We start from the raw sequence: 138,341 nt of genomic DNA on the forward strand, positions 1-138,341 counted from the left end.
AAAGGTTGGGAAAGCTGGGCGGAGCCTTGTACTTCCTGCAGCTCTGCTGCGTGCTGTCAGGGGCATCTATCTTAGTGGCGCTCCCTTCATGAAGAACCCCTGGGGGGCCACCTGCCCCTGGGGGACCTCTCTCTCAGATGGGGACAGCCTGGGGCTGTGGCTTCCCCAGCCACACCAACCATGTCAGGGGCCTCCTGACTTCCCTCATCACTCTGCTCCTCCTCCGCCTGGGCTCAGGTAGGATCCTGCGGGGCTCCTGGGGGCTCTCCCCCTGGGCCTGGCAGACGTGCTGCTGTGGGGCACGGGAGTGGCTGTGGGAAAGGGGGGACCTGAGCCCACAGCTTGGCCCTCGCTGGGTTTCACTTCCACTTGTGTTCTTTCACACAGTAGGGGTGCTGCCTTGGCTGCCCTTTCTGGCTCTTCTTCACCTGCCTGAATGCTGCAGAGAGGGCTCCCACTCCCAGCACACCTCCTTCTCCTGCACGTCCTCCTTCTCCCTCTCCTGTTTCCCCGGTGGTTTCCCATGGCACACGGGGGACGCAGCACACACCAACTCATACACAGCTCGCCCTTTGTCACTCACTGATCCTAAATTTACGATGGCAAAATCTCACCGCCTCTCTGTGCCCTTCTCCATTGCCCAGCCCAGCTCAGAGTGGAGGGACCAGGCCACACTCTCACTGCCACCGTGGGGCAGGATGTCGTGCTGCCCTGCCACTTGTCCCCTCAACACGATGCTCGCAGCTTGGTGGTCAGGTGGATCCGGGATGAGTTCTCTGAGACTGTGCACCACTACTACAATGGACAGGACCTGTACAGAGAGCAGATGGAGGCATAGAGGCATATGCCGGGAGGACAGAGTTGGTCAGAGATGGTCTCTCTGCTGGAAGCCTGGACTTGCGAATCACAGGGCTGAGACCCTCTGATGATGGCCAGTACGTCTGCATTGTGGGAGATGGTCATGCTTATAAGGAAGCCATTGTGGAGCTGGAGGTGTCAGGTTAGTGGCTGGGGTGGTGCTGCCAGGGCAGAGTTTACGTGTCCTTTGAATGTTTCAGCTGTTTCACAGCATGAGGCATGCCCATGGATGTGGAGGTAATATTTGGGGAGAGAGCTCCCTGGATAATTTTGTCAGTTTTCACTGGTGTCCTTGAAGACAAGAATCATAATATTGTGAGGGCACTGGGCACAGGCTGCTGAGCAGCACTTTCAACTGTGTCAGCAATGGGACCAAACAGCACACAGGGAGAATCGCAGAGTACTCTGAGCAGGCAGACGTCTGCTTTACTTTTGCTTTCTGTTCTGGGGGAGACCTGAGATGTCAGGAAGTCTCGAGGTTTCTTGAACCAGTACGGCTTGGTGCAGGAATGGTGCTTGGAGGTGCTGCAGCTCAGCACTTGCATTTTCTGTGTGATTTGGGGACACTGGCTCTGTGGAGCCCTGCTGTCTGTGTCCGGCACCAGCCGGGATGGTTTTGGATGAGGGTGGGCCTGTGGAGTGCCCAGTCCCAGAGCCCCTTGGACCGTGACTGGTCTGGGCTGTGTCTGGCATGGCAGCAGATGGGATCTTTGCCTTGGAGCTGAATCACTCCCCAAGTGACTCCCCAGAGACATTTTTGTTGACCTTCTTTGAAACTTGGGCAATGTTTGACAGCTTAAATTTCAAGACCAAAGACCCTTGACACAGAATTTGGAGAGGTCTCAAGATGACTTTGATTGGGACAATCTCAAGATTGTCCCAATGCACACTCTTTGATTCCTCCTTAGATGGGTGGAGATGAATGAGCCTAGAGAGAGGCTTTCCCTGGAGGTCTGGTGAGGCCCCTGCTAGGGACAAGCCCCTCGTGCTTGCTGAAAGCAGTGGACTGGGCATCCAGCTGCGATGGGATGGTGGTGCTGACGCACAGAAAAGCCTATACAACCATAGGGTTGTAAAGTAGGTATACTTTATTGCATTGCACTGGGCGCACTGGGAATAGCTTCCCTCAAAAAGTGCGCTGTTACGTATTACGTGAGCTCTAATACATATTCATTATTTTCCCCTGTCCTGGTTTCAGTTAGGCTAGAGTTAATTTTCCTCCTAGTAGCTGGTAGGGTGCTATGTTTTGGATTAGGATGAGAAGAGTGCTGATAACATGCCGGTGTTTTAATTGTTGCAGAGCAGTGCTTACACCAAGCCAAGGACATTTCAGCTTCTTGCTCTGTCCTGCTAACGGGCAGGCTGTGGATGCAACAGGAGCTGGGAGGGGACATACCAAGGACAGCTGACCCCAAATGGCCAAAGGGGTATTCCATACCATCTGACGTCATGCTAAACAATCCATAGGGGTGGCTAGCCGGGGTGGGGAGGCCGGCTGCTCAGTGATAGGCTGCACATTGGTCAGTGGGTGGTGAGCATCTGCATTGTGCAACACTTGTTTGTACACACTGTTAGTTGTAGTACTATTATTATTCTTGTTGTTGTTATTATTATTTTCCTGTCTTAATAAACAGCTTTTATCTCAATCCACAGGCTTCACTTCACGGTTCTCTCCGTGATCCCAGAGATGGAGGGTGCAGAATAAGCGAATGGCTGTGTGGTGTTTAGCTGCCAGTCCGGTTAAAACACAACATCTCCGAAAAGGCGGACCTCTTCAAGTACTCATTTCCATACACCCCTCCCTTAGCTCCTCCAGGTTGCGTCTGTGCAGTGTAGCTTGGTGGTCGTGGGCAGGGTCTTTCAGGATGAAGGCAAAGAGGAAGAGGAGGTCAAACTTTTTACCTTTCTGGACTTTGACCTTCTCTTGGACAGTATTGAGGTTTTTCCTTAACTTTGCCTTGCTTCCTGCCAACAAGTTTTTTGTCCTTCCCTAACGACTTTTTTTTCCTTCCCTCATCCGTTGGATTTGAGCGATATCTTAATTTTTACATCTGCTTCTCGTAAGGTTCTCATCTGCATCCCCAATAATCAGGATATTTTACCATATATGTAGCTAAATATTAATTCAGATCAGGTTTAGCATCATCCGCATCTCAGTGCAAGGCATGCAGAACTCCCCAGACACTTGTCCCCACTGCTCCAGGGCCAGAGCTCCTCCTAGACAATTATTGCAACCAGGATGCAGGAAAAGGCTTGGGAAGTTGGGCGTAGCCCTGTGTTTCCTGCAGTACGTCTGGGTTCTGTGAGGGACCTCTCTCTTTTGGTGGGGTTCCCTTGGAGAAGAACACCTGGGGGGCCACCTGCCCCCTGGGGGACCTCTCTCTCAGATGGGGCTCCCCTGGGGCTGTGGCTGCCCCAGCCTCAATGGCCATGCCAGGGGCCTCCTGACTTCCCTCATCACTCTGCTCCTCCTCCGGCTGGTCTCAGGTAGGATCCTGCGGGGCTGCTGGGGGCTCTCCCACTTTGCCTGAGAGTCGTGCTGCTGTGGGGCAGGGGAGCAGCTGCGGGACAGGGGGGACCCGAAACACATCTCGCCGTGCTGGGTTTCACTTTCACTTTGGTTCTTTCACACAATACGGGCACTGCCTTGCCTGCCCTTTCTGTGTCTCCTTCACCTGCCAGAATGCTGCAGTGAGGGCTCCCACTCCCAGCACACCTCCTTCTCCTGCACGTCCTCCCTCGCCCTCTCCTGTTTCCTCGGTGGTTTCCCATGGGACACGGGGGACACAGCACGCAACAACACATGCATCAACTCACGTCCTTTGTCACTCACTGACCCTAAATTTACGATGCCAAAATCTTACCTCCTCTCTGTGCCCTTCTCCATTGCCCAGTGTGAGAAACATCTCAAATAATTTTCTTCAGACAGGATCTTCTCTGAAGCTATTTTATTTGCAACTGCAATGCTTCAGTCAATCAGGAGCACATTTCAGTAAACAAATCCTAACCTTTTATTCACTATTACCCGACACCTGATCACCTCCTCTGTTTCCTCATTGGATGAGTACTACAGGTTCACAAGCTACTCGACACTCCTCTATGCCATATATGTGCAATTTTCTTTTTTTTTCAACCCTTTAATTTCTCCTTTCTTATGTTTTGAGAACATGTGATCTTTGTTTTCCGGTTCTCACACTGATCATCCTGTTTTTCTCAAGCTTCTAACTTATTTTGGAACAGTGAGGCCTTCTACGGTCCACTTATTTCCTTAGCATTTCTCCTTATTATGACTACACAATTACCTTGGAATACAGAAAAATAATTCCCTACTGCAAAAACAAAACATTGTTTCTCACACCAGCCAAGCTCAGAGTGGAGGGACCAGGACACCCTGTTACTGCCACCGTGGGGCAGGATGTCGTGCTGCCCTGCCACTTGTCCCCTCAACGCGATGCTCGCAGCTTGGACGTCAGGTGGATCCGGGAGAGTATCTCTGAGACAGTGCACCACTACCGCAATGGAGAGGACCTGTATGGGGAGCAGATGGGGGCATATGCCGGGAGGACAGAGTTGGTCAGAGATGGTCTCTCTGCTGGAAGCCTGGACTTGCGAATCACAGGGCTGAGACCCTCTGATGATGGCCAGTACGTCTACACTGTGAGAGATGCTCATGCTTATGACGAAGCCATTGTGGAGCTGGAGGTGTCAGGTTAGTGGCTGGAGTGATGCTGCCAGGGCAGAGTTTACGTGTCCTTTAAATGTTCCAGCTGTTTCACATCGTGAGGCATGCCCATGGATGTGGAGGTAATATTTGGGGAGAGAGCTCCCTGGATACTTTTGTCAGTTTTCACTGGTGTCCTTGAAGACAAGAATCATAATATTGTGAGGGCACTGGGCACAGGCTGCTGAGCAGCACCTTCAGCTGTGTCAGCAATGGGACCAAACAGCACACAGGGAGAATCGCAGAGTCCTCTGAGCAGCCGGATGTCTGCTTTACTTTTGCTTGCTGTGCTGGGAGAGACCTGAGATTTTCACAGAATCACAGAATTTCTAGGTTGGAAGAGACCTCAAGGTCATCGAGTCCAACCTCCAACCTAACGCTAACAGCCCTCCACTAAACCATATCCCTAAGCTCTACATCTAAACGTCTTTTGAAGACTTCCAGGGATGGTGACTCCACCACTTCCCTGGGCAGCCTGTTCCAGTGCCTCACAACCCTCTCAGTGAAGAAGTTCTTCCTAACATCTAACCTAAAACTCCCCTGGCTCAACTTAAGCCCATTCCCCCTCGTCCTGTCACCAGGCACATGGGAGAACAGGCCAACCCCCACCTCGCTACAGCCTCCCTTGAGGTACCTAAAAAGAGCGATAAGGTCACCCCTGAGCCTCCTCTTCTCCAGGCTGAACAAGCCCAGCTCCCTCAGCCGCTCCTCGTAGGACTTGTTCTCCAGGCCCCTCACCAGCTTCGTCGCCCTTCTCTGCACCCGCTCAAGCACCTCGATGTCCTTCTTGTAGCGAGGGGCCCAAAACTGAACACAGTACTCGAGGTGCGGCCTCACCAGAGCTGAGTACAGGGGGATGATCACCTCCCTCGCCCTGCTGGTCACGCTGTTCCTGATACAAGCCAGGATGCCGTTGGCCTTCTTGGCCACCTGAGCACACTGCTGGCTCATATTCAGCTGACTATCCACCATCACTCCCAGGTCCTTCTCTGCCTGGCAGCTCTCCAACCATTCCTCTCCCAGTCTGTAGCTCTGCTTGGGGTTATTGCGCCCCAGGTGCAGGACCCGGCACTTGGCCTTGTTGAACTTCATGCAGTTGACCTCAGCCCATCGGTGCAGCCTATCCAGATCCTCCTGCAGAGCTTTCCTACCCTCGAGCAGATCGACACACGCACCTAACTTGGTGTCATCTGCGAACTTACTGAGGGTGCACTCGATGCCCTCGTCCAGATCATCGATGAAGATATTAAAGAGGACCGGCCCCAGCACCGAGCCCTGGGGGACGCCACTAGTGACTGGCCTCCAACTGGACTTGGCTCCATTCACCACGACTCTTTGGGCCCGGCTATCCAGCCAGTTTCTAACCCAGCGAAGCGTGCGCCAGTCCAAGCCAAGAGCAGCCAGTTTCTTGAGGAGAATGCTGTGGGAGACGGTGTCAAAAGCCTTGCTGAAGTCAAGGTAGACCACATCCACAGCCTTTCCCTCATCCACCCAGCGCGTCACTCTGTCATAGAAGGAGATCAGGTTCGTCAGGCATGACCTGCCTTTCATAAAGCCATGCTGACTGGGCCTGATCGCCTGCTTGCCCTGCAGGTGCTGCATGATGACTCTCAGGAGGATCTGCTCCATGAGCTTTCCTGGCACTGAGGTCAAACTGACAGGCCTGTAGTTTCCCGGGTCTGCCCTCCGGCCCTTCTTGTAGATGGGCGTCACGTTTGCTAGCCGCCAGTCGATTGGAACCTCCCCTGATAGCCAGGACTGTTGATAAATGATGGAAAGTGGCTTGGCCAGCTCCTCTGCCAGTTCCCTCAGTACCCTTGGGTGGATCCCATCCGGCCCCATCGACTTGTGCACATCTAAGTGCCGTAGCAGGTCACCAACCAGTTCTTCATGGATAATGAGGGCCACATCCTGCTCCCCATCGCCTTCCACCAGCTCAGGGTACTGAGTATCCAGAGAACATCCGGTATTGCCGCTAAAGACTGAGGCAAAGAAGGCATTGAGCACCTCCGCCTTTTCCTCATCTCTTGTAACTAAGTTTCCCCCCGCATCCAGTAAAGGATGGAGATTCTCCTTAGTCCTCCTTTTTGTGTTGATGTATTTATAGAAACGTTTTTTGTTATCTTTAACGGCAGTAGCCAGATTGAGCTCCAGATGAGCTTTGGCCTTCCTAATTTTGTCCCTGCACAGCCTCGCTACTTCTTTAAAGTCCTCCTTAGTGGCCTGCCCACTTTTCCAAAGCTTATAAACCCTCTTTTTCCTCCTAAGATCAAGCCACAATTCTCTGTTGAGCCAGGCCGGTCTTCTTCCCCGCCAGCTCGTCTTTGGGCACGTGGGGACAGGACCGTTCCTGCGCCATTAAGACTTCCCTCTTGAAGAGCGCCCAGCCTTCCTGGACCCCTCTGCCCTTCAGAACCACCTCCCAAGGGACTCTACCAACCAGTGTCCTGAGCAGCTCAAAGTCAGCCCTTCGAAAGTCCAATACAGCGGTTTTACTGGTCCCCTTCCTGGCCTCGCCAAGAATAGTGAACTCCACCATTGCGTGGTCACTCTGCCCAAGACAGCTCCCGACGATCACGTCCTCCACCAGTCCTTCTCTGTTTGTGAAGAGAAGGTCTAGCGGGGCACCACCCCTGGTAGGTTCACTAACCAGCTGCGTCAGGAAGCTATCTTCCACGCTCTCCAGAAACCTCCTAGACTGCTTTCTCAGGGCTGTGTTGTGCTTCCAGGATATGTCAGGGAAGTTGAAGTCCCCCACGAGTACAAGAGCTGATGATTTAGCAACCTCTGTCAGCTGCCTGTAGAATTCCTCATTCGTCTCCTCATCCTGGTTCGGCGGTCTATAGCAGACCCCGACCAGGACACTAGCCTTGTTGTCCCTGCCGATCCTAACCCAAAGGGACTCGACCTTGTCATTCCCAACCTCGAGTTCTACAACCTCGAAAGACTCTCTAATATAGAGAGCCACACCACCACCCCTTCTATGCTGCCTGTCCCTTAAATAGAGCTTATAGCCAGGCATTGCAGCACTCCAGTCATGAGACTGGTCCCACCACGTCTCCGTGATGGCAACCAAGTCGTAGCCTGCCTGCCGCACGATGGCTTCCAGCTCCTCCTGTTTGTTACCCATGCTGCGTGCATTGGTGTAGATGCACTTCAGCTGGGCCATAGCCTTATCCTCCAGCCTTGCCATTGTTCCCCCTGGCACAGCCCCAACAATCCTAGCCTCAGCCCCATCCCCCTTCCTACCTAGTTTAAAGCCCTCTCAATGAGCCCTGCCAGTTCCTGGCCCAGGATCCTTTTTCCCCTAAAATTTTGTCACGAATTCTTGAGGCTTCTTGACCCAGAACGGCTTGGTGCAGAGATGCTGCCTGGAGGTGCTGCAGCTCAGCACCTGGGTTTACAGGGTAATTTGGGGTAACTGATGTTGCGCAGCCCGGCTCTCTGGGTCTGGCACAAGCAGGGATAGTTTAGAACGATGGGGGGTTCGTGGAGCACCCAGTCCCTGAGGCCCTTGGACCATGACTGGTCTGGGATGTGTCTGTCTTGGGAGCAGATGGGGTCTTTGCCTTGAAATGAATCCCTCCCCAAGCCAAGCCCCAGCCATGCGTTCTTCCCCCAGCCACAGGCGCTGACCCCCACCTCTCCCTGGGGGGCTACGAGGACGGAGGTGTCCGGGTGCTGTGTCGATCGGCCGGCTGGTACCCGCTGCCGCAGCTGCTGTGGAGGGATGCTCGCGGGCAGCACCTGCCCTCGGTCTCCCAGACACATTCCCAGGACCAGGAGGGGCTCTTTGAAACCAAAGGTGCCGTCATCGTGACTGGAAGCGTGGAGGATCCCTTGTCCTGCGTGGTCAGGAGCAGCCGCCTCCAGCAGGAGCGGGAATCATCCCTGCACATCGCAGGTACAAATGGCACAGCCAGGGTGAGGTGTTTCTGGCCCCTGCACTTGTCCTGACCCAGGAGAAGTCTGGGTCTTGCTTTTCCATCTGCAGGCATATAAACGCAGCCCATTTCCTGGTGCCTTTTCTCAGCTCCCTTCTTCCACAACGCCCAGCCGTGGATGGTGGCTCTGGCTCTGGTCCTCGTGCTTTTGGTTGTGTCCATTGGCCTCGGTGTTTACCTCTTTCGAAAGCAAGGTAAGCTGGCAGCACAGGGATGGAGTGGAGGGAGGTGTCCTGCAGGGACCCCCCTGCGTCTGGAGCAAGGGGCCTTGGGTGGGAGGCCAGGGAGCATGGCTGCAGTGTGGGGCTGGTGGCAAGGCACAGCCCCCCTGCACATGTTCCCACCCAGCAACCAAGCTGCTCTGCTCACCACCTGTTCCTCCGCCTTTGCTTTTCAGCGGCACAGAGCCGAGAGCTGGGTGAGTCCTTGCAGTCCCTGCCCCCAGCCCCTGGGAACTGGTGGTGTCTGTGCGGGAAGGCCTGGGCTGGGTGGGCTCTGGGGGCTTGTGTGCTGGTGGCTCGGGGGTGCTGGAGGAGCAGCTGGAGCCTGGGGTGGGAGTGGGGAGTGCTGGGGCAGGGGCTGCCCTGGGCACGGGACACAGCCGGGATGGCTGAAAGGAACGGGGATCAAGGTGGGGATGGGGAGTGAGCTGCGGGGCTTCCCCGCTCAGCACTGAAGCTTCTGGGACAGGGACGTCCTCCACCCATCTCCATTCACTTCCAGAGAGGTGCAGAGAGCTGCACAAGTGTCTGTCCTTACTGCTACAAGTCTTGCAAAATGCTGGGCCTAAGTCTATGTTAGTGTGGTTGCTACAAGTCTGGGAGCAAGGTGGTATGTGCCCATGAATGAGAGCAAAAAAATTTGGGGTCTAGCCATCTAGCCATGGAAGCAGCATTGGATTGAAAGTCTCTCCACTCTGACCGTTCATTACTTTTGCTTTTTTAGCAGCGAAAAAGAATGCAGAGCTGGGTAAGTCTCCTTCCCCAAAGAGAATGCATTTGGTCACTTCCCACAAGCATACTGCCATCTGACCATACATTGCTTTTCTCTTTCTTTTCCAGTGCAACAAGCTGCAGAGCTGGGTGAGTGTCCCCATCTTTGAGCCCCAGGGGAACACCAAGGCGATGTGCAGGGGAGGGTGGGCAGCTGGGACAGAGCAGCCCAGGGCTCACCCCTCACCCTGCCCACACCCTGTGGGCACCAGCCGTGGGCTGTGACCAGCTCTCCCCTCTCCTTGCAGCATGGAGAAGGTCTCTGCTGCCTCATAATAGAGGTAGGTGTGCATTGGGTTGCCCTCTGCACTGCTCCTCCTGCCCCTGGTGGGGCATGTTCAGGAGCCCAGAGGTGCCCCATCTCCTGCCCCGTGGGGCAGCTCCTGGCCCCGAGCTGGGGAAAGCCTGCCCAGGGCTGAGCTCTGCCCCTGATGGCCTGGCTCCTTCTGTCCCTGCAGTGAAGGTGACCCTGGATCCAGACACGGCTCATCCCCTGCTTGTTGTGTCTCAGGACAACAGCAGTGTGAGACGGGAAATTGAACAGCAGCAGGTGCCTGACACACCAGAGAGATTTCAAGATTGGTGCTGCGTGCTGGGCAATGAAGGGTTCAGAGAGGGGAGGCACTGCTGGTTGGTGGAGGTGGATGGAGAGCGGCTAAAGGATTCAGGGTGGGCTGTGGGGGTGGCCAGGGCTTCTGTAGAGAGAAAGAAGTGGATCAATATGAGACCCGACGTAGGGATCTGGGCGGTGGAGTACTATAATGATCAGCTCAAGTCTCTCACATCTCCTCCCACTCAATTGTCCCTGTCCCCTGTCCCCACGAGGATCTGGGTCTGTCTGAACTGTTCCCAGGGGCAAGTGTCTTTTATCAGCGCTGACAATGGGGTCCAGATCTTCACTTTCACAGCAGCCTCCTTCAATGGGGAGAGAATCCACCCCTGGTTCTGGGTGGAGACACAGGGAATTCAGCTGTGCCTGAGGGAAAGCATCCCCCAGACCTCGTCCCCAGCCCTGGGAACCTCCTGCCCTTCTCCAGCCACTCCTGCATCACATCTCCTTCATCCTGCAGGAGCAGCACAGGAATGAGGGGCAGTGGGGCTAGGGGCTGCCCCGCGCTCCTCCCTGCTGCTGGAGGAGGGCTGGGATGCTGCAAGCAGGGGCCAGGCCCCTTGCAGCCCCTGGGCTCTGCCCTGCTGGCACCCACGGGTCTCACCCTGCCTCTGAGCCCCAGCGGCCAGCACAGGGGCTGCAGCAGCTCTCCACGCTCCTCTCCCCTCTGCTTGCACTGCTTGCAGACTCCAGGGCAAGGGATGTGGTCACCGTGTGCTGCCGGCCAGTGCAGGCCACATTTGCCTCCTAGGTTGGGGTTGATCCTTCCTGTGTGCCTGGTGCTGAGCATGAGCAGCCTGTGGGGGCTCTGTGTTCCCTCCTCTGGAGCACATCAAGGCCCAGCAGCAGCAGGACTGTGGCAAATAAAGTTTTACACAGGAAGATGGAGTCTGGCAGTGGCATTTCCTGGGTGCTTTGTGTCCTGAGGCCTTGCTGCCTGGGAAGGCGTCTTGCAGCAGACCGTCTCCTCACACCCCTTGCCCTGCAGAGCCTTCGCCGTCCTCGTAGCCCTCCCCTGCAGGCTCTCGCACAGTTTCACGCTCTTCGTCTGCTGCGGTGCCCACAGCTGCACGCAGTGCTCGAGGCGAGGCCACAGCAGGCCGAGCAGAGCGGGACGATCCCTTCCCTCGGCCGGCCAGCAGTGCTGTGCCTGAGGCACCCCAGGGCACGCTTGGCCCTTTGGGGTCCCATGCCATGGCTCCCACACACCCACTCCTCTTAGTGGGACTACGTAGAAGTGTGTGAGCCTCTGCCATGTCCCCAGAACACTGCACAGATACCAGCAGGGCTTGTGGAGCATCTTTATTCTCAGCACCACGGCATCGGGTCTGAGATGGGGCCAATCGGGAGCCGCCGGTGCCAGGAGGTGTCTGTCTGGGGGTCCTCAGATGCTGCCTGGGAAAGGGGGGACACACAGGGCGAGAAATGGGGTGATTTGTCCCTCACCGATGGGGATGGGGATGGGGAAACCATTACCTGCGGGGTAGTTGTCTCCAGGGAGGGGAGTGTAACCTGCATGGGGGAGAAGAGGAGTGAGCAGAGTCCTTGTCACCCTTGTCCAGGGCCCTGACTCTCCATGGAACTCACCCGGGGAGGGAGGCCTGGCCCTGAAGCGGTAGACACCAGCGAGAAAGAAGCCAAGTCCCAGCACCTTCAGCACGGTGGCCACTGCCACCAGTATCGTCACCTCCGGCATCAGTCCGGGACCTGCGGGGACACGGCTGGGTGAGTGGCAGCAAGGAGCCAAGACCGCCAGCCTCCAGGTGCGGTCCTGCACCTCTCCACTCACTCCAGTCCTCCAGGAGAGGCTCCTGCAGGCTGACGTGCTGCACCGAGCACGTGTAGGTGTCGCCTGCCACCGGGGCCACCAGCAAGGACACCTGCGTCTGGTAGCTCCAGTCGCCGTTGGGGATGGCGAAGATGGGGTTGTAGTTGTCAGGCTCCACGATGTCCCCGTTGTGCAGCCAGATGACGGTCACCTCAGGAGGGTAGAAGCCCCAGATGTGGCAGCTGAGGCGGACAGGCACACGGGCGTTCCCCGTCTCCGTGGGGTTGATGCGGACTTGGGGCTGTGCTGGAGCAGGGATGGGGATGGGGTCAGTGGTGGGTGAGCCCCTTTTCCCTGCCCTGTGCAACGTCCCCACGTAATGTTCCATGCAACACTCCTGTGCAACACTCCCGTGCAAAGCTCTAGGCATTGTCCCTTGCGATGTCCCGTACGACATCCCCATGCAATGCCCTGTGCAACGTCCCTGTGCCACACCCTGCAAGAGGCATTGCTCTGTGCAACATCCTCTTGCAAAGGGCAATGCAATGCGCTGTGCAGTGCTCCGTGCAACATCCCCCTGTGACGTCCTCATGCACAGTGCTCTGCGACACCCCAATGCAATGCCGGTGCAACATCTTGCCAAGGTGATCAGCTCCAGGGCAAACTCTTTCTGCAGCAGAGCAGGGGATCGGACAGGCAGGGCTATATTTTTCCAGCATCAAGCCCACTTGTGGGAGCTGCCAGGACCCAACAACCGTTGCCAGGGAGGCTAACAAAGCGTTGGCAGAGCCAGCAGGGCCCCCTCTCAGGCCGTTCAAAAGTAGACCCTGGGGAGCGCAATGACCATGAATGCAGCAACCGAGGTGGGCAAACAGGGCATGGCGCATCAGAAGGCAGAGGCAGGCAGTTCACGCAGGCAGGGTGAGCAGGGAGGGCAGAGCTTTCCCCCCCCCACCCTTACGAACAACTCCTCTAACAGCGGTCTACTTCTAGCTAGGCTCCAATGGTCTCCACCAGGCACAGTGCTCTCTCTAGCAAGTCTGTGCACACCCAGACTGACTGCCCGCTCAAAAATGCACCAGTTCAGGTCTCTGGATGCAGGGAGCGTCTGAGCCTCTTGCTGCCATCTGCAGGAGGCAGAGAGACTGTTTGTGCGTGAGGTGCGAGCAGGTGGATGACCTGGTCCGCCTGGTGGCAGAACTCAAGGAGGAGGTGGAGAGGTTGAGGGCTATCAGGGAGTGTGAGCGGGAGACAGAGTGGTGGGGCAACTCCCTGCGGGCCCTGAAGGAGAGGTACCGGGGTGAGACACCCCAAATGGGGGTGGACCCCCTCCCCTGTCGCTGTTGGGCAGAGGGAGGGGACGTAGGATTTGAGGAGGAATGGAGACAGGTCCCTGCTCAACATCGGAGGCGATGCCACCCCCTGCCAGCCCCACCTTCCCAGGTGCCCTTACTCAACAGGTTTGAGGCCCTGGAGCTTGAGAGACTGGTAGCTGAGGAAGAGGTAGAAAGTGTAGCCAGGAGGATGCCTAGGGTGAGGAAGTCGACTCCACACCTCAGGTCTGCTATCCTCTTTTGATAGGCCAGGCTGGCAGTGATGACATTGAAGAGAGAAGCCTGAAGGCTCTCAAACGGGACGTTAGGGGACTGGGGCGGTTAGCGGATGGAACGGGAGTACAGGTGGAGCAGATCTCCACACTGCAGCCCATGGAGGGCCCCCACAGGAGCAGGCCCCAGGCCAGAGCCACAGCCCATGGAGAGGAGCCCACACAGGATCAGGATCACTGGGGAGAGCTGCCACCCATCGGGGGACCCAGATTGGAACAGTTTGCTCCTGACAGATGTACCCCATACTACAGACCCATAGAGTAGCAGTTGTTGGAGAACTGCTGACTTGGCTGAAGGTGGAGAGGCCTTGCAGATAGATCTGGTCAGACTGGAGAGCTGGGCAATCTCCAACTGCATGAAATTTAACAAAGGCAAGTTCCAGGTCCTGCACCTGGGACACAGCAACCCTGGCTATACGTGCAGACTGGGGGATGAGACACTGGAGAGCAGCCCTGCAGAGGGGGATCTGGGGGTTGTGGTTGACAGCAAGCTGAACATCAGCCAGCAGTGTGCACTAGCAGCCAGCAGGGCCAACCATATCCTGGGGTGCATTGAGCACGGCATTGCTAGTCAGTCGAGGGAGATGAGTGTCCCACTCTACTCTACGCTGGGCAGCCTCACCTCGAGGACTCTGTGCAGTTCTGGGCACCACAGTACAAGAAGGACATGAAACTGTTGGAGAGTGTCCAGAGAAGGGCCACAGAGATGGTAAAGGGCCTTGAGGGGAAGATGTATGCATTCAGCCAGATCTCTTCGTACTCTGGGATGAATCCCATCAGGCCCTATAGTCTTGTATGCATTCATCTGGAGCAGCAAAACCCACACAAATTCAGTGTTTGTTTGGACTTTATCGTTCCTGCAGTCACTGTCCTCCATCTCAGGGCACCTGGAGTCCCACAGCCCAGCATCAGTGTTGAAGACAAAGGCAAAGAAAGCAGTAAACATCTCTGTGAATGACCTTGTCTGACCATCCCCATCAAGTAACAGACCAATGCTTTCTCTCATCCTACTTTTGCTGTTAAGATAGTTTAAGGAAAAGAAAAAAAAAAAAAAAAAAAAAAGAAAAAAAAAAAAAAGCATTTTATTTCCCTTCACAGTACTGTCCAGATTCAACTCAAATTGAGCTTTGGCCATATTAATTTTCTCCCTACAAAAGCAAAAAGTACCTCTGTAGTCTTTCCATGTTGCCTGACTTCCCTTCCAGCAAACAGGAACTTTCCTTATCCACCTAAGCTCTAGAAGAAGGTCCCTGCCCATCTGAGCCAACCTTCTGCCACGGCTGCTTTACTGGAGCTGGGAGCGGCACTGGCATTTTGCTTTCAGCACCCTGGGCAAAGGGTGGCAGCTCTGGGCTCGGCACACAGCTGTGCCCCATTCCCTACAGCCTCCAATCCTGCTCAGCTCTTCACTGCCATCTCTCCACATTTTCCCATTGCTCACAGTTTGATTCCTTCTGGCATGCATGGAGATGAATGACCTTAGCCAGTGGCTTTCCCTGGAGGTCTGGAGAGGCCCCCACTGGGGACAGGGAACTCGTGCTTGCTAAAGGGCACCCAGCTGCAATGGGATGGTGGTGCCAGCCCTGCAGAGCTCCCCAGACATTGCCCTAGGGGCAGAGCTGCTCCAGGAGGGTTATTGCAGCCAGGAACTGGGCAAAGGTTGGGAAAGTTGGGCGGAGCCTTGTACTTTCTGCAGCTCTGCTGGGTGCCGTGAGGGAGATCTATCTTGGCTTGGAGAAGAACCCCTGGGGGGCCACCTGCCCCCTGGGGGACCTCTCTCTCAGATGGGGCTCCCCTGGGGCTGCGGCTGCCCTAGCCTCACCGGCCATGCCAGGGATCTCCTGACTTCCCTCGTCACTCTGCTCCTCCTCCGCCTGGGCTCAGGTAGGATCCTGCGGGGCTGCTGGGGGCTCTCCCCACTGTGCATGCAGACTTGCTGCTGTGGGGCAGGGGAGCGGCTGTGGGACAGCGGGGACCGAGCCCAAAGCTCACCCATGCTGGGTTTCACTTTCACTTTGGTTCTTTCACGCAATATGGCTGCTGCCTTGCCTGCCCTTTCTGTGTCTCCTTCACCCGCCCAAATGCTGCAGAGAGGGCTCCCACTCCCAGCACACCTCCTTCTCCTGCACGTCCTCCCTCTCTCCCTCTCCTGTTTCCCCGGTCATATCCCATGGGACACAGGGGACGCAGCACGCACCAACTCACGCATCAACGCACGTCCTTTGTCACTCACTGCCCCTAAATTTACGATGGCAAAATCTTACCTCCTCTCTGTGCCCTTCTCCATTGCCCAGTGTGAGAAACATCTCAAATAATTTTCTTCAGACAGGATCTTCTCTGAAGCTATTTTATTTGCAACTGCAATGCTTCAGTCAATCAGGAGCACATTTTAGTAAACAAATCCTAGCCTTTTATTCCCTATTACCCGATGCCTGATCACCTCCTTTTGGGCCAGGAACTGTCAGGGCTCATTGAGAGGGCTTTAAACTAGGTAGGAAGGGGGATGGGGCTGAGGCTAGGATTGTTGGGGCTGTGCCAGGGGGAACAATGGCAAGGCCGGAGGATAAGGCTATGGCCCAGCTGAAGTGCATCTACACCAATGCACGCAGCATGGGTAACAAACAGGAGGAGCTGGAAGCCATCGTGCGGCAGGCAGGCTACGACTTGGTTGCCATCACGGAGACGTGGTGGGACCAGTCTCATGACTGGAGTGCTACAATGCCTGGCTATAAGCTCTATTTAAGGGACAGGCAGCATAGAAGGGGTGGTGGTGTGGCTCTCTATATTAGAGAGTCTTTCGAGGTTGTAGAACTCGAGGTTGGGAATGACAAGGTCGAGTCCCTTTGGGTTAGGATCGGCAGGGACAACAAGGCTAGTGTCCTGGTCGGGGTCTGCTATAGACCGCCGAACCAGGATGAGGAGACGGATGAGGAGTTCTACAGGCAGCTGACAGAGGTTGCAAAATCATCAGCTCTTGTACTCGTGGGGGACTTCAACTTCCCTGACATATCCTGGAAGCACAACACAGCCCTGAGAAAGCAGTCTAGGAGGTTTCTGGAGAGCGTGGAAGATAGCTTCCTGACGCAGCTGGTTAGTGAACCTACCAGGGGTGGTGCCCCGCTAGACCTTCTCTTCACAAACAGAGAAGGACTGGTGGAGGACGTGATCGTCGGGAGCTGTCTTGGGCAGAGTGACCACGCAATGGTGGAGTTCACTATTCTTGGCAAGGCCAGGAAGGGGACCAGTAAAACCGCTGTATTGGACTTTCGAAGGGCTGACTTTGAGCTGCTCAGGACACTAGTTGGTGGAGTCCCTTGGGAGGTGGTTCTGAAGGGCAGAGGGGTCCAGGAAGGCTGGGCGCTCTTCAAGAGGGAAGTCTTAATGGCGCAGGAACGGTCTGTCCCCACGTGCCCAAAGACGAGTTGGCGGGGAAGAAGACCGGCCTGGCTCAACAGAGAATTGTGGCTTGATCTTAGGAGGAAAAAGAGGGTTTATAAGCTTTGGAAAAGTGGGCAGGCCACTAAGGAGGACTTTAAAGAAGTAGCGAGGCTGTGCAGGGACAAAATTAGGAAGGCCAAAGCTCATCTGGAGCTCAATCTGGCTACTGCCGTTAAAGATAACAAAAAACGTTTCTATAAATACATCAACACAAAAAGGAGGACTAAGGAGAATCTCCATCCTTTACTGGATGCGGGGGGAAACTTAGTTACAAGAGATGAGGAAAAGGCGGAGGTGCTCAATGCCTTCTTTGCCTCAGTCTTTAGCGGCAATACCGGATGTTCTCTGGATACTCAGTACCCTGAACTGGTGGAAGGGGATGGGGAGCAGGATGTGGCCCTCATTATCCATGAAGAACTGGTTGGTGACCTGCTACGGCACTTAGATGTGCACAAGTCGATGGGGCCGGATGGGATCCACCCAAGGGTACTGAGGGAACTGGCAGAGGAGCTGGCCAAGCCACTATCCATCATTTATCAACAGTCCTGGCTATCAGGGGAGGTTCCAATCGACTGGCGGCTAGCAAACGTGACGCCCATCTACAAGAAGGGCCGGAGGGCAGACCCGGGAAACTACAGGCCTGTCAGTTTGACCTCAGTGCCAGGAAAGCTCATGGAGCAGATCCTCCTGAGAGTCATCATGCAGCACCTGCAGGGCAAGCAGGCGATCAGGCCCAGTCAGCATGGCTTTATGAAAGGCAGGTCATGCCTGACGAACCTGATCTCCTTCTATGACAGAGTGACGCGCTGGGTGGATGAGGGAAAGGCTGTGGATGTGGTCTACCTTGACTTCAGCAAGGCTTTTGACACCGTCTCCCACAGCATTCTCCTCAAGAAACTGGCTGCTCTTGGCTTGGACTGGCACACGCTTCGCTGGGTTAGAAACCGGCTGGATAGCCGGGCCCAAAGAGTCGTGGTGAATGGAGCCAAGTCCAGTTGGAGGCCAGTCACTAGTGGCGTCCCCCAGGGCTCGGTGCTGGGGCCGGTCCTCTTTAATATCTTCATCGATGATCTGGACGAGGGCATCGAGTGCACCCTCAGTAAGTTCGCAGATGACACCAAGTTAGGTGCGTGTGTCGATCTGCTTGAGGGTAGGAAAGCTCTGCAGGAGGATCTGGATAGGCTGCACCAATGGGCTGAGGTCAACTGCATGAAGTTCAACAAGGCCAAGTGCCGGGTCCTGCACCTGGGGCGCAATAACCCCAAGCAGAGCTACAGGCTGGGAGAGGAATGGTTGGAGAGCTGCCAGGCAGAGAAGGACCTGGGAGTGATGGTGGATAGTCGGCTGAATATGAGCCAGCAGTGTGCTCAGGTAGCCAAGAAGGCCAACGGCATCCTGGCTTGTATCAGGAACAGCGTGACCAGCAGGGCTAGGGAGGTGATCGTCCCCCTGTACTCAGCTCTGGTGAGGCCGCACCTCGAGTACTGTGTTCAGTTTTGGGCCCCTCGCTACAAGAAGGACATCGAGGTGCTTGAGTGGGTGCAGAGAAGGGCGACAAAGCTGGTGAGGGGCCTGGAGAACAAGTCCTACGAGGAGCGGCTGAGGGAGCTGGGCTTGTTCAGCCTGGAGAAGAGGAGGCTCAGGGGTGACCTTATCGCTCTTTTTAGGTACCTCAAGGGAGGCTGTAGCGAGGTGGGGGTTGGCCTGTTCTCCCACGTGCCTGGTGACAGGACGAGGGGGAATGGGCTTAAGTTGAGCCAGGGGAGTTTTAGGTTAGATGTTAGGAAGAACTTCTTCACTGAAAGGGTTGTTAGACATTGGAACAGGCTGCCCAGGGAAGTGGTGGAGTCACCATCCCTGGAAGTCTTCAAAAGACGTTTAGATGTAGAGCTTAGGGATATGGTTTAGTGGGGACTGCTAGCGTTAGGTTGGAGGTTGGACTCGATGACCTTGAGGTCTCTTCCAACCTAGAAATTCTGTGATTCTGTGATTCCTCTGTTTCCTCATTGGATGAGTACTACAGGTTCACAAGCTACTCGACACTCCTCTATACCATACATGTGCAATTTTTCTTTTTTTTTTCAACCCTTTAATTTATCCTTTCTTATGTTTTGAGAACATGTGATCTTTGTTCTCCTGCTCGCACACTGCTCATCCTCTTTTTCTCAAGCTTCTACCTTATTTTGGAACAGTGAGGCCTTCTACGGTCCACTTATCTCCTTAGCATTTCTCCTTATTATGACTACACAATTACCTTGGAATACAGAAAAATAATTCTCTACTGCAAAAATAGACCTTTGTTTCTCACAGTTCCCCCCTCTTCTTTTCTTACTCCTATTGTTGTTTTTGCACTTCTTCACATACCGCACTCTGAAGTTTTTCCAACATTAAGGTGCTGTATTTTTTTTCGCATGTCACAGGGCATGATAGATATACAATGCCATTATTTTACAATACCAACAAATAGTTGTTGGAGCCAATGCTATTCAGCCAATAACAAAATTAGTTTCTCCCAAGTATTTCTAAATCCCCAGGAAGTGTCATCTTGAGTTACTCTATGTAGGATCTTGTGGTTTTTTGTTTGTTTGTTTGCTTGTTTTGGTTTGGTTTTGGTTTTCCCAAATAATTTTTTAGATCAGTGAAATTCATCCCATTTGATCTACATATATACAGAAACTAGTATTAATTACAGGGCATGTTCCTCTTATGAGGTTATTCATAAATCTAATATTATTTGATTCTAGAGTACTATTTTTGCAAACTTTATCTTATTTTCTAGATGTTCAATATTTTTACAATATTTTTGTGTTTTGAGATGTTTACAATAGCTTTTTCAAATTCACTCACCCTTAACCAACGTAAAAAACACCTTGCAAAACTGTAAAATGCTAGAGAGTTTTACTAAGGGATTATCTGGAGTCCACTTAATTCTGCGTGTGGTCTCAAGGGGGCTTTGGCTTTGTGGGTCTCAAATAATAGTTACATTTGGAATTATTACCTCCAGGGTGCAAGCTCCCTTCCATCCTAGGGGCAACACCTTCCTAGCTTTATTGCCATATAGCCAATACCACCCCTTGCCATTCAGGACAGGCCATCTGCTTACAGGATTCTCATGTTGCATCTGGTGTACATTATGCATATTAGCATTCCCGTGGTTACCATAGTTGGTACAGTACGGATGATTCCCTACTTCATGGATATTTCCACACACAGGGGCAGTACCATTGCCCCCTGAGTTTCTATCAATATTGTTTAAAAGGCACCTTTGGTAACACAGTATATTGTAGCCAGGGTTACATGTAGGGAACTCAACTTCAAAATCTATTCCTTCCCAGGACTGTGTATGATCTGTCCTTTTTAGAAATCTAGAGATTCCAGACACAGTTGCTGCCGGAAATAGTAATCAGGGACAAGGCCTTTCCAGTCTTTCTAGGCATCTGGGTGCAAATCCAACAATTATTTCAAGATGGAACTCAAGAGATGTTCTGGATTAATTGGGAATGCTGATTTTTCCCTCCATACTATCACTAATCCATTGAGAATAGGTATTACTAAGATAAACTCAAAATACATCATTACTATGTATATATACACACCCCTAAAATAATAAAGAAATAATAAGTAAGAAAAACAATAGAAATCACATACTAATAAGGATTCTTCTGGTGGGGATTAAATACCCTCCTTTCTCCTACTTCCAGGGAGTGTTCCCTGGAAACACTCCAATTCTGTGTAATTCAATCCCTCTTACTCATTAATTCATTACAAATTCTTCTAAGGAGAAGTTAAAGATTTACAATAAATAGTTTCAACAGTTTTAACCTGAAAAGTCTTTGTTAATGCAGTCTCTCTGGTATCAGAGTTAACTGATGCTTTTACCCAGATATGAGTCCGCCCTTTCTCAGCTGTTCTTACTGTCATTTCAATAGTCAGGAGCACTTGGAACAGTCCATCCCACTCAGGTTGCAGTTTCAGTTCTCTCCATATTCACATCAGAACCCAAGCTCCTTCTCAAAATGGTTGGATCAGAGCTTCCAGGGGTGGGGTTTGAGCTAACAGTCCACGGCTCCTGAGAGATGAAAAGAGGATGACAGTCCGAGTACATAGTTCTTAAGAAAAGCATCTTTTGTCTCTAATTGAGGTAATTCATTCCCTTTGTCCATGTACAGCAATCCAAATAATATTTCATATGGTGAAACTCCCACATCTTTTCTTGGTGCAGTTTGAATTCGGAGAAGTGCCAAAGGTAAGCACTTCTTTTGGGGAAGCTGAGTTTCCAGAACTTAGTCAATTGCTTCTTGACTGTCTAATCTGTTCCACCCTTCCAGAAGAAGAAGGATGCCAAGGAGTGTGAAATTCCCAGTTAATTCCTACAGTCCACGTTAGCCCTTGCAATATTTCTGACATAAAGTGATTTCCTTGATCAGAGTCAATACTTCCAACAATTCCATACCTGGGAGTTATTTGTTTCAGAATTACTTTAGTTACTATGTTCGCAGTAGCAGATACTGAAGGGAAAGCTTCCACCCACCCTGACAAATGATCTACCAAGACTAGTAAGTATTTAAATCTACCTACTTTAAGGAGTTCTGTAAAATCCTCCTGTACATTTTGGAAGCATTGAATTCCTGGTTCTTGCCCTCTTCAGGCTGGCTGTTTTAAATTCCTATTTCCCTTTTGACGTACTACGCAACTCCCGCGTACTTGTTCAGCCAGAGTATATGTATTCCTACACATATTTATTTCCATAGCACAGCGTCACACGTTGCTTGAATTCCCCAATGACATTCTTGATATAAAACAGTTAATATTTGCCTCAATAGCACTTTATTCAGCATTTCGCTCCCATCAGGGAGTATCTGTTTTCCTTCGGACTTCGTGACACCTAATTACTTAAAAACCTCTTTCTCTTAAAACGGTTTACTTTGGGGTAGCTCAACAATTCCCTGAATCCTCTCTGGATTTATTTTCATTCCCCCTCAGACACTAGATGCCCTAAATATTTGACTTCTCTTTCTACAAATTTTAATTTATTTTCCAATACTTTCAAGCCCTATTTTCCCAGAAAGTTGAATAGCTTGTTAGGGGCATCCTTCACAACTGTTTTCTCCTGTCCTGACAATCAAAGATCATCTACATACCACCTTCTTTGGTGGTTGGAATTACTCCAAAATTTCTTCTAGAACTTGCCCAAATAAATTGGTGACCCTGTAAAACCGTGAGGTAAAATTGCCTCTCTGTATTGCTGCTTCTGCCCCATTTCAGAGTCTTTCTACTCAAAGGCAAATATATCTTTGCTCTCAGGTTATGAGAGCACCCCATTAATAACACCGTTATTCCAGTCTAACAATTTACTATTTGAATGCCCAATTTCATGATCAAATTCTTTCCCAACAAGTTAGTCCCTGCCTCGGGTGCATACAATAATTGCAGTGGTAGCCCCTGTGAAAAGAATTCAGCAGCTGCCCCATGTTAGATAAGGGCCAGTTTCAGCCGGCTCCAAAGGGGCTTCCTCTGCCCAGAGCCAAGCCATGACAATGCAGTTTAAATCTCTATGAGAGCACACCCAGGAAAGGGAAAAAAAAAACCCTGCTGCACAAGAGCAGCTGGGAGAGTGAGGAGTGAAAAAACTTGCTGCAGACACCAAGGTCAGTGCAGAGGCGGGGGAGTAAAGTGCAGAGGTGCTCGTCTCCACTCAGCTGCGTGCTGTGAGGGACCTCTCTCTTTTGGTGAGGCTCCCTTGGAGAAGAACACCCGCGGGGGCCATCTGCCCCCTGGGGAACATCTCTCTCAGATGGGGCTCCCCTGGGGCTGTGGCTGCACCAGTCTCACCAGGCATGCCAGGGGCCTCCTGACTTCCCTCATCACTCTGCTCCTCCTCCGCCTGGGCTGAGGTAGCATCCTGCGGGGCTGCTGGGGGCTCTCCCCCTTTGTCTTATAGACGTGCTGCTGTGGGGCAGGGGAGAGGCTGTGGGACAGGGGGGACCCGAGCCCACAGCTCGTCCGCGCTGGGTTTCACTTTCACTTTCACTTTGGTTCTTTCACACAATATGGGGGCTGCCTTGCCTGCCCTTTCTGTGTCTCCTTCACCCGCCTGAATGCTGCAGAGAGGGCTCCCACTCCCAGCACACCTCCTTCTCCTGCACGTCCTCCTTCTCCCTCTCCTGTTTCCCTGCTGGTTTCCCATGGCACACGGGGGACGCAGCACACACCAACTCACGCACAGCTCGCCCTTTAACACTCACTTCCCCTAAATTTACAATGGCAAAATCTCACCTCCTCTTTGTGCCTTTCTCCATTGCCCAGCCCAGCTCAGAGTGGTGGGACCAGGACACCCTCTCACTGCCACCGTGGGGCAGGATGTTGTGCTGCCCTGCCACTTGTCCCCTCATCGCGATGCTCGCACCTTGGACGTCAGGTGGATCCGGGACAGCATCTCTGAGACAGTGCACCACTACCGCAATGGAGAGGACCTGTACAGGGAGCAGATGGGGGCATATGCCGGGAGGACAGAGCTGGCCAGAGATGGTCTCTCTGCTGGAAGCCTGGACTTGCGAATCACAGGACTGAGACCCTCTGATGATGGCCAGTATTTCTGCACTGTGAAAAATGCTGATGCTTATGATGAAGCAACGGTGGATCTGGAGGTGTCAGGTTTGTGGCTCGGGCAATACACCAGGAATTCCAGGGGAGAATTTAAGTTTCTTTTTCCTGTCCCAACTATTAAACACCATGGAATATGGACATGGTAATGGATGTAGTATTTGGGAAGACAGATCTGTAGAGAGGATATAGTTGTTAGTTTTCACTGGTGTCTATGCAGACCATTCCCATGATGGTTTAAGGGCACTGGGCACAGGCTGCTGAGCAGCACCTTCACCTGTGCCTATGATGCTACCAAACACAGTGCCTGGAGCAGGGAAGAGACCTCTGAGCAACTGGACCTCTTTCGGGTTTTGCTTTTCATGCTGGGGGAGACCTGAGACATTGTCTGGAAGTGTCAGGGCTTCTTGAACCAGCACGGCTTAGTGCAGAGATGCTGCCTGGAGGTGCTGGATCTCGACACGTGTGTTTTCTGTGTGATTTGGGTACACTGGCTTTGTGCAGTCCTGCTCTCTGGATCTGGCACCTGCTGGGGTGGTTTTGGGGTGAGGTTGAATGTGTGGAGTGCCTGGTCCCTGAGCCCCTGGGGCCGTTGCTGTGATAAGCTGTGTCTGGCATGGGACCAGATGGGGTCTTTGCCTTGGAACTGAATCTCTCCCCAAGTCAAGCCCAAGCCACACGCTCTTCCCCCAGCCACAGGCGCTGACCCCCACCTCTCCCTGGGGGGCTACGAGGACGGAGGCGTCCGGGTGCTGTGTCGATCGGCCGGCTGGTACCCGCTGCCGCAACTGCTGTGGAGGGATGCTCGCGGGCAGCACCTGCCCTCGGTCTCCCAGACACATTCCCAGGACCAGGAGGGGCTCTTTGAAATCGAAGGTGCCGTCATCATGACCGGGAGCGTGGAGGGGCCCTTGTCCTGCGTGGTCAGGAACAGCCGCCTCCAGCAGGAGCGGGAATCATCCCTGCACATTGCAGGTACAAATGGCACAGCCAGGGTGAGGTGTTCCTGGCCCCTGCACTTGTCCTGACCCAGGAGAAGTCTGGGTCTTGCTCTTCCATCCACGTGCATGTAAACGCAGCCCTTTTCCTGGTGCCTTTTCTCAGCTCCCTTCTTCCACAACGCCCAGCCCTGGATGGTGGCTCTGGCTCTGGTCCTCGTGCTTTTGGCTGTGTCCATTGGCCTCGGTGTTTATCTCTTTTGAAAGCAAGGTAAGCTGGCAGCACAGGGATGGAGCGGAGGGAGGTGTTCTGCAGGGACCCCCCTGGGTCTGGAGCGGGGCTGAGCCCTGGCCCAGGGAGGTACGTAGGAGGAGGAAGGGAATGTTCTCCTGGGGATCCCAAAGGCCTTAGGATCATCTTGGGCCTCTGCCTTGGGCAAGGAAGGCAGGGGAGAAGGCAAGGGGCCTTGGGTGGGAGGCCAGGGAGCATGGCTGCAGCGTGGGGCTGGTGGCAAGGCGCAGCCCCCCTGCACATGTTCCCACCCAGCAACCAAGCTGCTCTGCTCACCACCTCTTCCTCCGCCTTTGCTTTTCAGCGGCACAGAGCCGAGAGCTGGGAGAGTCCTTGCAGTCCCTGCCCCCAGCCGGGGGGAACTGGTGGTGTCTGTGCGGGAGGGCCTGGGCTGGGTGGGCTCTGGGGGCTTGTGTGCTGGTGGCTCGGGGGTGCTGGAGGAGCAGCTGGAGCCTGGGGTGGGAGTGGGGAGTGCTGGGGTTTGGGCTGCCCTGGGCACGGGACAGGGCTGGGCACGGGACAGGGCTGGGATGGCTGAAAGGAACAGGGATCAAGGTGGGGATGGGGAGCGAGCTGTGGGGCTGCCCCGCTCTGCACTGACGCTTCTGGACAGGGACGTCCTCCACCCGTCCCCATTCACTTCCCATTGTCTTTTGGTGGCACGGTGCCGAGAGCTGCACAAGTGTCTGTCCTTAATGCTACAAGTCTTGCAAAAAGCTGGGCCTAGTTCTTTGTTAGTCTGGTCCCTCTCAATATGAGAGCAAGACTGTCTGTGCCCACTCACAAGGGCAAAGAAATTTGGGGTAAAGCCATAGAATTAGCCAAGGAATTTGAAGCACTCCTCTTTGAACATGCATTGCTTTTGCTTTCCTTTTCCAGTGAGAAAAGACGCAATGATCGGTAAGATTCCCTTCATAAACCCAAAGACTTGGTACCTTTCCATGGCAGCAGCCATGGGCTGAGCAGCTCCCACTCTCATCATGCCTTGCTTTTCTCTTCCTTTACCAGTGGAACAAGCTGCAGAGCTGGGTGAGTGTCAAAGAGCTTGGCCTGCATGATATCTCAGGGCTCGCCCCTCACCCTGCCCACACACACTGGGCACCAGCCGTGGGCTGTGACCAGCTCTCCCCTCTCCTTCCAGCATGGAGAAAGTTTCTGCTGCCTCACAGTACAGGTAGGTGTGCACTGGGTTGCCCTCTGAGGTGCTTCTCCTGCCCTTGCTGGGGCATGTTCAGGAGCCAAGAGGTGCCCCATCTCCTGCCCCGTGGGGCAGCTCCTGGCCCCGAGCTGGGGAAAGCCTGCCCAGGGCTGAGCTCTGCCCCTGATGGCCTGGCTCCTTCTGTCCCTGCAGTGAAGGTGACCCTGGATCCACATACGGCTCATCCCCTGCTTGTGGTGTCTCAGGACAACAGCAGTGTGAGATGGGAAAGTGAACAGCAGAAGGTGCCTGACACACCGGAGACATTTGCCTGTTGGTGCTGCGTGCTGGGCCGTGAGGAGTTCAGAGAGGGGAGGCACTGCTGGTTGGTGGAGGTGGAGGGAGAGCGGCTAAAGAATTCTTGGTGGGCTGTGGGGGTGGCCAGGGCATCTGTGGAGAGAAAAAACTGGACCAACAGGAGCCCTGAGGGAGGGATCTGGGCTGTGGAGTACAATTTTGAACATCTCAAGTCTCTCACATCTCCTCCCACTCCCTTGTCCCTATCCCCTGTCCCCACAAGGATCTGGGTCTGTCTGAACTGTTCCCAGGGGCAAGTGTCTTTTATCAACGCTGACAATGGGGTCGAGATCTTCACTTTCACAGCAGTCTCCTTCAATGGCGACAGCATCCGCCCCTGGTTCCTGTTGTGGACACAGGAAATTCAGCTGTGCCTGAGGGACAGCACACCACCGACCCCATCTCGACCCCTGGGAAACTCCTGCCCTTCTCCAGACACTCCTGCATCACCTCTCCTTGGTCCTGCAGGAGCAGCACAGGAATGAGGGGCAGTGGGGCCAGGGGCTGCCCTGCATTCCTCCCTGCTGCTGGAGGAGGGCTGGGATGCTGCAAGCAGGGGCCAGGCCCCTTGCAGCCCCCGGGCTCTGCCCTGCACGCGGCTCCTGTGCTGGGGCAAAAGCCCTGCTGGCACCCACGGCTCTCACCCTACCTCTGAGGCAGCACAGGGGCTGCAGCAGCTCTCCACGCTCCTCTCCCCTCTGCTTGTACTGCTTGAAGACCCCAGGTCAAGGGATGTGGTCACCGTGTGCTGCCGGCCATTGCAGGCCACATTTGCCTCCTAGGTTGGGGTTGATCTTTGCTCTGTGCCTGGTGCTGAGCATGAGCAGCCTGTGGGGGCTCTGTGTTCCCTCCTCTGGAGCACATCAAGGCCCAGCAGCAGCAGGACTGTGGCAAATAAAGTTTTGTACAGGAAGATGGAGTCTGGCAGTGGTATTTCCTGGGTGCTTTGTGTCCTGAGGCCTTGCTGCCTGGGAAAGCGTCTTGCAGCAGACCGTCTCCTCACCCGCCATGCCCTGCAGAGCCTTCACCGTCCTCGTAGCCATTCCTTGGAGGCTCTCGCACAGTTTCACGCCCTTCATCTGCTGCGGTGCCCACAGCTGCACGCAGTGCTCGAGGTGAGGCCACAGCAGGCTGAGCAGCGCGGGACGATCCCTTCCCTCAGCCGGCCAGCAGTGCTGTGCCTGAGGCACCCCAGGGCACGCTTGGCCCTTTGGGGTCCCATGCCATGGCTCCCACACAGGCACTCCTCTTAGTGAGACACCGTAGGACTGTGTGAGCCTCTGTCCTGTCCCCAGAACACTGCAAAGACACCAGCAGGACTTGTGGAGCATCTTTATTGTCAGCACCACGGCATCGGGTCTGAGATGGGGCCAACCAGGAGCCCCCGGTGCCAGGAGGTGTCCGTCTGGGGGTACTCAGATGCTGCCTGGGAAAGGGGGGACACACAGCGTGAGAGATGGGGTGATTCGACCCACGCTGATGTGAATGGGGATGGGGACACCGTTACCTGCAGGATAGTTGTCTCCAGGGAGGGGAGTGTAACCTGCGGGGGGGAGAAGAGGAGTGAGCAGAGTCCTCGTCGCCCTTGACCACGGCCCCGGCTCTCCCCGGACACTCACCCGGGGCGGGAGGCCTGGCCCTGAAGCGGTAGACGCCAGCGAGAAAGAAGCCAAGTCCCAGCACCATCAGCACGGTGGCCACCGCCACCAGTATCGTCACCTCCGGCATCAGTCCGGGACCTGCGGGGACACGGCCGGGTGAGTGGCAGCAAGGAATCAAGACCGCCAGCCTCCGGCTGCGGTCCTGCACCTCTCCACTCACTCCAGTCCTCCAGGAGAGGCTCCTGCAGGCTGACGTGCTGCACCGAGCACGTGTAGGTGTCGCCTGCCACCGGGGCCACCAGCAAGGACACCTGCGTCTGGTAGCTCCAGTTGCCGTTGGGGATGGCGGAGATGGGGTTGTAGTCATCAGGCTCCACGATGTCCCTGTTGTGCAGCCAGATGACGGTCACCTCGGGGGGGTTGAAGCCCCAGATGTGGCAGCTGAGGCAGACAGGCACACGGGCGTTCCCCGTCTCCGCGGGGATGGTGCGGACTTGGGGCTGTGCTGGAGCAGGGATGGGGATGGGGTCAGTGGTGGGTGAGCCCCTTTTCCCTGACCTGTGCAACGTCCACACGCAATGTTCCATGCAACGCTCCTGTGCAACACTCCCGTGCAAAGCTCTAGGCATTGTCCCTTGTGATGTCTCGTGCGACATTCCCATGCGATGCCCTGTGCAACGTCCCTGTGCCACACCCTGCAAGAGGCATTGCTCTCTGCAACATCCTCTTGCAAAGGGCAATGCAATGCGCTGTGCAGTGCTCCGTGCAACATCCCCCTGTGACGTCCTCATGCACAGTGCTCTGCGACATCCCCATGCAATGCCCGGTGCAACATCTTGCCAAGGTGATCAGCTCCAGGGCAAACTCTTTCTGCAGCAGAGCAGGGGATCGGACAGGCAGGACTATATTTTTCCAGCATCAAGCCCACTTGTGGGAGCTACTAGTACCCAACAACCCTTGCCAGGGAGGCTAACAAAGCGTTGGCAGAGCCAGCAGGGCCCCCTCTCAGGCCGTTCAAAAGCAGCCCCTGGGGAGCGCAACGACCACGAATCCAGCAACCCAGGTGGGCAAACAGGGCATGGCGCATCAGAAGGCAGGGGCAGGCAGTTCACGCAGGCAGGGTGAGCAGGGAGGGCAGAGCTTTCCCCCCCCGGCCTTACGAACAACTCCTCTAACGGCGGTCTACTTCCAGATAGGCCCCAATGGTCTCCACCAGGCACAGTGCTCTCTCTAGCAAGTCTGTGCACACCCAGACTGACTGCCCGCTCAAAAATGCACCAGTTCAGGTCTCTGGGTGCAGGGAGGGTCTGAGCCTCTTGCTGCCATCTGCAGGAGGCAGAGAGACTGTGTGTGCATGAGGTGCGAGCAGGTGGATGACCTGGTCCGCCTGGTGGCAGAACTCAAGGAGGAGGTGGAGAGGTTGAGGGTTATCAGGGAGTGTGAGCGGGAGACAGAGTGGTGGGCAACTCCCTGCGGAGCCTGAAGGAGAGGTACCGCGGTGAGACACCCCAAATGGGGGTGGACTCCCTCCCCTCTCACTGTCAAGCAAAGGGTGGGGACCTAGGAGTTGAGGAGGAATGGAGACAGGTCCCTGCTCGACATCGCAGGCTATGCCACCCCATACAGGCCCCACCTTCCCAGTTGCCCTTACACAACAGGTTTGAGGCCCTGGAGCTTGAGAGACTGGTAGCTGAGGAAGAGGTAGAAAGTGTAGCCAGGAGGATGCCTACGGTGAGGAAGTAGATTCCACGCCTCAGGACTACTATCTTCTTTTGACAGTCCAGGCTGGCAGTGCTGACATTGAAGAGAGAAGCCTGAAGGCTCTCAAACGGGACGTTAGGGGACTGGGGCGGTTAGTGGATGGAGCGGGAGTACAGGTGCAGCAGAACTCCACACTGCAGCCCATGGAGGAGCCCCCGGTGCAGGAGGTGGATGGGGCCTGGTGGAGGCTGCAACCCATGGAGAGACCCCGCAGGAGCAGGCCCCAGGCCAGAGCCGCAGCCCATGGAGAGGGGCCCCCACAGGATCAGGAGGTCTGGGGGGAGCTGCAACCCATGGGTTACCCAGACTGGAACAGTTTGCTCCTGACAGATGTACCCCATACTACAGACCCATACTGGGGAAGTTGCTGGAAAGTTCCTGCCTGTGGGAAGCCCATGTAGGATCAGTTTGGGAAGGACGGCATCCCATGGGAGGAGTTGTTGACTCGGCTGAAGGTGGGAAGCCCTTGCAGGGAGATCTGGTCAGACTGGAGAGCTGGGCAATCACCAACCACATGAAGTTTAACAAAGGCAAGTGCCGGGTCCTGCACCTGGGATGGGGCAACTCTGGCTATACGTGGAGACTGGGGGATGAGACGCTGGAGAGCAGCCCTGCAGAGAGGGATCTGGGGGTTGTGGTTGACAGCAAGCTGAACATGAGCCAGCAGTGTGCCCTAGCAGCCAGGAGGGCCAACTGTATCCTGGGGTGCATCGATCACGGCATTGCTAGTCGTTCGAGGGAAGTGATTGTCCCACTCTACTCCGCGCTCTGCGGCCTCACCTCGAGGACTCTGTGCAGTTCTGGCCACCACAGCACAAGAAGGATGTGAAACTATTGGAGAGTGTCCAGAGAAGAGCCACAGACATGGTGAAGGGCCTAGAGGGGAAGATATATGACTTCTGCCAGTTCTCTTAGTACTCTGGGATGAATCTCTTATGCCCTATAGTCTTGTAAGCATTCATCTGGAGCAGCAAATCAAACACAAATTTGGGGTTGTTGAGACTTTATCTTTCCTGCAGTCACTGTCCTCCAGCTCAGGGCACCTGGGGTCCCACAGCCCAGTATCAGCCTTAATGTCAAAGAAAACATTAAACATCTCTGTGAAGTCGATGACCCTGTCTGACCATCCCCATCAAGTAACAGACCAATGCTTTCTCTCATCCTACTTTAGCTGTTAAGATAGTTCTAAAAAAAAAAAAAAAAAAAAAAAAAAGCATTTTATTACCCCTCACAGTACTTTCCAGCTTCAACTCAAATTAAGCTTTGGCCATATGAATTTTCACCCTACAAAAGCAAACAGTACCTCTATAATCCTTCTATATTGACTGACCTCACTTCCAGCAAACAGGAACTTTGCCTATCCACCTAAGCTCTAGAAGAAGGTCCCTGCCCGTCTGAGCCAAAATTCAGCCATGCCTGCTTTACTGGAGCCGGGATCAGGGCTGGCACTTTGCCTTCAGCACCCTGGGCAAAGGGTGGCAGCTCTGGGCTCGACACCCAGCTGTGCCTTGTTCCCTACAGCCTCCGATCCTGCTCAGCTCTTCACTGCCATCTCTACACATTTTCCCATTGCTCACAGTTTGATTCCTCATTGCATGCATGGAGATGAACGAACATAGCCAGTGGCTTTCCCTGGAGGTCTGGAGAGGCCCCTGCTGGGGACAAACCTCTCGTGCTTGCTAAAGGCAGCGGACTGGGCACCCAGCTGCAATGGGATGGTGGTGCCAGCCCTGCAGAGCTCCCCAGACATTGCCCTAGGGGCAGAGCTGCTCCAGGAGGGTTATTGCAGCCAGGAACTGGGCAAAGGCTGGGAAAGTTGGGCGTAGCCTTGTACTTTCTGCAGCTCTGCTGGGAGCCGTGAGGGACATCTACCTGGCCTTGGAGAAAAACACCTGGGGGGCCACCTGTCCCCTGGGGCACCCCTCTCTCACATGGTGCTCCCCTGGGGCTGCAGCCACTCCAGCTTCACCAGCCATGCCAGGGGACTCCTGACTTCCCTCGTCACTCTGCTCCTCCTCCACCTGGGCTCAGGTAGGACCCTGAGAGGCTGCTGGGGGCTCTCCCCCCTGTGCATGCAGACTTGCTGCTGCAGGACAGGACGGCTTTGGGAAAGGGTGGACCAGAGACCACAGCTCGACCGTGCTGGGTTTCACTTTCACTTTGGTTCTTTCACACAATATGGCTGCTCCCTTGCTTGCCCTTTCTGTGTCTCCTTCACCCACCTGAATTCTGCAGAGAGGGCTCCCACTCCCAGCACACCTCCTTCTCCTGCACGTCCTCCCTCTCTCCCTCTCCTGTTTCCCCAGTCATATCCCATGGGACACAGGGGACGCAGCACGCACCAACTCACGCATCAACGCACGTCCTTTGTCACTCACTGCCCCTAAATTTACGATGGCAAAATCTTACCTCCTCTCTGTGCCCTTCTCCATTGCCCAGTGTGAGAAACATCTCAAATAATTTTCTACAGACTGGATCTTCTCTGAAGCTATTTTATTCGCAATTGCAACAGTCCTGCCAATCAGGAGCACATTTTAGTAAACAAATCCTAACCTTTTATTCCCTATTACCCGACGCCTGATCACCTCCCCTGTTTCCTCATTGGATGAGTACTACAGGTTCACAAGCTACTCGACGCTCCTCTATACCATACATGTGCAATTTTTCTTTTTTTTTTTCAACCCTTTAATTTATCCTTTCTTATGTTTTGAGAACTTGTGATCTTTGTTCTCCTGTTCGCACACTGCTCATCCTCTTTTTCTCAAGCTTCTACCTTATTTTGGAACAGTGAGGCCTTCTACGGTCCACTTATCTCCTTAGCATTTCTCCTTATTATGACTACACAATTACCTTGGAATACAGAAAAATAATTCTCTACTGCAAAAATAGACCTTTGTTTCTCACAGTTCCCCCCTCTTCTTTTCTTACTCCTATTGTTGTTTTTGCACTTCTTCACATACCGCACTCTGAAGTTTTTCCAACATTAAGGTGCAGTATTTTTTTTCGCATGTCACAGGGCATGATAGATACACAATGCCATTATTTTACAATACCAACAAATAGTTGTTGGAGCCAATGCTATTCAGCCAATAACAAAATTAGTTTCTCCCAAGTATTTCTAAATCCCCAGGAAGTGTCATCTTGAGTTACTCTATGTAGGATCTTGTGGTTTTTTGTTTGTTTGTTTGTTTGCTTGTTTTGGTTTGGTTTTGGTTTTCCCAAATAATTTTTTAGATCAGTGAAATTCATCCCATTTGATCTACATATATACAGAAACTAGTATTAATTACAGGGCATGTTCCTCTTATGAGGTTATTCATAAATCTAATATTATTTGATTCTAGAGTACTATTTTTGCAAACTTTATCTTATTTTCTAGATGTTCAATATTTTTACAATATTTTTGTGTTTTGAGATGTTTACAATAGCTTTTTCAAATTCACTCACCCTTAACCAACGTAAAAAACACCTTGCAAAACTGTAAAATGCTAGAGAGTTTTACTAAGGGATTATCTGGAGTCCACTTAATTCTGCGTGTGGTCTTAAGGGGGCTTTGGCTTTGTGGGTCTCAAATAATAGTTACATTTGGAATTATTGCCTCCAGGGTGCAAGCTCCCTTCCATCCTAGGGGCAACACCTTCCTAGCTTTATTGCCATATAGCCAATACCACCCCTTGCCATTCAGGACAGGCCATCTGCTTACAGGATTCTCATGTTGCATCTGGTGTACATTATGCATATTAGCATTCCCGTGGTTACCATAGTTGGTACAGTACGGATGATTCCCTACTTCATGGATATTTCCACACACAGGGGCAGTACCATTGCCCCCTGAGTTTCTATCAATATTGTTTAAAAGGCACCTTTGGTAACACAGTATATTGTAGCCAGGGTTACATGTAGGGAACTCAACTTCAAAATCTATTCCTTCCCGGGACTGTGTATGATCTGTCCTTTTTAGAAATCTAGAGATTCCAGACACAGTTGCTGCCGGAAATAGTAATCAGGGACAAGGCCTTTCCAGTCTTTCTAGGCATCTGGGTGCAAATCCAACAATTATTTCAAGATGGAACTCAAGAGATGTTCTGGATTAATTGGGAATGCTGATTTTTCCCTCCATACTATCACTAATCCATTGAGAATAGGTATTACTAAGATAAACTCAAAATACATCATTACTATGTATATATACACACCCCTAAAATAATAAAGAAATAATAAGTAAGAAAAACAATAGAAATCACATACTAATAAGGATTCTTCTGGTGGGGATTAAATACCCTCCTTTCTCCTACTTCCAGGGAGTGTTCCCTGGAAACACTCCAATTCTGTGTAATTCAATCCCTCTTACTCATTAATTCATTACAAATTCTTCTAAGGAGAAGTTAAAGATTTACAATAAATAGTTTCAACAGTTTTAACCTGAAAAGTCTTTGTTAATGCAGTCTCTCTGGTATCAGAGTTAACTGATGCTTTTACCCAGATATGAGTCCGCCCTTTCTCAGCTGTTCTTACTGTCATTTCAATAGTCAGGAGCACTTGGAACAGTCCATCCCACTCAGGTTGCAGTTTCAGTTCTCTCCATATTCACATCAGAACCCAAGCTCCTTCTCAAAATGGTTGGATCAGAGCTTCCAGGGGTGGGGTTTGAGCTAACAGTCCACGGCTCCTGAGAGATGAAAAGAGGATGACAGCCCGAGTACATAGTTCTTAAGAAAAGCATCTTTTGTCTCTAATTGAGGTAATTCATTCCCTTTGTCCATGTACAGCAATCCAAATAATATTTCATATGGTGAAACTCCCACATCTTTTCTTGGTGCAGTTTGAATTCGGAGAAGTGCCAAAGGTAAGCACTTCTTTTGGGGAAGCTGAGTTTCCAGAACTTAGTCAATTGCTTCTTGACTGTCTAATCTGTTCCACCCTTCCAGAAGAAGAAGGATGCCAAGGAGTGTGAAATTCCCAGTTAATTCCTACAGTCCACGTTAGCCCTTGCAATATTTCTGACATAAAGTGATTTCCTTGATTAGAGTCAATACTTCCAACAATTCCATACCTGGGAGTTATTTGTTCCAGAATTACTTTAGTTACTATGTTTGCAGTAGCAGATACTGAAGGGAAAGCTTCCACCCACCCTGACAAATGATCTACCAAGACTAGTAAGTATTTAAATCTACCTACTTTAAGGAGTTCTGTAAAATCCTCCTGTACATTTTGGAAGCATTGAATTCCTGGTTCTTGCCCTCTTCAGGCTGACTGTTTTAAATTCCTATTTCCCTTTTGACGTACTACGCAACTCCTGCATACTTGTTCAGCCAGAGTATATGTATTCCTACACATACTTATTTCCATAGCACAGCGTCACACGTTGCTTGAATTCCCCAATGACATTCCTGATATAAAACAGTTAATATTTGCCTCAATAGCACTTTATTCAGCATTTCGCTCCCATCAGGGAGTATCTGTTTTCCTTTGGACTTCGTGACACCTAATTACTTAAAAACCTCTTTCTCTTAAAACGGTTTACTTTGGGGTAGCTCAACAGTTCCCTGAATCCTCTCTGGATTTCTTTTCATTCCCCCTCAGACACTAGATGCCCTAAATATTTGACTTCTCTTTCTACAAATTTTAATTTATTTTCCAATACTTTCAAGCCCTATTTTCCCAGAAAGTTGAATAGCTTGTTAGGGGCATCCTTCACAACTGTTTTCTCCTGTCCTGACAATCAAAGATCATCTACATAACACCTCCTTTGGAGGTTGGAATTACTCCAAAATTTCTTCTAGAACTTGCCCAAATAAATTGGTGACCCTGTAAAACCGTGAGGTAAAATTGTCTCTCTGTATTGCTGCTTCTGCCCCATTTCAGAGTCTTTCTACTCAAAGGCAAATATATCTTTGCTCTCAGGTTATGAGAGCACCCCATTAATAACACCGTTATTCCAGTCTAACAATTTACTATTTGAATGCCCAATTTCATGATCAAATTCTTTCCCAACAAGTTAGTCCCTGCCTCGGGTGCATACAATAATTGCAGTGGTAGCCCCTGTGAAAAGAATTCAGCAGCTGCCCCATGTTAGATAAGGGCCAGTTTCAGCCGGCTCCAAAGGGGCTTCCTCTGCCCAGAGCCAAGCCATGACAATGCAGTTTAAATCTCTATGAGAGCACACCCAAGAAAAGGGAAAAAAACCCTGCAGCACAAGAGCAGCTGGGAGAGTGAGGAGTGAGAAACCTTGCTGCAGACACCAAGGTCAGTGCAGAGGCGGGGGAGTAAAGTGCAGAGGTGCTCGTCTCCACTCAGCTGTGTGCTGTGAGGGACCTCTCTCTTTTGGTGGGGCTCCCTTGGAGAAGAACCCCTGGGGGACCGACCGCCTGCCCCCTGAGGGACCTCCCTCTGAGTTGGGGCTCCCATGCGGCTGTGGCTGCCCCAGCCTCACCGCCAAGCCAGGGGCCTCCTGACTTCCCTCATCACTCTGCTCCTCCTCCACCTGGGCTCAGGTAGGATCCTGAGAGGCTGCTGGGGGCTCTCCCCCCTGCACATGCAGACGTGATGCTGCGGGACAGGGGAGTGGCTCTGTAGAAAGGGGGGAACCGAGCCACCAGCTCGGCCCATGCTGGGTTTCACTTTCACTTTTGTTCTTTCACACAACACAGGCGCTCCCTTGGCTGCCCTTTCTGACTCTTTGTCTCCTGCCTGAATGCTGCAGAGAGGGCTCCCACTCCCAGCACACCTCCTTCTCCTGCACATCCTCCCTCTCCTGTTTCCCCAGTGGTTTCCCATGGGACACAGGGGATGCAGCATGCACCAACTCACGCACAGCTCGCCCTTTGACACTCACTGACCCTAAATTTACTATTGCAAAAACTCACCTCCATTCTGTGCCCTTCTCCATTGCCCAGCCCAGCTCACAGTGGTGGGACCAGGACACCCTCTCACTGCCACCGTGGGGCAGGATGTCGTGCTGCCCTGCCACTTGTCCCCTCAACGCGATGCTCGCACCTTGGACGTCAGGTGGATCCGGGACCATATCTCTGAGACAGTGCACCACTACCACAATGGAGACGACCTGTACAGGGAGCAGATGGGGGCATATGCCGGGAGGACAGAGTTGGTCAGAGATGGTCTCTCTGCTGGAATCCTGGACTTGAGAATCACAGGGCTGAGACCCTCTGATGATGGCCAGTATTTCTGCACTGTGAAAAATGCTGATGCTTATGATGAAGCAACGGTGGAGCTGGAGGTGTCAGGTTAGTGGCTGGAGTGATGCTGCCAGTGCAGAGTTTATTTGTCCTTTGAATGTTCCAGCTGTTTCACATCATGAGGCATGCCCATGGATGTGGAGGTAATATTTGGAAAGAGAGCTCCCTGGAGAGTTTTGTCACTTTTCACTGTTGTGCTTGAAGACAATAATCATAATATTGTGAGGGCACTGGGCACAGGCTGCTGAGCAGCACCTTCAGCTGTGTCAGCAATGGGACCAAATAGCACACAGGGAGAATCGCAGAGTCCTCTGAGCAGCCGGATGTCTGCTTTACTTTTGCTTGCTGTGCTGGGAGAGACCTGAGATGTTGTCATGAATTCTTGAGGCTTCTTGACCCAGCACGGCTTGGTGCAGAGATGCTGCCTGGAGGTGCTGCAGCTCAGCACCTGGGTTTTGTGGGTAATTTGAGGTAACTGACGTTGCGCAGCCCGACTCCCTGGGTCTGGCACAAGCAGGGATAGTTTAGGATGATGGGGGGTTCGTGGAGCGCCCAGTCCCTGAGGCCCTTGGACCGTGACTGGTCTGGGATGTGTGTGGCATGTGAGCAGATGGGGTCTTTGCCTTGAAATGAATCCCTCCCCAAGTCAAGCCCAAGCCACGCGCTCTTCCTCCAGCCACAGGCACTGACCCCCACCTCTCCCTGGGGGGCTACGAGGCCGGAGGCGTCCGGGTGCTGTGTCGATCGGCCGGCTGGTACCCGCTGCCGCAGCTGCTATGGAGGGATGCTCGCGGGCAGCACCTGCCCTCGGTCTCCCAGACACATTCCCAGGACCAGGAGGGGCTCTTTGAAATCGAAGGTGCCGTCATCATGACTGGGAGCGTGGAGGGGCCCTTGTCCTGCGTGGTCAGGAACAGCCGCCTCCAGCAGGAGCGGGAATCATCCCTGCACATTGCAGGTACAAATGGCACAGCCAGGGTGAGGTGTTCCTGGCCCCTGCACTTGTCCTGACCCAGGAGAAGTCTGGGTCTTGCTTTTCCATCTGCAGGCATATAAACGCAGCCCATTTCCTTTTGCCTTTTCTCAGCTCCCTTCTTCCACAACGCCCAGCCCTGGATGGTGGCTCTGGCTCTGGTCCTCGTGCTTTTGGCTGTGTCCATTGGCCTCGGTGTTTATCTCTTTCGAAAGCAAGGTAAGCTGGCAGCACAGGGATGGAGCGGAGGGAGGTGTTCTGCAGGGACCCCCCTGGGTGTGGAGCGGGGCTGAGCCCTGGCCCAGGGAGGTGCGTAGGAGGAGGAAGGGAATGTTCTCCTGGGGATCCCAAAGGCCTTAGGATCGTCTTGGGTGGGAGGCCAGGGAGCATGGCTGCAGCGTGGGGCTGGTGGCAAGGCGCAGCCCCCCTGCACATGTTCCCACCCAGCAACCAAGCTGCTCTGCTCACCACCTCTTCCTCCGCCTTTGCTTTTCAGCGGCACAGAGCCGAGAGCTGGGTGAGTCCTTGCAGTCCCTGCCCCCAGCCCCTGGGAACTGGTGGTGTCTGTGCGGGAGGGCCTGGGCTGGGTGGGCTCTGGGGGCTTGTGTGCTGGTGGCTCGGGGGTGCTGGAGGAGCAGCTGGAGCCTGGTATGGGAGTGGGGAGTGCTGGGGCTAGGGCTGCCCTGGGCACGAAACACGTCCGGGATGGCTGAAAGGAACGGGGATCAAGGTGGGGACAGGGAGTGAGCTGCGGGGCTGCCCCGCTCAGCACTGATGCTTTTGGGAGACGGGCATTCTCCAACAATCCTTTATTCACTTCCGTAATGGCTTCAGTGGCACAAAGATAAAACTTGCACAAGTGTCTGTCCTTACAGTTCTGCTTACAAGAGCATTGTACAAAGCTGCACCACAATGACTATTTCTCTAGTCCCACCTCTGACCAAGGCAGTATTTTTACCTCTCATGGGATGTGTTGAGGGTCTACCAAGGGCTAAGCAACTCTACCCTCATGCATTATTTTCGTACCCACCATATATTACTTTCTCTTTCCTTTTCAGAGAAACGAGCTGCAGACTTGGGTAAGTCTCCCGGTGTTCAGACCCAAGGGCAACACCAATGCAATGTGCAGGGGAGGGTGTGCAGCTGGGACAGAGCAGCCCAGGGCTGGCCCCTCACCCTGCCCACACCCACTGGGCACCATCTGTGGGCTGTGACCAGTTCTCCCCTCTCCTTCCAGCATGGAGAAAGTTTCTGCTGCCTCACAATACAGGTAGGTGTGCATTGGGTTGCCCTCTGCTGTACTTCACCTGTTCAGGAGCCAATGGGTGTCCCATCTCCTGCCCCATGGGGCAGCTCCTGGCCCCGAGCTGGGGAAAGCCTGCCCAGGGCTGAGCTCTGCCCCTGATGGCCTGGCTCCTTCTGTCCCTACAGTGAGGGTGACCCTGGATCCACATACGGCTCATCCCATGCTTGTTGTGTCTCAGGACAACAGCAGTGTGAGATTGGAAAGTGAATGGCAGCAGGTGCCTGACACACCGGAGAGATTTGCCTGTTGGTGCTGCGTGCTGGGCCGTGAGGAGTTCAGAGAGGGGAGGCACTGCTGGTTGGTGGAGGTGGAGGGGGAGCGGCTAAAGTATTCACAGTGGGCTATGGGGGTTTCCAGGGCCTCTGTGGAGAGGAAGAAATGGATGAACAGGAGCCCTGAAGAAGGGATATGGGCTGTGCATTATGTTGAAGGAGAGCTCATATCTCTCACATCTCCTCCCACTCATTTGTCCCTGTCCCCTATCCCCACGAGGATCTGGGTCTGTCTGGACTATACCCAGGGGCAGGTGTCTTTTATCAACGCTGACAATGGGGTCCAGATCTTCACTTTCACAGCAGCCTCCTTCAACGGGGAGAGCATCCGCCCCTGGTTCCTGATGTGGACAGAGGGAATTCAGCTGTCCCTGAGAGACAGCACCCCCAAGACCCCATCCCCAGCCCTGGGGACCTCCTGCCCTTCTCCAGCCACTCCTGCATCACCTCTCCTTGGTTCTGCAGGAGGAGCAGAGGAATGAAGAGCAGTAGGGTCAGGGGCTGCCCCGCGTATAGGATAACCCGACCAAAAGCCCCAGGACAAACGGACACAACGACCAGCGTTCTGTGCCGTAAGCCAATTTATTACTGCGTGACATTATCTTATATAGTGTCAAAGCGTCCCACCCAGGAACCCAGGACCCCTCCCACTGTGCTCGCAGGCACCCCAGACCCCTCCTTTCGTGCACGCAGGCACAACCCAGAATAATCCCACACCTCCCCCCTCTTTATGCAGTAATGTACCCCCTTTAACCCGTTACACTAAGCGTGATTTAATCATAATTACTTAGGGACGAGTATCTGTCCCAGGAGCAAGCAGTGGCAATGGGAACCGTTCATGATTTTCGGTGAGAATGGTCAGCATGCTACGATTCATTATACTGCTTCTATCTATTTTTGCTTTAATACATGCATATACTAGCCCTATCACAATGAATACTATTACCAGTAGCAATATTGTTTGTGAGAGCGATTTAAGCCATCCTTCCAGATGAAAACCTAACCCCTCGAGAGTTGCCCCCAGCCAATTCTGTTCTGTGTCACGCTGCTCTTCTTTTATTTTGTCTTCTACCTGGGCTATTTGGGATATGTCACGTTCTACATCGGCAGTTACATTCGGAATGTGTATACAACAATGGTCAACCTTATCTTTAAGGTATCCACAGACGCCATGTTCCTTTAACAGAAGCATATCCAGGACCAATCTATTCTGCAGGGTCATTCTTGTTGTGGCTTGTAACTGTATATTTAATTCCTTAAACCCCCTTTTGGTTATGTTAGCCAGTCTATGTACTTGCCCCATCAAATTGTGTATCAGCTCCCTGTTGTGGTAGGAGGCTATCGGGGCAAACAACGATTCTACCACCCATCCTATCTTTACCCCAGTGGACGGTTCCTGCCACTCATCGTCTTCTTCACTTACTTCTCTTTTTGTCCTTCTCTCTATGAGAGGAGATTTTTTCCAAAGCGGGCAAAGGGTGGGCAATCCTAAAGTTATTTCTTTTACTGGGCCATCCAAACTTAAATGAGTTGTCCAAGTTCCATCACTGGCAGCCCACACAAAATGTCCCATGCTTCGTATAGTCGAAGATTTACAATTCACTAAGGTCTTTTCCCTACCAGTCTGGCTGGCTATATTCCGATCGGTTATACTCATGTTAACTTGTACACCTCTGCATGCACATCCGGTGGCTAAGGCTATCTTTACCGGGAGCAGAGATATTGTTTCTAAAGCAGTGTCACAATTGAATATTTGTGTACAATTCCACCACGGGACTGCCTTTACCCTCTCCCGACTGCTAGTTTCCCTCTGAGCCGTCTCATATAGTAAACTCTAGTCATTATTTGTCCTTCCTACCCACTGCAAACACCAAGGAGTATTCCCTCCATATTGGTATTTCTGCAGTATACTTAATGCCCATGCTGACTCCCAACCCTCTAATCTTCCTATCTCGTTACCTTCTTTACACTTCCATATAACCTTTTCCTTTTGTCGTGTGCGTGGTGCATCATACTCACACATCCCTAGTCGTCCATCCTTGTTGTCTAGGTCCGTAAATATGTAATTTCTTTCCTTTTGACACCCAGAATAAAGGCGAATCTGACACTTTCTATAAAACCCTTCCAGCCTTTCTGTCTCTATGACTGTTTCCGATTCACATTGGATTGTTTTGTTTTTCTCAATCTGGGGTATCGGTGATGTGATTATACCCCAGGGTATAGAATCACCTGCAGATTTAGGTATAGGCAAACAAGCGGTCACTTGACTCACATTCTGCATTTTTGCAAAATCTCTAATTAACCCTATCATTAAATTTTCCTCTTGATTGCTCCTTGCTTGCTGTGTGTACTGAACTGACCTTTTATCTCTCATTTTTAACAACACTGGAATTTTACAGACTCCTCGGGTTGCTCGAGGGCTGCGAGCAGTGCGATGCAGCCACAATAGCAGACCCATAGAGCACAGACCAAGTGTCATGTTAGCTGGAATCACCTTCCAAGCACGTTCCTGAGAACAGAGCAACCAATAGGGGTTAGGTAAACGCCAATGAACAGAGTTTGAAACATGCGCGACGCAGACCGATTGATAAAAGGCCGTTGCACGGCTATTTACAGTCCAAGCATCCCCAGGGAAAAAGTCCACCGGTGCAGGAGCTTGGCCCGGTGGCTGCACCCACAACCAGGCCACCGACTGATTGCGCACTGTGGTCTTAACCGTCCACGGCGGAACGGTCACATCCGCTATTGTCCCATTGTCCCAAACGTCAATGGAGCCGCACAATTGTGCCACCGGCAGAACGGTTTCTTTTCCGTCCTCCGTCACATGCGTGGTGCTGTCCGATGACAAGTGTATTTCATGTGTCAGATTGATACCTGCCTGCACGGTGGCATTGATACGGATGGTAGTCAGCTTCCTTCCCCCGCAAGTAACAGGTGGGAACAACCCACGAAGTGTCCCGTTGAGTACTGGCTCAGCAGACCGTAGGTTGTAAGCGTATGGCGTTGGAAACAGCGGAGCGGTCCGGTAGCCCACAGCATACTCCTGCCAGTAGCCCCCGTACACTGCAGGGCACAAGGCGAGGACAAGCAGGAGTCGCTGTAAAGGGGAGAAAGTTACTTACTCATTTCCTGTTCCTTTGAGTCCACCTGCTCAGGGAACGGCTGTTCCTTTGAGTCCACCTGCTCAGGGAACAGACGTACCCATCGGGCTGGAACCCATCGAACCCCCGATGGTAGTTGTACACAGGCGTAACCCCGCCCCATAACTAACAGGGGTACCGGATCCCGATTCCACGGCCCACCGTCCAGGCGTACCTGAACAACCCCTAAAGGTGCACGTTCTGTCATAGCATGGTCTGCGGATTGACCTTCCAAATGGTTTAAACTAAAAAGGGCCTTTAATAACAAAGCGTGCGGACAGGAATCTCCATAGCCAGTCGCCTCCATTCCCCCCTCTTTAAGGGCATCGAGACAAGCTTTCAAAGTCAGATGAGTACGCTCAATAATGGCTTGCCCAGTAGAATTATGCGGAATACCCAAGATATGAGTGATGCCCCAGGTGCAACACCATTGGCCAAAGAGCCGACTAGTGTAGCCTGGACCATTATCTGTTTTTAGAGTGTGCGGGATGCCCATGACCGCAACTGCAATGCGCAGGGCACGAATGCACTCTCGAGCTTTCTGTGCTGTGAGAGCAGTAGCCCACATCATACCACTACAGGTATCCACCGCGACGTGGAGAAACCGGAAACGTCTGAAAGGCGCATATTCTGTAACGTCCATCTGCCACAGCTCGTTGGGGCGCAGTCCTCTCGGATTTACCCCAGACGGCAGAGGAGCAGGGTGACTACAAGCTGGACATGCGGCTATTATAGACCGTGCGTCAGCTAACGGAATTTTAAATAAACGATGCAACGACAAAGCCGATTGGTGAAATTGACGGTGCGACTGGGCAGCAGCTACGCGAGTATCGACAAGAGCAGGGTAGCATGCCAAGTCTGCTGCCGCGTTACCCGCCATAATGAAACCAGGTAACTGGGTATGGCTGTTGACATGCATTACAAAAACAGGCTGGCTGCGCCGAGAAAGAGCATTATACAGGAGGACTGCGGTTTCAGTCCGTGGTGCAATGCAGGAACGGCAGAGGGTGGCAGAGCGAAAACAGTATTGGCTATCTGTTACAATATTCAAAGGCTCTGTGGGAAAAAGAGAGAGCGCGAGACAAATAGCAAGCATTTCAAGACGCTGTAAAGAAACAGAAGTGTTGCAGCGCACTTGGCCTTCCCATTCCGAGCCAGTCCACCACACCACAGCAAACTTGTGAGTGGAGCCAGCTGCATCAGTGAAAACAGTTCGAGCCTGCAATGGCTCTGGAGAGATCGGCAAAGCAGGAATTACATCAAGTACGGAAAATAGATTCGCATAAGGCGACTTTGGATACGCCTGCAAAGCATAAGGGTAAGCTGCTAGGGCCATATGCAACCGCATAGATTGTTGTAAAAGAGACGCCAGGGCATTCGGCCGCAGTTCCACCGACAACGGGCGCGGTTCACTGCCATCTATTGCACGTACCTTCATTCGAGCCCACTCTATAGCGAGGGCAAGGAGTTCATCCCATTGTGGAAACACAACGCGGGGCACAGACACATAGCCAAAAAGCAGTGGGCGCTGCAGCTGGCCCTGATGTAGAATAATAATAGCTCCCTGTACCTGCAGAAGGATGTGTGCAAGTAAGGGCCGCGAGGCATCGCGACGCCATAAGCCTTGCTTTTGGAGGCGTTGCATAAAGCGCTCTAATATGTGCTGATGTTGGGAAGACAGTTGGCGCGGGGCTGTCAGGTCAGTGTCGCCCCGTAACTGATCAGTAAATAATTGCATCTCATCAGGGGGCAGCGGAACAAATTGACGGAGCCACTGCAGGGCACCAACCAACACTTGTAACTGATGCAAGTTAGTAACTGAATTCTCTGTGACTAACAATTTTTGAGGCCGCACAAGGCATTCTGTAAGCTGAGTCCCCAGATGTTTGTATGGAGCCACTAGCTGAGTTTTATCTTTCCCGATGGTCAGACCAAATCCCAGTAGAGCGGCCTCTATTTGATCGTACAGACCCGAAGGCAGTACGGGGGCAGCAAGCAGCAGGTCATCCATATAATGGACTACCAAGATAGTGGGGTGCTGCTGACGAACTGCCTCGAGGGCTTTGGCCACATACATCTGACAAATTGTAGGGGAATTCTTCATACCTTGAGGGAGGACAACCCATTCATACCGGGCTGCTGGCTGCATATTGTTCAACGATGGAATGGTTAGAGCAAAAGGCTTGGTGTCATCGGGATGCAAAGGTATGCTGAAAAAACAATCCTTTAAATCTATAATCATACATTGCCAATCTCTAGGGATCATAGTAGGTAACGGCAACCCGGGCTGTAAGGGCCCCATGTCCTCCATCGAGGCGTTAACCGCATGTAAATCATGTAAAAAGCGCCATTTCCCAGATTTTTTCTTAATTACAAATACAGGGGAATTCCAAGGGCTAGTTGACGGAACGAGATGTCCTTGTTGCACTTCTTGTTTGACGAGTTCATGCAGAGCGATAAGCTTTTCTTTTGTGATGGGCCACTGGGCAACCCATATGGGGTCATCCGACCGCCATGTTAAACGCCAACAGGGGCGCGGCTTCCCAGTGGCCCCCTGTGTAAAACCTGCTGTGAAGGTTCAATATGCAAGCGAGCTCCTGCTAACACTAATGCATCACGACCTAACAGAGATATAGGAATGGCTAGAACGTAGGGTCTGAGAGGCCCCACCTCCCACCGGACACCAGCGTCATCCCAGCGAATCAATACTGGATGACGGCTGCGATGACCTTCCACCAAACCACCCACCCCACTGACTGCTCGGGGCAGCGGATCTAGTGGCCACTGTTGAGGCCAGTGTGTGGTGGAAATGGAGGTGACATCTGCACCAGAGCCCACTAAAAAGGTTATAGTGGCTACCGGTGGAAATGCATCCTTCACACCTTGAATAGCTACTCGGGCAGGCATAGCTGGCCGAGAACCCATGTCAAAACTAACTTGTATCAGGGGATAATTCGCGCTAGAGAGTCCATCATCACTTTCGGTTACCAGAGGGAACACAGTGGGCTCAGCTGTGGCAGTCCGCAGCTGCATGGGAATCTCCACTCCTTGCTCCACTGCCTGTGCACCTGCAAGCCAAGCTTCTGTATTTACCAATCGTTTTCCGGCCCGAGACTGGACGGCGGACTTGTCCACCCCTGCTCGATGGGGGTTGGGACCCACGCTTGAGGCCGAGACGGTGGGCCCCTTTTCGTCCCGGCGCTGGCGTTTCCCGACAGCCCCCCCCCTTTTCCTCTTTTACCTCCCCTTTTCGTTCTGAACACTCGCGAGCGCAGTGGCCAGGCCGCCCACACACCCAACAACGGACACGGCTGTTTTCGATCACAGGTTCCCTTTTCTTGGAACAATCACGAGCTACGTGACCACGCTGTCCGCAGCGAAAACAACCTCCAGGATGAATCTGGAGAGCAAACGCCTGGAGGGCAGATGTGATCCCAACCATCTGCTCACTGAGAGCAGCAGCAAGAGGCTGCATCTCCTGAGCCTTGCCAAACGCACATCCGCGAGCAATCAGCTCGCCCGCGCTTGCAGAAGCTGGAAGCGCTGCAAGAGTAGCCTTGAACTCAGGTAGAGCTCCCGTTCTTAAGCATTCTCTCAAAACAACATCTTGCGCTTCCGGTGGTAAATTACTGCTCGCCACAGCTGTCTGCACTCTATCTGCAAAGTGCCCAAAATGTTCCTCAGGTTTTTGCCGAATATGGAGATAACTGAGAGTCAGGCTGACTACAGCATTCATCCGCTCTAATGCTCTACGGCCCAAATCAGCAGCGGCAATCAGCACGGGCTGCGGCAGCAACAGCTATTCCTGTGGAGTATTCCACCTCCCCCGTCCCAACAACGCTTCCCCAGGCATACCATGTAAAGGATCCTGGGGATTCGCCCATGCACGCGCCATTAACACTTCACCTTCCTCTTCTAGTAAAGACTCAAACATGGGTATCTGCGCTGCCATCAGGCAGGCTCGGGCAACCTGCCGCCAATCAAACATCAGGGGCCCTTGCAAGGCCACCGCATCCAACAAAACCTGTGTCTGTGGGCTAGAGAATCCCCCCTCCTGTACAGCCTTTTTTAACTGTAGCAGCATCTTATAATCTACCGGCTGCCACTGATGTCCTTGAGACCCCGCGAAAACAGGATAGCACCCTATCCGCACAGGACTTGGCGTTATTTCACAACCTGAGAGAAGACATTCTCTCGCACTAATAGTCCATTTTTCTCTTGCCTTTTGCACCTCCTCGCAGATGTGCATCGGCTGCCGCGGGGTAGCCTGTCTAGGATCCCAAGACTCCTCATCTGTTGAACTCTCACTATCCACTCGTTTTCTCTCTCGGGACGCAGCACCCGACGGAACGGGAATGCGACGCATGGACGATGGTAGGGGCTTCTCCGAAAAAGACTCTTCCCGCGCTTCCCCCCCCTCCCGCCCTCCAGGGTCAAACGCGGGGCGGGCTGCATACAGCAGCAGCCGGAGGGAGCCCGAAAACGCCGGCGCCTGCCCGGATGCCACCCCTGCCCCTTCAGGACCCCCAGCAGGGAACAGAATAAGGGAGCCCTTCTTATTTACCCCCCAAAAGGACCCGTCCGATGAAGTATATACTGTGCTCCCTTCCGCCGGAGGAGCACTAGGTGTTGCTATTCTTTCACGATCCAACCGAACTCGCAGGGGGGCCACAAAAGGTTTCCCACCCTCTTCTTTCTCCTGCTCCACATTATTTTCATCCCCCGATCGAGCCTCCTCCTTCTCCTGCCCCGACCCTTCCTTTAGATTGTTTTTTATCGGCAGCTCCATAGGAGCCTGCTTATTCTCACTGTCCCCATCGGACAAAAGCATGCGGTGCACAGTAGCCCACAGGCATGCCTCGTTGGCTACCTTTTCCAAAACCGCTCGCACTGACCCATAGGTCGGTAATAAAGTCTGCGCATCTTTGTTCCCAATGCAAGCGCTGTCACATAAATCCCGTCCCACTGCTTCTAAAGTAGCCTGTTTCAGGCAATGGACAGGAGACCCCGCCAGATTCCGGCGTGTCGCCCAAAACAAGAGGGACCGAATGTCCTTCTTTCGTAAAGTTATTCCTACTTCCTTGGCCAAGGATTTTCAAGTACTCACCACCTCATCGACTCCAGGCCCCATGGCCACCCATGTACCTAGCACGTACGCACCGCGCCTAACTCGCGCCAACCGGTTGCACGTCGGGGTTCGTATCACGTCGGGGTCACCATATGTAGGATAACCCGACCGAAAGCCCCAGGACAAACGGACACAACGACCAGCATTCTGTGCCGTAAGCCAATTTATTACTGCATGACATTATCTTATATAGTGTCAAAGCGTCCCACCCAGGAACCCAGGACCCCTCCCACTGTGCTCGCAGGCACCCCAGACCCCTCCTTTCGTGCACGCAGGCACAACCCAGAATAATCCCACACCGCGTTCCTCCCTGCTGCTGGAGGAGGGCTGGGATGCTGCAAGCAGGGGCCAGGCCCCTTGCAGCCCCTGGGCTCTGCCCTGCATGCAGCTCCTGTGCTGGGGCACAAGCCCGGCTGGCACCCATGGGTCTCACCCTGCCTCTGAGCCCCAGCGGGCAGCACAGGGGCTGCAGCAGCTCTCCACGCTCCTCTCTCCTCTGCTTGCACTGCTTGCAGATCCCAGGGCAAGGGATGTGGTCACTGTGTGCTGCTGGCCAGTGCAGGCCACCTTTGGCTCCTAGTTTGGGGTTGATCCTTGCTCTGTGCCTGGTGCTGAGCATAAGCAGCCTGTGGGGGCTCTGTGTTCCCTCCTCTGGAGCACATCTATGCAAGATGCAGCAGCAGGACTGTGTCAAATAAAGTTTTACACAGGAAGATGGAGTCTGGCAGTGGCATTTCCTGGGTGCTTTGTGTCCTGAGGCCTTGCTGCCTGGGAAGGCGTCTTGCAGCAGACCATCTCCTCACACGCCTTGCCCTGCAGAGCCTTCACCGTCCTCGTAGCCCTCCCTTGGAGGCTCTCGCACAGTTTCACAGCCTTTGTCTGCTGCGGTGCCCACAGCTGCACGCAGTGCTCGAGGCGAGGCCGCAGCAGGCCGAGCAGAGCGGGACCATCCCTTCCCTCGGCCGGCCAGCAGTGCCGTACCTGAGGCACCCCAGGGCACGCTTGGCCCTTTGGGGTCCCATGCCATGGCCCCCACACACCCGCTCCTCTTGGTGAGACACCATAGGAGTGCATAAGCCACTGCCCTGCCCCCAGAACACTGCAGAGACACCAGCGAGGCTTGTGGAGCATCTTTATTGTCAGGACCACGACATCGGATCTGAGATGGCGCCAACTGGGAGCCGCCGATGCCGGGAGGTGTCCATCTGGGGGTCCTCAGATGCTGCCTGGAAAAACTGGGGACACACATGGCGAGAGATAGGGTGATTTGTGCCTCACCGATGGGGACGGGGATGGGGACACCATTACCTGCAGGATAGTTGTCTCCAGGAAGGGGAGTGTAACCTGCAGGGGGGAGAAGAGGACTGAGCAGAGTCCTCGTTGCCCTTGACCATGGCCCCGGCTCTCCCCGTTCACTCACCCGGGGCAGGAGGCCTGGCCCTGAAGCGGTAGACGCCGGCGAGAAAGAAGCCAAGTCCCAGCACCATCAGCACGGTGGCCACCGCCACCAGTATCGTCACCTCCGGCATCAGTCCGGGACCTGTGGGGACATGGCCATGTGAGTGGCAGCAAGGAATCAAGACCGCTGGCCTCCAGATGCGGTCCTGCGCCTCTCCACTCACTCCAGTCCTCCAGGAGAGGCTCCTGCAGGCTGACGTGCTGCACCGAGCACGTGTAGGTGTCGCCTGTCACCGGGGCCACCAGCAGGGACACCTGCGTCTGGTAGCTCCAGTCGCTGTTGGCGATGGCGGAGATGGGGCTGTAGTCGTATGGCTCCACGATGTCCCCGTTGTGCAGCCAGATGACGGTCACCTCGGGGGGGTAGAAGCCCCAGATGTGGCAGCTGAGGCGGACGGGCACACGGGTGTTCCCCGTCTCCGTGGGGATGATGCGGACTTGGGGCTGCGCTGGAGCAGGGATGGGGATGGGGTCAGTGGTGGGTGAGCCCCTTTTCCCTGCCCTTTGCAACGTCCCCACGCAATGTTCCGTGCAACGCTCCTGTGCAACGCTCCTGTGCAAAGCTCCCCACAACTTCCCCATGCCACTTCCCCTCACAATGCTCTGTGCAAGCTCTAGGCATCGTCCCATGCGATGTCACATGCGACATCTCCATGCCATGCCCACAAGACACCCTGTGCAATACTCCTGTGCCACACCCTGCAAGAAGCATTGGTCTGTGCAACATCCCCTTGCAAAGGGCAATGCAATGCGCTGTGCAGTGCTGCGTGCAACATCCCGCTGTGACGTCCTCACGCAGTGTGCTCTGCAACACCTCCATGCAATGCCCAGTGCAACATCTCCTTGCAACATGCTCTGCAACACGCTTGGGCAGCACTCCAATATAACATGCTCTGCAAAAACACTTTGCAGTGCCCCCATTCAACAACTCCATGCAACACGCTCTACAACAACTCCCAGCATTGCCCTTTGCAACACTCTTCTTCTATCCTCCATGTGACACCCCCATGCAACATGCTTCGGAACAGCCTTGTGAAACATTCCCATGCAATGCCCGGTGCTACATCTTGCTGAGGCGATCAGCTCCAGAGCAGACTCTTTCTGCAGCGGAGCAGGGGATCGGACAGGCAGGGCTACTTTTTTCCAGCACGAAGCCCACTTGAGGGAACCGCCAGGACCCAGCGGCCCTAGAGACATAGGCTGACGAGGCATAGGCGAAGCCAGCAGGGCCCCCTCTCAGGCCGTTCAAAAGTTGCCTCTGGGGAGTGCAAAGACCAGGAACGCAGCAACTGGGACGGGCAAACAGGGCATGGTGCATTAGAAGGGAGTGGCACTGCAGTTCACGCAGGCAGGGTGAGCAGGGAGGGCAGAGCGTTCTCCCCCTGCCCATACGAAAAACTCCTCTAACAACGGTCTACTTCTAGCTAGGCTGCAATGGACTCCACCAGGCACAGTGCTCTCTCTAGCAAGTCTGTGCACACCCAGACTGACCGCCCGCTCACGAATGCACCAGTTCAGGTCTCTGGGTGCAGGGAGCATCTGAGCCTCTTGCTGCCATCTGCGGGAGGCAGAGAGACTGTGTGTGCGTGAGCTGCAAGCAGGTGGATAACCTGGTCTGCCTGGTGGCAGAACTCAAGGAGGAGGTGGAGAGGTTGAGGGTTATCAGGGAGTGTGAGCGGGAAATAGAGTGGTGGGGCAACTCCCTGCGGGGCCTGAAGGAGAGGTACCGGGGTGAGACACCCCAAATGGGGGTGGACCCCCCCCCCTGTCGCTGTCAAGCAAAGGGAGGGGACCTAGGAGTTGAGGAGGAATGGAGACAGGTCCGGTCCCTGCTCGACATCACAGGCGATGCCACCCGATACAAGTCCCTATCTTCCCAGGTGCCCTTCCACAACAGGTTTGAGGCCCTGGAGCTTGAGGGACCGGTAGCTGAGAAAGAGGTAGAAAGTGTAGCCAGGAGGATGCCTAGGGTGAGGAATTCGACTCTACGCCTCAGGACTGCCTCCACCAGGACAGAAAGAAGGGAGACTGTTGTAGGTGACTCCCTTCTCAAGGGAACAGAGGGCCCTAATTGTCGGCCTGACCCTACCCATAGGGAAGTCTGTTGCCTCCCTGGGGCCAGGGTCAGGGACATTGCCAGAAAGCTTCTCAAACTCGTTTGCCCCTCTGATTGCTATCCTCTTTTGATAGTCCAGGCTGGCAGTGATGACATTGAAGAGAGAAGCCTGAAGGCTGTCAAACAGGACATTAGGGGACTGGGGCGGTTAGTGGATGGAGTGGGAGTACAGGTGCAGCAGATCTCCACACTGCAGCCCATGGAGGAGCCCCTGGTGCAGGAGGTGGAAGGGGCCTGGTGGAGGCTGCAGCCCATGGAGAGCCCCTGCAGGAGCAGGCCCCAGGCCGGAGCCACAGCCCGTGGAGAGGAGCCCCCACAGGAGCAGGAGGTCTGGGGAGAGCTGCCACCTGTGGGGGACACAGATTGGAACAGTTTGCTCCTGACAGATGTACCCCATAATATACACCCATACAGGAGCAGTTGTTAGAGAGCCGCTGCCTTTGGGAAGCCCATGTAGGATCAGTTTGGGAAGGACGGCATCCCATGGGAGGAGTTGTTGACTCGGCTGAAGGTGGAAAGCCCTTGCAGGGAGATCTGGACAGACTGGAGAGCTGGGCAATCACCAACTGCATGAAGTTTAACAAAGGCAAGTGCCAGGTCCTGCACCTGGGACACAGCAACCCTGGCTATACGTGCAGACTGGGGGATAAGACGCTGCAGAGCAGCCCTGCAGAGAGGGATCTGGGGGTTGTGGTTGACAGCAAGCTGAACATCAGCCAGCAGTGTGCCCTGATAGCCAGAAGGGCCAATCGTATCCTGGGGTGCATCGAGCACAGCATTGCTAGTCGGTCAAGGGTAGTGATTGCCCCGCTCTACTATGCGCTGTGCAGCCTCACCTCAAGTACTGTGTGCAGTTCTGAGCACCAGAGTACAAGAAGGACATTAAACTATTGGAGAGTGTCCAGAGAAGAGCTACAGACATGACGAAGGGCCTAGAGGGGAAGATGTATGCCTTCAGCCAGTTCTCTTCTGATATAGTATAAACTCACTTTAGGATAGAATAAAGCTTGTGGTTTGATATTGTATAAACTTACTTTAGGATAGAATAAAACTTGTGGTTTGATATTGTATAAACTTACTTTAGGATAGAATAGAACTTGTGATTAAAAGTTAGCAAGGACAAAGTAAACAACATCTTGTTATCTGTAGGCCTTCTGTTATGTTTAAGCATTTTGTTATTTGAAAACACCCCATTATCCATTAACACTCAGTCAGGCTAAGACTTGAGATAACTTGAGTCAATTGTCTGTTATGTCTTGTTAACTGAGACATCCTGTTATCCGCCGACCCCCAGTTAAACCGAAAGACAACTCAGCATTTTTACAGCCTGGAAAACAGCTGATTAAGAAAGTGCATTACGAGGAAGACCTACGGCCTTCCTCCCAAAGACCACTGCCCACATCCTGGAGACCCTGGCCCACAATTCTTGGAAGGCTTTGCACAAGTGCAAGGACTGATAAGCTAATTAGCATACGAAGCGAGGGTAGGCGGGGTTAGGTAATGAATATGTATAGGTGCTAATTGAATATTCATTGTTTTTGCTGTATAAATACGAGATAGTTTGTCACTTCAAACATGCACGATAGGCGGAAGGATCCCCCGTGCATCCAGCGCTGCAATAAAGAATATACCACTTAAGGAAATTCGGCTTTGATATTTAAATCACTTCGTACTCTGGGATGAATCCCATCCGGCCCTATAGTCTTGTATGCATTCATCTGGAGCAGCAAATCAAACACAAATTAGGGGTTGTTGAGACTTTATCTTTCCTGCAGTCACTGTCCTCCAGCTCAGGGCACCTGGGGTCCCACAGCCCAGCATCAGTGTTGAAGGCAAAGAAAGCATTAAACATCTCTGTGAAGTCGATGACCCTGTTGGACCATCCCCATCAAGTAACAGACCAATGCTTTCTCTCATCCTACTTTTGCTGTTAAGATAGTTTAAAAAAAAAAAAAAAAAAAGCATTTTATTGCCCCTCACATTACTTTCCAGCCTCAACTCAAATCAAGCTTTGGCCATATGAATTTTCACCCTACAAAGGCAAACAGTACCTCTGTAGTCCTTCCGTATTGACTGACCTCGCCTCCAGCAAACAGAAACTTTCCTTATCCACCTAAGCTCTAGAAGAAGGTCCCTGCCCATCTAAGCCAAAATTCAGCCATGCCTGCTTTACTGGAGCCGGGATCAGGGCTGGCACTTTGCCTTCAGCACCCTGGGAAAAGGGTGGCAGCTCTGGGCTCGACACCCAGCTGTGCCCCATTCCCTGCAGCCTCCAATCCTGCTCAGCTCTTCACTGCCATCTCTCCACATTTTCCCATTGCTCACAGTTTGATTCCTCATTGCATGCATGGAGATGAATGAGCTTAGCCACTGCCTTTCCCTGGAGGTCTGGAGAGGCCCCTGCTGGGGACAAGCACCTCGTGCTTGCTAAAGGCAGCGGACTGGGCACCCAGCTGCGATGGGATGGTGGTGCCAGCCCTGCAGAGCTCCCCAGACATTCCCCTAGGGGCAGAGCTGCTCCAGGAGGGTTATTGCAGCCAGGAACTGGGCAAAGGTTGGGAAAGTTGGGCGGAGCCTTGTACTTTCTGCAGCTCTGCTGGAAGCCGTGAGGGACATCTACCTGGCCTTGGAGAAAAACACCTGGGGGGCCACCTGTCCCCTGGGGCACCCCTCTCTCACATGGTGCTCCCCTGGGGCTGCAGCCACTCCAGCTTCACCGGCCGTGCCAGGGGACTTCTGACTTCCCTCGTCACTCTGCTCCTCCTCCTCCTGGGCTCAGGTAGGATCCTGAGAGGCTGCTGGGGGCTCTCCCCCCTGTGCATGCAGACTTGCTGCTGTGGGACAGGGGAGCGGCTTTGGGAAAGGGGGGACCAGAGACCACAGCTCGACCGTTCTGGGTTTCACTTTCACTTTGGTTCTTTCACGCAATATGGCTGCTGCCTTGCCTGCACTTTCTGTGTCTCCTTCACCCGCCCGAATGCAGCAGAGAGGGCTCCCACTCCCAGCACACCTCCTTCTCCTGCACGTCCTCCGTCTCTCCCTCTCCTATTTCCCCAGTCATATCCCATGGGACACAGGGGACGCAGCACGCACCAACTCACGCATCAACGCACGTCCTTTGTCACTCACTGCCCCTAAATTTATGATGGCAAAATCTTACCTCCTCTCTGTGCCCTTCTCCATTGCCCAGTGTGAGAAACATCTCAAATAATTTTCTACAGACTGCATCTTCTCTGAAGCTATTTTATTCGCAATTGCAACAGTCCTGCCAATCAGGAGCACATTTTAGTAAACAAATCCTAACCTTTTATTCCCTATTACCCGACGCCTGATCACCTCCCCTGTTTCCTCATTGGATGAGTACTACAGGTTCACAAGCTACTCGACACTCCTCTATACCATACATGTGCAATTTTTCTTTTTTTTTTTCAACCCTTTAATTTATCCTTTCTTATGTTTTGAGAACTTGTGATCTTTGTTCTCCTGTTCGCACACTGCTCATCCTCTTTTTCTCAAGCTTCTACCTTATTTTGGAACAGTGAGGCCTTCTACGGTCCACTTATCTCCTTAGCATTTCTCCTTATTATGACTACACAATTACCTTGGAATACAGAAAAATAATTCTCTACTGCAAAAATAGACCTTTGTTTCTCACAGTTCCCCCCTCTTCTTTTCTTACTCCTATTGTTGTTTTTGCACTTCTTCACATACCGCACTCTGAAGTTTTTCCAACATTAAGGTGCAGTATTTTTTTTCGCATGTCACAGGGCATGATAGATACACAATGCCATTATTTTACAATACCAACAAATAGTTGTTGGAGCCAATGCTATTCAGCCAATAACAAAATTAGTTTCTCCCAAGTATTTCTAAATCCCCAGGAAGTGTCATCTTGAGTTACTCTATGTAGGATCTTGTGGTTTTTTGTTTGTTTGTTTGTTTGCTTGTTTTGGTTTGGTTTTGGTTTTCCCAAATAATTTTTTAGATCAGTGAAATTCATCCCATTTGATCTACATATATACAGAAACTAGTATTAATTACAGGGCATGTTCCTCTTATGAGGTTATTCATAAATCTAATATTATTTGATTCTAGAGTACTATTTTTGCAAACTTTATCTTATTTTCTAGATGTTCAATATTTTTACAATATTTTTGTGTTTTGAGATGTTTACAATAGCTTTTTCAAATTCACTCACCCTTAACCAACGTAAAAAACACCTTGCAAAACTGTAAAATGCTAGAGAGTTTTACTAAGGGATTATCTGGAGTCCACTTAATTCTGCGTGTGGTCTTAAGGGGGCTTTGGCTTTGTGGGTCTCAAATAATAGTTACATTTGGAATTATTGCCTCCAGGGTGCAAGCTCCCTTCCATCCTAGGGGCAACACCTTCCTAGCTTTATTGCCATATAGCCAATACCACCCCTTGCCATTCAGGACAGGCCATCTGCTTACAGGATTCTCATGTTGCATCTGGTGTACATTATGCATATTAGCATTCCCGTGGTTACCATAGTTGGTACAGTACGGATGATTCCCTACTTCATGGATATTTCCACACACAGGGGCAGTACCATTGCCCCCTGAGTTTCTATCAATATTGTTTAAAAGGCACCTTTGGTAACACAGTATATTGTAGCCAGGGTTACATGTAGGGAACTCAACTTCAAAATCTATTCCTTCCCAGGACTGTGTATGATCTGTCCTTTTTAGAAATCTAGAGATTCCAGACACAGTTGCTGCCGGAAATAGTAATCAGGGACAAGGCCTTTCCAGTCTTTCTAGGCATCTGGGTGCAAATCCAACAATTATTTCAAGATGGAACTCAAGAGATGTTCTGGATTAATTGGGAATGCTGATTTTTCCCTCCATACTATCACTAATCCATTGAGAATAGGTATTACTAAAATAAACTCAAAATACATCATTACTATGTATATATACACACCCCTAAAATAATAAAGAAATAATAAGTAAGAAAAACAATAGAAATCACATACTAATAAGGATTCTTCTGGTGGGGATTAAATACCCTCCTTTCTCCTACTTCCAGGGAGTGTTCCCTGGAAACACTCCAATTCTGTGTAATTCAATCCCTCTTACTCATTAATTCATTACAAATTCTTCTAAGGAGAAGTTAAAGATTTACAATAAATAGTTTCAACAGTTTTAACCTGAAAAGTCTTTGTTAATGCAGTCTCTCTGGTATCAGAGTTAACTGATGCTTTTACCCAGATATGAGTCCGCCCTTTCTCAGCTGTTCTTACTGTCATTTCAATAGTCAGGAGCACTTGGAACAGTCCATCCCACTCAGGTTGCAGTTTCAGTTCTCTCCATATTCACATCAGAACCCAAGCTCCTTCTCAAAATGGTTGGATCAGAGCTTCCAGGGGTGGGGTTTGAGCTAACAGTCCACGGCTCCTGAGAGATGAAAAGAGGATGACAGCCCGAGTACATAGTTCTTAAGAAAAGCATCTTTTGTCTCTAATTGAGGTAATTCATTCCCTTTGTCCATGTACAGCAATCCAAATAATATTTCATATGGTGAAACTCCCACATCTTTTCTTGGTGCAGTTTGAATTCGGAGAAGTGCCAAAGGTAAGCACTTCTTTTGGGGAAGCTGAGTTTCCAGAACTTAGTCAATTGCTTCTTGACTGTCTAATCTGTTCCACCCTTCCAGAAGAAGAAGGATGCCAAGGAGTGTGAAATTCCCAGTTAATTCCTACAGTCCACGTTAGCCCTTGCAATATTTCTGACATAAAGTGATTTCCTTGATCAGAGTCAATACTTCCAACAATTCCATACCTGGGAGTTATTTGTTTCAGAATTACTTTAGTTACTATGTTCGCAGTAGCAGATACTGAAGGGAAAGCTTCCACCCACCCTGACAAATGATCTACCAAGACTAGTAAGTATTTAAATCTACCTACTTTAAGGAGTTCTGTAAAATCCTCCTGTACATTTTGGAAGCATTGAATTCCTGGTTCTTGCCCTCTTCAGGCTGGCTGTTTTAAATTCCTATTTCCCTTTTGACGTACTACGCAACTCCTGCATACTTGTTCAGCCAGAGTATATGTATTCCTACACATACTTATTTCCATAGCACAGCGTCACACGTTGCTTGAATTCCCCAATGACATTCCTGATATAAAACAGTTAATATTTGCCTCAATAGCACTTTATTCAGCATTTCGCTCCCATCAGGGAGTATCTGTTTTCCTTTGGACTTCGTGACACCTAATTACTTAAAAACCTCTTTCTCTTAAAACGGTTTACTTTGGGGTAGCTCAACAGTTCCCTGAATCCTCTCTGGATTTCTTTTCATTCCCCCTCAGACACTAGATGCCCTAAATATTTGACTTCTCTTTCTACAAATTTTAATTTATTTTCCAATACTTTCAAGCCCTATTTTCCCAGAAAGTTGAATAGCTTGTTAGGGGCATCCTTCACAACTGTTTTCTCCTGTCCTGACAATCAAAGATCATCTACATAACACCTCCTTTGGAGGTTGGAATTACTCCAAAATTTCTTCTAGAACTTGCCCAAATAAATTGGTGACCCTGTAAAACCGTGAGGTAAAATTGTCTCTCTGTATTGCTGCTTCTGCCCCATTTCAGAGTCTTTCTACTCAAAGGCAAATATATCTTTGCTCTCAGGTTATGAGAGCACCCCATTAATAACACCGTTATTCCAGTCTAACAATTTACTATTTGAATGCCCAATTTCATGATCAAATTCTTTCCCAACAAGTTAGTCCCTGCCTCGGGTGCATACAATAATTGCAGTGGTAGCCCCTGTGAAAAGAATTCAGCAGCTGCCCCATGTTAGATAAGGGCCAGTTTCAGCCGGCTCCAAAGGGGCTTCCTCTGCCCAGAGCCAAGCCATGACAATGCAGTTTAAATCTCTATGAGAGCACACCCAAGAAAAGGGAAAAAAACCCTGCAGCACAAGAGCAGCTGGGAGAGTGAGGAGTGAGAAACCTTGCTGCAGACACCAAGGTCAGTGCAGAGGAGGGGGAGTGCAGTACAGAGGTGCTCGTCTCCACTCAGCTGTGTGCTGTGAGGGACCTCTCTCTTTTGGTGGGGCTCCCTTGGAGAAGAACCCCTGGGGGACCGACCGCCTGCCCCCTGAGGGACCTCCCTCTGAGTTGGGGTTCCCATGCGGCTGTGGCTGCCCCAGCCTCACCGCCAAGCCAGGGGCCTCCTGACTTCCCTCATCACTCTGCTCCTCCTCCACCTGGGCTCAGGTAGGATCCTGAGAGGCTGCTGGGGGCTCTCCCCCCTGCACATGCAGACGTGATGCTGCGGGACAGGGGAGTGGCTCTGTAGAAAGGGGGGAACCGAGCCACCAGCTCGGCCCATGCTGGGTTTCACTTTCACTTTTGTTCTTTCACACAACACAGGCGCTCCCTTGGCTGCCCTTTCTGACTCTTTGTCTCCTGCCTGAATGCTGCAGAGAGGGCTCCCACTCCCAGCACACCTCCTTCTCCTGCACATCCTCCCTCTCCTGTTTCCCCAGTGGTTTCCCATGGGACACAGGGGATGCAGCATGCACCCCTCACGCACAGCTCGCCCTTTGACACTCACTGACCCTAAATTTACTATTGCAAAAACTCACCTCCATTCTGTGCCCTTCTCCATTGCCCAGCCCAGCTCACAGTGGTGGGACCAGGACACCCTCTCACTGCCACCGTGGGGCAGGATGTCGTGCTGCCCTGCCACTTGTCCCCTCAACGCGATGCTCGCACCTTGGACGTCAGGTGGATCCGGGACCATATCTCTGAGACAGTGCACCACTACCACAATGGAGACGACCTGTACAGGGAGCAGATGGGGGCATATGCCGGGAGGACAGAGTTGGTCAGAGATGGTCTGTCTGCTGGAATCCTGGACTTGCGAATCACAGGGCTGAGACCCTCTGATGATGGCCAGTACTTCTGCACTGTGGAAGATGCTGATGCTTATGACGAAGCCATTGTGGAGCTGGAGGTGTCAGGTTAGTGGCTGGAGTGATGCTGCCAGTGCAGAGTTTATGTGTCCTTTGAATGTTCCAGCTGTTTCACATCATGAGGCATGCCCATGGATGTGGAGGTAATATTTGGGGAGAGAGCTCCCTGGAGAGTTTTGTCACTTTTCACTGTTGTGCTTGAAGACAATAATCATAATATTGTGAGGGCACTGGGCACAGGCTGCTGAGCAGCACCTTCAGCTGTGTCAGCAATGGGACCAAATAGCACACAGGGAGAATCGCAGAGTCCTCTGAGCAGCCGGATGTCTGCATTACTTTTGCTTTCTGTGCTGGGAGAGACCTGAGATGTTGTCATGAATTCTTGAGGCTTCTTGACCCAGCACGGCTTGGTGCAGAGATGCTGCCTGGAGGTGCTGCAGCTCAGCACCTGGGTTTTGTGGGTAATTTGAGGTAACTGACATTGCGCAGCCCGACTCCCTGGGTCTGGCACAAGCAGGGATAGTTTAGGATGATGGGGGGTTCGTGGAGCGCCCAGTCCCTGAGGCCCTTGGACCGTGACTGGTCTGGGATGTGTGTGGCATGTGAGCAGATGGGGTCTTTGCCTTGAAATGAATCCCTCCCCAAGTCAAGCCCAAGCCACGCGCTCTTCCTCCAGCCACAGGCACTGACCCCCACCTCTCCCTGGGGGGCTACGAGGCCGGAGGCGTCCGGGTGCTGTGTCGATCGGCCGGCTGGTACCCGCTGCCGCAGCTGCTGTGGAGGGATGCTCGCGGGCAGCACCTGCCCTCGGTCTCCCAGACACATTCCCAGGACCAGGAGGGGCTCTTTGAAATTGAAGGTGCCGTCATCATGACTGGGAGCGTGGAGGGGCCCTTGTCCTGCGTGGTCAGGAACAGCCGCCTCCAGCAGGAACGGGAATCATCCCTGCACATTGCAGGTACAAATGGCACAGCCAGGGTGAGGTGTTCCTGGCCCCTGCACTTGTCCCGACCCAGGAGAAGTTTGGGTCTTGCTCTTCCACGTGCAGGCATGTAAACACAGCCCTTTACCTGGTGCCTTTTCTCAGCTCCCTTCTTCCACAATGCCCAGCCCTGGAAGGTGGCTCTGGCTCTGGTCCTCGTGCTTTTGGCTGTGTCCATTGGCCTCGGTGTTTATCTCTTTCGAAAGCAAGGTAAGCTGGCAGCACAGGGATGGAGCGCAGGGAGGTGTTCTGCAGGGACCCCCCTGGGTGTGGAGCGGGGCTGAGCCCTGGCCCAGGGAGGTGCGTAGGAGGAGGAAGGGAATGTTATCCCGGGGATGCCAAAGGCCTTAGCATCGTCTTGGGCCTCTGCCTTGGGCAACGAAGGCAGGGGAGAAGGCAAGGGGCCTTGGGTGGGAGGCCAGGGAGCATGGCTGCAGCGTGGGGCTGGTGGCAAGGCGCAGCCCCCCTGCACATGTTCCCACCCAGCAACCAAGCTGCTCTGCTCACCACCTCTTCCTCCGCCTTTGCTTTTCAGCGGCACAGAGCCGAGAGCTGGGTGAGTCCTTGCAGTCCCTGCCCCCAGCCCCTGGGGATGTGGTGTCCCTGCGGGAGGGCCTGGGCTGGGTGGGCTCTGGGGGCTTGTGTGCTGGTGGCTCGGGGGTGCTGGAGGAGCAGCTGGAGCCTGGTATGGGAGTGGGGAGTGCTGGGGCTGGGGCTGCCCTGGGCACGAAACACGGCCGGGATGGCTGAAAGGAACGGGGATCAAGGTGGGGACAGGGAGTGAGCTGCGGGGCTGCCCCGCTCAGCACTGATGCTTTTGGGAGACGGGCATTCTCCAACAATCCTTTATTCACTTCCGTAATGGCTTCAGTGGCACAAAGATAAAACTTGCACAAGTGTCTGTCCTTACAGTTCTGCTTACAAGAGCATTGTACAAAGCTGCACCACAATGACTATTTCTCTAGTCCCACCTCTGACCAAGGCAGTATTTTTACCTCTCATGGGATGTGTTGAGGGTCTACCAAGGGCTAAGCAACTCTACCCTCATGCATTATTTTCATACCCACCATATATTACTTTCTCTTTCCTTTTCAGAGAAACAAGCTGCAGACTTGGGTAAGTCTCCCGGTGTTCAGACCCAAGGGCAACACCAATGCAATGTGCAGGGGAGGGTGTGCAGCTGGGACAGAGCAGCCCAGGGCTGGCCCCTCACCCTGCCCACACCCACTGGGCACCAGCCATGGGCTGTGACCAGTTCTCCCCTCTCCTTCCAGCATGGAGAAAGTTTCTGCTGCCTCACAATACAGGTAGGTGTGCATTGGGTTGCCCTCTGCTGTACTTCACCTGTTCAGGAGCCAATGGGTGTCCCATCTCCTGCCCCGTGGGGCAGCTCCTGGCCCCGAGCTGGGGAAAGCCTGCCCAGGGCTGAGCTCTGCCCCTGATGGCCTGGCTCCTTCTGTCCCTGCAGTGAAGGTGACCCTGGATCCGGACACAGCTAATCCCCAGCTTGTTGTGTCTCAGGACAACAGCAGTGTGAGATGCGAAATTGAACGGCAGCAGGTGTCTGACATACCAGAGAGATTTGAGTACCGGTGGTGTGTGCTGGGCCGTGAAAACTTCAGATATGGGAGGCACTGTTGGTTGGTGGAGGTTGAGGTAGAGCGGCTAAAGTACTCAGGGTGGGCTGTGGGAGTGGCCAGGGCATCTGTGGAGAGAAAGCGGTATTTCAAAAGGAGCCCTGAACAAGGGGTCTGGGCTGTGGAGTACAATGAGGGGCAGCTCACGTCTCTCACATTGCCTCGCACCCCCTTGTCCATGTCCCCTATCCCAACGAGGATCTGGGTCTGTCTGGACTGTACCCAGGGGCAGGTGTCTTTTATCAATGCTGACAATGGGGTCCACATCTTCACATTCACAGCAGCCTCCTTCAATGGGGAGAGCATCCACCCCTGGTTCTGGCTGGATAAATCAGGAATTAAGATGTGCCTGAGGGACAGCACCCTGTAGACCCCGTCCCCAGCCCTGGGGGTCTCCTGCCCTTCTCCAGACACTCCTGCATCACCTCTCTTTGGTTGTGCAGGAGCAGCACATGAAGGAAGTGCAGTGGAGCCAGGGGCTGCCAAGCGTTCCTCCCTGCTGCTGGAGGAGGGCTGGGATGCTACAAGCAGGGGCCAGGCCCCTTGCAGCCCCTGGGCTCTGCCCTGCATGCAGCTCCTGTGCTGGGGCACAAGCCCTGCTGGCACCCACGGGTCTCACCCTGCCTCTGAGCCCCAGCGGGCAGCACAGGGGCTGCAGCAGCTCTCCACACTCCTCTCCCCTCTGCTTGCACTGCTTCCGGGCGCCAGGGCAAGGGATGTGGTCACCGTGTGCTGCCGGCCATTGCAGGCCACCTTTGGCTCCTAGTTTGGGGTTGATCCTTGCTCTGTGCCTGGTGCTGAGCATAAGCAGCCAGTGGGGGCTCTTTGTTCCTTTCTCTGGAGTATAACTATCCAAGACCCAGCAGCAGCAGGACTGTGTCAAATAAAGTTTTACACAGGAAGATGGAGTCTGGCAGTGGCATTTCCTGGGTGCTTTGTGTCCTGAGGCCTTGCTGCCTGGGAAGGCGTCTTGCAGCAGACCGTCTCCTCACACGCCTTGCCCTGCAGAGCCTTCGCCGTCCTCGTAGCCCTCCCCTGCAGGCTCTCGCACAGTTTCACACCCTTCGTCTGCTGCGGTGCCCACAGCTGCACGCAGTGCTTGAGGCGAGGCCGCAGCAGGCCGAGCAGAGCGGGACGATCCCTTCCCTCAGCCAGCCAGCAGTGCTGTGCCTGAGGCACCCCAGGGCATGCTTTGCCCTTTGGGGTCCCATGCCATGGCCCCCACACACCCGCTCCTCTTGGTGAGACACTGTAGAAGTGAGTGAGCTTCTGCCATGTCCCCAGAACACTGCACAGACACCAGCAGGGCTTGTGGAGCATCTTTATTGTCAGCACCGTGGCATCAGGTCTGAGATGGGGCCAATCGGGAGCCGCCGGATCCGGGAGGTGTCCATCTGGGAGTCCTCAGATGCTGCCTGGGAAAGGGGGGACACACAGGGTGAGAGATGGTGTGATTTGTCCCTCACCGATGGGGATGGGGATGGGGAAACCATTACCTGCGGGGTAGTTGTCTCCAGGGAGGGGAGTGTAACCTGCATGGGGGAGAAGAGGCGTGAGCAGAGTCCTCGTTGCCCTTGTCCAGGGCCCCGACTCTCCGTGGAACTCACCCGGGGAGGGAGGCCTGGCCCTGAAGCGGTAGACACCAGCGAGAAAGAAGCCAAGTCCCAGCACCATCAGCACGGTGGCCACCGCCACCAGTATCGTCACCTCCGGAATCAGTCCGGGACCTGCGGGGACACGGCCACGTGAGTGGCAGCAAGGAATCAAGACCGCCGGCCTCCGGGTGCGATCCTGCACCTCTCCACTCACTCCAGTCCTCCAGGAGAGGCTCCTGCAGGCTGACGTGCTGAACCGAGCACGTGTAGGTGTCGCCTGCCACCAGGGCCACCAGCAGGGACACCTGCGTCTGGTAGCTCCAGTTGCCGTTGGGGATGGCGGAGATGGGGTTGTAGTCGTCGGGCTCCACGATGTCCCCGTTGTGCAGCCAGATGACGGTCACCTCGGGGGGGTAGAAGCCCCAGATGTGGCAGCTGAGGCGGACAGGCACACGGGCGTTCCCCGTCTCCATGGGGATGGTGCGGACTTGGGGCTGTGCTGGAGCAGGGATGGGGATGGGGTCAGTGGTGGGTGAGCCCCTTTTCCCTGCCCTGTGCAACGTCCACACGCAATGTTCCGTGCAACACTCCTGTACAACACTCCCGTGCAAAGCTCTAGGCATTGTCCCTTGTGATGTCTCGTGTGATATCCCCATGCGATGCCCTGTGCAACGTCCCTGTGCCACACCCTGCAAGAGGCATTGCTCTCTGCAACATCCTCTTGCAAAGGGCAATGCAATGCGCTGTGCAGTGCTCCGTGCAACATCCCCCTGTGACGTCCTCGTGCACAGTGCTCTGCGACACCCCCATGCAATGCCCGGTGCAACATCTTGCCAAGGTGATCAGCTCCAGGGCAAACTCTTTCTGTAGCAGAGCAGGGGATCAGACAGGCAGGGCTATATTTTTCCAGCATCAAGCCCACTTGTGGGAGCTGCCAGGACCCAACAACCGTTGCCAGGGAGGCTAACAAAGCGTTGGCAGAGCCAGCAGGGCCCCCTCTCAGGCCGTTCAAAAGCAGCCCCTGGGGAGCGCAACGACCACGAATGCAGCAACCCAGGTGGGCAAACAGGGCATGGCGCATCAGAAGGCAGAGGCAGGCAGTTCATGCAGGCAGGGTGAGCAGGGAGGGTAGAGCTTTCCCCCCCCGCCCTTACGAACAACTCCTCTAACGGCAGTCTACGGCTGCAATGGACTCCACCAGGCACAGTGCTCTCTCTAGCAAGTCTGTGCACACCCAGACTGACCGCCCGCTCAAAAATGCACCAGTTCAAATCTCTGGGTACAGGGAGGGTCTGAGCCTCTTGCTGCCATCTGCAGGAGGCAGAGAGACTGTGTGTGCGTGAGGTGCGAGCAGGTGGATAACCTGGTCTGCCTGGTGGCAGAACTCAAGGAGGAGGTGGAGAGGTTGAGGGCTATCAGGGAGTGTGAGCGGGAAATAGAGTTGTGGGGAACTCCCTGTGGGGCCTGAAGGAGAGGTACTGGGGTGAGACAACCTTAATGGGGGTGGACCCCCTCCCCTGTCTCTGATGGGCAGAGGCGGGGGACCTAGGAGTTGAGGAGGAATGGAGACAGGTCCCTGCTCGACATTGCAGGCGATGCCACCCCATACAGGCCCCACCTTCCCAGGTGCCCTTCAGCAACAGGTTTGAGGCCCTGGAGCTTGAGAGACCAGTAGCTGAGGAAGAGGTAGAAAGTGTAGCCAGGAGGATGCCTAGGGTGAGGAAGTCGACTCCACGCCTCAGGACTGCTATCCTCTTTTGATAGTCCAGGCTGGCAGTGATGACATTGAAGAGAGAAGCCTGAAGGCTATAAAACGGGACGTTAGAGGACTGGGGCGGTTAGTGGATGGAGCGGTAGTACAGGTGGAGCTTCTCTCCACACTGCAGCCCATGGAGAGCCCCTGCAGGAGCAGGCCCCAGGCCAGAGCCGCAGGCCATGGAGAGGAGCCCCCACAGGATCAGGAGGTCTGGGGGGAGCTGCTACCCATGGGGGACACAGATTGGAACAGTTTGCTCCTGACAGATGTACCCCATACTACTGACCCATACTGGGGCAGTTGTTGGAGAGCTGCTGCCTGTGGGAAGCCCATGTAGGATCAGTTTGGGAAGGACGGCATCCCATGGGAGGAGTTGTTGACTCGGCTGAAGGTGGGAAGCCCTTGCAGGGAGATCTGGACAGACTGGAGAGCTGGGCAATCACCAACTGCATGAAGTTTAACAGAGGCAAGTGCCAGGTCCTGCACCTGGGATGGGGCAACCCTGGATATAGGGACAGACTAGGAGATGTGATGCTGAAGATTAGCCCTGCAGAGAGGGATCTGGGGGTTGTGGTTGACAGCAAGCTGAACATGAGCCAGCAGTGTTCCCTGGCAGCCAGGAGGGCCAACATTGCCCCAGACATTGCCCCAGGGGCAGAGTTGCTCCAGGAGGGTTATTGCAGCCAGGAACTGGGCAAAGGTTGGGAAAGTTGGGCGGAGCCTTGTACTTTCTGCAGCTCTGCTTGTTGCTCTGAAGGACATCTCTCTTGGCTTGGAGAAAAGCACCTGGGGGGCCACCTGCCCCCTGGGGGACCTCTCTCTCAGATGGGGCTCCCCTGGGGCTGCAGTCACCCCACCTTCACCGGCCATGCCAGGGGCCTCCTGACTTCCCTCGTCACTCTGCTCCTCCTCCACCTGGGCTCAGGTAGGACCCTGAGAGGCTGCTGGGGGCTCTCCCCCCTGGGCCTGACAGACGTGCTGCTGTGGGGCAGGGGAGAGGCTTTGGGAAAGAGGGTAACCAGAGCTCACAGCTCGACCGTGCTGGGTTTCACTTTCACTTTTGTTCTTTCACGCAATATGGCTGCTGCCTTGCCTGCACTTTCTGTGTCTCCTTCACCCACCTGAATGTTGCAGAGAGGGCTCCCACTCCCAGCACACCTCCTTCTCCTGCACGTCCTCCCTCTCTCCCTCTCCTATTTCCCCAGTCATTTCCCATGGGACACGGGGGACGCAGCACACACCAACTCACGCACCAACTCACCCTTTGTCACTCACTGCCCCTAAATTTACGATGGCAAAATCTTACCTCCTCCCTGTGCCCTTCTCCATTGCCCAGTGTGAGAAACATCTCAAATAATTTTCTTCAGACTGGATCTTCTCTGAAGCTATTTTATTCACGATTGCAATGGTCCTGCCAATCAGGAGCACATCTTAGTAAACAAATCCTAACCTTTTATTCCCTATTACCCGACGCCTGATCACCTGCCCAGTTTCCTCTTTGGCTGAGTACTACAGGTTCACAAGCTACTCAACACTCCTCTATACCATATATGTTCAATTTTTCTTCTTTTTTTTTCCAACCCTTTAATTTCGCCTTTCTTATGTTTTGAGAACTTTTGATCTTGTATTACTGTTCTCACACTTCTCATCCTGTTTTTCTTAAGCTTCTACCTTATTTTGGAACAGTGAGGTGTTCTATAGTCCACTTATCTACTTAGCATTACTCCTTATTATGACTACACAATTACCTTGGAATACAGAAAAATAATTCTCTGCTGCAAAAACACAACATTGTTTCTCACACCAGCCCAGCTCAGAGTGGAGGGACCAAGACACCCTCTCACTGTGACCGTGGGGCAGGATGTCGTGCTGCCCTGCCACTTGTCCCCTCAACGCGATGCTCGCACCTTGGACGTCAGGTGGATCCGGGAGAGTATCTCTGAGACAGTGCACCACTACCGCAATGGAGAAGTCCTGTACAGGGAGCAGATGGGGGCATATGCCGGGAGGACAGAGTTGGTCAGAGATGGTCTCTCTGCTGGAATCCTGGACTTGAGAATCACAGGGCTGAGACCCTCTGATGATGGCCAGTATTTCTGCACTGTGAAAAATGCTGATGCTTATGATGAAGCAACGGTGGATCTGGAGCTGTCAGGTTTGTGACTGGGGTAATACACTGGAAATTCCAGGGGAGAATTTAAGTTTCTTTTTCCTGTCTCAGTTATTAAACACCAAGAATATGGACATGCAAATGGAGGTAGCATTTGGGAAGAGAGATCCATAGGTAGAATATAGTTGTTACTTTTCACTGGTGTCTATGCAGACCATTCCCATGATGGTTTAAGGGCACTGGGCACAGGCTGCTGAGCAGCCCCTTCATCTCTGCCTATGATGCTACCAAACACAGTGCCTGGAGCAGGGAAGAGACCTCTGAGCAGCTGGACCTCTTTTGGGTTTTGCTTTTTGTGCTGGGGGAGACCTGAGACATTGTCTGGAAGTCTCGGGGCTTCTTGAACCAGCACAGCTTGGTGCAGAGAAGCTGCCTGGAGGTGCTGAAGCTCAGCACCTGGGTTTCCTGGGTGATTTGTGGCCACTGGCATTGTACATGCACATCCCTGTTCTCTGGTTCTGGCACGAGCAAGGGTTGTCTGGGATGAGGGTGGGTGTGTAGATTGCCAGGTGTGAGAAACCCTGAAGCCATGGTTGGTCTGGGCTGTGTCTGGCATGGGAGCAGATGGGGTCTTTGCCTTGGAATGAATCCCTCCCCAAGACAAGCCCCAGACACGCGCTCTTCCACCAGCCACAGGTGCTGACCTCCACCTCTCCCTGGGGGGCTACGAGGCCGGAGGCGTCCGGGTGCTGTGTCGATCGGCCGGCTGGTACCCGCTGCCGCAGCTGCTGTGGAGGGATGCTCGTGGGCAGCACCTGCCCTTGGTCTCCCAGACACATTCGCAGGACCAGGAGGGGCTCTTTGAAATCGAAGGCGCCGTCATCGTAACTGGGAGCGTGGAGGGGCCCTTGTCCTGCGTGGTCAGGAGCAGCCGCCTCCAGCAGGAGCAGAAATCATCCCTGCACATCACAGGTACAAATGGCACAGCCAGGGTGAGGTGTTCCTGGTCCCCACACTTCTCCTGAGCCGGCAGAAGTCTGGGTCTTGCTTTTTCATCTACGGACACGTAAACACAGCCCTTTTCCTGGTGCCTTTTCTCAGCTCCCTTCTTCCACAACGCCCAGCCCTGGATGGTGGCTCTGGCTCTGGTCCTCGTGCTTTTTGTGGTATACATCGGCCTTGGTGTTTATCTCTTTCGAAAGCAAGGTAAGCTGGCAGCGCAGGGATGGAGCGCAGGGAGGTGTTCTGCAGGGACCCCCCTGGGTGTGGAGCGGGGCTGAGCCCTGGCCCAGGGAGGTGCGTAGGAGGAGGAAGGGAATGTTATCCCGGGGATGCCAAAGGCCTTAGCATCGTCTTGGGCCTCTGCCTTGGGCAACGAAGGCAGGGGAGAAGGCAAGGGGCCTTGGGTGGGAGGCCAGGGAGCATGGCTGCAGCGTGGGGCTGGTGGCAAGGCGCAGCCCCCCTCCACATGTTCCCACCCAGCAACCAAGCTGCTCTGCTCACCACCTCTTCCTCCGCCTTTGCTTTTCAGCGGCACAGAGCCGAGAGCTGGGTGAGTCCTTGCAGTCCCTGCCCCCAGCCCCTGGGGATGTGGTGTCCCTGCGGGAGGGCCTGGGCTGGGTGGGCTCTGGGGGCTTGTGTGCTGGTGGCTCGGGGGTGCTGGAGGAGCAGCTGGAGCCTGGGGTGTTAGTGGGGAGTGCTGGGGCTGGGGCTGCCCTGGGCACGGGACACGGCCGGGATGGCTGAAAGGAACGGGGATCAAGGTGGGGATGGGGATCAAGGTGGGGATGGGGAGCGAGCTGCAGGGCTGCCCCGCTCTGCACTGACGCTTCTGGGACAGGGACGTCCTCCACCCGTCCCCATTCATTGCCACTTGTGTTTTGTTGGCATGGTGCAGAGAGCTGCACAAGTGTCTGTCGTTACTGGTACAAGTCTTGCAAAAAGCTGGGCCTCGGTCCTTGTTAGTCTGCTCGATACAAGTCTGGGTAGAAGGTGGTCTGTGCGTGCACGAGACCAAAAATTTGGGGGTTTAGCCGTGGCAGCAAGAATGGGGTGAAAGTCTCTCCACTCTGACCATTCATTCCTTTTGCTTTTCTATAGCAGTGAAAAAGGATGCAAAGCTGGGTAAGTCTCCTTCCCCAAAGAGAAGGCATTTGGTGTCTTCCCACAGGCATACTCACCTCTGACCATACATTGCTTTTCTGTTTCGTTTTCCAGGGAAACAAGCTGCAGAAATAGGTGAGTGTCCATCCCTGAACTGGAAGAATTTGCAGTGTAGACATTGGATGAGAAGTTTTTCCCTCTGATCATGCATACCTTATGCTTTTCTTTTCCAGAGGAAAAAGAAGCAAGACTGGGTGAGTTTCTCTTCCTCCCCCCAACTGAAGGAATTGGAAGTCTTTGGTTTGTAGCAGTCATTATTGAGAAACTGACTGCTATCATCAATGCATTGCTTTTCTATTTTGTTTGTAGATGAACAAGCTGCAGCGCTGGGTAAGTCTCACTCTACAAACAGAAAAAAAAAAAAGAAAAAAAAAGGCATCATACTGACAGGTATGGAATCAGAAACTGTGCCTTCTTCTCATATTTTCCTTTTCTCTTTCACTTGTAGAGAAACAAGCTGCAGAGCTGGGTAAGTCTCACTCTCCAAACAGAAAAAACAAACAAACCAAAAAAAGGCATCATAGTGAGAGGTATGGAATCAGAACCTGTGCCTTCTGCTCATATTTTGCTTTTCTCTTTCATTTGTAGAGAAACAAGCTGCAGAGCTGGATAAGTCTCCTGGTGTTCAGACCCAAGGGCAACACCAAGGCTATGTGAGGGGAGGGTGGGCAGCTGGGACAGAGCAGCCCAGGGCTGGCACCTCACCCTGCCCACACCCACTGGGCACCAGCCGTGGGCTGTGACCAGCTCTCCCCTCTCCTTCCAGCATGGAGAAAGTTTCTGCTGCCTCAAAATACAGGTAGGTGTGCATTGGGTTGCCCTCTGAGGTGCTCCTCCTGCCCCTGCTGGGGCATGTTCAGGAGCCAAGAGGAGCCCCATCTCCTGCCCTGTGGGGCAGCTCCTGGCCCCGAGCTGGGGAAAGCCTGCCCAGGGCTGAGCTCTGTCCCTGATGGCCTGGCTCCTTCTGTCCCTGCAGTGAAGGTGACCCTGGATACGGACACCGCTCATCCCTGTCTTGTTGTGTCTCAGGACAACAGCAGTGTGAGATGCGATACTGAACAGCAGCAGGTGCCTGACAAACCAGAGAGATTTGCCTATTTGTGCAGCGTGCTGGGCCATGGGGAGTTCAGAGAGGGGAGGCACTGCTGGTTGGTGGAGGTGGAGGGAGAGGAGCTAAAAGATTCAGGGTGGGCTATGGGGGTGGCCAGGGATTCTATGGAGAGAAAGAAGTGGATCAACATGAGCACTGAAGAAGGGATCTGGGCTGTGGAGTACTATGAGGGGCAGCTCAAACCTCTCACATGGCCTCACACCCCCTTGTCCCTGTCCCCTGTCCCCACAAGGATTTGGGTCTGTCTGGACTGTACACAGGGGCAGGTGTCTTTCATCAACGCTGACAATGGGGTCGAGATCTTCACTTTCACAGCAGCCTCCTTCAATGGGGAGGGCATCCGACCCTGGTTCCTGTTGTGGACACAGGGAATTCAGCTGTGCCTGAGGGACAGCACGCCACCGACCCCATCCCGAGCCCTGGGGACCTCCTGCCCTTCTCCAGACACTCCTGCATCACCTCTCCTTGGTCCTGCAGGAGCAGCACAGGAATGAGGGACAATGGGGCCAAAGGCTCTCCTTCATTCCTCCCTGCTGCTGGAGGAGGGCTGGGATGCTGCAAGCAGGGGCCAGGCCCCTTGCAAACCCTGGGCTCTGCCCTGCACGTGCCTCCTCTGCTGGGGCACAAGGCCTGCTGGCACCCACGGGTCTCACCCTGCCTCTGAGCCCCAGCGGGCAGCACAGGGGCTGCAGCAGCTCTCCACACTCCTCTCCCCTCTGCTTCCACTGCTTGCAGGCTCCAGGGCAAGGGATGTGGTCACTGTGTGCTGCCGGCCAGTGCAGGCCACCTTTGCCTCCTAGGTTGGGGTTGATCCTTGCTCTGTGCCTGGTGCTGAGCATGAGCAGCCTGTGGGGGCTCTTTGTTCCCTCCTCTGGAGCACATCAAGGCCCAGCAGCAGCAGGACTGTGGCAAATAAAGTTTTTCACAGCAAGATGGAGTCTGGCAGTGGCATTTCCTGGGTGCTTTGTGTCCTGAGGCCTTGCTGCCTGGGAAGGCGTCTTGCAGCAGACCATCTCCTCACACACCTTGCCCTGCAGAGCCTTCACCGTCCTCGTAGCCCTCCCTTGGAGGCTCTCGCACAGTTTCACGCCCTTCGTCTGCTGCGGTGCCCACAGCTGCACGCAGTGCTCGAGGCGAGGCCGCAGCAGGCCGAGCAGAGTGGGACGATCCCTTCCCTCGGCCGGTCAGCAGTGCCGTGCCTCAGGCACCCCAGGGCCCTTTGGTGTCACATGGCATGACCCCATACACCTACTCCTCTTGTTGTGACACCGTAGAAGTACGTGAGCCTCTGCCCTCTCCCCAGGACACTGCAGAGACACCAGCGGGGCTTGTGGAGCAACTTTATTGTCAGCACCACAGCATTGGGTCTGAGATGGGGCCAACTGGGAGCCTCCAGTGTCAGGAGGTGTCCGTCTGGGGGTCCTCAGATGCTGCCTGGGGAAGGGGGGGACACGCAGGGTGAGAGATGAAGTGATTTGCCCCTTGCTGATGTGGACGGAGATGGGGACACCATTACCTGCGGCGTAGTTGTCTCCATGGAAGGGAGTGTAACCTGTGCTGGGGAGAAGAGGAGTGAGCAGAGTCCTCGTCACCCTTGACCACGACCCCGGCTCTCCCCAGCCACTCACCCGGGGTGGGAGGCCTGGCCCTGAAGCGATAGACACCAGCGAGAAAGAAGCCAAGTCCCAGCACCATCAGCACGGTGGCCACCGCCACCAGTATCGTCACCTCCAGCATCAGTCCGGGACCTGTGTAGACACGGCCGGGTGAGTGGCAGCAAGGAGCCAAGACCACCGGCCTCTGGTTGCAGTCCTGCACCTCTCCACTCACTCCAGTCCTCCAGGAGATGCTTCTGCAGGCTGATGTGCTGCACCAAGCACGTGTAGGTGTCGCCTGCCACCGGGGCCACCAGCAGGGACACCTGCGTCTGGTAGCTCCAGTTGCCGTTGGGGATGGCAGAGATGGGGTTGTAGTCGTCAGGCTCCATGATGTCCCCATTGTGCAGCCAGATGACGGTCACCTCGGGGGGGTAGAAGCCCCAGATGTGGCAGCTGAGGCAGATGGGCACACGGGCGTTCCCCTTCTCCGCAGGGATGATGCGGACTTGGGGCTGCGCTGGAGCAGGGATGGGGATGGGGTCAGTGGTGGGCGAGCCCCTTTTCCCTGACCTGTGCAACGTCCACACGCAATGCTGTGCAATGCTCCCGTGCAATGCTCCTGTGCAACGCTCCTGTGCAAAGCTCTAGGCATTGTCCCTTGCAATGTCACATGCGACATCCCCATGCGATGCTCACAATATGCCCTGTGCAACGTCTCTGTGCCACACCCTGCAAGAGGCATTGCTCTGTGCAACATCCCCTTGCAAAGGCAATGCAATGCACTGTGCAGTGCTGCATGCAACATCCCCTTGCGACGTCCTCATGCAGTGTGCTCTGCAACACCTCCATGCAATTCCCACTGCAACATCTCCTTGCAACATGCTCTTCAACACTCCTGTGCAACACTCTCATATAACATGCTCTGCAAAAACACTTTGAAATGCCCCCATTCAACAACTCCATGCAACACGCTCTGCAACAACCCCATGCATTGCCCTTTGCAACACTTCTCTGCTCTCCTCCATGTGACACCCCAATGCAACACACTTCGCAACAGCCTTGTGCAACACCCCCATTCAATGCTTGGGCTACATCTTGCTGAGGCAATCACCTCCAGGGCAGATTCTTTCTGCAGCAGAGCAGGGGATCGGACAGTCAGGGCTATATTTTTCCGGCATCAAGCCCACTTGAGGGAGCTGCCAGGACCCAGCAGCCCTTGCCAGGGAGGCTAACAAAGCGTTGGCAGAGCCAGCAGGGCCCCCTCCCCGGCCGTTCAAAAGCAGACCCTGGGGAGCACAATGACCACAAATGTGGTGACCCAGGTGGGCAAACAGGGCATGGCGCATCAGAAGGGAGTGGCAGGCAGTTCACGCAGGCAGGGTGAGCAGGGAGGGCAAAGCGTTCCCCCCCCCTACCCATACGAACACCTCCTCTAATGGTGATCTACCACTAGCTAGGCTGCAATGGCCTCCACCAGGCACAGTGCTCTCTCTAGCAAGTCTGTGCACACCCAGACTGACTGCCCGCTCAAAAATGCACCAGTTCAGGTCTCTGGGTACAGGGAGCGTCTGAGCCTGTTGCTGCCATCTGTGGGAGGCACGGTGTGAGTGTCAGGTGTGAGAAGGTGGATGACCTGGTCCACCTGGTGGCAGAACTCAAGGAGGAGGTGGAGAGGTTGAGGGCTATCAGGGAGTGTGAGTGGGAGATAGAGTGGTGGGGCAACTGCCTGTGGGGCCTGAAGGAGAGGTACCGGGGTGAGACACCCCAAATGGGGGCGGACCCCCTCCCCTTTTGCTGTCGGTCAGAGGGAGGGGACCTAGGAGTTGAGGAGGAATGGAGACAGGTCCCTGCTCGACATCGCAGGCGATGCCACCCCATACAAGCCCCACCTTCCACAACAGGTTTGAGGCCCTGGAGCTTGAGGGACCAGTAGCTGAGGAAGAGGTAGAAAGTGTAGCCAGGAGGATGCCTAGGGTGAGGAAGTCAACTCCACGCATCAGGACTGCTATCCTCTTTTGATAGTCCAGGCTGGCAGTGATGACATTGAAGAGAGAAGCCTGAAGGCTCTCAAACGGGATGTTAGGGGACTGGGGCAGTTAGTGGAAGGAGCGGGAGTACAGTTGGAGCAGATCTCCACACCGCAGCCCATGGAGGAGCCCCCAGTGCAGGAGGTGGAAGGGACTTGGTGGAGGCTGCAGCCCATGGAGAGCCCCTGCAGGAACAGGCCCCAGGCCGGAGCCACAGCCCGTGGACAGGAGCCCACTGAGGATCAGGAGCTCTGGGGGGAGCTGCCACCCGTGGGGGACCCAGATTGGAACAGTTTGCTCCTGACAGATGTACCCCATGCTACAGACCCATACTGGGGCAGTTGTTAGAGAGCTGCTGCCTGTGGGAAGCACATTTGGATCAGTTTGGGAGGGACGGCATCCCATGGGAAGAGTTGTTGACTCAGCTGAGGGTGGAAAGCCCTCGCAGGGAGATCTGGAGAAATTGGAGAGCTGGGCAATATCCAACTGCATGAAGTTTAACAAGAGCAAGTGCAGGTGCTGCACCTGGGACGGGGCAACCCTGGCTATACGTACAGAGTGGGGGATGAGACACTGGAGAGCAGCCCTGCAGAGAGGGATCTGGGGGTTGTGGTTGACAGCAAGCTGAACATGAGCCAGCAGTGTGCCCTGGCAGCCAGGAGGGCCAACTGTATCCTGGGGTGCTGATAACATGCTGATGTTTTAATTGTTGCAGAGCAGTTCTTACACCAAGCCAAGGACGTTTCAGCTTCTCTCTCTGTCCTGCCAGAGAGCAGACTAGGGGTGCAGCAGGAGCTGGGAGGGGACAGACCCAGGACGGCTGACTCCAACTGGCCAAAGGGGTATTCCGTATCATTTGGGATCATGCTAAACAATATATAGGGGTGGCTAGCCGGGGGGGGGGGGGGAGCAGACTGCTCAGGGTTAGGCTGGGCATCGGTCAGTGGGTGGTGAGCATTGTGCATCACTTGTTTCATACACACTTAGTAGTAGTACTATTATTATTCTTGTTGTTATTATTATTTTCCTGTCTTAATAAACTGCCTTTATCTCAATCCACAGGCTTCACTTCACGGTTCTCTCCGTGATCCCAGAGAAGGAGGGTGGAGAATGAGGGAACAGCTGTGTGGTGTTTCGCTGCCAGCTGGGTTAAACCACAACATCTCGGAAAAGGCGGACCTCTACCAAATGCTCGTTTCCATACTCCCCTCCCTTAGCTCCTCCACATTGTGTCTGTGGAATGTAGCCTGGTGGTCGTGGGCAGGGGTCTTTCAGGATGAAGGCAAAGAGAAAGAGGAGGTCAAACTTTTTACCTTTCTGGACTTTGACCTTCTCTTGGACAGTATTGAGGAGTTTTTTGCTTATCTTTACCTTGCTTCCTGCCAACAAGTTGTTCATCCTTCCCTAACGACTCGTTTGTCCTTCCCTCATCCGTTGCCCTTGAGAGATATCTTCCTTTTTACATCTGCTTCTCATTAGGTTCTCATCTCCATCCCCAACAATCAGGATATTTTTAGGTTCTCACCTACATCCCCAATAATCAGGATATTTTACCATATATGTAGCTAAATGTTAATTCAGATCAGTTTTAGCATCTTCCGCATCTCAGTGGCAGGCATGCAGAACTCCCCAGACACTTGTCCCCACTGCTCCAGGGCCAGAGCTCCTCCTAGACGATTATTGCAAAAAGGATGCAGGAAAAGGCTTGGGAAGTTGGGCATAGCCCTGTGTTTCCTGCAGCATGGCTGGGTGCTGTGAGGGACCTCTCTCTTTTGGTGGGGTTCCCTTGGAGAAGAAGACCTGCGGGGGCCATCTGCCCCCTGGGAAACCTCTCTCTCCGATGGGGCTCCCCTGGGGCTGTGGCTGCCCCAGCCTCACCAACCATGCCAGGGGCCTTCTGACTTACCTCATCACTCTGCTCCTCCTCCAGCTGGGCTCAGGTAGGATCCTGCAGGGATGCTGGGGGCTCTCCCCCCTGTGAATGCAGACATGCTGCTGCGGGGCAGGGGAGCGGTTGTGGGAAAGGGGGGACCCGAGCCTACAGCTCGCCCGTGCTGGGTTTCACTTTCACTTTTGTTCTTTCAGACAACACAGGCACTGCCTTGCCTGCCCTTTCTGTGTCTCCTTCCCCCACCCGAATTCTGAAGAGAGGGCTCCCACTCCCAGCACATCTCCTTCTCCTGCACGTTCTCCCTCTCCCTCTCCGGTTTCCTCGGTGGCTTCCCATGGCACCCAGGGGACACAGCACGCAACAACTCACGCAACAACTCATGCCCTTTGTCAGTCACTGCCCCTAAATTTAAAATGGCAAAATCTTACCTCCTCTCTGTGCCCTTCTCCATTGCCCAGTGTGAGAAACATCTCAAATAATTTTCTTCAGACAGGATCTTCTCTGAAGCTATTTTTTTTGTGATTGCAATGGCAGGCATCCTGTCAATCAGGAGAGCAAAATCCTAACCTTTTATTCCCTATTACCTGACACCTGATCACCTCCCCTTTTTCCTCATTGGCTGAGTACTACAGGTTCACAAGCTACTCGACACTCCTCTATACCGTATATGTAGATTTTTTTTCCAACCTTTTAATTTCTCCTTTCTTATGTTTTGAGAACTTGTGATCTTTGTTTTCCGGTTCTCACACTGCTCATCCTGTTTTTCTCAAGCTTCTACTTTATTTTGGAACAGTGAGGCCTTCTACGGTCCACTTATCTACCTAGCATTTCTCTTTATTCTGACTACAAAATTACCTTGGAATACAGAAAAATAATTCCCTACTGCAAAAAAACAACATTGTTTCTCACACCAGCCCAGCTCAGAGTGGAGGGACCAGGACACGCTGTCACTGCCACCGTGAGGCAGGATGTTGTGCTGCCCTGCCACTTGTCCCCTCAACGCGATGCTCGCACCTTGGAGGTCAGGTGGATCCGGGACCATATCTCTGAGACAGTGCACCACTACCGCAATGGAGAGGACCTGTATGGGGAGCAGATGGGGGCATATGCCGGGAGGACAGAGTTGGTCAGAGATGGTCTCTCTGCTGGAAGCCTGGACTTGCGAATCACGGGGCTGAGACCCTCTGATGATGGCCTGTACGTCTGCACTGTGGAAGATGCTCATGCTTATAAGGAAGCCATTGTGGAGCTGGAGGTGTCAGGTCAGTGACTGGGGTGATGCTTCTAGGGGAGATTTTATGTGTCCTATGAATGTTCCAGCTGTTTCACAGCATGGAGCATGCCCATGGATGTGGAGGTAACATTTGGGGAGAGAGCTCCCTGGAGACTTTTGTCAGTTTTCACTGGTGTCCTTGAAGACAATAATCATAATACTGTGAGGGCACTGGGCACAGGCTGCTGAGCAGCACCTTCAGCTGTGTCAGCAATGGGACCAAACAGCACACAGGGAGAATCGCAGAGTCCTCTGAGCAGGCAGACGTCTGCTTTACTTTTTCTTTCTGTGCTGGGGGAGACCTGACACGTTGCCTGGAAGTCTCGGGGCTTCTTGACCCAGCATGACTTGGTGCAGAGACTCTGCCTAGAAGTGCTGGAGCTCAGCACCTGTGTTTTCTGCATGATTTGTGGACACTTCCTTTGTGCAGCCCTGCTCCCTGGATCTGGCACCCAGCAGGGTGGTGAGAGTGAATGCGGGGAGTTCCTGGTCCCTGAGCCTCTGTGCCTGTTGCTGGGTTGGGCTGTATTTGGCATGGGAGCAGATGGGGTCTTTGCCTTGGAACTCAATCCCTCCCCAAGTCAAGCCCCAGCCACACGCTCTTCCCCCAGCCACAGGCGCTGACCTCCACCTCTCCCTGGGGGGCTACGAGGCCAGAGGTGTCCGGGTGCTGTGTCGATCGGCCGGCTGGTACCCGCTGCCGCAGCTGCTGTGGAGGGATGCTCGTGGGCAGCACCTGCCCTCGGTCTCCCAGACACATTCCCAGGACCAGGAGGGGTTCTTTGAAATCAAAGGCGCCATCATTGTGACCGGGAGCGTGGAGGGGCCCTTGTCCTGTGTGGTCAGGAGCAGCCGCCTCCAGCAGGAGCAGGAATCGTCCCTGTACATTGCAGGTACAAATGGCACAGCCAGGGTGAGGTGTTCCTGGCCCCTGAACTCATCCTGACTCAGGAGAAACCTGGGTCTTGCTCTTCCATCCACGTGCATGTAAACACAGCCCTTTTCCTGGTGCCTTTTCTCAGCTCCCTTCTTCCACAACGCCCAGCCCTGGATGGTGGCTCTGGCTCTGGTCCTCGTGCTTTTGGCTGTGTCCATTGGCCTCGGTGTTTATCTCTTTCGAAAGCAAGGTAAGCTGGCAGCGCAGGGATGGAGCGCAGGGAGGTGTTCCGCAGGGACTCCCCTGGGTCTGGAGCGGGGCTGAGCCCTGGCCCAGGGAGGTGCATAGGAGGAGGAAGGGAATGTTCTCCTGGGGATGCCAAAGGTCTTAGGATGCTCTTGGGTGGGAGGCCAGGGAGCATGGCTGCAGCGTGGGGCTGGTGGTAAGGCGCAGCCCCCCTCCACATGTTCCCACCCAGCAACCAAGCTTATCTGCTCACCACCTGTTCCTCCGCCTTTGCTTTTCAGCGGCACAGAGCCAAGAGCTGGGTGAGTCCTTGCAGTCCCTGGGGAAGTGGTGTCTGTGTGGGAGGGCCTGGTCTGGGTGGGCTCTGGGGGCTTGTGTGCTGGTGGCTCGGGGGTGCTGGAGGAGCAGCTGGAGCCTGGGGAGGGAGTGGGGAGTGCTGGGGCTGGGGCTGCCCTGGGCACGGGACAAGGGACAGGTCCGGGATGGCTGAAAGGAATGGGGATCAAGGTGGAAATGGGGAGCGAGCTGAGGGGCTGCCCCACTCTGCACTGATGCTTCTGGGACAGGGACGTCCTCCAACTGTCCCCATTCACTTCCCCTTGTGCTTTGGTGGCATGGTGCAGAGAGCTGCACAAGTGTCTGTCCTTACAGCTCCACGTGCTCAAGCCTTGCTCAAAGCTTAGTCTTGCTCCCTGTTAGACTGGTCCCTCCCAGTCTGGGTGGAAGTTTGTCATTTCCCACTTTAAACCCTTCGTGGTCTTCAAATGGGATCAGCCCTGAGATGAAAAGCTGTAACCTCTGATCACTCATGCTTTTGTTTTCCTTTTCCAGTGAACAGAGATGCAAGGCTGGGTAAGTCTCCTTCCCCAAAGAGAAAGCATTTGGTGTCTTCCCAGAGGAGTAGCCATGGGATAAGAAGCTGCCCCTATGAACATGCAACACTTTTCTCTTTCTTTTTCTTTTACAGAGGAACTACCTGCAGAGATCGGTGAGTGTCCATCCCCAAACCCAAAGAATTTGGGGTCCAGACATGGGATGATCATTTTTCCCTCTGATCATGGATTCCTTATGCTTTTCTTTCCCAGAGGAAAAAGATGCAAGACTGGGTGAGTCTCCCACCTAATCTGAAGGATTCGACGTCCTTTGCTTTGCAGCAGCCATTTGATGAGAATCTCTCCTTCCTCCTCATGCACTGCTTTTCTCTTTCTTTTCCAGCGGAACTGGCTGCCAAAGTAGGTGAGCGTCCCTGAGCTTGGGCACGGTGCAGAGAGCTGCACAAGTGTCTGTCTTTACGGTTCCACCTATAAGACCATTAAACAAAGCTGGGCCACAATGACTATTTTCTTGGTCTCCCCTCGGAACAAGGCAGTATTTTGCCAGTCATGGGATGTGTTCATGATCTATCATGGGCTGAGCAACACTCCCCTCTGATCATGCATTACTTTCTTTCCTTTTTAGAGGAACAAGCTGCAGAGCTGGGTGAGTGTCCCCGTGCTTGCGCCCCAGGGTAACACCAAGGAGATGTGCAGGGAAGGGTTGGCAGCTGGGACAGAGCAGCCCAGGGCTGGGCACTCACCCTGACAGGGGAGCGGGGAGTGCTGGGGCTGGGGCTGCCCTGAGCACGGGACACAGCTGGGATGACTGAAAAGAACGGGGATCAAGGTGAGGACGGGGAGCGAGCTGAGGGGCTGCCCCACTCTGCACTGACACTTCTGGGACAGGGACGTCCTCCAACTGTCCCCATTCACTTCCGCTTGTGTTTTGGTGGCACGGTGCAGAGAGCTGCACAAGTGTCTGTCCTTAATGCTCCACGTGCACAAGCCTTGCTTAAAGCTGGGTCTTGCTCCCTGTTAGTCTGGTCCCTCCCAGTCCGAGAGCAAGACTTTCTGTGCCCATTCACCAGGTCAAAGAACTTTGGGGTCTAGCCATGGAATTAGTCATGGAATTTGAAGCACTCCTCTCTGATCATGCGTTGCTTTTGCTTTTCTTTTCCAGTGAGAAAAGACGCAGTGATCGGTAAGACTGCCTTAATAAACCCAAGAGTTGGCACCTTTCCATGGCAGCAGCCATGGGCTGGGCAACTCCCCAATCTCATCATGCCTTGCTTTTCTCTTCCTTTTCCAGCGGAACAAGAATCAGAGCTGAGTGAGTGTCACGGAGCTCAGGCTGCATGACATCTCCAAGGCAATGTGCAGGGGAGGGTGGGCAGCTGGGACAGAGCAGCCCAGGGCTGGCCCCTCACCCTGCCCACACCCACCACTCTGCACCCACGTGCGAGCTGTGGGGCTGCCCCTCTCTGCACTGACGCTTCTGGACAGGGACGTCCTCCACCCGTCCCTATTCACTTCCACTTGCGTTTTGGTGGCACGGTGCAGAGAGCTGCACAAGTGTCTGTCCTTAATGCTCCACGTGCATGAGCCTTGCTCAAAGCTGGTTCTGGCTGACTGTTAGTCAGGTCTCTCACAATCTGGGTGCAAGTTGGTTATTTCCCACTCATGAGATGTATTCAAAGTCTAGCCATGGGCTGAGAAGCTCTTCCTTCTGGTCACACATTGATTTTCTTTTTTCTTTTCAGAGAAACAAGCTGCAGAGCTGGGTGAGTGTCCCTGTTGTTGAGCCCCAAGGCAACACCAAGGTGATGTGCAGGGGAGGGTGGGCACCTGGGACAGAGCAGCCCAGGGCTGGGCACTCACCCTGACAGGACAGTGGGGAGTGTTGGGGTTGGAGCTGCCCTGGGCACGGGACACAGCCAGGATGGCTGAAAGGAACGGGGATCAAGGTGGGGATGGGGAGGAAGCTGCGGGTCTGCCCTGCTCTGCACTGATGCTTCTGGGACACGGACGTCCTCCACCCGTCCCCATTCAGTTCCACATTTGTTTTGGTGGCACGGTGCAGAGAGCTGCACAAGTGTCTGTCCTTACAGCTCCACGTGCACAAGCCTTGCTCAAAGCTGGGTCTTGCTCCCTGTTAGTCTGGTCCCTCCCAGTCCGAGAGCAAGACTTTCTGTGCCCATTCACCAGGTCAAAGAATTTTGGGGAGTAGCCATGGAATTAGTCATGGAAGTTGAAGCACTCCTCTCTGATCATGCATTGCTTTTGCTTTTCTTTTCCAGTGAGAAAAGATGCAAGAATGGGTAAGACTACCTTAATAAACCCAAAGAGTTGGTACCTTTCCATGGCAGCAGCCATGGGCTGGGCAACTCCCCAGTCTCATCATGCCTTGCTTTTCTCTTCCTTTTCCAGCGGAACAAGCTGCAGAGCTGGGTGAGTGTCACAGAGCTTGGGCCCCAGGGTGCTAAGGCAATGTGCAGGGGAGGGTGGGCAGCTGGGACAGAGCACTGGGCACCAGCCGTGGGCTGTGACCAGCTCTCCCCTCTCCTTCCAGCATGGAGAAGGTGTCTGCTGCCTCAAAATAGAGGTAGGTGTGCACTTGGTTGCCCTCTGAGTTGCTTCTCCTTCCCTTGCTGGGCCATGTTCAGGAGCCAAGAGGTGCCCCATCTCCTGCCCCGTGGGGCAGCTCCTGGCCCCGAGCTGGGGAAAGCCTGCCCAGGGCTGAGCTCTGCCCCTGATGGCCTGGCTCCTTCTGTCCCTACAGTGAAGGTGACGCTGGACCCACACACGGCTCATCCCGGGCTTGTTGTGTCTCAGGACAACAGCAGTGTGAGATGGGAAGACATATCACCTCAAGTTCCTGACACACCAGAGAGATTTGACGATATTTTATGCGTGCTGGGCCGTGAGGAGTTCAGAGAGGGGAGACACTGCTGGTTGGTGGAGGTGGAGGGGGAGTCACTAAAGTATTCTTGGTGGGCTGTGGGGGTGGCCAGGGCTTCTGTGGAGAGGAAGGGGAAGATCAACATGAGACCTGAAGAAGGGATCTGGGCTGTGGAGTACTATTATGAACATGTCAAGTCTCTAACATTTCCTCCCACTGACTTGCCCCTGTCCCCTGTCCCCACGAGGATCTGGGTCTGTCTGGACTGTACCCAGCAGCAGGTGTCTTTTATCAATGCTGACAATGGGGTTGAGATCTTCACTTTCACAGCAGCCTCCTTCAATGGGGAGAGCATCCGCCCCTGGTTCATGATGCGGAAACGGGGATTTCAGCTGTTCCTGAGGGACAGCACCCTGTAAACCCTGTCCCCAGCCCTGGGGACCTCCTGCCCTTCTCCTTGAACACCTCTTGTTGGTCGTGCAGGAACAACACAGGAATGAGGGGCAGTGGGGACAGGGGCTGCCCCGTGTTCCTCCCTGCTGCTGGAGGAGGGCTGGGATGCTGCAAGCAGGGGCCAGGCCCCTTGCAGCCCCTGGGCTCTGCCCTGCACGTGGCTCCTGTGCTGGGGCACAAGCCCTGCTGGCACCCACGGGTCTCACCCTGCCTCTGAGCCCCAGCGGCCAGCACAGCGGCTGCAGCAGCTCTCCACGCTCCTCTCCCCTCTGCTTGCACTGCTTGCAGACCCCAAGGCAAGGGATTTGGTCACCATATGCTGATGGCCATTGCAGTCTACCTTTGCCTCCTAGTTTGGTGTTGATCTGTTCTCTGTGCCTGGTGCTGAGCATGAGCAGCCTGTGGGGGCTCTTTGTTCCCTCCTCTGGAGCACATCAAGGCCCAGCAGCAGCAGGACTGTGGCAAATAAAGCTTTGCACAGGAAGATGGAGTCTGGCAGTGGCATTTCCTGAGTGCTTTTCTGTCCTGAGGCTTTGCTGCCTGGGAAGGCGTCTTGCAGCAGACCTGTCCTTGGTGTTGGTCCTGGGAGTCAGAGCCAGGAGCAATTTAAATTCCAGCTGCTCCCATTTCCCCAGCTGGAGCCTGGGACCCCCTTGTCCCATCTGGGTCATTGTGCTGCCCAGGGGGGCACCCAAAGGGCTTGCAGCCTCCCGTCACACAGTCTCTGCAGAGGCTGTCCCCACACTGGGGCATCTCTTGGAAGCCCTTCAAGCAGAGGGAGCAGGTCTCCTCAGCCTAAAGCCCAAGATCACAGAATGACAGAATAGCCTGAGTTGGTAGGGACCCAATGGGACCATCGAGTCCATCTCAAGACTCCACAATGGCCAACCCAAAAATCAGACCCTCTCTCAAACAGCCTTCTGCAAACACTGCTTCAGCTGCAGCAGGCTCAGGGACATGGCTACATCCCTTGGGAGCCTGTTCCAGCGCCTGAGCAACCTCTCAGGAAATAAATTGTTTCTGAACAGCTGGCCTGAGCCTCCCCTGAAGCAGCTCCATGCCATTTTCTCTGGCTCTGTCACTGGCCCCAGAGAGCAGAGACCAGCGCCTGCCCCTCCGCTCCCCTCATCAGGAAGCCGTGGGCCACCACGAGGCCTCCCCTGTGTCTCCTCTGCTATGGGCTCAACAAGCCAAGCGCCTTCAGCCGCTCCTCACACGCCTTGCCCTGCAGAGCCTTCGCCGTCCTCGTAGCCCTCCCTTGGAGGCTTTCTCACAGTTTCACGCCCTTCGTCTGCTGCGGTGCCCACAGATGCACGCAGTGCTTGCAACAAGGCTGCAGCAGGCCGAGCAGAGCGGGACGATCCCTTCCCTCGGCCGGCCAGCAGTGCCGTGCCTGAGGCACCCCAGGGTACACTTGGCCCTTTGGGCTGCCAGGGCCTGCTGCTGGCTCACATCCAACTTGCCATCGGCCACAACACCCCCAGCTCCCATTCTGGGGGCTGCTCTCCAGCCTCTCGCCCCCCACGCTGTCCATACAGCCAGGGCTGCTCCTGCCCAGGGACAGGGCCGGCACTTGCTCTTGTTAAACTTCCCACAGGCGGTGGCTGCCCAGCTCTCCCCTTTGGCCAGATCCCTCTGCAAGGCCTCTTCACCTTTGACGGAGTCAGCAGCCCCTCTCAGTTCAGTGTCAGCCACAAACTCACGCAGGTTTCCTTCCCATCCTGCATCCAGGTCATTTATGGGACCACTGATGAGACCTGGCCTCAAAATGGAGCCCTGCAGAGCCCCACTCATGACTGGCCACCAGCCTGATGTCTCCCCATTTACCAGAACCCTCAGAGCCTGATCCCTCAGCCAGTTGTTCACCCATCGTATTGTGCACTTCTCTGGCTCTGTGATGGACATTTGGTCCAGATGGATACAGTCAGAAACCATGTCATAATCTTTACTGAAATCCAAAAGATCACTTCAACTGGCTCCATCAGTCAAATGGGAGACTGACCTTATCCAAAAAAAAGGAAATGAGGTATGTTGAACATGAGCTTCCCCCCATGAACCCATGTGTCCTATGACCAGTGACCGCATTGTCCCTTAGGTGTTTTTCACTCACTCCCAGAGCAATCTCTGTAACTTTACCAGGCACTGCCGTGAGACTGACAAGCCTGTAATTCCCAGGGTCTAATTTGCTGCCCTTTCCGGAAACCGGGGCAACGTTTGGCAGCTTCCAGTCACTGGGACCTCTCCAGATTACTCAGTATACTTAAAACTAAATTAGAGAGATTTCATGATGTAGTGGGTTTACGTGGCAAGGTCTTGGTAGCAGGGGGCTGCAGGGTGGCCTCTCTGAGGGGAATCCAGAAGCTGCCCCATGTTAGATGAGGGCCCATTTCAGCTGGCTCCAAAGGGACACGTTGCTGCCCAGAGCTGAGCCACTAAGCAATGTTCTTTGTGCCTCTGTGAGGGCATAGTTAAGAAACGTGGAAAAAACTTCTGCACAACAGCAGCTGGGAGAGTGAGGAGTGAGAACCAGCCCTGCAGCCCCCAAGGTGAGTGCAGCAGAAGGGCAGGAGGTGCTCCAGGCACACAGCAGCAGTTCCCCTGCGGCCTGTGGAGAGGCCCCTGGTGGAGCAGGCTGTCCCCCTGCAGCCCATGGGTCTCACATGGAGCAGATCTCCACGCTGCAGCTCATGGAGAAGCCCCCGGTGGAGCAGGCACTGGGCCACATCTGCAGCCCCTGGAGAGGAGCCCACGCAGGAGCAGAGGGTCTGAGGGGAACTGCTGACTGTGGGGGAACCAGGTTGGAACAGTTTGCTCCTGACTGAAGGACCCTGTGGTATGGATCCATACTGGAGCAGGTATTGAAGGGCTGCTGCCTGTGGGAAGCTCATGTAGGATCAGCTCATGAAGGATGGCATCCCATGGGAGGACTCTGTTGAGGTGGAAAGGCCTTGCAGAGAGATCTGGATAGACTGGAGAGTTGGGCAATCACCAACTGCATAAAGTTTAACAAGAGCAAGTGCCAAGTCCTGCACCTGGGATGGGACAACCCTGGCTATAGGGACAGACTGGGGGATGTGATGCTTGAGAGCAGCCCCCCAGAGAGGGATCTGGGGATTGTGGTTGACAGCAAGATGAACATGAGCCAGCAGTGTGCCCTGGCAGCCAGGAGGGCCAACCGTATCCTGGGATGCATCGAGCATGGCATTGCTAGTCAGATGAGGGAAGTGATTGTCCCGCTCTACTCGGCACTGGTGCAGCCTCACCTCGAGGACTCTGTGCAGTTCTGGGCACCACAGCACAAGAAGGACGTGAAACTATTGGAGAGTGTCCAGAGAAGAGCCACAGAGATGGTGAAGGGCCTAGAGGGGAAGACGTATGCCTTCAGCCAGTTCTCTTAGTACTCTGGGATGAATCCCATCAGGCCCTATAGTCTCGTATGTATCCATCTGTAGCAGCAAATCCCACACAAATTCGGGGTTGTTGGGACTTTATCGTTCCTGCAGTCACTGTCCTCCAGCTCAGGGCACCTGGGGTTCCACAGCCCAGCATCAGTCTTAAGGGCAAAGAAAGCATTAAACATCTCTGTGAAGTCGATGACCCTGTTGAACCATCCCCATCAAGTAACAGACCAATGCTTTCTCTCATCCTACTTTTGCTGTTAAGATAGTTTAAAAAAAAAAAAAAAAAGCATTTTATTGCCCCTCACAGTACTGTCCAGCCTCAACTCAAATTAAGCTTTGGCCATATGAATTTTCACCCTACAAAAGCAAACAGTACCTCTGTAGTCCTTCCATATTGACTGACCTCGCCTCCAGCAAACAGAAACTTTCCTTATCCACCTAAGCTCCAGAAGAAGGTCCCCCTGCCCCTCTGAGCCAATCTACTACCACAGCTGCTTTACTGGAGCTGGGATCAGGGCTGGCACTTTGCCTTCAGCACCCTGGGCAAAGGTGGCAGCTCTGGGCTCGACACCCAGCTGTGCCTTGTTCCCTACAGCCTCCGATTCTGCTCAGCTCTTCACTGCCATCTCTCCACATTTTCCCATTGCACATAGTTTGATTCCTTCTTGCATACATGGAGATGAACAAGCTTAGCCAGTGGCTTTCCCTGGAGGTCTGGAGAGGCCCCCAATGGAGTCAAGCACCTCGTACTTGCTAAAGGCAGTGGACTGGGCACCCAGCTGCAATGGGATGGTGGTGCCAGCCCTGCAGAGCTCCCCAGACATTGCCCCAGGGGCAGAGTTGTTCCAGGAGGGTTATTGCAACCAGGAACTGGGCAAAGGTTCGGGAAGTTGGGTGTAGCCCTGTGCTTTCTGCAGCTCTGCTGGGTGCCGTGAGGGACATCTATCTTAGTGGGGCTCCCTTCAGGAAGAACCCCTGGGGGGCCACCTGCCCCCTGGGGAATCTCTCTCTCAGATGGGGCTCCCCTTGGGCTGTGGCTGCCCCAGTCTCACCAGACATGCCAGGGATCTCCTGACTTCTCTCGTCACTCTGCTTCTTATCCGGCTGGGCTCAGGTAGGATCCTGTGGGGCTGCTGTGGGCTCTTCCCCCGGGGCCTGGCAAACAGGCTGCCATAAGGCATGGAGTGGCCATGGGATATGGGGGAACGGATCCCACAGCTCAGCCCCAGCTGGGTTTCACTTTCACTTTTGTTCTTCCACACAATATGGGTGCTGTCTTGGCTCCCTTTCTGGCTCTTCTTCACCCGCCCGAATGCTGCAGGGAGGGCTCCCACTCCCAGCACACCTCCTTCTCCTGCACGTCCTCCCTCTCCCTCTCCTGTTTCCCCAGTGGTTTCCCATGGGACACGGGGGACGCAGCACGCACCAACTCACGCACAGCTCGCCCTTTGACACTCACTAACCCTAAATTTACAATGGCAAAATCTCACTTCTTCTCTGTGCCCTTCTCCATTGTCCAGCCCAGCTCAGAGTGGTGGGACCAGGACACCCTCTCACTGCCACCGTGGGGCAGGATGTTGTGCTGCCCTGCCACTTGTCCCCTCAACGCGATGCTCGCACCTTGGAGGTCAGGTGGATGCGGGATGAGTTCTCTGAGACAGTGCACCACTACTGCAATGAAGAGGACCTGTATGGGGAGCAGATGGGGGCATATGCTGGGAGGACAGAGTTGGTCAGAGATGGTCTCTCTGCTGGAAGCCTGGACTTGCGAATCACGGGGCTGAGACCCTCTGATGATGGCCAGTACGTCTGCACTGTGAAAAATGCTGATGCTTATGATGAAGCAACGGTGGATCTGGAGGTGTCAGGTTTGTGGCTCGGGCAATACACCAGGAATTCCAGGGGAGAATTTAAGTTTCTTTTTCCTGTCTCAGCTATTAAACACCATGGAGTATGGACATGGTAATGGAAGTAGTATTTGGGAAGACAGATCCATAGATAGGATATAGTTGTTAGTTTTCACTGGTGTCTATGCAGACCATTCCGATGATGGTTTAAGGGCACTGGGAACAGGCTGCTGATCAGCCCTTTCATCTGTGCCTATGATGCTACCAAACACAGTGCCTGGAGCAGGGAAGAGACCTCTGAGCAGCTGGACATCATTTGGGTTTTGCTTTTCATGCTGGGGGAGACGTGAGACATTGTCTGGAAGTCTCAGGGCTTCTTGAACCAGCAAAGCTTGGTGCAGAGATGCTGCCTGGAGGTGCTGAAGCTCAGCACCTGGGTTTTGTGGGCAATTTGGAGCTGCTGGCTTTGTGCAGCCCTGCTCTCTGGGTCCACCACCTAGCAGGATGGTTTTGGGGTGAGGGTGAGTGCGTGGAGTGCCTGGTCCCTGAGCCCCTGGGGCCGTTGCTGTGATGGGCTGTCTCTGGCATGGGAGCAGACGGGGTTTAGCCTTGGAAGTGCATCCCTCCCCAGGTGAAGCCCCAGCCACGCGCTCTTCCCCCAGCCACAGGCGCTGACCTCCACCTCTCCCTGGGGGACTACGAGGCCAGAGGCATCCGGGTGCTGTGTCGATCGGCCGGCTGGTACCCGCTGCCGCAGCTGCTGTGGAGGGATGCTCGTGGGCAGCACCTGCCCTCGGTCTCCCAGACACATTCCCAGGACCAGGAGGGGTTCTTTGAAATTGAAGGCGCCGTCATTGTGACCGGGAGCGTGGAGGGGTCCTTGTCCTGCGTGGTCAGGAACAGCCGCCTACAGGAGGAGCAGGAATCATCCCTGCACATCGCAGGTACAAATGGCACAGCCAGGGTGAGGTGTTCCTGGCCCCTGAACTTGTCCCGACCCAGGAGTAGTCTGGGTCTTGCTCTTCCACCCACGAGCATGTAAACACAGCCCTTTTCCTGGTGCCTTTTCTCAGCTCCCTTCTTCCACAATGCCCAGCCCTGGATGGTGGCTCTGGCTCTGGTCCTCGTGCTTTTGGCTGTGTCCATTGGCCTCGGTGTTTATTTCTTTCGAAAGCAAGGTAAGCTGGCAGCGCAGGGATGGAGCGCAGGGAGGTGTTCTGCAGGGACCCCGCTGAGTCTGGAGCAGGGCTGAGTCCTGGCCCAGGGAGGTGCATAGGAGGAGGAAGGGAATATTCTCCTGGGGATCCCAAAGGCCTTAGGATCGTCTTGGGCCTCTGCCTTGGGCAACGAAGGCAGGGGAGAAGGCAAGGGGCCTTGGGTGGGAGGCCAGGGAGCATGGCTGCAGCATGGGGCTGGTGGCAAGGCGCAGCCCCCCTGCACATGTTCCCACCCAGCAACCAAGCTGCTCTGCTCACCACCTCTTCCTCCGCCTTTGCTTTTCAGTGGCACAGAGCCAAGAGCTGGGTGAGTCCTTGCAGTCCCTGCCCCCAGCCCCTGGGAACTGGTGGTGTCCCTGTGGGAGGGACAGGGTCTAGGCTGGGTGGGCTCTGGGGGCTTGTGTGCTGGTGGCTCGGGGGTGCTGGAGGAGCAGCTGGAGCCTGGGGTGGGAGTGGGGAGTGCTGGGGCTGGGGCTGCCCTGGGCACGGGACACAGCCGGGATGGCTGAAAGGAACGGGGATCAAGGTGGGGACGGGGAGCGAGCTGCGGGGCTGCCCCACTCTGCACTGACACTTCTGGGACAGGGACGTCCTCCACCCGTCCCCATTCACTTCCACTTGTGTTTTGGTGGCACGGTGCAGAGAGCTGCACAAGTATTTGTCCTTACTGCTACAAGTATTGCAAAATGCTGGGTCTCTGTCCTTCTTAGTCTGGTCACTACAAGTCTGGGAGCTAGGTGGTCTGTGCACATGCTCAAGAGCAAAAAAATTTGGGGTCTAGGCATGGAAGCAGCAATGGAGTGAAAGTCTCTCCACTCTGACCATTTATTCCTTTTGCTTTTCTATATCAGCCAAAAAGGATGCAGAGCTGGGTAAGTCTCCTTCCCCAAAGAGAAGGCATTTGGTGTCTTCCCATGGGCATACTCCCCTCTGACCGTACATTGCTTTTCTCTTTCTTTACCAGTGCAACAAGCTGCAGAGATAGGTGAGTGTCCATCCATGAACTGAAAGAATTTGTGGTATAGACATGGGATGAGAAGTTTTTCCCACTGATCATGTATTCCTTATGCTTTTCCAGAAGAAAAAGCTGAAAGACTGGGTTTGTCTCTCTTTCCCTGCCCTCTACCCCCAGGACTGAAGGAACTGGGGGTCATTCCTTTGTAGCAGCCACTTGACAAGAACCCGATTCCTCTCATCAATGCATTGCTCTTATTTTCCTTTTCAGAGGAACAAGCTGCAGAACTGGGTGAGTGTCCCTGTCCTTGAGCCCCAGGGCAACAGCAAGACGATGTGCAGGGGAGGGTGGGCAGCTGGGACAGAGCAGCCCAGGGCTGGCCCCTCACCCTGCCCACACCTACTGGCCACCAGCCGTGCGCTGTGACCAGCACTCCCCTTTTCTTCCAGCATGGAGAAGATGCCTGCTGCCTCATAATAGAGGTAGGTGTGCACTGGGTTGCCCTCTGCGGTGCTTCTCTTGCCCTTGCTGGGGCATGTTCAGGAGCCCAGAGGTGCCCCATCTCCTCCACGTGGGGCAGCTCCTGGCACAAGCTGGGGAAAGCCTGCCCAGGGCTGAGCTCTGCCCCTGATGGCCTGGCTCCTTCTGTCCCTGCAGTGAAGGTGACCCTGGATCCGCACACTGCTCATCCCCAGCTTGTTGTGTCTCAGGACAACAGCAGCGTGAGATGGGAAAGTGAATGGCAGCAGGTGCCTGACACACCAGAGAGATTTCGTTGCTGGTGCTACGTGCTGGGCCGTGAGGAGTTCAGAGAGGGGAGGCACTGCTGGTTGGTGGAGGTGGAAGGAGAGGGGCTACAGGATTCTTGGTGGGGTGTGGGGGTGGCCAGGGCATCTGTGGAGAGAAAGAAGTGGATCAACATGAGCCCTGAAGGAGGGATCTGGGCTGTGGATTGCTATAAGGGGCAGCTCTCGTCTCTCACATTTCCTCGCACTCCCTTATCCCTGTTCCCTGTCCCCACGAGGATCTGGGTCTGTCTGGACTGTACCCATGGGCAGGTGTCTTTTATCAATGCTGACAATGGGGTTCAGATCTTCACTTTCACAGCAGCCTCCTTCAATTGCATGAGCATTCGCCCCTGGTTCTCTCTAGACACACTGGGAATTCAGCTGTGCCTGAGGGACAGCACCCCCCAGACCCCATCCCCAGCTCCGAGGGGCTCCTGCCCTTCTCCAGACACTCCTGCATCACCTCTCCTTGGTCCTGCAGGAGCAGCACAGGAATGAGGGGCAGTGGGGACAGGGGCTGCACTGTGTTCCTCCCTGCTGCTGGAGGAGGGCTGGGATGCTGCAAGCAGGGGCCAGGCCCCTTGCAGCCCCTGGGCTCTGCCCTGCACGTGGCTCCTGTGCTGGGGCACAAGCCCTGCTGGCACCCATGGGTCCCACCCTGCCTCTAAGCCCCAGCGGGCAGCACAGGGGCTGCAGCAGCTCTCCACGCTCCTCTCCCCTCTGCTTGCACTGCTTGCAGACCCCAGGGCAAGGGATGTGGTCACCGTGTGCTGCTGGCCACTGCAGGCTACCTTTCCCTCCTAGTTCGGGGTTGATCCTTGCTCTGTGCCTGGTGCTGAGCATGAGCAGCCTGTGGGGGCTCTTTGTTCCCTCCTCTGGAGCACATCAAGGCCCAGCAGCAGCAGAACTGTGGCAAATAAAGTTTTGTACAGAAAGATGGAGTCTGGCAGTGGCATTTCCTGGGTGCTTTGTGTCCTGAGGCCTTGCTGCCTGGGAAGGCGTCTTGCAGCAGACCGTCTCCTCACATGCCTTGCCCTGCAGAGCCTTCGCCGTCCTCGTAGCCCTCCCTTGGAGGCTCTCGCACAGTTTCACGCCCTTCGTCTGCTGCGGTGCCCACAGCTGCACGCAGTGCTCAAGGCGAGGCCGCAGCAGGCCGCGCAGAGCAGGACGTTCCCTTCCCTCGGCCGGCCAGCAGTGCTGTGCCTGAGGCATTCCAGGGCACGCTTCACCCTTTGGGGTCCCATGCCATGGCCCCTACACAGGCACTCCTCTTGGTGAGACACCGTAGGAGCGTGTGAGCCTCTACCCTGTGCCCAGAACACTGCAGAGACACCAGCGAGGCTTGTGGAGCATCTTTATTGTCAGCAACACAGCATCAGGTCTGAGATGGGGCCAACCGGGAGCCGCCGGTGCCGGGAGGTGTCCGTCTGGGGGTCCTCAGATGCTGCCTGGGGAAGGGGGGGACACACAGGGTGAGAGATGGGGTGATTTGTCCCTCACCGATGTGGACGGGGATGGGGACACCATTACCTGTGGGGTAGTTGTCTCCAGGGAGGGGAGTGTAACCTGCATGGGGGAGAAGAGGAGTGAGCAGAGTCCTCGTCACCCTTGACCACGGCCCCGCCTCTCCCCGGCCACTCACCTGGGGCAGGAGGCCTGGCCCTGAAGCGGTAGATGCCAGCGAGAAAGAAGCCAAGTCCCAGCACCATCAGCACGGTGGCCACCGCCACCAGTATCGTCACCTCCGGCATCAGTCCGGGACCTGTGGGGACACGGCCGCGTGAGTGGCAGCAAGGAGCCAAAACCGCCAGCCTCCGGCTGCGGTCCTGCACCTCTCCACTCACTCCGGTCCTCCAGGAGAGGCTCCTGCAGGCTGACGTGCTGCACCGAGCACGTGTAGGTGTCGCCTGCCACCGGGGCCACCAGCAGGGACACCTGAGTCTGGTAGCTCCAGTCACCATTGGGGATGGCGGAGATGGGGTTGTAGTCGTCGGGCTCCACGATGTCCCCGTTGTGCAGCCAGATGACGGTCACCTCGGGGGGGTAGAAGCCCCAGATGTGGCAGCTGAGGCGCACGGGCTCACGGGCGTTCCCTGTCTCCGCGGGGATGATGCGGACTTGGGGCTGCGCTGAAGCAGGGATGGGGATGGGGTCAGTGGTGGGCGAGCCCATTTTCCCTGCCCTGTGCCACGTCCCCACGCAATGTTCCATGCAACAATCCTGTACAACACTCCCGTGCAAAGCTCTAGGTATTGTCCCTTGCGATGTCTAGTGCGACATCCCCATGCGATGCCCTGTGCAACGTCCCTGTGCCACACCCTGCAAGAGGCACTGCTCTCTGCAACATCCTCTTGCAAAGGGCAATGCAATGCGCTGTGCAGTGCTCCGTGCAACATCCCCCTGCGACGTCCTCATGCAGAGTGCTCTGCGACACCCCCATGCAATGCCCAGTACAACATCTTGCCAAGGTGATCAGCTCCAGGGCAAACTCTTTCTGCAGCAGAGCAGGGGATCGGACAGTCAGGGCTATATTTTTCCAGCATCAAGCCCACTTGTGGGAGCCGCCAGGACGCAACAACCGTTGCCAGGGAGGCTAACAAAGCGTTGGCAGAGCCAGCAGGGCCCCCTCTCAGGCCGTTCAAAAGCAGACCCTGGGGAGCGCAACGACCACAAATGCAGCAACCCAGGTGGGCAAACAGGGCATGGCGCATCAGAAGGCAGAGGCAGGCAGTTCACGAAGGTAGGGTGAGCAGGGAGGGTAGAGCGTTCCCCCCCCGCCCTTACGAACAACTCCTCTAACGGCGGTCTACTTCTAGCTAGGCTGCAATGGTCTCCACCAGGCACAGTGCTCTCTCTAGCAAGTCTGTGCACACCCAGACTGACTGCCCGCTCAAAAATGCACCAGTTCAGGTCTCTGGGTGCAGGGAGCATCTGAGCCTCTTGCTGCCATCTGTAGGAGGCAGAGAGACTGTGTGTGCGTGAGGTGCGAGCAGGTGGATGACCTGATCCGCCTGGTGGCAGAACTCAAGGAGGAGGTGGAGAGGTTGAGGGCTATCAGGGAGAATGAGCGGGAGATAGAGTGGTGGGGTAACTCCCTGCAGGGCCTGAAGGAGAGGTACTGAGGTGAGACACCCCAAACGGGGATGGACCCCCTCCCCTGACACTGTTGGGCAGAGGGAAGGGACCTAGGAGTTGAGGAGGAATGGAGACAGGTCCCTGCTCGACATCACAGGCGATGCCACCCCATACAGGCCCCACCTTCCCAGGTGCCTTTACACAACAGGTTTGAGGCCCTGGAGCTTGAGGGACCGGTAGCTGAGGAAGAGGCAGAAAGTGTAGCCAGGAGGATGCCTAGGGTGAGGAAGTCGACTCCACGCCTCAGGACTGCTATCCTCTTTTGATAGTCCAGGCTGGCAGTGATTACATTGAAGAGAGAAGCCTGAAGGCTCTCAAACGGGACGTTAGGGGACTGGGGCGGTTAGTGGATGGAGTGGGAGTACAGGTGGAGCAGATCTCCACACTGCAGCCCATGGAGGAGCCCTAGGTGGAGCAGGTGGATGGGGCCTGGTGGAGGCTGCGGCCCATGGAGAGGAGCCCCCACAGGATCAGGAGGTCTGAGGGGAGCTTCCACCCATGGGTGACCCAGATTGCAACAGTTTGCTCCTGACAGATGTACCCCATACTACAGACCCATACAGGAGCAGTTGTTAGAGAGCCGCTGCCTGTGGGAAGCTCATGTAGGATCAGTTTGGGGAGGACGGCATCCCATGGGATGAGTTGTTGACTCGGCTGAGGGTGGAAAGCCCTTGCAGAGAGATCTGGACAGACTGGAGAGCTGGGCAATCTCCAACTGCATGAAGTTTAACAAAGGCAAGTGCCAAGTCCTGCACCTGGGACACAGCAACCCTGGCTATACGTGCAGATTGGGGGATGCAGCCCTGCAGAGAGGGATATGGGGGCTGTGGTTGACAGCAAGCTGAACATGAGCCAGCAGTGTGCCCTAGCACCCAGGAGGGCCAACCATATCCTGGGGTGCATTGAGCACGGCATGGCTAGTCAATCAAGAGAAGTGATTGTCCAGCTCTACTCTGCACTGGTGCAGCCTCACCTCAAGTACTCTGTGCAATTCTGGGCACCACAGTACAAGAAGTAAGTGAAACTATTGGAGAGTGTCCAAAGAAGCGCCACAGAGATGGTGAAGGGCCTTGAGGGGAAGATGTATGACTTCAGCCAGATCTCTTCGTACTCTGGGATGAATCCCATCAGGCCCTATAGTCTCGTATGTATCCATCTGGAGCAGCAAATCCCACACAAATTCAGGGTTTATTTGGACTTTATCGTTCCTGCAGTCACTGTCCTCCATCTCAGGGCACCTGGAGTCCCACAGCCCAGCATCAGTGTTGAAAGCAAAGGCAAAGAAAGCAATAAACATCTCTGTGAATGACCCTGTTTGACCATCCCCATCAAGTAACAGACCAATGCTTTCTCTCATCCTACTTTTCCTGTTAAGATAGTTTAAGGAAAAAAAAAAAAAAAGAAAAGAAAAAAAAAAAAAGCATTTTATTTCCCCTCACAGTACTGTCCAGCTTCAACTCAAATTGAGCTTTGGCCATGTGAATTTTCTCCCTACAAAAGCAAGCAGTACCTCTGTAGTCTTTCCATGTTGCCTGACTTCCCTTCCAGCAAACAGGAACTTTCCTTATCTACCTAAGCTCCAGAAGAAGGTCCCTGCCCATCTGAGCCAAACTTCTGCCACGGCTGCTTTAATGAAGACGGGAGCAGGGCTGGCACTTTGCCTTCAGCACCCTGGGAAAAGGGTGGCAGCTCTGGGCTCGACACCCAGCTGTGCCCCATTCCCTGCAGCCTCCGATCCTGCTCAGCTTTTCACTGCCATCTCTCCACGTTTTCCCATTGCTCACAGTTTGATTCCTCCTTGCCACCCCATTCAAGCCCCACCTTCCCAGGTGCCCTTACACAACAGGTTTGAGGCCCTGGAGCTTGAGGGACCAGTAGCTGAGGAAGAGGTAGAAAGTGTAGCCAGGAGGATGCCTAGGGTGAGGAAGTCGACTCCACGCATCAGGACTGCTATCCTCTTTTGATAGTCCAGGCTGGCAGTGATGACATTGAAGAGAGAAGCCTGAAGGCTATCAAATGTGACGTTAGGGGACTGGGGCGGTTAGTGGATGGAGCGGGAGTACAGGTGGAGCAGATCTCCACACTGCAGCCCATGGAGAGCCCCCGCAGGAGCAGGCCCCAGGCCGGAGCCACAGCCCGTAGAGAGGAGCCCCCACAGGAGATGGGAGTCTGGGGGGAGCTGCCACCCATGGGAGACCCAGATTGCAACAGTTTGCTCCTGACAGATGTCAGGAGCATACTACAGACCCATACAGTAGCAGTTGTTGGAGAGCTGCTGACTCGGCTGAAGGTGGAGAGGCCTTGCAGGGAGATCTGGACAGATTGGAGAGCTGGGCAATCACCAATCATGAAGTTTAACAAAGGCAAGTGCCAGGTCCTGCACTTAGGATGGGGCAACCCTGGCTATATGTACACACTGGGGGATGTGATGCTGGAGAGCAGCCCTGCAGAGGGGGATCTGGGGGTTGTGGTTGACAGCAAGTTGAATATGAGCCAGCAGTGTGCCCTAGCAGCCAGGAGGGCCAACCGTATCCTGGGGCACATCGAGCACGGCATTGCTAGTCGGTAGAGGGAGGTGATTGTGCCACTCTACTCTGCACTCTGAGGCCTCACCTCGAGGACTCTGTGGAGTTCTGGCCACCACAGTACAAGAAGGACCTGAAACTTTTGGAGAGTGTCCAGAGAAGGGCCACAGAGATGGTGAAGGGCCTTGAGGGGAAGACGTATGCCTTCAGCCTGTTCTCTTCGTACTCTGGGATGAATCCCATCAGGCCCTATAGTCTTGTATGCATTCATCTGGAGCAGCAAAACCCATACAAATTCGGGGTTTGTTGGGACTATATCGTTCCTGCAGTCACTGTCCTCCAGCTCAGGGCACCTGGAGTCCCACAGCCCAACATCAGTGTTGAGGCAAAGAAAACAATAAAAATCTCTGTGAATGACCTTGTCTGACCATCCCCATCAAGTAACAGACCAATGCTTTCTCTCATCCTACTTTTCCTGTTAAGATACTTTAAGAAAAAAAGGAAAAAAAAAAAGCATTTGATTTCCCTTCACAGTACTGTCCAGATTCAACTCAAATTGAGCTTTGGCCATATGAAATTTCTCCCTAGAAAAGCAAACAGTACCTCTGTAGTCTTTCCATGTTGCCTGACTTCCCTTCCAGCAAACAGAAACTTTCCTTATCCACCTAAGATCTAGAAGAAGGTCCCTGCCCATCTGAGCCAACCTTCTACCATGGCTGCTTTACTGGAGCTGGGAGAGGCACTGGCACTTTGCCTTCAGCACCCTGGGAAAAGGGTGGCAGCTCTAGGCTCGACACCCAGCTGTGCCCCATTCCCTGCAGCCTCCGATCCTGCTCAGCTCTTCACTGCCATCTCTCCACATTTTCCCATTGCTCACAGTTTGATTCTTTCTTGCATGCGTGGAGGTGAACGAGCGTAGCCAGTGGCTTTCCCTGGAGGTCTGGAGAGGCCCCTGCTGGGGACAAGCACCTCGTGCTTGCTAAAGGCAGCGGACTGGGCACCCAGCTGCGATGGGATGGTGGTGCCAGCCCTGCAGAGCTCCCCAGACATTGCCCCAGGGGCAGAGTTGCTCCAGGAGGGTTATTGCAACCAGGAACTGGGCAAAGGTTGGGAAAGTTGGGCGGAGCCTTGTCCTTTCTGCAGCTCTGCTGAGTGCTGAGAAGGACATCTGTCTTGGCTTGGAGAAAAACACCTGGCGGGCCACCAGCCCCCTGGGGGACCTCTCTCTCCCATGGGGCTCCCCTGGGGCTGCAGCCACCCCAGCTTCACCAGCCATGCCAGGGGCTTCCTGACTTCCCTCGTCACTCTGCTCCTCCTCCACCTGGGCTCAGGTAGGACCCTGAGAGGCTGCAGGGGGCTCTTCCCCCTGTGCATGCAGACTTGCTGCTGTGGGGCAGGGGAGCAGCCATGCTCCAGCAAACAGGAACTTTCCTTATCCACCTAAGCTCTAGAAGAAGGTCCCTGCCCATCTGAGCCAACCTTATGCCACGGCTGCTTTACTGGAGCTGGGAGCAGGTCTGGCACTTTGCCTTCAGCACCCTGGGAAAAGGGTGGCAGCTCTGGGCTCGGCACCCAGCTGTGCCCCATTCCCTGCAGCCTCCGATCCTGCTCAGCTTTTCACTGCCATCTCTGCATGTTTTCCCATTGCTCACAGTTTGATTCCTCCTTGCATGCGTGGAGATGAACGACCTTAGCCAGAGGCTTTCCCTGGAGGTCTGGAGAGGCCCCTGCTGGGGACAAGCACCTCGTGCTTGCTAAAGGCAGCGGACTGGGCACCCAGCTGCGATGGGATGGTGGTGCCAGCCCTGCAGAGCTCCCCAGACATTGCCCCGGGGGCAGAGCTGCTTCAGGAGGGTTATTGCAACCAGGAACTGGGCAAAGGTTGGGAAAGTTGGGCGGAGCCTTGTCCTTTCTGCAGCTCTGCTGAGTGCTGAGAAGGACATCTGTCTTGGCTTGGAGAAAAACACCTGGCGGGCCACCAGCCCCCTGGGGGACCTCTCTCTCCCATGGGGCTCCCCTGGGGCTGCAGCCACCCCAGCTTCACCAGCCATGCCAGGGGCTTCCTGACTTCCCTCGTCACTCTGCTCCTCCTCCACCTGGGCTCAGGTAGGACCCTGAGAGGCTGCAGGGGGCTCTTCCCCCTGTGCATGCAGACTTGCTGCTGTGGGGCAGGGGAGCAGCCATGCTCCAGCAAACAGGAACTTTCCTTATCCACCTAAGCTCTAGAAGAAGGTCCCTGCCCATCTGAGCCAACCTTATGCCACGGCTGCTTTACTGGAGCTGGGAGCAGGTCTGGCACTTTGCCTTCAGCACCCTGGGAAAAGGGTGGCAGCTCTGGGCTCGGCACCCAGCTGTGCCCCATTCCCTGCAGCCTCCGATCCTGCTCAGCTTTTCACTGCCATCTCTGCATGTTTTCCCATTGCTCACAGTTTGATTCCTCCTTGCATGCGTGGAGATGAATGACCTTAGCCAGAGGCTTTCCCTGGAGGTCTGGAGAGGCCCCTGCTGGGGACAAGCACCTCGTGCTTGCTAAAGGCAGCGGACTGGGCACCCAGCTGCGATGGGATGGTGGTGCCAGCCCTGCAGAGCTCCCCAGACATTGCCCCGGGGGCAGAGCTGCTTCAGGAGGGTTATTGCAACCAGGAACTGGGCAAAGGTTGGGAAAGTTGGGCGGAGCCTTGTGCTTTCTGCAGATCTGCTGTGTGCCGTGAAGAACATCTGCCTGGGATTGGAGAAGAACCCCTGGGGGGCCACCTGCCCCCTGGGGGACCTCTCTCTCAGATGGGGCTCCCCTGGGGCTGCAGCCACCCCAGCTTCACCGGCCATGCCAGGGGACTCCTGACTTCCCTCGCCACTCTGCTTCTCCTCCACCTGGGCTCAGGTAGGACCCTGAGAGGCTGCAGGGGGCTCTTCCCCCTGTGCATGCAGACTTGCTGCTGTGGGACAGGGGAGCGGCTTTGGGAAAGGGGGGACCCGAGCCCACAGCTCGCCCATGCTGGGTTTCACTTTCACTTTGGCTCTTTCACGCAATATGGCTGCTGCCTTGCCTGCCCTTTCTGTGTCTCCTTCACCTGCCCAAATGCTGCAGAGAGGGCTCCCACTCCCAGCACACCTCCTTCTCCTGCACGTCCTCCCTCTCCCTCTCCTGTTTCCCAGGTGGTTTCCCATGTCACCCAGGGGACGCAGCACGCACCAACTCACGCACCAACTCACGCCCTTTGTCACTCACTGCCCCTAAATTTACGATGGCAAAATCTTACCTCCTCTCTGTGCCCTTCTCCATTGCCCAGTGTGAGAAACATCTCAAATAATTTTCTACAGACTGCATCTTCTCTGAAGCTATTTTATTCACAATTGCAACGGTCCTGCCAATCAGGAGCACATTTCAGTAAACAAATCCTAACCTTCTATTCCCTAATACCCAACGCCTGATCACCTCCCCTGTTTCCTCTTTGGCTGAGTACTACAGGTTCACAAGCTACTCGACACTCCTCTATACCATACATGTATAATTTTTCTTTCTTTTTTTTTTTTTTTCAATGCTTTAATTTCTCCTTTCTTATGTTTTGAGAACTTGTGATCTTTGTATTACTGTTCTCACACTGCTCATCCTGTTTTCCTCAAGCTTCTACCTTATTTTGGAACAGTGAGGCCTTCTATGGTCCACTTATCTACTTAGCATTTCTCCTTCTTATGACTACACAATTACCTTGGAATACAGAAAAATAATTCTCTACTGCAAAAACACAACATTGTTTCTCACACCAGCGCAGCTCAGAGTGGTGGGACCAGGACACCCTCTCACTGCCACTGTGGGGCAGGATGTCGTGCTGCCCTGCCACTTGTCCCCTCAACGCGATGCTCGCACCTTGGAGGTCAGGTGGATGCGGGATGAGTTCTCTGAGACAGTGCACCACTACCGCAATGGAGAGGACCTGTACGGGGAGCAGATGGGGGCATATGCCGGGAGGACAGAGTTGGTCAGAGATGGTCTCTCTGCTGGAATACTGCACTTGCGAATCACGGGGCTGAGACCCTCTGATGATGGCCAGTACGTCTGCATTGTGGGAGATGGTCATGCTTATAAGGAAGCCATTGTGGAGCTGGAGGTGTCAGGTTAGTGGCTGGGGTGGTACTGCCAGGGCAGAGTTTACGTGTCCTTTGAATGTTCCAGCTGTTTCACAGCATGGAGCATGCCTATAGATGTGGAGGTAATATTTGGGGAGAGAGCTCCCTGGATACTTCTGTCAGTTTTCACTGGTGTCCTTGAAGACACTAATCATAATATTGTGAGGGCACTGGGCACAGGCTGCTGAGCAGCACCTTCAGCTGTGCCAGCAATGGGACCAAACAGCACACAGGGAGAGTCGCAGAGTCCTCTGAGCAGCCGGGCATCTGCTTTACTTTTGCTTTCTATGCTGGGGGACACCTGAGACGTTGTCTGGATGTCTCGTGGCTTCTTGATCCAGCACGGCTAGGTGCAGAGACGCAGCCTAGAGGTGCTGAAGCTCAGTACCTATGTTTTCTGTGTGATTCGGAGCCACTGGCTTTGTGCAGCCCTGCTGTCTGGATCTGGCACCTACCAGTGTGGTCTTGGGGTGTGGGTGAGTGCATGGATTGCTTGATCCCTGAGCGCCTTGGACCGTTGCTGGTCAGGGCTGTGTCTGGCATGGGAGCAGATGGGGTCTTTGCCTTGGAACTCAATCTCTCCACAAGTCAAGCCCCAGCCACACGCTCTTCCTCCAGCCACAGGCGCTGACCTCCACCTCTCCCTGGGGGACTACGAGGCCGGAGGTGTCCGGGTGCTGTGTCGATCGGCCGGCTGGTACCCGCTGCCGCAGCTGCTGTGGAGGGATGCTCGTGGGCAGCACCTGCCCTCGGACCCCCAGACACATTCCCAGGACCAGGAGGGGCTCTTTGAAATCGAAGGCGCCATCATTGTGACCGGGAGCGTGGAGGGGCCCTTGTCCTGCGTGGTCAGGAACAGCCGCCTCCAGGAGGAACGGGAATCATCCCTGCACATCGCAGGTACAAATGGCACAGCCAGGGTGAGGTGTTCCTGGCCCCTGAACTTGTCCCGACCCAGGAGTAGTCTGGGTCTTGCTCTTCCACCCACGAGCATGTAAACACAGCCCTTTTCCTGGTGCCTTTTCTCAGCTCCCTTCTTCCACAACGCCCAGCCCTGGAAGGTGGCTCTGGCTCTGGTCCTCGTGCTTTTGGCTGTGTCCATTGGCCTCGGTGTTTATTTCTTTCGAAAGCAAGGTAAGCTGGCAGCGCAGGGATGGAGCGGAGGGAGGTGTTCTGCAGGGACCCCGCTGGGTGTGGAGCGGGGCTGAGCCCTGGCCCAGGGAGGTGCGTAGGAGGAGGAAGGGAATATTCTCCTGGGGATCCCAAAGGCCTTAGGATGGTCTTGGGTGGGAGGCCAGGGAGCGTGGCTGCAGCGTGGGGCTGGTGGCAAGGCGCAGCCCCCCTGCACATGTTCCCACCCAGCAACCAAGCTGCTCTGCTCACCACCTCTTCCTCTGCCTTTGTTTTTCAGCGGCACAGAGCCGAGAGCTGGGTGAGTCCTTGCAGTCCCTGCCCCCAGCCCCTGGGGAAGTGGTGTCTGTGCGGGAGGGCCTGGGCTGGGTGGGCTCTGGGGGCTTGTGTGCTGGTGGCTCGGGGGTGCTGGAGGAGCAGCTGGAGCCTGGGGTGGGAGTGGGGAGTGCTGGGGCTGGGGCTGCCCTGGGCACGGGACACGGCCGGGATGGCTGAAAGGAACGGGGATCAATTGGGGACGGGGAGCGAGCTGCGGGGCTGCCCCACTCTGCACTGATGTTTTCGGGAGACAGACATTCTCCAACAATCCTTTCTTCACTTCCGTAATGGCTTCAGTGGCACAAAGATAAAAGTTGTACAAGCGTCTGTCCTTACAGTTCTGCTTACAAGAGCATTGTACAAAGCTGGACCACAATGACTATTTCTGTAGTCCCAACTCTGATCAATGCAGAATTTATCCCTGTCATGGGATGTGTTTAGGGTCAACCAAGGGCTAAGCAACTCTCCCTCATGTATTACTTTCATACCCATCATACATTACTATTGCTTTCCTTTTCAGAGAAACAAGCTGCAGAGCTGGGTGAGTGTCCCTGCCCTTGGGCTGCATGACATTTCCAAGGCAATGTGCAGGGGAGGGTGGGCAGCTGGGACAGAGCAGCCCAGGACTCGCCCCTCACCCTGCCCACACCCACTGGGCACCAGCTATGGCTGTAACCAGCTCTCCCCTCTCTTCCCAGCATGGAGAAGGTGTCTGCTGCCTCAAAATAGAGGTAGGTCTGCAGTGGGATGCCCTCTGCGGTACTTCTCCTGCCCTTGCTGGGGCATGTTCAGCAGCCAAGAGGTGCCCCATCTCCTGCCCCGTGGGGCAGCTCCTGGCCCCGAGCTGGGAAAAGCCTGCCCAGGGCTGAGCTCTGCCCCTGATGGCCTGGCTCCTTCTGTCCCTGCAGTGAAGGTGACCCTGGATCCAGACACGGCTCATCCCTGTCTTGTTGTGTCTCAGGACAACTACAGTGTGAGATATGAAAGTGAATGGCAGCAGGTGCTTGACACGCCAGAGAGATTTGACCGTTGGTGCTTCGTACTGGGCCGTGAGGAGTTCAGAGAGGGGAGGCACTTCTGGTTGGTGGAGGTGGAGGGAGAGCAGCTAAAGTATGCTTGGTGGGCTGTGGGGGTGGCCAGGGCATCTCTGAAGAGGAAAGTGTTGATCGACATGAGCCCTGAAGAAGGGATCTGGGCTGTGCAGTACTATGAGGGGCAGCTCAAGTCTCTCACATCTCCTCGCACTCACTTGTCTCTGTCCCCTGTCCCTACGAGGATCTGGGTCTGTCTGAACTGTACCCAGGGGCAGGTGTCTTTTATCAATGCTGACAATGGGGTCGAGATCTTCACTTTCACAGCAGCCTCCTTCAATGGGGAGAGCATCCGCCCCTGGTTCTGGGTGGACACAAAGGGAATTCAGCTGTACCTGAGGGACAGCACCCCCCAGACACTGTCCCCAGCCCTGGGGGTTTCCTGCCCTTCTCCAGACACTCCTCAAACACTTCTCCTTGGTCCTGCAGGAGCAGCACAGGGATAAGGGACAATGGGGTGAGAGGCTCTCCTGTGTTCCTCCCTGCTGATGGAGGAGGGCTGGGATGCTGCAAAAGCAGGGGCCAGGCCCCTTGCAGCCCCTGGGCTCTGCCCTGCACGTGGCTCCTGTGCTGGGGCACAAGCCCTGCTGGCACCCAAGGGTCTCACCCTGCCTCTGAGCCCCAGCGGGCAGCACAGGGGCTGCAGCAGCTCTCCACGCTCCACTCCCCTCTGCTTGCAGACCCCAGGGCAAGGAATATGGTCACCGTGTGCTGCTGGCCATTGCAGTCCACCTTTCCCTCCTAGTTCGCGCTTGGTCCTTGCTCTGTGCCTGGTGCTGAGCATGAGCAGCCTGTGGGGGCTCTTTGTTCCCTCCTCTGGAGCACATCAAGGCCCAGCAGCAGCAGGACTGTGGCAAATAAAGTTTTGCGCAGGAAGATGGAGTCTGGCAGTGGCATTTCCTGGGTGCTTTGTGTCCTGAGGCCTTGCTGCCTGGGAAGGCGTCTTGCAGCAGACCGTCTCCTCACACGCCTTGCCCTGCAGAGCCTTCGCCGTCCTCGTAGCCCTCCCTTGGAGGCTCTCGCACAGTTTCACGCCCTTCGTCTGCTGCGGTGCCCACAGCTGCACGCAGTGCTCGAGGCGAGGCCGCAGCAGGCCGAGCAGAGCGGGACGATCCCTTCCCTCGGCCGGCCAGCAGTGCTGTGCCTGAGGTACTCCAGGGCACGCTTGGCCCTTTGGGGTCCCATGCCATGGCCCCCACACACCCGCTCCTCTTAGTGGGACTACGTAGAAGTGTGTCCCCAGAACACTGCAGAGACACCAGCAGGGCTTGTGGAACATCTTTATTGTCAGCACCACAGCATCGGGTCTGAGTTGGGGCCAACCAGGAGCCGCCGTGCTGGGAGGTGTCCGTCTGGGGGTCCTCAGATGCTGCCTGGGGAGGGGGGGGGACACACAGGGCAAGAGATGGGGTGATTTGCCCCTCACCGATGTGGACGGGGATGGGGACACTGTTACCTGCGGGGTAGTTGTCTCCAGGGAGGGGAGTGTAACCTGCGGGAGGGAGAAGAGGAGTGAGCAGAGTCCTCGTCGCCCTTGACCACGGCCCCGGCTCTCCCTGGCCACTCACCCAGGGGGGAGGCCTGGCCCTGAAGCGGTAGACACCAGCAAGAAATAAGCCAAGTCCCAGCACCATCAGCACAGTGGCCACCGCCACCAGTATCGTCACCTCCGGCATCAGTCCGGGACCTGCGGGGACACGGCTGCGTGAGTGGCAGCAAGGAGCCAAGACCGCTGGCCTCCAGCTGAGGTCCTGCGCCTCTCCACTCACTCCAGTCCTCCAGGAGAGGCTCCTGCAGGCTGACGTGCTGCACCGAGCACGTGTAGGTGTCGCCTGCCACTGGGGCCACCAGCAGGGACACCTGAGTCTGGTAGGTACAGTCACCATTGGGGATGGCGGAGATGGGGTTGTAGTCGTTGGGCTCCACGATGTCCCTGTTGTGCAGCCAGATGACGGTCACCTCGGGGGGGTAGAAGCCCCAGATGTGGCAGCTGAGGTGGATGGGCACACGGGCATTCCCCGTCTCCATGGGGATGATGTGGACTTGGGGCTGCACTGAAGCAGGGATGGGGATGGGGTCAGTGTAGAGTGAGCCCCTTTTCCCTGCCCTGTGAAACATCCCCAAGTAATATTCTGTGCAAAGCTCCTGTGCAACGCTCCCGTGCAACGCCCTGTGCAAAGCTCCACGCAACTTCCCCATGCCACATCCCCATGCAATGCCCTGTGCAAGCTCTAGGCATTGTCCTGTGCTATGTCACGTGCGACATCCCCATGCGATGCCCACGAGATGCCCTGTGCAATGCCCCTGTGCCACACCCTGCAAGAGGCATTGCTCTGTGCAACATCCCCTTGCAAAGGGCAATGCAATGCGCTGTGCAGTGCTGCGTGCAACATCCCCCTGCGACGTCCTCACACAGTGTGCTCTGCAACATCCCCATGCAATGCCCGGTGCAACATCTTGCCAAGGCGATCAGCTCCAGGGCAGATTCTTTCTGCAGCGGAGCAGGGGATAAGACAGAATCACAGAATCACAGAATTTCTAGGTTGGAAGAGACCTCAAGATCATCGAGTCCAACCTCTGACCTAACACTAACAGTCCCCACTAAACCATATCCCTAAGCTCTACATCTAAACGTCTTTTAAAGACCTCCAGGGATGGTGACTCCACCACTTCCCTGGGCAGCCTGTTCCAATGTCTAACAACCCTTTCGGTAAAGAAGTTCTTCCTAACATCCAACCTAAAACTCCTTTGGCGCAAATTAAGCCCATTCCCCCTCATCCTGTCACCAGGCACGTGGGAGAACAGACCAACCCCCACCTCGCTACAGCCTCCTTTAAGGTACCTATAGAGAGCGATTAGGTGGCCCCTGAGCCTCCTCTTCTCCAGGCTGAACAAGCCCAGCTCCCTCAGCCGCTCCTCGTAGGACTTGTTCTCCAGACCCCTCACCAGCTTCGTCGCCCTTCTCTGGACTCGCTCAAGCACCTCGATGTCCTTCTTGTAGCGAGGGGCCCAAAACTGAACACAGTACTCGAGGTGCGGCCTCACCAGAGCTGAGTACAGGGGGACGATCACCTCCCTAGCCCTGCTGGTCACACTGTTTCTGATACAAGCCAGGATGCTGTTGGCCTTCTTGGCCACCTGAGCACACTGCTGGCTCATATTCAGCCAATTATCCACCATCACTCCCAGGTCCTTCTCTGCCTGGCAGCTCGCCAACCACTCATCTCCCAGCCTGTAGCTCTGCTTGGGGTTGTTGTGCCCCAGGTGCAGGACCCGGCACTTGGCCTTGTTAAACTTCATGCAGTTGACCTCGGCCCATCGGTGCAGCCTATCCAGATCCTCCTGCAGAGCCTTCCTACCCTCAAGCAGATCGACACACGCACCTAACTTGGTGTCATCTGCAAACTTACTGAGGGTGCACTCAATGCCCTCATCCAGATCATTGATGAAGATATTAAAGAGGACCGGCCCCAGCACCGAGCCCTGGGGGACGCCACTAGTGACTGGCCTCCAACTGGACTTGACTCCATTCACCATGACTCTGGGCCCGGCTATCCAGCCAGTTTCTAACCCAATGAAGCGTGTGCCAGTCCAAGCCAAGAGCAGCCAGTTTCTTGAGGAGAATGCTGTGGGAGACGGTGTCAAAAGCCTTGCTGAAGTCAAGGTAGACCACATCCACAGCCTTTCCCTCGTCCACCCAGCGCATCACTTTGTCATAGAAGGAGATCAGGTTCGTCAAGCAGGATCTGCCTTCCATAAACCCATGCTGACTGGGCCTGATCGCCTGCTGGCCCTGCAAGTGCTGCGTGATGACTCTCAAAAGAATCTGCTCCATGAGCTTCCCTGGTACTGAGGTCAAACTGACAGGCCTGTAGTTTCCCGGGTCTGCCCTCCAGCCCTTCTTGTAGATGGGCGTCATGTTTGCTAGCCGCCAGTCAACTGGGACCTCCCCCGATAACCAGGACTGCTGATAAATGATGATAAGCGGCTTGGCCAGCTCCTCTGCCAGTTCTCTCAGTACCCTTGGGTGGATCCCATCCGGCCCCATCGACTTGTGCACATCCAAGTGCCATAGCAGGTCACCAACCAGTTCTTCGTTGATAGTGACGGCCACATCCCGCTCCCCATCCCCTTCCACCAGCTCAGGGTACTGGGTATCCAGAGAACAACCGGTATTGCCGCTAAAGACTGAGGCAAAGAAGGCATTGAGCACCTCCGCCTTTTCCTTATCTCTTGTAACTAAGTTTCCCCCCGCATCCAGTAAAGGATGGAGATTCTCCTTAGTCCTCCTTTTTGTGTTGATGTATTTATAAAAACATTTTTTGTTATCTTTAACGGCAGTAGCCAGATTGAGCTCCAGATGAGCTTTGGCCTCTCTAATTTTGACCCTGCACAGCCTCGCAACATCCTTATAGTCCTCCCTAGTGGCCTGTCCACTTTTCCAAAGATTATAAACCCTCTTTTTTCTCCTAAGCTCAAGCCACAATTCTCTGTTCAGACAGGCTGGTCTTCTTCCCTGCCAGCTCGTCTTTGGCCACGTGGGGACAGACCGTTCCTGCGCCATTAAGATATCCCTCTTGAAGAGCGCCCAGCCTTCCTGGACTACTCTGCCCTTCAGAACCGCCTCCCAGGGGACTCTACCAACCAGTGTCCTCAGCAGCACAAAGTCAGCCCTCCGGAAGTCCAATACAGCGGTTTTACTGGTCCCCTTCCTGGCCTCGCCAAGAATAGAGAACTCCACCATTTCGTGGTCACTCTGCCCAAGACAGCTCCCAACAATCACATCCTCCACCAGTCTTTCTCTGTTTGTGAAGAAAAGGTCTAGCGGGGCGCCACCCCTGGGCGGCAGGCAGGGCTATTTTTTCTGGCATCGAGCCTTCTTGAGGGAGCTGCCAGGACCCAGCAGCCCTCACCAGGGAGGCTAACAAGGCATAGGCAGAGCCAGCAGGGCCCCCTCCTCAGCCGTTCAAAAGCTGCCGCTGGGACGCGCAACAACCAGGAACGCAGCGACCAGGGTGGGCAAACAGGGCATGGTGCATCAGAAGGAAGTGGCAGGCAGTTCACGCAGGCAGGGTGAGCAGGGAGGGCAAAGCGTTCCCCCCCGGACCATACGAACAACTCCTCTAATGGCAGTCTACCACTAGCTAGGCTGCAATGGTTTCCACCAGACACAGTGCTCTCTCTAGCAAGTCTGTACACACCCAGACTGGCTGCCCGCTCAAAAATGCACCAGTTCAGGTCTCTGGGTGCAGGGAGCATCTGAGCCTCTTGCTGCCATCTGCGGGAGGTAGAGAGACTGTGTGTGCGTGAGGTACGAGCAGGTGGATGACCTGGTCCGCCTGGTGGCAGAACTCAAGGAGGAGGTGGAGAGGTTGAGGGCTATCAGGGAGTGTGAGCGGGAGAAAGAGTGGTGGGGCAGCTCCCTGCAGGGCCTGAAGGAGAGGAACCGGGCTGAGACACCCCTAATGGGGATGGACCCCCTCCCCTGACACTGTTGGACAGAGGGAGCAGACCTAGGAGTTGAGGAGGAATGGAGACAGGTCCCTGCTTGACATCACAGCCGATGCCACCCCATTCAAGCCCCACCTTCCCAGGTGCCCTTACACAACAGGTTTGAGGCCCTGGAGCTTGAGGGACCAGTAGCTGAGGAAGAGGTAGAAAGTGTAGCCAGGAGGATGCCTAGGGTGAGGAAGTCGACTCCACGCATCAGGACTGCTATCCTCTTTTGATAGTCCAGGCTGGCAGTGATGACATTGAAGAGAGAAGCCTGAAGGCTATCAAATGTGACGTTAGGGGACTGGGGTGGTTAGTGGATGGAGCGGGAGTACAGGTGGAGCAGATCTCCACACTGCAGCCCATGGAGAGCCCCCGCAGGAGCAGGCCCCAGGCCGGAGCCACAGCCCGTAGAGAGGAGCCCCCACAGGAGATGGGAGTCTGGGGGGAGCTGCCACCCATGGGAGACCCAGATTGCAACAGTTTGCTCCTGACAGATGTCAGGAGCATACTACAGACCCATACAGTAGCAGTTGTTGGAGAGCTGCTGACTCGGCTGAAGGTGGAGAGGCCTTGCAGGGAGATCTGGACAGATTGGAGAGCTGGGCAATCACCAATCATGAAGTTTAACAAAGGCAAGTGCCAGGTCCTGCACTTAGGATGGGGCAACCCTGGCTATATGTACACACTGGGGGATGTGATGCTGGAGAGCAGCCCTGCAGAGGGGGATCTGGGGGTTGTGGTTGACAGCAAGTTGAATATGAGCCAGCAGTGTGCCCTAGCAGCCAGGAGGGCCAACCGTATCCTGGGGCACATCGAGCACGGCATTGCTAGTCGGTAGAGGGAGGTGATTGTGCCACTCTACTCTGCACTCTGAGGCCTCACCTCGAGGACTCTGTGGAGTTCTGGCCACCACAGTACAAGAAGGACCTGAAACTTTTGGAGAGTGTCCAGAGAAGGGCCACAGAGATGGTGAAGGGCCTTGAGGGGAAGACGTATGCCTTCAGCCTGTTCTCTTCGTACTCTGGGATGAATCCCATCAGGCCCTATAGTCTTGTATGCATTCATCTGGAGCAGCAAAACCCATACAAATTCGGGGTTTGTTGGGACTATATCGTTCCTGCAGTCACTGTCCTCCAGCTCAGGGCACCTGGAGTCCCACAGCCCAACATCAGTGTTGAGGCAAAGAAAACAATAAAAATCTCTGTGAATGACCTTGTCTGACCATCCCCATCAAGTAACAGACCAATGCTTTCTCTCATCCTACTTTTCCTGTTAAGATACTTTAAGAAAAAAAGGAAAAAAAAAAAAAAAAAAAAAAAGCATTTGATTTCCCTTCACAGTACTGTCCAGATTCAACTCAAATTGAGCTTTGGCCATATGAAATTTCTCCCTAGAAAAGCAAACAGTACCTCTGTAGTCTTTCCATGTTGCCTGACTTCCCTTCCAGCAAACAGAAACTTTCCTTATCCACCTAAGATCTAGAAGAAGGTCCCTGCCCATCTGAGCCAACCTTCTACCATGGCTGCTTTACTGGAGCTGGGAGAGGCACTGGCACTTTGCCTTCAGCACCCTGGGAAAAGGGTGGCAGCTCTAGGCTCGACACCCAGCTGTGCCCCATTCCCTGCAGCCTCCGATCCTGCTCAGCTCTTCACTGCCATCTCTCCACATTTTCCCATTGCTCACAGTTTGATTCTTTCTTGCATGCGTGGAGGTGAACGAGCGTAGCCAGTGGCTTTCCCTGGAGGTCTGGAGAGGCCCCTGCTGGGGACAAGCACCTCGTGCTTGCTAAAGGCAGTGGACTGGGCACCCAGCTGCGATGGGATGGTGGTGCCAGCCCTGCAGAGCTCCCCAGACATTGCCCCAGGGGCAGAGTTGCTCCAGGAGGGTTATTGCAACCAGGAACTGGGCAAAGGTTGGGAAAGTTGGGCGGAGCCTTGTCCTTTCTGCAGCTCTGCTGAGTGCTGAGAAGGACATCTGTCTTGGCTTGGAGAAAAACACCTGGCGGGCCACCAGCCCCCTGGGGGACCTCTCTCTCCCATGGGGCTCCCCTGGGGCTGCAGCCACCCCAGCTTCACCAGCCATGCCAGGGGCCTCCTGACTTCCCTCGTCACTCTGCTCCTCCTCCACCTGGGCTCAGGTAGGACCCTGAGAGGCTGCAGGGGGCTCTTCCCCCTGTGCATGCAGACTTGCTGCTGTGGGGCAGGGGAGCAGCCATGCTCCAGCAAACAGGAACTTTCCTTATCCACCTAAGCTCTAGAAGAAGGTCCCTGCCCATCTGAGCCAACCTTATGCCACGGCTGCTTTACTGGAGCTGGGAGCAGGTCTGGCACTTTGCCTTCAGCACCCTGGGAAAAGGGTGGCAGCTCTGGGCTCGGCACCCAGCTGTGCCCCATTCCCTGCAGCCTCCGATCCTGCTCAGCTTTTCACTGCCATCTCTGCATGTTTTCCCATTGCTCACAGTTTGATTCCTCCTTGCATGCGTGGAGATGAACGACCTTAGCCAGAGGCTTTCCCTGGAGGTCTGGAGAGGCCCCTGCTGGGGACAAGCACCTCGTGCTTGCTAAAGGCAGCGGACTGGGCACCCAGCTGCGATGGGATGGTGGTGCCAGCCCTGCAGAGCTCCCCAGACATTGCCCCGGGGGCAGAGCTGCTTCAGGAGGGTTATTGCAACCAGGAACTGGGCAAAGGTTGGGAAAGTTGGGCGGAGCCTTGTGCTTTCTGCAGATCTGCTGTGTGCCGTGAAGAACATCTGCCTGGGATTGGAGAAGAACCCCTGGGGGGCCACCTGCCCCCTGGGGGACCTCTCTCTCAGATGGGGCTCCCCTGGGGCTGCAGCCACCCAAGCTTCACCGGCCATGCCAGGGGACTCCTGACTTCCCTCGCCACTCTGCTTCTCCTCCACCTGGGCTCAGGTAGGACCCTGAGAGGCTGCAGGGGGCTCTCCCCCCTGTGCATGCAGACTTGCTGCTGTGGGACAGGGGAGCGGCTTTGGGAAAGGGGGGACCCGAGCCCACAGCTCGCCCATGCTGGGTTTCACTTTCACTTTGACTCTTTCACGCAATATGGCTGCTGCCTTGCCTGCCCTTTCTGTGTCTCCTTCACCTGCCCAAATGCTGCAGAGAGGGCTCCCACTCCCAGCACACCTCCTTCTCCTGCACGTCCTCCCTCTCCCTCTCCTGTTTCCCAGGTGGTTTCCCATGTCACCCAGGGGACGCAGCACGCACCAACTCACGCACCAACTCACGCCCTTTGTCACTCACTGCCCCTAAATTTACGATGGCAAAATCTTACCTCCTCTCTGTGCCCTTCTCCATTGCCCAGTGTGAGAAACATCTCAAATAATTTTCTACAGACTGCATCTTCTCTGAAGCTATTTTATTCACAATTGCAACGGTCCTGCCAATCAGGAGCACATTTCAGTAAACAAATCCTAACCTTCTATTCCCTAATACCCAACGCCTGATCACCTCCCCTGTTTCCTCTTTGGCTGAGTACTACAGGTTCACAAGCTACTCGACACTCCTCTATACCATACATGTATAATTTTTCTTTCTTTTTTTTTTTTTTTCAATGCTTTAATTTCTCCTTTCTTATGTTTTGAGAACTTGTGATCTTTGTATTACTGTTCTCACACTGCTCATCCTGTTTTCCTCAAGCTTCTACCTTATTTTGGAACAGTGAGGCCTTCTATGGTCCACTTATCTACTTAGCATTTCTCCTTCTTATGACTACACAATTACCTTGGAATACAGAAAAATAATTCTCTACTGCAAAAACACAACATTGTTTCTCACACCAGCGCAGCTCAGAGTGGTGGGACCAGGACACCCTCTCACTGCCACTGTGGGGCAGGATGTCGTGCTGCCCTGCCACTTGTCCCCTCAACGCGATGCTCGCACCTTGGAGGTCAGGTGGATGCGGGATGAGTTCTCTGAGACAGTGCACCACTACCGCAATGGAGAGGACCTGTACGGGGAGCAGATGGGGGCATATGCCGGGAGGACAGAGTTGGTCAGAGATGGTCTCTCTGCTGGAATACTGCACTTGCGAATCACGGGGCTGAGACCCTCTGATGATGGCCAGTACGTCTGCATTGTGGGAGATGGTCATGCTTATAAGGAAGCCATTGTGGAGCTGGAGGTGTCAGGTTAGTGGCTGGGGTGGTACTGCCAGGGCAGAGTTTACGTGTCCTTTGAATGTTCCAGCTGTTTCACAGCATGGAGCATGCCTATAGATGTGGAGGTAATATTTGGGGAGAGAGCTCCCTGGATACTTCTGTCAGTTTTCACTGGTGTCCTTGAAGACACTAATCATAATATTGTGAGGGCACTGGGCACAGGCTGCTGAGCAGCACCTTCAGCTGTGCCAGCAATGGGACCAAACAGCACACAGGGAGAGTCGCAGAGTCCTCTGAGCAGCCGGGCATCTGCTTTACTTTTGCTTTCTATGCTGGGGGACACCTGAGACGTTGTCTGGATGTCTCGTGGCTTCTTGATCCAGCACGGCTAGGTGCAGAGACGCAGCCTAGAGGTGCTGAAGCTCAGTACCTATGTTTTCTGTGTGATTCGGAGCCACTGGCTTTGTGCAGCCCTGCTGTCTGGATCTGGCACCTACCAGTGTGGTTTTGGGGTGTGGGTGAGAGCATGGATTGCCTGATCCCTGAGCGCCTTGGACCGTTGCTGGTCAGGGCTGTGTCTGGCATGGGAGCAGATGGGGTCTTTGCCTTGGAACTCAATCCCTCCACAAGTCAAGCCCCAGCCACACGCTCTTCCTCCAGCCACAGGCGCTGACCTCCACCTCTCCCTGGGGGACTACGAGGCCGGAGGTGTCCGGGTGCTGTGTCGATCGGCCGGCTGGTACCCGCTGCCGCAGCTGCTGTGGAGGGATGCTCGTGGGCAGCACCTGCCCTCGGTCTCCCAGACACATTCCCAGGACCAGGAGGGGCTCTTTGAAATCGAAGGCGCCATCATTGTGACCGGGAGTGTGGAGGGGCCCTTGTCCTGCGTGGTCAGGAACAGCCGCCTCCAGGAGGAGCGGGAATCATCCCTGCACATCGCAGGTACAAATGGCACAGCCAGGGTGAGGTGTTCCTGGCCCCTGAACTTGTCCCGACCCAGGAGTAATCTGGGTCTTGCTCTTTTAACCACAGCCATGTAAACGCAGCCCTTTTCCTGGTGCCTTTTCTCAGCTCCCTTCTTCCACAACGCCCAGCCCTGGATGGTGGCTCTGGCTCTGGTCCTCGTGCTTTTGGCTGTGTCCATTGGCCTCGGTGTTTATCTCTTTCGAAAGCAAGGTAAGCTGGCAGCGCAGGGATGGAGCGGAGGGAGGTGTTCTACAGGGACCCCGCTGGGTGTGGAGCGGGGCTGAGCCCTGGCCCAGGGAGGTGCATAGGAGGAGGAAGGGAATGTTCTCCTGGGGATCCCAAAGGCCTTAGGATCGTCTTGGGTTGGAGGCCAGGGAGCATGGCTGCAGCGTGGGGCTGGTGGCAAGGCGCAGCCCCCCTGCACATGTTCCCACCCAGCAACCAAGCTGCTCTGCTCACCACCTCTTCCTCCGCCTTTGCTTTTCAGCGGCACAGAGCCGAGAGCTGGGTGAGTCCTTGCAGTCCCTGCCCCCAGCCCCTGGGAACTGGTGGTGTCCCTGCGGGAGGGCCTGGTCTGGGTGGGCTCTGGGGGCTTGTGTGCTGGTGGCTCAGGGGTGCTGGTGGAGCAGCTGGAGCCTGGGGTGGGAGTGGGGACTGCTGGGGCTGGGGCTGCCCTGGGCACGGGACACGGCTGGGATGGCTGAAAGGAACGGGGATCAAGGTGGGGATGGGGAGCGAGCTGGAGGGCTGCCCCGCTCTGCACTGACGCTTCTGGGACAGGAACGGAATGTCCTCCAACAATCCTTTCTTCATTTGGGTACTGTCTACAGTGCCACTGAGATATAAGCTAAACAAGTGTCTGTGTTTCCAGTTGCACTAAGAGCATTGCTCATAGCTGGACCACTATTTTTTTAGTCCCAGCTTGGAACAAGGCTGTATTATCCCAGTCATGGGATGTGTTCAGGGTCTAACATGGGCTGAGCAACTCTCCCCTCTGATCATGCATTACTTTGACTTTCCTTTTCAGAGAAAAAAGCTGCAGAGCTGGGTGAGTGTTCTGGTGCTTGGACCCATGTCTATGCCAAGGCAATGTGAGGGGAGGGTGGGCAGCTGGGACAGAGCAGCCCAGGGCTGGCCCCTCACCCTGCCCACACCCACTGGGCACCAGCCATGGGCTGTGACCAGCTCTCCCCTCTCCTTCCAGCATGGAGAAAGTTTCTGCTGCCTCACAATACAGGTAGGTGTGCACTGGGTTGCCCTCTGAGTTGCTTCTCCTTCCCTTGCTGGGCCATGTTCAGGAGCCAAGAGGTGCCCCATCTCCTGCCCCGTGGGGCAGCTCCTGGCCCTGAGCTGGGAAAAGCCTGCCCAGGGCTGAGCTCTGCCCCTGATGGCCTGGCTCCTTCTGTCCCTGCAGTGAAGGTGACCCTGGATCCAGATACGGCTCATCCCATGCTTGTTGTGTCTCAGGACAACAAGTGTGTGAGAAAGAAAAAACAACAGCAGCAGGTTCCTGACACACCAGACAGATTTGACTGTTGGTGCTGCGTGCTAGGCCGTGAGGAGTTCAGAGAGGGGAGGCACTGCTGGTTGGTGGAGATGGAGGGAGAGCAGCTAAAGTATGCTTGGTGGGCTGTAGGGGTGGCCAGGGCATCTGTGGAGAGAAAGGGGTATTTCAATAAGAGCCCTGAAGAAGGGATCTGGGCTGTGCAGTACGATGAGGGGAAGCTCATGTCTCTCACATCTCCTCACACCCCCTTTTCCCTGTCCCCTGTCCCCACGAGGATCTGGGTCTGTCTGGACTGTACCCAGCAGCAGGTGTCTTTTATCAATGCTGACAATGGGGTCGAGATCTTCACTTTCACAGCAGCCTCCTTCAATGGGGAGAGCATCCGCCCCTGGTTCTGGCTATGGACAGAGGAAATTCAGCTGTGCCTGAGGGACAGCACCCCCCAGAACCCGTCCCCAGCCCTGGGAACCTCCTGCCCTTCTCCAGCCACTCCTGCATCACCTCTCCTTGGTCCTGCAGGAGCAGCACAGGAATGAGGGGCAGTGGGGACAGGGGCTGCGCTGTGTTCCTCCCTGCTGCTGGAGGAGGGCTGGGATGCTGCAAGCAGGGGCCAGGCCCCTTGCAGCCCCTGGGCTCTGCCCTGCACGTGGCTCCTGTGCTGGGGCACAAGCTCTGCTGACACCCACGGGTCTCACCCTCCCTCTGAGCCCCAGCGGGCAGCACAGGGGCTGCAGCAGCTCTCCACACTCCTTTCCTATCTGCTTGCACTGCTTTCAGACCCCAGGGCAAGGGATGTGGTCACCGTGTGCTTCCGGCCATTGCAGGCCACCTTTGCCTCCTAGTTCGCGGTTGATCCTTGCCCTGTGCCTGGTGCTGAGCGTGAGCAGCCTGTGAGGGCTCTTTGTTCCCTCCTCAGAAGTATATCAAGGCCCAGCAGCAGCAGGACTGTGGCAAATAAAGTTTTGTACAGGAAGATGGAGTCTGGCAGTGGCATTTCTTGGGTGCTTTGTGTCCTGAGGCCTTGCTGCCTGGGAAGGCGTCTTGCAGCAGACCGTCTCCTCACATGCCTTGCCCTGCAGAGCCTTCGCCGTCCTCGTAGCCCTCCCTTGGAGGCTCTCGCACAGTTTCACGCCCTTCATCTGCTGCGGTGCCCACAGCTGCACGCAGTGCTCGAGGCGAGGCCGCAGCAGGCCGAGCAGAGCGGGACGATCCCTTCCCTCGGCCGGCCAGCAGTGCCGTGCCTGAGGCACCCCAGGGCACGCTTGGCCCTTTGGGGTCCCATGCTATGGCTCCCACACACCTGCTGCTCTTAGTGAGACACTGTAGGAGTGTGTGAGCCTCTGCCCTGTCCCCAGAACACTGCAGAGACACCAGCGGGGCTTGTGGAGCATCTTTATTGTTTGAGATGGGGCCAACCAGGAGCCGCCGGTGCCGGGAGGTGTCCGTCTGGTGGTCCTCAGATGCTGCCTGGGGAAGGGGGGGACACACAGGGCAAGAGATGGGGTGATTTGTCCCTCACCGATGGGAATGGGGATGGGGAAACCATTACCTGCGGGGTAGTTGTCTCCAGGGAGGGGAGTGTAACCTGCGGGGGGGAAGAAGAGGAGTGAGCAGAGTCCTCGTCGCCCTTGACCACGGCCCCGGCTCTCCCTGGCCACTCACCCAGGGCGGGAGGCCTGGCCCTGAAGCCGTAGACGCTGGCGAGAAAGAAGCCAAGTCCCAGCACCATCAGCACAGTGGCCACCGCCACCAGTATCGTCACCTCCGGCATCAGTCCGGGACCTGCGGGGACACGGCCGCGTGAGTGGCAGCAAGGAGCCAAGACCGCTGGCCTCCAGCTGAGGTCCTGCGCCTCTCCACTCACTCCAGTCCTCCAGGAGAGGCTCCTGCAGGCTGACGTGCTGCACCGAGCACGTGTAGGTGTCGCCTGCCACCGGGGACACCAGCAGGGACACCTGTGTCTGGTAGCTCCAGTCGCCGTTGGGGATGGCGGAGATGGGGTTGTAGTCGTCGGGCTCCACGATGTCCCTGTTGTGCAGCCAGATGACGGTCACCTCGGGGGGGTAGAAGCCCCAGATGTGGCAGCTGAGGCGGACAGGCACACGGGCATTCCCCATCTCCGCGGGGATGATGCGGACTTAGGGCTGCGCTGGAGCAGGGATGGGGATTGGGTCAGTGTAGGGTGAGCCCCTTTTCCCTGCCCTGTGCCACGTCCCCACGTAATGTTCCGTGCAAAGCTCCTGTGCAACGCTCCCGTGCAACGCCCTGTGCAAAGCTCCACGCAACTTCCCCATGCCACATCCCCATGCAATGCCCTGTGCAAGCTCTAGGCATTGTCCTGTGCTATGTCACGTGCGACATCCCCATGCGATGCCCACGAGATGCCCTGTGCAATGCCCCTGTGCCACACCCTGCAAGAGGCATTGCTCTGTGCAACATCCCCTTGCAAAGGGCAATGCAATGCGCTGTGCAGTGCTGCGTGCAACATCCCCCTGCGACGTCCTCACACAGTGTGCTCTGCAACACCCCCATGCAATGCCCGGTGCAACATCTTGCCAAGGCGATCAGCTCCAGGGCAGATTCTTTCTGCAGCGGAGCAGGGGATAAGACAGAATCACAGAATCACAGAATTTCTAGGTTGGAAGAGACCTCAAGATCATCGAGTCCAACCTCTGACCTAACACTAACAGTCCCCACTAAACCATATCCCTAAGCTCTACATCTAAACGTCTTTTAAAGACCTCCAGGGATGGTGACTCCACCACTTCCCTGGGCAGCCTGTTCCAATGTCTAACAACCCTTTCGGTAAAGAAGTTCTTCCTAACATCCAACCTAAAACTCCTTTGGCGCAAATTAAGCCCATTCCCCCTCATCCTGTCACCAGGCACGTGGGAGAACAGACCAACCCCCACCTCGCTACAGCCTCCTTTAAGGTACCTGTAGAGAGCAACAAGGTCGCCCTTGAGCCTCCTCTTCTCCAGGCTGAACAAGCCCAGCTCCCTCAGCCGCTCCTCGTAGGACTTGTTCTCCAGGCCCCTCACCAGCTTCGTCACCCTTCTCTGGACTCGCTCAAGCACCTCGATGTCCTTCTTGTAGCGAGGGGCCAAAACTGAACACAGTACTCGAGGTGCAGCCTCACCAGAGCCGAGTACAGGGGGATGATCACCTCCCTAGCCCTGCTGGTCACACTGTTTCTGATACAAGCCAGGATGCTGTTGGCCTTCTTGGCCACCTGAGCACACTGCTGGCTCATATTCAGCCAATTATCCACCATCACTCCCAGGTTCTTCTCTGCCTGGCAGCTTGCCAACCACTCATCTCCCAGCCTGTAGCTTTGCTTGGCGTTGTTGTGCCCCAGGTGCAGGACCCGGCACTTGGCCTTGTTGAACTTCATGCAGTTGACCTCAGCCCATCGGTGCAGCCTATCCAGATCCTCCTGCAGAGCCTTCCTACCCTCAAGCAGATCGACACATGCACCTAACTTGGTGTCATCTGCAAACTTACTGAGGGTGCACTCAATGCCCTCATCCAGATCATTGATGAAGATATTAAAGAGGACCGGCCCCAGCACCGAGCCCTGGGGGACGCCACTAGTGACTGGCCTCCAACTGGACTTGGCTCCATTCACCACGACTCTTTGGGCCCGGCTATCCAGCCAGTTTCTAACCCAACGAAGCGTGTGCCAGTCCAAGCCAAGAGCAGCCAGTTTCTTGAGGAGAATGCTGTGGGAGACGGTGTCAAATGCCTTGCTGAAGTCAAGGTAGACCACATCCACAGCCTTTCCCTCATCCATCCAGCGTGTCACTTTGTCATAGAAGGAGATCAGGTTCGTCAAGCAGGATCTGCCTTCCATAAACCCATGCTGACTGGGCCTGATCGCCTGCTGGCCCTGCAAGTACCGCATGATGACTCTCAAGAGGGTCTGCTCCATGAGCTTCCCTGGTACTGAGGTCAAACTGACAGGCCTGTAGTTTCCCGGGTCTGCCCTCCAGCCCTTCTTGTAGATGGGCGTCATGTTTGCTAGCCGCCAGTCAACTGGGACCTCCCCCGATAACCAGGACTGCTGATAAATGATGATAAGCGGCTTGGCCAGCTCCTCTGCCAGTTCTCTCAGTACCCTTGGGTGGATCCCATCCGGCCCCATCGACTTGTGCACATCCAAGTGCCATAGCAGGTCACCAACCAGTTCTTCGTTGATAGTGACGGCCACATCCCGCTCCCCATCCCCTTCCACCAGCTCAGGGTACTGGGTATCCAGAGAACAACCGGTATTGCCGCTAAAGACTGAGGCAAAGAAGGCATTGAGCACCTCCGCCTTTTCCTTATCTCTTGTAACTAAGTTTCCCCCCGCATCCAGTAAAGGATGGAGATTCTCCTTAGTCCTCCTTTTTGTGTTGATGTATTTATAAAAACATTTTTTGTTATCTTTAACGGCAGTAGCCAGATTGAGCTCCAGATGAGCTTTGGCCTTCCTAATTTTGACCCTGCACAGCCTCGCAACATCCTTATAGTCCTCCCTAGTGGCCCGCCCACTTTTCCAAAGATTATAAACACTCTTTTTTCTCCTAAGCTCATATTACATATATTACAAAACACCACAGGCACACTAAACGATCTGTTCAGCATTATCAGGAGAATTGCAAAGACAATCTCGATTTCTGGCAAGCTGATAAAGTCATCACTGCTTCGTTTTTCGTGCCTGGTGTTGCTGCTGCTCAAGCGCTAACAATGCTTAACAAATTAGGATGCTGGCTGGCTAAGCAAACCAATGTTACCTCTGCAGCATTGAGTGCATTATTAACCAACACTGACTCTGTTAGACATGCAACACTGCAGAACAGGGCCGCAATAGATTTCCTATTGTTAGGACAATGTCATTGGTGTGACGAATTCGAAGGCATGTGTTGTATGAACTTAAGTGACCATTCTCAGTCGATTCATCCACAATTATCCAAACTCAAGGAGCTCACAGACAAGTTAACAACTAGCAGGTGGGGGTTGGAATCATGGTTGCAAAGCCTGGGAATAGGGGGATGGTTGAGAGAACTTATAAGAGGAGCACTTGTAGTGCTGATTAAGGTAATTGTGATTCTGTTAGTCGTGCCATGCCTATTTCAATGCTTACAAAAATGTTTTTATGCTCAGTGCAATCAGCTTGGCTTATAGAAACACAAAAAGGGGGAATTATGGAAGCTTGGTTTGGAAGCCAGTGGAATCTGCTAAACACAAAAATAAAGTAGCTATTAGAAAAATGCAAGATAAAGTACAAGACAAGTAGCACAAGGTCGAAGAAGAAGTAACAATTGAGGAGTTGAGAAAACAACCAGCACAAGCGGTCTGCATGACAACAAATCAACAAGCAGAATAAGAGCGTGATAGTTGCGTGAACACTAGTATAGCCACCAATGAGCAAGCTTGCCAAGTAGCATAACTGGCACATGCAGAGATGTTAAGGGTATAAAATGCAAGAATGTATACTCAATAAACGCTTCAGTCGCACACCAGCCTGGAGTCATGTGATAAATTCCCTTCAGCTGAGTATTTACGTTTGGCCTATTTAACTCTTTTGGTAACATGATTTCTGACCAATTTTCATTCAGCCCAAATTAGGGTAAGAGACATTTTATTTGATAAATGGGACAGTGGAGTTTATCAGTACCATCTAGTAAGTTACTTGTTCCAAAGTACTGTTCTCTGTCTTGCAAATATAAGAGTTATCATGCAATGCATGCTGATCCAGTTCAGTCCAATTACTTACTGGGACTCCAAGGAATGAGGAGGTGAAGTTGCCAGCTTGTCCACATACACAAAAATCACTAATATTAGTATATTTTACAATGCTTTTCACAACTGAATCATACATGTTAGCATCAAAAGCCACATCAGACATGCTAATTAAGGCTGTAATTACAAAGAACCAAACTAATGTCTTCACAAATGAAGTCTTAAAGGTCCAGATGGTGTTGACCACCATCTGGTGAAGGTTTAGTGGCCTTCTTGACTCTGGTATGGTGAATCCAGGATGCTTGTTCCTTGATCTTTATAGCCATGTGAGAGGTCAGTAATACTTGGAAGGGATCCTCACAGTTCAGTTGCAAAGGTGTATCTGCAAAAGATCTAACATATACATAATCTCTGAGTTCAATATTATGCACTGGTCCATCTAACCCATGAGCTCTAGTTCCCAAGACTAATTTCTCTACTTCCCAGAGCAGTTTCTGTAGGCTTATTATATAATCTATCAATATCTCACTGCTGGTCTGAGTTGATATTCCAGACTGTACCATATAGGGCCTTCTGTACACTATTTTGAAAGAACTCAACCCCTCCTTGATCCTGGGCTTAGTCCTGGTTCTCAGAAGTGTTAAAGGCAATGACTGAGGCCAGGACAAACTGGCCTCATGTCCTAATTTTACAATCTGTAGGTTAATTAGAATCACAGAGTCACAGAATCACAGAATTGTCTAGGTTGGAAGAGACCTCCAAGATCACCGAGTCCAACCTCTGACCTAACACTAACCAGTCCTCCACTAAACCATATCACTAAGCTCTACATCTAAACATCTTAGGTGGTTCATTTTCTCTACTTGACCACTCAATTGAGGGTTATATAAGGTATGTAGTTGCCAATCTACTCCCAGAAGCTTACTGACTTGTTAAACGACCTTCACAATGAAATGATGAAATGATCTGATGAAATTACCACAGGAACCCCAAATTTCAGTAATATTTCTCATAACAATGCCTTGGGTACATCCTTAGCCTTGTTAGTTTGTCAAGGTGTCCTGGTTTCAGCTAGGATAGAGTTAATTTTCCTCATACTAGCTGGTATGGTGCTGTGTTTGGGATTTAGAATGAGAATAATGCTGATAACACACTGATGTTTTAAGTGTTGCAGAGCAGTGCTTACACTAAGCCAAGGACTTTTCAGCTTTTCACACTGTCCTGCCAGCACGCAGGTTGTGGGTGCTTGGAGGGGACAGACCCAGGACAGCTGACCCAAACTGGCCAAAGGGGAATTCCATATCATCTGACATCATGCTGAACAATTAATACGGGGTGGCTGGCCAGGGTGGGGGGACCAGCTGCTTGGGAATAGGTTGGGCATCAGTCAGCGGGTGGTAAGCAATTGTATTGTGCATCACTTGTTTTGTACATATTATTGTTGTTGTTGTTATTATTATTATTATTATCCTTTCTTTCCTGTCCTAATAAACTGTCTTTATGTCAACCCACAGGTTTTCGTTTCTTTCTAATTCTCTCCCACCATCCCAGAGAGGGAGAAGAGAGGGGGAGTGAACGGCTGCATGGTGCTTAGTTGCCGGCTGGGTTAAATCATAACAGCACAGAGTCCTGTTGTGTGAGGAGTTACATAAAGGCTCCCAAAGGGAGTTCAGATCTACCCAAAGCCTTCTGCTGGGAGCACTTTTTGATGGGAGAAATTGGCAACATACGTGTCTTTTAGAGTTATAATGAGTGTTAGGGTTAGGGTTACAGTTAGGGTTGTTTGGAAAGAAAGAAAGTGCAGAGCCTTTGTGTGTGGGGTTGTGTAAAGGCTCCCCAAGGGAGTTCAGGTCTAATCAAATGCTTCCATTGGGAGCACTTTCTGATGGGAGGAATTGGTAATGTACTTTTTTTTTATAGTCATAATTAGGGTTAGGCCACTAGATTACAGGAAGTGTCCTTATTTTCCCTCAAGGTTTCAACAGCAGGCTCGTAGGACACCCTACAGTGCCTCGGGAGACCTGTAGGGCTTCCTAGAGGACACTGGGGGTCACTGGGAGGCTTTCTGGGGAAGCTAGAGGGCACTGGGTGGCCATGTAGACCTATGGAGTATCTAGAGTGCAAGGGAGGACCACAAGAGGCCTCCAGTGTGTGCCCAAGATTGCACTAGAGAGCCCTGCAAGGCATCCAGAGGCCTCTAGACTCCAGGTAGAGTCCTTATTTTGCCTCTACAGTTCAATATCAGGCTCTAAAGACACCTTAGAGTGCCCTGGGAGGCCCCTAGAGCATCCTAGAGGACACTGGAGGTCACAGGGAGGCTTTCCAGGGAAGCTAGAGGGTACTGGGTTGCTCTGGTAGACCTACAGAGGATCTAGAGTGCAGCAGAGGACCACAAGAGGCCTCCAGTGTGCTTGATAGTGCACTAGAAAGCCCTGCAAGGCCTCCAGAGACCTCTGGATTCCAGGAAGAGTCCTTATTTTGCATCTAGTATGCAACAGCAGGCTCATAGGACACCCTAGAGTGCCCTGGGAGTCCTCTGAGGCATCATAAAGGATACTGGGAGTCACTGGAAGGCTTTCCAGGGGAGCCAGAGGGCACTGGGTGGCTCTGGTAGACCTACGGAAGATCTAGAACACAGCAGAGGCCCAGAGGCGGCTCGCATTGTTCCTGTGATTGCACTAGAAAGCCCTGCAAAGCCACTGGAGGCCACTAGATTCCAGGAAGTGTCCTTATTTTGCTTCTAGGCTTCAACAGCATGCTCTTAGGACACCCTGTGTGCTGTGGTAGAGGTGCACATAGATGGAAAATTGGAAACACCTCACCTACATGTGCTCGGCATTCAGCCTGGGGGAGAGGTCTCCCACAATACCCATGTCGAGGTGATCGGACCCCAGGACTCAGAACTGGGCTGCAAACAGGTTTAAAGGGTTCTGGTTGGAGTGGTGGTGGCACATCTAGGGGCGATCAGCAAACAAGCATAAAGCAGCATCACAGTGGGTGCAAGGACTGGGGCACCCAGCATACATCTGCCATCAAGAGTGGGTCTGGAAAGCAGCCTAAATGGATGGGGTTAAGCCTGCAGAGATGAAAACTCCAGCATTTGCTGATGTGAGACGAAGCAGCCAGGACAGGTTTGGGGGCACAGGAATAATAAAAGGCAGAGCTTTGGGTCTCCTCTTTGGGGCTGCTCACTTCTCTACACCCTCCACTCTCCTTTCCCATATGGAGGGGGCGCCCTACTCATGGATGATGGTGGATCCCCCAAAGCAGCATCATTTCAAGTTATGTTCCCCAGAGTTGTGTCATAACCCCCCCACCCACCCACACACACCGATTTGCTGTTTATCCCACCTAGCTTTTAAAATGAGCTTTCAATAAGGTGCACAGCTTCTTCTCATTGGGACCCCTATCCCTGGGTCTGTTTAAGAGTTATGTGGACATGGCACTAGGGGATGTAGTTCAGTGATGAGACTTGGGAGGTCATGTTGATGACTCGATGATCCTGAAGATCTGCTCCAATCTAAGTGATCCTATGATTGTCACTATTGCCTCCTAAATGACCTCAATGGAAGATTTAAACCATATTGGGTTGGGGTCAGAAGCCCTGAGTTACAGAGCAGGGCTGGAAGCACCAGTGGTTTCTTAATATCTCAGTAACAAACTTCTCCCACAGGCAACTTTTCAGCATATATCACCTTTTTTCTAGTATTAACAAGTGTCCCGTCCCCCCCCCCCCCCCAATATCTATATATATATTTTTTTATATATATATATATATAGCAAATGACAGGCTTCATGTGTCAGAAAGAGATCCTTACCACAATCCAGCTTGTGAACCTGAAAACCAAAGAAGAAAATTGTGGCACAAGCCAGGACAGAGCTGCTGCATGGGAGGCAGGAGCAAATCAACATATTCACATCCACCTTCACTGGGGAGAGGTGAACAGCAAAAAAAAATGTATATATAAATCAGTAAAATGAGCTGAGCATGGTGCAAAGAACCATGCTCAGATTTTCCTAGAGGAAACTTGCTTGCAAGAACCTGCAGAATGAGGCAATTGTTTAAATAAAATAAAATAAAATAAAATAAAATAAAATAAAATAAAATAAAATAAAATAAAATAAAATAATAAAAAAAAATAAATAAAATATGGTTGGATTGGGCCAGTGAGATTTGTGTCCAAGCCGTGCTGACAAAGAGGTAAGGTAGCTCCTCCTCCATGGGCACCATTCCCACCTTCCCAAGGGAAAAATAAATAAATAAATAAATAAATGGTGTTCCTGGTCCTACAGACTGGGCACTGCTCTCACATCTCTGCAAGGGCTCCCTTGGAAGGGATTTTTTGGGGGGAGAAAAAAAAAAAAAAAAAAAACTCCAGTTTATGATGCTCCTTAGAACAAGGGGGAAAACCTGCAATTGAAATAATCTTTAAGAGGGTAGGGTATACAAAGAAGAAAAGCCTTCTTCTCACTCCTGTGTTTCTCCGAGATGTGGTGACACCAGGTAAAGCTGCCAAATAAGGGTCATAATTATTTTGGGCGGACACACACCTAGGAGGAGGGTGACCTGTGATAGATGCCACAGGACACTACCTAATTGGTTGCAGCTTGAAAATAACTCATCCCAGATTCAGGCTGGGCTGGGGTCCCCTATTGCTGGGGATCCCCAAACCCTCTATAGCTGTTTGAACACACACACACGCACACACACCAATCCTACATATAAACTGGGGGTCCTCCAAGCCCCAGGACCCTGCTGTACCTCTCCTGAACCTATCCAGGCTGCTGCTCCTCAGGATGGAGAAAGTATCGCCGCTTGGGCCTGCAGTCCTGCCCCCCTTGCAGGTTGCTGGGGCCTAAGAAGGAGGGGGGGTCAGAAAATCCCAGAGGCTGTGAGGGCATAGGCTAGCTCCTGCCAGCTTCCACAGTTCACTAAAATTGCCTTCTGCTTCCTGCCTTCTGATCACAAAGGGTGGAGCTGAACCTGAGATCTGCAAACCCACAACTCACAGGAGCCTCAGAGACACCTTCCCAAGGCCAAAACCAAAACCTCTGAGCTCAAACTGACTCTTCTCCATCCAGATCTCCCTCTAGAGCATCATTTCTGCACACCCAACCCAGCAGAGCAGAGGAGAATCCTTCCCCAGCACAGGGGCATCCCGCAACTCAATCAAACATTGGGGCACCTGTAGCATCCCAAAACCTTCATGCTGCAGGGTGTACATTGCTCCCACTCACAGCACGTGCTGAAACTAAGGAGGCTGAATTTAGGAGCAAAAAGCAACCAAGATGTTATATATATATTTATATATATATAGGTTTTCAGCTGTGATTTTTAATTCTCTTTTAAAAAATAATTATTTTTCCCCTATGCCCTCCATATTTTTCCATATGCTATTTTAGCTATATTATGTATTTATTTATTTATTATTATTTAAGCTTAATAGCTATAGGGCTGTTTTTCCATATGCCTTCTCCTATTGCAGGCATCACCTTTGCAAACATCTTTTCTGCTGGCATTTCTCCTTCCTCAAAGCAGGAGGCATACACAGACACAGGATGTGGTTTCATTTGGGGGCAGCAGGCAGAAGAAAGCATTTAAAAGCAGTGACGAGTTCAGAACATCAGCAAATAGCAGGGGACTAGCTCTGAGCTCCTGCTAAAGCAAACACACTTGCAGAAATGGGCATGAGTCCAAGCATGGCCGGCTGCTCCGAATGATGTGAACTATCTGAACAAACCTTGCCCCATTCCCTGTGACCTCCCCTTGTGCTTCATGCAAGAAAATGAGAAAATGCCACTCCAAGAGGGTTAAATTCTTACAGCCAGATGGAGCAAGTGGTAGTTTCATTTCTCATGTCAGCCTTCCCTCGTTTGCTTGCTTTGCTTTCATCCACACTTCTGTCTATGTTTAATCTCAGCCAAGCGAGACTCGGTGCCTGCCAGCTGCTCTGATCAAAGCATCAGGCAAGGAGCACATCCAATGTGTGGCATATTTAGGATGGGTGATGAGGTTGTGTGCCAAACATGCCTTCTCCCAGGCAGCAAGAAGCAAGTACTCCTCAGTAAAAGCCTTCATCTAGGGTTTTCTGCTTGCAGATCATCTCCACAAGCCACAGAACTGCCTTGTATCAGATTAGTAAGCAGGCTCAAAAAGTGCTGGAAGGGGAATAAATGTACCAAGACACACACAACATTTTTGCATTGCTGATTTCCTCTTGGTTTTTACCCTTGACTCCATCTTATCCTGCATTTAGGACTACACACCACCTCCACATCCTGTATAACATCAGATTTTGGATGAGGGTCCCTCAGAGCCCTTAGAGCCCTCTTTTCCTCATTGCAGGGAAGAGTTTCCCTTTGCCACCTCCTATTTATATATATCCCAAGTATTCTATAATATCCTAAGTATCCTATAATCCCCTTTCCCTTGTCAGCAAGGATCCAGGCTAAGAGCAAGGGATGAAAGGAGCTGCTGGGTTATCAAGTGAGGAAAAAGATCAAATCATGACCCATCCCAGGCAGCTGAGCTGCACAAAGATGCCTGCAGCTATCACAGAGCCTCAGACCTCGGATTAACCACAGTATTATCTTTTAGAGCAGAGGAACCAGCATACTCTCTTTGAAGCCAAGGAGGAACCAGAATATTTTGTTATTCCTGAAAGTGCATGAGCCTGGGGATTTCCTGCAGTGCTGGAGACTTTGTGCCCTGTAGCGAGCGCTTTACACATCCTTGTGCCCACCAGCAGCACAGCAGCAGCAGGATGCATTGGTGCAATAAAAATACACGGCCAAAAGTGATGCATTAACACCTAGGTCACGCTTTTGCAGAGAAAAAATGTGGGGATGCACAGGCACATGTGCTTCTGTGCGTGCCTGGGTGCACCCATGTGTACGTGCACAACCCAGGAGCTGTAAATATTAGGGATGCAAACAATTTGTATCTCCTGCACACCTCAAAACCCCACCATCCTGCTGTTCCCCAAAAAAACCTTCCTGCTGTTTTGGGACTGCTGCTGATGGAGGGCATCATAGGTGGCGCACTGGGGGTCCAGCTGGGATGTAGTTAATTTTCTTCCAGCAGCCCCATGGTGCAGTGCAGGGGTAAATCAATGCTAACACGTGGACAGCTGTTGGCACTGAGTCAAGGTCTCCTTTGATTCTCATCTGCACGAGGGGACACAAACAGGCTTAAGCTAACCACAGAGACATCTTTCTCAGCTTTTAAACAGCGAGGAGGGGGTTTAGGGAGACAAAGTTTGTTCGAGAGGTGCCTGGGCACCCATCTACCCATGGGAAGTGGTGAGTAGCCTTCACAACACTTTTTTTCTGCTTTTTTTTTTTTTTTTTTTTCCTAATTTCTTTCTTCCACTTCTCCTTTCCTTACGGAGCTACTTTTATCTTGGACCCGGGGTGAATCTGCTACCGGGGGGGGGGGGGAGGAGGAGAAGGAGGAGGAGCGGAGGGGTAGGGGGGTGGGGGGAGGGAGGGAGGAGGAGGAGGAAGAGAGGAGGAGGAGAAGGAGGGGGAGGAAGAGAGAGAGAGAGGGAGGAGGGGGAGGAGGAGAAAAAGGAGAAAGAGGAGGAGGAGGAGGGAGGAGAAAGAGGAGGAGTGGAAGGGTGGAGGAGGGGGAGTGGAAGGGGACGGGAGGAGAAGGAAGAGGAGAAGAGAAGGAGGAGGAGAAAAGGGGGATGGGGAGGAGGGGGAGGAGGAAGAAGGCTCTCATTGGGAGCTGCCCCGTTGGGGAACAGTGGGCAGAGGGAAGCCCCCACCGAGCACCCCAGGATCCCCAGAGCCCAGACCCAGCTCCCCGTAGCCCCCACATCCCCTGAAGCTGAAGGTGGGAGCCCAGCAGTGTGCGTGCTTCCTCCCCCAGATTTTCTCTCCCAGAACACTCCAGATGGGGAGGAAGAGGAGGCACCAGCCACAAGTCCCTTGGGCAGGTGGGTAGCAAGGAGGGGGGGAAACGATGGAGCCTCGACCCCAAGACACTGCCCATCGTTGTCACCACTCCTTGATGCAGTGGCTCCTCCCAGAGCTATGGGGCAGGCTGGATTCGGGAGTGGGAGCCCTAAAGGTGCTCGGGATCCATGGCCAAACTTTGCAGAACAGGGTTTTTGTGTCTCTGTCTTCATCCTGTGATAAATTAGTGGGGGTTTGTTCATTGTCTTTGAGGAATTTGGAGAATCTGCTGGGGAGAAAAGGTTGTAAATTTAATGGCCTTGATAAGGGAGGAAGCAGGAGGGGGTGTTGGGTGAACATCCTTGAGTTAAACCAGACTCTGTGAAATTCCTTACCACAAGACATCCTTTTTGCCGCTTCACTACCCCCACCTGAACACGAAGCAGAGGAATAACGACCCCTCCCCCCCCCCAACAATAGACTGCACAGCCTCAGCCAGTTCAACAAGTCTTGATAAGCCGGAATTCAACTGCTATAAAACAGCAACACTGGAAAGGGAAGTTGTGTGCTGTTGCGGAGCAGAGACTCCCCAGCCGCCCAGCGCTGTTTTGCTTGTGTGTGCTTACTTGATTAATAAAATAATTTCAATAGACCAGTAAATTGTGTGGTCTAATTTATAACAATCCCTACAGCTGACAATGGCCTGGAGGATGAGAAAGGGGAAAAAATGGAGACACCAAACGGATCAGAGCTGTGTTCAGGACAATCCAAGGGGAACTTGGCCCAGAAGGCAAACTCAACACCACAACGCCAACCACGGTGAAGCTCCAAGGAACCAAGTGGAGAAGCAAGGCTGGAGCCCTGTGGCCACCAATCAATGAGGACGGGTGGAAGCCCAAAAGGCTGCCAGAGGGATCCCACCATGGGGATATCCTATAACATCAGAGAGGCCAGGAGGCCGGGAGGCACAGCATGTGGAACCTCCTATGGGTGTCCAGACTATGGGAAGACCTTCAGTGGGAGGTCCTTCCTCGTCCCCCACCAGAGGATCCACACCGGAGATGGCCCTTCACATGCCATGAGTGTGGGAAGGGTTTCCGAGTGGGGGTCGTCCCTCAACAAGCACCAGCGGATCCACACAGGGGAAAAACCCTACAAGTGCTCAGTCTGTGGGAAGAGTTTCTGCCTCAGCTCCACCCTCAGCACCCACCGGAAGGTTCACACCAAGGAGAAACCCTACACGTGCTTGGTGTGTGCGAAGGCTTTTCGGGTGAACTCATACCTGCTGGCACACCAAGCCACCCATGGTGTGGACAACCCCTTCCAGTGTCCCGCCTGTGGGAAGCACTTCAGCATGAGGAGGTATCTGGCCATCAAGCAGTGGATCCACATGGGAGAGAAGCCCTTCAAGTGACCAGAGTGCAGGAAGGGTTTCAGCCAGAGATCCATCCTCATCATCCACCAGTGGACCCACACTGGGGAGAAACCCTACAAGTGCCCCGAGTGTGGGAAGGGATTCATCATGAGCTCGGACCTCGCAGCCCACCGGAGAATCCACACTGGGGAGAAACCCTACAAGTGCCTCAGCTGTGAGAAAACCTTCCACCTGAGCTCCCACCTGACAAGACACCAGTGGTGCCACACTGGGGAGAGGCCATACAAATGCACCGACTGCGGGCAGAGCTACACCGACAGCTCTGGCCTCATCAAACATAGGAGGCTCCATGCCGGGGAGAAGAAGTCGACACTCAGCACAGCTCAGGGAGCAAGGAAGAGACTCTACAAATGCTCCTGCTGCGGTAAGATCTTCAGTATGAAGTCAGCCCTGATGGTCCACCAGATGAGCCACACCGGAGAGTGACCCTACAAATGCCCCAAGTGTGAGAAGACCTTCAGCCACAGCACGGCCCTAGGGAAACACCAGTGGGTCCACACCAGGGAGAGACCCTTCAAGTGTCCCGACTGCGGGAAGGGCTACACTGATGGCTCCACATTGCGGAGGCACCAGAGGAGCCACACCAAGGTGAGACCCTATAAGTGTCCCGGCTGCGGGGAATGCTTCAGTGTCATCTCTGCTCTCCTGAAGCACCAGCGGTTGCATACCAAGGGCAGGCTTTACAGATGCCCCGACTGCGAGAAGAGCTTCCACTCCAACTTTCTCCTTGTCACCCACCAGTGAACCCACACAGGAGAGAAACCCTACACCTGCCCCACCTGCGCCGAAGCCTTCTGCCAAGCTTCCCACCTTACACGGCACCGGAAGATTCACACGAGGAGTGGGGCTGTCACTGCATGGCATGCAATGGCCCCATAGCAATTCCAAGCAGCGCTCAGCAATGGCACAGGGACTGATCCAGGAATCTCAACCACCTCAAGCCCACTGTCTGCCACAAGTCATTCATCCCAAGAAGCCTTGTCCTGTATGCTGCCAGCCTGGTAAGCACTGTAGGGTACGTGCTGCTCACCCAGGTGTTAACAGGAGTCCAGTATTAACCAGTTACTGGTTACAGCGTGACCATGCCACCTTTCTGTAGCATGACCCTTTTTTTTCTCACCCAGTTAATACGCCTTTGGGTTAAGGCTGCAACCACTCTTGTATTTTAAGTTTTTATTTATCCTTAGTTACTATTCCTATTCCTTTGTCCCTGAGTCCCTCTCCTACTCCCCTTCCCAAACTGACTCCTCCAATTATCCTGCCCAACTCACCCTCAGCTTCACTCCCATTGTTACCAAAGTCAGTCCCAGAAAAATCGTATGTAACCACTACTTTTGGATCATAATTTGTCCCTTAAATGTGTAGAGCTGGCACTGTTAATTAGTGCATCCAGACTGAACCTTCTTGCCTCCTGCTGGCCAAGGATGGCTCTATTATCACACTCTAATTCTGCTCAGCTTATGCCCATACAAAGATTTTACAGGGTATTTGGGGACTTTATGGCGTATCTGGGGACAGGCACAGGAGTGCTTTATAGTATTGATGCTGAAGTCCTGGCCAATAAGCTAGACACAATGACTACCTCACTGTGCAATTGTCTCATTTGCTTACAATCATCATTTAAGTTGGGAATGGGACCATAAAGGTTAACCCTTCATGAGAATGTATAGACCATGGTGACTGTGTGTTATTGCTAAATGTCAAGGGAATGTTTCCTCGGCTTTGAGCTGCCTTCAAACCCAACCGTGGGTGCAAGCTGAAACCATAAGAGAAGGTGACACCTGCTGAAATTCATGGAGGTGCCTGAGCCAATGCTGCCAATACTGAATGCCATGGACAAGCCCGGTGACACTTGGCAAATTTTGCTTGCAATGACTTAGAACCATATGAGATGCTGAGGGTATCAACCCCTTCTTTGGATTCCCACCAAGCTGGACCCATGGTCTGTTATCCCGTGGATCACCAGCAGGCAAGGAAAGGATGGTGACTGGTAGATGCTGAAGATTGCATCCCCAAGTCAAGAGTTTGGGTGTGAAGGGAAATCCTGTCAAACCCCTGATCTGTGCCTTAATTCACTTGGGGGGATCCGTCCCCATTGTGTCACAGCGATCCCAGTGAGATGATGCTGTGTATGTTTACAATCTTTGGCTTATTTTGGGTGTATTGACTCTGTGTAGCCATGCTACAAGTGTTCATCTTTGTTTCCATAAGTTTACTACCCAACCTACTTGTGATTTTAACTGCACTGCCCCAGTTACCACTTATCAAGCACTGTCAACTGTACTCTTTACCACATATTGCCCCTATCCCTATCAGTGTGAATTTCTCCCTAATTGAACAATAGGGAAAGGTCCAAGTCACTTGGCCAAAGGAGCCCTGATAACCATGGTCATGTAAGTCTTTTCATGCCCAGATATTAATTTTAGTCCGGAATTAGTGAATTACTGGATTTTCTGTTGTTTCAAGCCAGAAAATTGTGCTACTGTTTCTCATACTGTTATTTTGAAATAAATAGATAGTTCCTAAAGCTGTTGGTCTGGTGTCTTTTACCATATCCCAAACCTATAGCTCAGCAGGGCTGTCTCAAGCCCCCACAGCCTGGCTGGGGGGGGGGGGGGGGGGGGGGGGGAATTCATGGCTCTGCAAATGAGCAGGGACTCATTTAGCCACAATAACTCATTTGCTCATCTGTCATGGTACCTCCAGTAGCCAGCCAACAGGTCTGCTAACTCTGGTTTCTGTGCCAAAGCTTCCAAACAGGAATCACACTGTTTGGTTCCGTGCTGCATTTTTTTAGTCTGAGCTGCATTTTTTTTCTGAAGAAATGCTAGATGCAGTAACTAGAGAACAAAAAGTACAAAACCACAAATTTTTTTTAACAAAATAGCTCATTCTGTAGGAAAAAAAAAAAAAAAAAGGACTCACTGCAAAGTGTCATTCAACAGCTCATGGGATGTTACAGGTTCATTAATTTCATCCCAAATCCTACACTTGTCACTTTGCTGAAGCAAAGCCACCCAAGGAAGAGCCCTATAGTAGCCACCAGCCCCTGCTGAGTGTAAGGAAAATAATAACACAGCTATTCCAAAATCAGCTTCAAAGTACAAAAGTAGATAGACTTTTCCTCTTTTCTAGCATGAAAACCAAACAGAAACCATGCAGGTGGAGAAAGCAAAATGCGCTGAGCCTCTCAGCATGGCTTTGGGTGTGAAATTCCCCTGTGACTGGGGTGCCTTTGTCCACACGGCAAGCAATGCACGGTCCCAACCAATGGACATTTGGGTAAAATGGGGGAGCTGTGAGTAGAAATGCAAGCCATGAGCCCCTCTGTGTTGATTTCCATGTGTGTTTTTTTTCAGTGGGGAAAGCATCTGCTCTGTGCTTCTTTCCCAGATTTGCTGCATATTCACGGCCTTGCCTTGCAATGCTGCCAGGTACTGCTGCTCCAACTGGTTTCCACTGGAGCAACCTGATTTGGAATAGGCTGCCCAGGGAAGTGGTTGAGTCAACATCCCTGGAGGTCTTTAAAAGATGTTTAGATGTAGAGCTTAATGATATGGTTTAGTGGAGGACTTGTTAGTGTTAGGTCAGAGGTTGGACTCGGTGATCTTGGAGGTCTCTTCCAACCTAGATGATCCTGTGATTCTGTTTTCTGGTCCCTGCAGCCAGCTCTGCGACAAGAGATGCATTTTTCAATTCCCTGTTGCATATATATGTGTATATATATATGTATATATATTACATATTTATATATATATATTTTTTCCCAGCTAAATTTCCTGGGATCCAAGTGCCAGTGGGGGAGACCAGGATTTGGGACCAGAAATCTGAGTCGAGCTGCTGGAGTGATGCACTGTGTCCATAGAGATACAGGTTCCCCCAAACCCACTCCATCCAGCTCAGAAGGAGCAGGATGAGACCAGTGGTGCTGTCTGTGTTGGTGTGGATGCTCTGTTTGACCAGACACATATAAGAATACACACATGTATATGTGCCTACTGACCGCATTTTAAACCTTGCTACCAGTTGGACCTGGGGACACAGGGTCCAATCTGTGCTGATGTGTTCTCCTCTAATAACCCCCTTCCTTCCCATCTCCTCCAGTAAATTCAGTAAATTCCCATTTCTTCCAGTAAATGTCCTGAAATTCAGAGACAAAGAGGGGAGGAATCTGGGGGGGTGAGGGGCAGGGAAGCTGCTCAAAAGAGCCCCGGAGATGCGCAGCCTGGATTTTGGCTCAGCACAAGGAACCAGGGCAGGACAGCCGGGTGTGAGCATCCCTTCAACCCCCCACCCCACCCCAAATAATTATTGACAAAACCATAAAATACTGACACCCTTCTCTTTCAGAGATGCTCCAGTGATGCTGGGAGAAGGAACTCTCTTGGGCTCTGCTGTCACCTTTTTTTTCAGGCACAGAGAGATTCTGGGCTGCCAAGCAAAGCTGCAGATGTTAATCCTGCCCTTCCAGCAAGGGGAAAAGTGCACTGTGCCCCGCTCCTGCAGGATTTGGTCCAAGAGCTGCCCTTAGGATAGCTCAGGGCGAGGGGACTGCGGGGCTTAAGGGTGGTTGCAGCCCAGCTGCCTGTGCAGAGGCACAGGAAGGGGCTGGGACAAAGTGAGAAGCTGGGAAGAGAAATGTGCAGCCCTGGGCTCAAACCAGGACAAGCCCTGAGCTGGAGCTTGCAGGTACCGCAGCTGCGCTGGCCTCTCCTCCTATATATATATTTTTTTCCCAGCTCTTGTCCCTTTTCTGTGGTGCTGCAGGAGGAATTGGGGGAAGGACATATGTCACCAGATGGAGGGGCTGGCGGAGAAGCCGCCTGAATACTGCTGGGTGGGAATATCACGCAAATCCTCACTACGCAAGCCCAAAGCTCCAAAACGTGATGTCAGGGGTAGAAGCAGGCCCACAAGTGACCCACTTTGGTCCAGGTTCAGCCAGACCCCCCCTCCCCTGCACCCCAGGCTGTCTCCAGCACCCAGCATCCATCCTTCTCACCCAAATGCTCCTCGTTTACCACTCACACCCATGGGCACAGTGTACCCACTGTACTGGGGGGCATTGTCCCTACTGTGTTACCAAATGTGAGGGTCCGGCCACACTGATTCAAGACTTCAAGCCCAGGGCAGCATGAGATACCCCCCCTTGGGGACACCCTGGTGTGTCATCCCCAGCTGCTCAAAGCCTTGGGGATTTCTCCCCATCCCAGGTGGCTGCTTTAGAGGATGGGGGACGGGTTCATCCCCACCCCATTGGGGGGAACAGCAACCATAACTCCATCAGGCAGACCCTGGCTTCAATGGGACATGGGCAACTTTTATGGTGTTTTATAACCCCAGACCAGTGCAGGAGAGGTAAGTGGCTCTGGTCTTACTGGGTGGCAAAACCAGGGTGATCCTAATGCTCAGAGACCCCCAAAACCCTGCAGGAATGCACATAGCTCTGAAAGCCTCCAAAAGGACCAAATCTCCTTGATTTTTCTTGGCTTTTTTTTTTTTTTTTTTTTTTTTTTTCTCTTACCCTCTTCCCCCCTCCCCTTCCTCCCACCCAGGGAAAGGTCTGGGTTATTCACATGCCTGCTGTTTCCCAAAATCTTCCCCCCTGTTTTCCCCCTCCCAAGCTCTCCTTTCCCTGCCAGAACTCCTCACCAGCTTCTCCTCCCTCTCTTGGGGACAATCCCAATGGAGCAGGGGGATTTGGAAGACTCATCCCAATGGGATAAGCCCAAGGAGAGGCGTCAGCATGGCATGGTGCTGAGGATGACCGAGGTGGCCATTTGCCTGAGTGCCAAGCTAGGAGAAGACCAGGAGGAGGAACCCAGGCCACAAAGACGGAGGCAAAACCATGCCGGGAAGGTGCAAGATAACCCTGGTGAAATCCATACCCAGAAAACTGGGATCGCGGCTGGGATGTGCCCCAAGGAAAAAGTGTACAGGTGCAGCAAGTGTGGGAAGTCCTTCAATCAGAAGAACAACCTGAGCCGGCACCTGAGGATGCACACTGGGGAGCATCCCTACAAGTGCTCTGAGTGCTGGAGGAGCTTCAGTGACCATTCGAACCTCATCTCCCACCAGAAGCTCCACCGGGGGGAAAAACCCTATGAGTGCTTGGACTGTGGGAAGTGCTTCAGCCAGAGCACCAGCCTCCTGGCCCACCACTGGATCCACACGGGGGAAAAACCCTATGTCTGCTTCAGCTGTGGGAAACGCTTTGCCCGGAGGCAAAACCTCACCATGCACCAGAGCATCCACACTGAGGAGAGACCCTACTTCTGCCAGGATTGCGGGAAAAGTTTCTGGAGGAGCTCTGACCTCATCCGACATGGGAGCCTTCATACGGGTGAACGGCCCTATAAATGCCCCGACTGTGGGAAGGGTTTCACGCGGAGCTCCAAGCTGATGGACCACCAACGGACCCACACAGGGGAAGCCCCCTACAGGTGCTTGGTGTGAGGCAAGCACTACAAGGCCAACGTCTCCTTGAGGTCCCACGTGAAGCTGCACGCATGAGATGGGCTCGCTGAGGGGCTGGTAGGGCCATATCCTGTGGGGAGATGGAGAGGAGGAAGGTGCTGTGGCCAGGGAGGGCCTGATGGGTGGATGATGGCAAGCATAGAACCTGGAGGTAGATGGGCTCACAGCTGATATGATGTGATGAATGATGTGTGAATGTGATGGGCTTACATTCCTGAGTACTGGTTCTTTCCTTTTTGCACATTAGCATTAAAATGTTTTGGACTTTCCACTGTCTGTGTGTCAAGTGTTGGTTGAAACAAAACTCACTTTAGCTGGTTTCAGAGGTCCTGATTTCCCCAAACCTCTCAAACGCCACCATTTCTGCCTGAAATACACTCAGGCTTTTCTACTGCCACAACATCTTCTTCCATTTTCCTGTTGAAACTTCAAATCTGCACCTAAAACCCTCTTACAAATCATATCCCTCCCCTTCCAGTCAGGGCTGCCTACATCAGAAAAATCCCCTCTGCAGTTCCCTCTCCCTCCAGGAATCAAAACCTCTCCTGAGGAGCTTCAGGTTCTTCCCACCTCCCATTTTTCCACCTTCCTTGTTCCTTTTCCTGGTTAGTTTGGAGGAGGATCCGTGCATGGCCATGGACTCTATTCATGGGCTGCCTTCCCAGCTCATCTCCTGCACAGGGACCTCACAATGCTTAGGGCTGATCCTGCCCTGCTCCCCTTGCTTTACTTAGGAGTAACTGCCCAACTTGAAGGAAAAGCATCACCCAAAGCTCTCGTGGTGATGTTCTGGTGAAAAAAAAAAAAAAAAAAAAAAGTTTTTTCTGGTGGGAAAAGTTTCAGGGGAAGGCCAGATCCTGCTGCACACCAGGAAATCTTCAGAGGGGATGAATCCCTGGGCTTCCAAATGCAGGAAGGGCTTTGGTGCTGGTATGCACGTTAGGAATGACCCCAGTGCCTCCATGCTGCTATTAAAACCTTTTAATTAACCATGGGAAATGGCTTGGAGTAGCCGTTTGTCTGCCACGAGGATGTGAGGGCTAACGGAGCGTGCTGATGACCTGCCAGGTCTCTGAGACCTTAATATCGGAAGTCCTGATGGGGAAATCAAGCATGGGGAAATTAATGGGGCTGTGAACCAGGTGCATTTCTGCACACATGGAGATGGCAGACACACACTTTTGCTGTTTTCCATGGTTTTTGCACACTGCCCAGGCACTAGATTTTAGAAAATCCAGCCCTGCCTCATCAATCCTTGCTTTTTCCCTGATGCATCTCACACCGAGACCTCACAGCAGAAGACTTGGCCTCAAACCAAGCACGTGGGATTCACAAAGCACAGCTCCATCTGAGCCAAAAAAAAAAAAAAAAAAAAAGAAAAAAAGAAACTCTCCCACAGATCAGTCAGCTGTGCTGAGCTCAGCTCCATGTCGTCCCCCATCAGCTGAATATCCAGCAGCCCAAAAACACCTATCCATCTGGATTTCTCCCAAAAGAAATTGAGGTGAGAAGGTGCGAGTGTGCATAGCCAAGGGTGCTGGGCTCGCCCTTCATCTCACCCCTGTGTGCTCCCCCATCAAGTTGCT

General features: G+C 53.8%; 13 protein-coding genes across 13 annotated transcripts; 9 read left to right on the top strand and 4 right to left on the bottom strand.

Annotated features, from left to right (window-relative positions):
* Positions 1-1,077: 1,077 nt before the first annotated feature.
* LOC311220323 (butyrophilin subfamily 1 member A1-like) lies at positions 1,078-10,780 on the top strand (the record flags this gene model as incomplete). Its single annotated transcript, XM_084303831.1, has 10 exons — positions 1,078-1,095; positions 2,690-2,789; positions 4,220-4,567; positions 8,202-8,483; positions 8,613-8,717; positions 8,921-8,941; positions 9,469-9,492; positions 9,585-9,605; positions 9,764-9,796; positions 9,974-10,780. 10 exons carry the CDS (start codon positions 1,078-1,080, stop codon positions 10,600-10,602), a joined length of 1,581 nt encoding a protein of 526 aa, XP_084159957.1. The 3' UTR covers positions 10,603-10,780.
* Positions 10,781-11,509: 729 nt separating this feature from the next.
* On the bottom strand, positions 11,510-12,350 carry LOC311220324 (HLA class II histocompatibility antigen, DM beta chain-like; the record flags this gene model as incomplete). The annotated part of the gene is made up of 4 exons (XM_084303832.1): positions 11,510-11,520; positions 11,602-11,637; positions 11,713-11,832; positions 11,915-12,350. 4 exons carry the CDS (start codon positions 12,348-12,350, stop codon positions 11,510-11,512), a joined length of 603 nt encoding a protein of 200 aa, XP_084159958.1.
* Positions 12,351-15,261: 2,911 nt separating this feature from the next.
* On the top strand, positions 15,262-24,742 carry LOC311220325 (butyrophilin subfamily 3 member A2-like; the record flags this gene model as incomplete). Its single annotated transcript, XM_084303833.1, has 4 exons — positions 15,262-15,383; positions 23,244-23,591; positions 24,234-24,515; positions 24,645-24,742. The coding sequence occupies exons 1-4, from the start codon at positions 15,284-15,286 to the stop codon at positions 24,740-24,742; spliced, it is 828 nt and encodes a 275-aa protein (XP_084159959.1). The 5' UTR covers positions 15,262-15,283.
* A 1,726-nt stretch (positions 24,743-26,468) lies between these two features.
* On the bottom strand, positions 26,469-28,522 carry LOC311220326 (HLA class II histocompatibility antigen, DM beta chain-like; the record flags this gene model as incomplete). The annotated part of the gene is made up of 5 exons (XM_084303834.1): positions 26,469-26,609; positions 27,641-27,691; positions 27,741-27,808; positions 27,885-28,004; positions 28,087-28,522. 5 exons carry the CDS (start codon positions 28,520-28,522, stop codon positions 26,469-26,471), a joined length of 816 nt encoding a protein of 271 aa, XP_084159960.1.
* A 7,511-nt stretch (positions 28,523-36,033) lies between these two features.
* Positions 36,034-39,856, top strand: LOC311220327 (butyrophilin subfamily 1 member A1-like; the record flags this gene model as incomplete). Its single annotated transcript, XM_084303835.1, has 8 exons — positions 36,034-36,121; positions 36,524-36,871; positions 37,500-37,781; positions 37,911-38,015; positions 38,293-38,313; positions 38,855-38,875; positions 39,034-39,066; positions 39,228-39,856. The coding sequence occupies 8 exons, from the start codon at positions 36,034-36,036 to the stop codon at positions 39,854-39,856; spliced, it is 1,527 nt and encodes a 508-aa protein (XP_084159961.1).
* Positions 39,857-53,831: 13,975 nt separating this feature from the next.
* On the top strand, positions 53,832-62,449 carry LOC311220371 (butyrophilin subfamily 3 member A2-like). The gene is made up of 9 exons (XM_084303877.1): positions 53,832-53,995; positions 58,863-59,210; positions 59,839-60,120; positions 60,250-60,354; positions 60,680-60,700; positions 61,240-61,260; positions 61,419-61,451; positions 61,613-61,704; positions 62,063-62,449. The coding sequence occupies exons 1-9, from the start codon at positions 53,896-53,898 to the stop codon at positions 62,132-62,134; spliced, it is 1,074 nt and encodes a 357-aa protein (XP_084160003.1). The 5' UTR covers positions 53,832-53,895; the 3' UTR covers positions 62,135-62,449.
* A 660-nt stretch (positions 62,450-63,109) lies between these two features.
* LOC311220328 (HLA class II histocompatibility antigen, DM beta chain-like) lies at positions 63,110-63,849 on the bottom strand (the record flags this gene model as incomplete). Its single annotated transcript, XM_084303836.1, has 4 exons — positions 63,110-63,192; positions 63,278-63,313; positions 63,389-63,508; positions 63,591-63,849. 4 exons carry the CDS (start codon positions 63,847-63,849, stop codon positions 63,110-63,112), a joined length of 498 nt encoding a protein of 165 aa, XP_084159962.1.
* Positions 63,850-66,423: 2,574 nt separating this feature from the next.
* On the top strand, positions 66,424-70,062 carry LOC311220329 (butyrophilin subfamily 3 member A2-like; the record flags this gene model as incomplete). The annotated part of the gene is made up of 9 exons (XM_084303837.1): positions 66,424-66,469; positions 66,940-67,287; positions 67,933-68,214; positions 68,344-68,448; positions 68,774-68,931; positions 69,579-69,599; positions 69,715-69,735; positions 69,854-69,874; positions 69,994-70,062. 9 exons carry the CDS (start codon positions 66,424-66,426, stop codon positions 70,060-70,062), a joined length of 1,071 nt encoding a protein of 356 aa, XP_084159963.1.
* Positions 70,063-75,981: 5,919 nt separating this feature from the next.
* Positions 75,982-82,561, top strand: LOC311220330 (butyrophilin subfamily 1 member A1-like; the record flags this gene model as incomplete). Its single annotated transcript, XM_084303838.1, has 13 exons — positions 75,982-76,081; positions 76,947-77,294; positions 77,917-78,198; positions 78,328-78,432; positions 78,710-78,730; positions 79,260-79,280; positions 79,396-79,416; positions 79,514-79,534; positions 79,644-79,664; positions 79,887-79,907; positions 80,424-80,444; positions 80,553-80,573; positions 82,023-82,561. The coding sequence occupies 13 exons, from the start codon at positions 75,982-75,984 to the stop codon at positions 82,559-82,561; spliced, it is 1,542 nt and encodes a 513-aa protein (XP_084159964.1).
* A 4,164-nt stretch (positions 82,562-86,725) lies between these two features.
* Positions 86,726-91,864, top strand: LOC311220331 (butyrophilin subfamily 3 member A2-like; the record flags this gene model as incomplete). Its single annotated transcript, XM_084303839.1, has 8 exons — positions 86,726-86,876; positions 87,517-87,864; positions 88,506-88,787; positions 88,917-89,021; positions 89,912-89,932; positions 90,025-90,045; positions 90,673-90,813; positions 91,845-91,864. The coding sequence occupies 8 exons, from the start codon at positions 86,726-86,728 to the stop codon at positions 91,862-91,864; spliced, it is 1,089 nt and encodes a 362-aa protein (XP_084159965.1).
* A 376-nt stretch (positions 91,865-92,240) lies between these two features.
* Positions 92,241-92,975, bottom strand: LOC311220332 (HLA class II histocompatibility antigen, DM beta chain-like; the record flags this gene model as incomplete). Its single annotated transcript, XM_084303840.1, has 4 exons — positions 92,241-92,251; positions 92,304-92,369; positions 92,446-92,565; positions 92,648-92,975. The coding sequence occupies 4 exons, from the start codon at positions 92,973-92,975 to the stop codon at positions 92,241-92,243; spliced, it is 525 nt and encodes a 174-aa protein (XP_084159966.1).
* Positions 92,976-94,851: 1,876 nt separating this feature from the next.
* On the top strand, positions 94,852-103,577 carry LOC311220333 (butyrophilin subfamily 1 member A1-like; the record flags this gene model as incomplete). The annotated part of the gene is made up of 7 exons (XM_084303841.1): positions 94,852-94,952; positions 99,157-99,344; positions 100,232-100,579; positions 101,210-101,491; positions 101,621-101,725; positions 102,003-102,023; positions 102,949-103,577. The coding sequence occupies 7 exons, from the start codon at positions 94,852-94,854 to the stop codon at positions 103,575-103,577; spliced, it is 1,674 nt and encodes a 557-aa protein (XP_084159967.1).
* A 7,801-nt stretch (positions 103,578-111,378) lies between these two features.
* LOC311220334 (butyrophilin subfamily 1 member A1-like) lies at positions 111,379-116,020 on the top strand. The gene is made up of 8 exons (XM_084303842.1): positions 111,379-111,539; positions 112,427-112,774; positions 113,405-113,686; positions 113,816-113,920; positions 114,198-114,218; positions 114,738-114,758; positions 114,915-114,947; positions 115,125-116,020. The coding sequence occupies exons 1-8, from the start codon at positions 111,440-111,442 to the stop codon at positions 115,751-115,753; spliced, it is 1,539 nt and encodes a 512-aa protein (XP_084159968.1). The 5' UTR covers positions 111,379-111,439; the 3' UTR covers positions 115,754-116,020.
* Positions 116,021-138,341: the final 22,321 nt, after the last annotated feature.

This window comes from Netta rufina, assembly GCF_964035555.1.
Source record: "Netta rufina genome assembly, chromosome: 31".
In the NCBI taxonomy this organism is placed as follows: domain Eukaryota; kingdom Metazoa; phylum Chordata; class Aves; order Anseriformes; family Anatidae; genus Netta; species Netta rufina.

Excerpts from the sequence above, each read along its gene's own strand:
- LOC311220371 (XM_084303877.1), top strand. The coding sequence starts at position 53,896 with ATGGTGCTCCCCTGGGGCTGCAGCCACTCCAGCTTCACCGGCCGTGCC. Across the intron at positions 59,211-59,838 it reads TGTGGAGCTGGAGGTGTCAG|CCACAGGCACTGACCCCCAC; the intron begins GTTAGTGGCTGG and ends CTCTTCCTCCAG. Across the intron at positions 61,705-62,062 it reads GCGAAATTGAACGGCAGCAG|CAGCCTCCTTCAATGGGGAG; the intron begins GTGTCTGACATA and ends TCACATTCACAG.
- LOC311220334 (XM_084303842.1), top strand. The coding sequence starts at position 111,440 with ATGGGGCTCCCCTGGGGCTGCAGCCACCCAAGCTTCACCGGCCATGCC. Across the intron at positions 113,921-114,197 it reads TTATCTCTTTCGAAAGCAAG|CGGCACAGAGCCGAGAGCTG; the intron begins GTAAGCTGGCAG and ends TTTGCTTTTCAG. Across the intron at positions 114,759-114,914 it reads GAAAAAAGCTGCAGAGCTGG|CATGGAGAAAGTTTCTGCTG; the intron begins GTGAGTGTTCTG and ends CTCTCCTTCCAG.